At 48.4% G+C, this 142,241-nt stretch overlaps 6 protein-coding genes across 11 annotated transcripts; 3 read left to right on the forward strand and 3 right to left on the reverse strand.

Moving 5' to 3' along the window:
* Positions 1-421: 421 nt before the first annotated feature.
* On the reverse strand, positions 422-2,884 carry LOC117741224 (small integral membrane protein 11A-like). Of its 4 annotated transcripts, none has more exons than XM_034548118.1 (4): positions 2,784-2,856; positions 2,195-2,399; positions 1,863-2,062; positions 422-853 (listed from the first exon to the last, which is right to left on the reverse strand). In XM_034548118.1, exons 2-3 carry the CDS (start codon positions 2,195-2,197, stop codon positions 1,874-1,876), a joined length of 192 nt encoding a protein of 63 aa, XP_034404009.1. In that variant the 5' UTR covers positions 2,198-2,399; positions 2,784-2,856; the 3' UTR covers positions 422-853; positions 1,863-1,873. The 4 variants fall into 4 exon arrangements, 3 of the variants coding, with proteins under 3 accessions (XP_034404009.1, XP_034404018.1, XP_034403995.1); XM_034548127.1 differs by lacking the exon at positions 2,784-2,856 and adding an exon at positions 2,521-2,650; XR_004610700.1 differs by lacking the exon at positions 2,195-2,399 and having other exon boundaries at positions 1,798-2,062; positions 2,784-2,884.
* A 77-nt stretch (positions 2,885-2,961) lies between these two features.
* Positions 2,962-4,400, forward strand: mettl21a (methyltransferase like 21A). The gene is made up of 3 exons (XM_034548091.1): positions 2,962-3,624; positions 3,724-3,835; positions 3,930-4,400. Exons 1-3 carry the CDS (start codon positions 3,478-3,480, stop codon positions 4,325-4,327), a joined length of 657 nt encoding a protein of 218 aa, XP_034403982.1. The 5' UTR covers positions 2,962-3,477; the 3' UTR covers positions 4,328-4,400.
* An 890-nt stretch (positions 4,401-5,290) lies between these two features.
* Positions 5,291-10,594, reverse strand: LOC117741203 (cyclic AMP-responsive element-binding protein 1-like). Of its 3 annotated transcripts, none has more exons than XM_034548060.1 (8): positions 10,415-10,594; positions 9,374-9,467; positions 9,148-9,294; positions 8,582-8,682; positions 8,071-8,210; positions 7,641-7,817; positions 7,385-7,541; positions 5,291-6,827 (listed from the first exon to the last, which is right to left on the reverse strand). In XM_034548060.1, the coding sequence occupies exons 2-8, from the start codon at positions 9,458-9,460 to the stop codon at positions 6,683-6,685; spliced, it is 954 nt and encodes a 317-aa protein (XP_034403951.1). In that variant the 5' UTR covers positions 9,461-9,467; positions 10,415-10,594; the 3' UTR covers positions 5,291-6,682. The 3 variants fall into 3 exon arrangements, with proteins under 3 accessions (XP_034403951.1, XP_034403960.1, XP_034403971.1); XM_034548069.1 differs by lacking the exon at positions 10,415-10,594 and adding an exon at positions 10,239-10,408; XM_034548080.1 differs by lacking the exons at positions 8,582-8,682; positions 9,374-9,467; positions 10,415-10,594 and having other exon boundaries at positions 9,148-9,256.
* A 47,859-nt stretch (positions 10,595-58,453) lies between these two features.
* Positions 58,454-88,592, forward strand: LOC117744509 (Krueppel-like factor 7). The gene is made up of 4 exons (XM_034552863.1): positions 58,454-58,805; positions 75,842-76,469; positions 82,283-82,406; positions 86,139-88,592. The coding sequence occupies exons 1-4, from the start codon at positions 58,704-58,706 to the stop codon at positions 86,188-86,190; spliced, it is 906 nt and encodes a 301-aa protein (XP_034408754.1). The 5' UTR covers positions 58,454-58,703; the 3' UTR covers positions 86,191-88,592.
* An 8,440-nt stretch (positions 88,593-97,032) lies between these two features.
* Positions 97,033-100,078, forward strand: si:ch211-93g23.2 (uncharacterized protein LOC100005086 homolog). Its single transcript, XM_034554682.1, has 6 exons — positions 97,033-97,166; positions 97,536-97,696; positions 98,197-98,413; positions 99,154-99,257; positions 99,514-99,651; positions 99,977-100,078. The coding sequence occupies exons 1-6, from the start codon at positions 97,059-97,061 to the stop codon at positions 100,065-100,067; spliced, it is 819 nt and encodes a 272-aa protein (XP_034410573.1). The 5' UTR covers positions 97,033-97,058; the 3' UTR covers positions 100,068-100,078.
* An 824-nt stretch (positions 100,079-100,902) lies between these two features.
* Positions 100,903-104,709, reverse strand: LOC117746017 (receptor activity-modifying protein 1-like). The gene is made up of 3 exons (XM_034554766.1): positions 104,654-104,709; positions 103,103-103,241; positions 100,903-101,158 (listed from the first exon to the last, which is right to left on the reverse strand). Exons 1-3 carry the CDS (start codon positions 104,706-104,708, stop codon positions 100,903-100,905), a joined length of 450 nt encoding a protein of 149 aa, XP_034410657.1. The 5' UTR covers position 104,709.
* Between the last annotated feature and the right edge of the window lie 37,532 nt (positions 104,710-142,241).

Consider the following 142,241-nt stretch of genomic DNA (forward strand, 5'->3'; position numbering starts at 1 on the left):
CTCATCCGGGACATCGAGGTGAAGGGTGAGTCATAAATGACGCGACTCTGCTGCGGCAATGACGTAAAGACTACCGGCACGCCTCCCGTGCGTCATCCCGCCGTGCATGGCGCTCCTCTGCCCACCTCGACGAACGGACCCGACGACGCATGCGCGACGGCTTGACAACAGAAGTCAAATTAACATGATTAGAGAGGAGAGAGAGATTATCTGTCCTCTAATTGTCAACAGCACCTGTGGAGATATATTTATATTTACTTATGTCTGACCAAATCCCACATGCAACACATTTTGGAAAATATTTTGATGATTTTTTGTATTTTTACATTATTATGGCAATTCATACAAACACATATTAACTAAGAAGAGATCCCTATCAGCCCTCGGAGGAATTCTGGGAAATAAAGTCAGAACAACATTGTAACGTCAGGAACAAACTATTTTAATATAATTACAAAAGTATGACACAAAGTTGATTCACAATCCACAAGGAATATTACAGAATAAATACTGTGCTGTATTCTTAAGAAAGACCCGACTGCCGTCCACTATTCTTGTGTAAAAAAAGTGAAGCTTATGTAAAAGGTTGAGATAGACCGGAGTATAAACGAGGCCCAGAAAGGAGTGGGTGTTTGTGAAATGAAAAGTGGATGCTGAGCCTGCTGTGGAGTTCATCTCTGTACAAAATAGACCAATACGTCCCTCACCGAGACCGCATGGTTTCTGCTACCATTTTATTTCATACCAAAAAAACAACCCCTAAATGATACCAGAAGATCCTCCTGTAGCCAACCAGACATCGTGCTCACATGTGGAGCAGGTGGCCCCTCCATCAAGTCCACAGCATGTTCACCTGGAGAAGAGTAAGTGAGATGGATCAAAATCAACACAACGGATTTATTTCATATTATTTTGAACTCTTAGGAATTGACCACTATGACCGAAAAGACGGGTCTGTAGTGTAGCAGAAAGGGAGAATTAAAAGCACACCTTTCTCTCCCTGACATCAAAAGAGGGTGGAGCCAAAGAGGGTTTATATGAGCACACCTGCGAGGTCGGAAAACCCCAATCAAGTAACAAAAACCAGCATGGAGATCAGAGAGAGGTTTTCTGTAGACCTTAGAAAAAGCTTGAAATAGTTGAAGCAACTAAGGAACGGAACCGGCTGAGTTGGACCACGTCATGGATACGCTGAGGGAGGAGCACGGCTCCCGGTAGCAGGCTGTTCAAGACCGGACCCTGCTTGGATGCCACACAGGATCTCCTTCCCTGCATTGGATCCTCAAGATAAGTCCCTGCAAAGCCTACTACTCTCCAGGCCTAGCCTCTCTGTTCCCCTAACAAACAACCACACACACACACACACACACACACACACACACACACACACTGAACTGGACATTACTGCCTATCCAGTCAAACATTTTGGATTTAAAGGACTTACCAACCCCTCCTTTCCCAACACACTCACACCTCCCCTCTGACCCAAGACAATTGGCTTTTCTCTGGAGTCATTTAGATTAATTACTTTGATTAATGACATTTTATTACGATATACGGACTCTTTATTTTTGTTTCTGACGGTCATGGACATTTTGGGTACTAAGATTGTATCGAGTATTAACCCAAGCGCTTTGGATTCGACCATTCATCTGCAAGAGTAAAAAGTGGATGAATATTTATTGGTTTGGTGTATTTTGTGTATCTTTTGTAGCGGTTAGCGAGCTATCCGGGCTAATCCTCCAATTGTTTTAGGTAGAAGGGCTATTGTTCACCTGTCTGGCGCCCAACGCCTACCTTTTAACGGGTTGAAGAGAATCCTACGCTACAGTAGACAAACATTGCGCGTCTGGGTCATGCACCTCTGTCCTGCTCAGTCGTCCTTCTTGTTGTCTATGAGCTCCTGGGTCTGCTGGGCAAGCCTCTTCTTCTCCTCCTCCTGCTTCTTCAGCTGCTTGTCCACTTTATTACTCTGGTAGATCTTCACTCCGGCAAACGCCAAACACAACAGCAGCGTCTTCAGGGCAAGGATGTACAGGAGGAGGGGGACGTTGTCCAGAGCCTGAGAATAGGACGATTCATGTTAGAGGACGGCGTTTGCACACGAGGCACATTTCTGTTGAGAAAAGTTAACTTTTTAATGAGGCAACTCAATAAGAAATGACAAAAAAGGAGGCGAAAGAAATCTGTGGACCATTTAGGGATCCTGGAGATGTTTCTACCCCCTCGCTCCCCTCTAATACACCAAAGGCACTCAGCTGTCAAACTGGGAGGTCAAAGTTCATTTAGTTCCATCGAGGGGAGGTGTGAGAGAGCGAAGCAGCTGCACACCATGTGCACCCTGGGCTCGGAGTTGTGACAGGGCATGGACGCAAGCTTTCTCTACACATCATTTAGTCCTAAAAAAAAAAAAGTGACATTTTGGACACCGTGTGATGCGTTTAAGGACATGATCCTAATCATTACAGTGCACTTTTTAATATCATATATGCAAATTGTTCACTTATTAAAACTGCGTACTTTCGTTATTCTCCACTTATTACCACGCGGATTGTCGCTAAAGTGTCCGGATCATCCACAAACCGGAGCCTCCTCACTCAACGGACACTCACGCGCATCGAACAGTAACTTATATTTAGCTTTATATTTGTAGCTAGCTGACGTAAAACGTGAAGTTTGTCGCTGTAGCATTGCGCCACAGCGACTGCGCCACAGCTCATGCGCGAATAACAACACAGACGTGAGGTATCTTATGAAAAAAGGACACAGTTGAGTTTATTTACCTTGTAGTTGATCATTTTGGAGCCAGGGGGTGTTGTTTATCGGGACGGACGCAGAGGTATGAATGCGCCTGATAAAAAGGCGGGGCTTGCAGTGACGGGCCAATCGGAATGCAGTGTGCGGTGGACGGAAATTGTGCTGCGTTCATGGAACATGTGGATTTAAATGTTATGAATGTTTGATCGTTGTGGCGTTAATGTATATGCACTTTGTGGTGATAAAGATGAGCCCAAGTATAACAGGTGTTATAAACTGTAAGTGTAGTTATTGATTTTAATGTATCTTTCTCAATTGTTGAATGTATTCGGATTACTCCCATTTACCCTGACCGCAACACAACCCTTGACAGGCCGGTAAATATGATACAGACCTGCTTGAAGGTTCTAGCACTGGGATAAAACGATTAAATAACAACTTTGACATTGTTTTCCCCCAAATCCCCCACTCAATTGTTGTTCAGTTAAATAACGTCAGAAGTACATTTTGGAGAAACAAACAAATAAAAGATGGAAAGATTTGAAAGAAGCAATGGACGTTTCGGAACTCGCCGGAAGAGGGCAGTAGTGAGTCGATCAAATACAACAAAAATACCTTAAGTCCTCAAAGAAGAAGAACCGCACTGCGCATGAACACTCGGTCCAATAACAAGCGCACGGCGATGCCATATCGTGCAGTTTCTACTTATTATTACACAGCATGGCTCTCGTCCCGTACGTAGAGAATCCGTTACCGGCTCTTGCCAAACTCCACAATTCATCAGCTCACTTCCGGTTCGCCAACCACGACCTCCGACTCGCCCAGGACTGGAAGAAGCTCGGGGTGGCAGCAGTCGTGTGGGATGCGGTGAGTGAGCGGTGGAGGAAGGGGGGGGGGGACGTTACGTTACTTACCGTCGTTATTACTCATTTGAGTGAACGTTGCGTTTACGTCTTTTTCTCCCAGGCGGTTGTCATGTGCATGTACCTGGAGATGGGGAGGCTGGAGGTGAAGGGGAGAGGGGTCATTGAACTGGGAGCTGGCACCGGACTGGTGGGCATCGTTGCAGCCCTGATGGGTGAGCGTACCATCCAATTGGAAGACGCACACGCACAGTCAAATGACTGCTGGCCCTTTAAATGTACAAGTCCCATTCTTCACCTTTTTCCCAGGTGCCAAAGTGACCATCACTGACAGAGAGCCCGCCCTGGACTTCCTGTCTGCCAACGTGAAGGCCAACCTGCCCCCGGACTCCCTGGGGTCAGTGGTGGTGTCTGAGCTGACGTGGGGCGAGGGCCTCGAGCGTTACCCGGCCGGGGGCTTCGACCTGGTGCTGGGGGCCGACATCGTTTACCTGGAGGACACCTTCGTGCCCCTGCTGCAGACTCTGGAGCACCTGTGTTCGGACGCCACTGTGGTGCTGCTGGCCTGCAAGATCCGCTACAAGCGAGACACAAACTTCTTGAGCATGCTGAAGGAGCGGTTCAGGGTGGAGGAGGTCTACTACGAGAAGCAACGGGACATCCACGTGTACAAATCCTGGAAACTGCCCCCCAGGAAGGATTTGTGACGACCATCCGCATCCGCCATGTTTTACTGTCTTTTGCATACGAAGCAAATAAAAAAAACTGTTCCAACAAACATCAAAGATTACCAGAAACACATTTATTAACAGCTGCCAAAAAAAAATGTAATATTTGAATAGCTCTAACGTAATGCACTGTATTATACAAGTTGGTGCTGATATTTAGAAATTGTGAATACAAAATGAATGAAAAGCAACTTGCCCTCGATGGACTGGCGGCCTGTCCAGGGTGTCCCCTGCCTTCGCCCTATGTCAGCTGGGATAGGCTCCAGCGCCCCTGCGACCCTAATGAGGATAAGCGGTATTGAAAATGGATGGATGGATGGATGGATGAAAAGCAACTTTAAAAAAATAAATAAAATAAAGCATACCGTCATGACTATACAAATAATCCCTAAAAAAAATAATACAACATGGCATTCCACTATGATAAAAAGATGATTTCTGCTCACTGTGAATTTGGTCACACTTTTACGGTCCTCTCGCAGGGTGTTTTGATGGGAGAAGATAAATAAATGCACGACGTCGCCTTCAGAATGAATAAGCAACAAAACACTCGTGGACATATTCGGATTAAAGAGCAGTGTTTCACTCGTGTCCCAGGAAGCTTGTAACAGCTGTGTACCGGATTCTCCTGTTAGGTCGGGAGGAAAGTGCGCATGAAGACAAAAACTGAACGTGGAGACATCGCCACGGAGACGGGACCTGGTATCTCTCATTCGCAATAAAAAATCCCCAACTTTGGAGGAATTTATTTTCTCTCTCTCCAACTAAATTGAATGAATTCAGATAACAAAACAGCGTTGACGTTCAGTTCAAAGACACAAAATAATAAAGCAATCCATGATTCCAGCGATGGGCCATGCGCCTCCAACAGAGGGAGACTAAGCATTTGTCATTGCCAAACGAGTAAGGCTCATTATTTTTGTTATTCATTCAGAAACAATCAAGGCATTAATACAATTTATTTTTTTAAAAATGGATTGAAAAATCCACAATACAAAAATGTGAGTGGAAATCTTTTTTTTCTTTCCTTTTCTGTAGCGTAACCAATCTTTTTTTTTTTGGTTTACATTGTCTGTTGCATGAGCCGCATTTAATCACATTTTCCAAATAACTTGATTCAGAAGGCATATTATGCCACAGACGTTCTTTTCAAATTTGAAGCTTCCATTGAGGCTAAAGATAAAGCTTTGAATCCCCGCCTCCCTTTTTAAAAGGGAACAAATGCATGTTATGGTGCCGTTAGATTAGATTGCGGTCCCACACCGCCACCACTGGAACTTCAATTCTACCAATCCTAGAATACAGATATTAATAGTGGAGCAATCTTTATCTGCAACTGTGCAGATAGACCAGGTTTACAATGAATAGACATCAAAACAAATGGTGATTGAATGTCAACGTTATGAATGAAGTATCAAACTACCCGGTAGACAAAATCCCAGTTTAAACTGGTGGAAATGAATAAACAAAAACAACGAGCCTCAATCATATGACCAGGAACATGCATCAGAATACAAACACCATAAATGTTTCACGTGAGAGATTATGAATTCGGCCTCTCTTTAAAGCTGCGTTTAACAAACCGTTTTTACAACTTAACATACTGGCTAGCTTGAGTTTGTTGTTGTTGTATCAAGGCAGAGTAAATTAAAGTAAAAATAAAAAAGGTCAATGGCATTATGCAAGCAGATAATCCAATACATAAAACAAAAACACAGCTAAAAGATAAAAAATGTCCATGACACGGTCCATCTACAGTTCAAAGCATTAGTAAGTAACAGATGTTAATGCAACAGCGCAAGTACAATTACAAACAATGCACACAAAAGGAAACCTCTCCAAGAGATCCAAGTGTCTTGTGGAGATCACGCTGTAAAAAGTCCCGGCGTTATTGGTGGTGCGAGTTGAGCAGTTCCCAGTTGCTGGTGACGCCGCCCAGTTTGTCCAGGCACCAGTGACTGGACTGCTTCCCTTTGGTGATGGTGGCGGCAAACCCCCCCCCCCCCAGCCCCCACAGAAAGGCCTCGTGGTCTATTCCATTGCTTCACCACCAGGACCCTGTCCTCCACCTCCGCTCTGAGCATTGCGTCACCTTTCATAGGGAACAGAATTACCATTTCATAACCGCAGAAGTGGGGCGGGGGGGGGGGGGGGGGGGGGGGGTTATATTCCTGGTGAGTCACTTTACAGATTTGTCAGCAGTTTTTTTAAAAAGAAAGCCAAAGAGTAGAAAAAGGGGGAGTGGCATCCAGATGCACGGCTCTGTGCTGAGTCTCTGTACATGGGGACCGACGGGCCCCGGTGTAGCCAACTGGTAGGCGGTTGGCATCGTTTCTACTCAGATTTGTGGCAGTACAAGTCTTTGAGGGCTTTGAGTTCCTCGATGAGGGTTTTGTTCTGGTTCTCCAGCACAGCCACGCGGTTCTCCAGACACTTGACGTACTCCTTCTTCTTCCTGCGACACTCGCGGGCTGCCTCCCTGTGAGATATGAAGACCATGTGTGAGGGCACGTCTGGGGTTAAGGCCTAAACGTGCAAACATGGCTACCTTTCCCTGCAGGGCCTCGCAGCATCAACCAAGCTGCTCCTTTGATGCATGGGACATTTGTTTAAACCTGATGTAACGCCTTGTCTAGCGTGTCCCTCCCTACTTATATGTTGGATATATGATATGGTCATGTGGTCGACCACAGACCACTTCACTTGCTGAAAGTCACTCAAAGGCTACAATTATGTGGTTGAGAACTTTAGAATGTTGGGACAAGTGATTCAGCCTCACATCTCAGTGCTTCCTCAGCGCCCGGCGAGCAGCTGGGGGTTCAGTGTCTTGCTCAAGGACACTTCGACATGCAAGACACTGAACCCCCAGTTGCTTCACTGCAGCCCACTGCTCCTTAATAACTAAGGATGGGTCAAATGCAGAGAAGAATTTCCCCACTGGGGATCAATAAAGGATATATTATTATTATTGTCTTCCTGGTGCTGTAGTGTTAACATCTAAATACACACCACTAGTCAGCCACATGTAACCCATACCTGTTTTTCATAAGTCGGACCTCCCTTTTGCGCGTGACCTCCTCAGTGCCTCCTCCTCCGGAGCCCAGTGCAGGCGAAGTCGCCATGACCACCCCGGAAGTGATGGCGTTGGTGGGGGCTGTACGGATCTGATAGGCCTGGACGTCACCGGAGGCGGCTGACAGACGGAGAGACACACAGCGTTTGTAATCAAGAGATACAGAACTTCAAACCAAATGCACTTGACATACATCATCCACCTTCATCATGACCCCACCTTGTACAACCACCTGGTTGCTGGGCACTAGGATCTGCTGCCCGTCGGTGGTCTGCGCGTACTGCAGGATGGTGGCACCACCCTGGCCCGCATTGGCCATGGTCAGCGTCTGCAGGCCCTGCATGCCATCTGTGCCGTTATTGGCTAGCTGGATGGCCCCTCCCTGGGTGATGGCAACTGCAGAGGGACAATATGTTTGAGTCTCAAGTGATGTTCTCCAAATCCAATGCAGAGGTTCATGGAAATTGTCAATACAAGGCAGCAGCAGCGGGGAGTTACCAGATCAATAAATGGCTTATTACACAACGTCTGAATATCAAGACTTTGTTTTCAACTGCCTCAAAATGTAGCATTGCTTGACAGCAGGATATCCTGCATGTTTCAACACAAACCATCAGCTTCCCGTATCGCAGTATTTAAAAGTACTTACTGTACTGGCCGCTACTAGTCTGATAGATGGGAGTGGGCATGGTGACGGTGGTGATGGCAGGGGCCGAGTCGTCTTCTGATTTTTCTTCCTCAATTCGAGGCACTGCTTGAACATCCGACGACAAATCGTTCAGAATCTTTCTGTAGATGGAAAAACAATACAGAGAAATCTTAGAAAAGGTTTACACACGGCGTTTGCCAGCTACACTGCACCTTAAGGAGCCGCCAACAGTGAGAGAGAGCGATCAACAACCATTCAAACCCTAAATTGTTCCAGATTTGACTCATTTTAATTGGGTATAATAGAGACTTCAGCATGTGTCAGGTCTTGTGGAACTCAGTGAGAAAAACTTGTTTCTGTTACTTCATAATTATGCAAATGCTGCAAAATAACCGAACCTCTCTTTCATGGACGCTGAAGCAGGAATAGCTGATTTAAAAAAAAAAATCAAAGCAATAAAATGAAATCTCCATGGATTCATTCTGCATTTGTGTTAAGATGCGACACAGACCTATAAGAAGGTCGTCTGGACAGGATCTCTCGCCTCTTCTGACAATCTGTCACACTGTCTACGGACTCCTGAGAATCCTCACTCTCAGCAATAGTTGAAATCTGCAAGTGAATACAAATCATTATCCTCTAATTTTACCAGCTGTCTCAACAAAGAAAATCCTTTGTTGTTGTTGTTGTTGTTGTTGTTGTTCTTTACCCCACATGCTTTGTATATGCAAGACCGGGAGATGTATGAAATGAAGTGGCGTCTTCTCATCCCATGTGGGATCGGCCAAATGTTTGGCACGACAGAAGTAAGACACGTGAATATATAAAAACACTAACGTCGTTTCATTGCCAATATGTTGCAACGAAGGTGGATCCATTAAGTGATGGATATAAATTGACCGTAATTAGAACATAGAAAAAGTTTCCGCTCCCATCACAAATCACTTGAATGACTTCAGATGCAAAATTAGTTTCCTTTCATTCTGAATCAAGTGCCTCAGCAATCATTGGTTATCATTTAGGCAATAATGCCAAAAAATGGGTTATTGTGTGCTGTAAAAACAGGTGTCCCCTCACCTGTATTGTCTGGACTTGGGGGGACTGGATAACGGAGGGCTGAGCAGCTTGGATCACGCCGTGCACCTGGACCGTCTGACCATTAGGTAGCTGCACGAGGGTGACGGTGGAACCACTGGTCGTCAGCTGGCCAGCTGCTATGGACGCCTGTAAAGCGTCACAACGCACAAATCACGCACCGCCTGCACCAAGCTGTGGGCTCCCCGTTCTCAGCGGCGAGCTTTACCTGGGTCAAGGTGATTTGCTGTGCCTCGGACTCCGAGACGACTTGTTCACCACTTTGCTGCGTGTCTGAACCAGCCTCCATTGTCATTTAAAATCTGCAAAAAGTAAAGAGAGTCCTTATTTGGATATGCATCATCATGCTTGAAATAGAACTGAGCAGTGGTCTTTGATGATGAGCTACACACACACACACACACACACACATATGCTGTGGAGGTCTGGGCATGAGTTATCCACAGGAGGGTGTGGCTTAGCTCAACGTGCTAGCATACAATTCATTTATAAAGACATTGTAAACGAGAGAAAGAATAAGAAATAAAAAGTAACACCATTAAAAAAAAAAGCACGTGCCACGTGCTATACTCGAGAGTAAAACGCATAATAAAAAGAAATGTTCAGCATCATTTGAATAAAGCTAACTGGAGTTACAGCTAGCTAGCTAGCTAGCTAGCGCGAGCTTCATTGATTCTGCTCGCGAGCCGAATTTAACCGCCATTTATTTAACAGTGTGTTTCAACTCGTGTTTCTTTATTCCTGCTCCTCCAACAGCTCGTGCGAGGTCGCGTGGCTCTTCGCCCTAAAAAAAATAAATAATAAAACCCAAACTGTTGTCCACAGCTAATAACGCGCTGACTGGCTGATAGCTGAGCTAGTGTGGAGGGAAATGTCTGCACTTGTGTTTGCAAAATGTTTTTTTTTTTTTTTTTTCTTCACCCACTTTCACTCACGAGTTTGTTGGTTAAAATCCTGCAATACTTTTTAAACCACCGTGTTAACGTGAATTAAACTCCACACATTGCTCCTGCAACGTCTTCCTACACAGTTTATTAAAAGAGAACACTCAAAGCCCACTCCCATATTAATACCTATGTCTCGGTGGTGTGGAGAGCCAGCGAGCCTCGCAGAGACTGACTCACTTTGAGAGCCTCTGCAACGCCGCCGCCATGATCTCTTTGTTGGCTTTGTGCGGATACTAGGCTCGAATAACTTCTCTGGGCGGCCATCTATCTGTTTAGCAAACATCGGACGCGTATCCTCTTACCAACACAGACTCGCTTCGTCACTCCCGGGTCTACGGAGCTCCACTTTTATTCAGACCGACACGTAAGAGACCGCGTCAGGCTACACCTCCGTCGCGTCACCGAGAACAACAACACGGAGAGGAGGACGAGGGAGACGACGACAGCGGAGAATCAGCTCTGTCGACGGGACCCGAGTGACGGCGGAGAAGGCCGGAAAAGCACGAGAGCCGCCGAGGGGGATGATGGGAAAACACGGAGATGTCCGAAGAAAAGGTTTGATATCCCCGAACGTATCTGAGCATGCGCCAGATTGTAAAATAAATCTATAGAAATCCAAATAGGGGACGGCTGTATATATCTAAATAGTAACTTAATAGCACTAATTGTTCACTTTAAAAAAAAAAAATGAATTTAAAATTATTTAAAAAAAAATTGTTTGTACAAATTGACTATTATAAATATGAATGGAAATTCTAACACACATATGCTTTACGAAAAAACTGCAAATCTTCCTCTGTGAATCAAAAATAATAACAAACCTTGAATTGTAGTTCCCGTCATCACCGTGATGACATTTTACAACGTTCTTACAGCTGAACGTGTCATGGTTCCCTGATGGTTTAATTTATTGTAAATCAAATGTTAGTCTTTATTTATAAAACATTTACATTTTCAGCAAACATCAGGCGCATTGTTTTGAAAATCACAGACGGCATTGCTCTCATGTTCCACAGGGTGGCAGCAAAACCCTTCATTATGTTTCCCCACTATGAGCGTCAGCACTGCCCCATTACATGTTTCTTTTATCTTTTATCCCAGCCTGATACGATCAGTTATCTGTGAATTAAATTGATCTTAACTGTGATACTGGCTTCGTAACACCATAGTGTGAGTGTAATGAGGAAACCAGTGGGCTCCAGTCCTGTATCACTTATTATGTACTATTCACAGCCCTCGTGATTCACATTGCATTTACTTCTCCTTGGTCGTCCAATTTAGCCATAAAATGTGCTCATTAACTCTGTCACTCGGTGTGTGTCAGTACTGGTGCTGTCGGACTGAAATGGGTCCTAAGCTGTGGCAGCTGGTCAAAACCCTGCTGGGAAAATGAGACTTCAGACCAATTTACGACCATCATCTCTATGTGCGAGGTCATTTCGGTGGCCTCCTAAAACCACACACACACACACACACACACACACACACACATGTCCAACATACCCATCTTCACCTATGGAGTGATTGACTACACCAGTCGTGCAACATGTTCACTGCGGACCAATCTTGTGTCCTTTACTATAAAAATTGGCTCTATTTTGCAACCACGCTCTTAAATTCTGTTCGTTGCTATTCAAAGTGAAGACCTGATAATAACCTATACGTCATTAAAACTCATCTCAAATATCATGAATATGTGTCAGCCTTCTCATCCATCAGAGTCTAGGTCAATAACTTGATTGGACATGGATTTCCCTCAATAAAGCCATATGGCATATAGCAAACCATAATTAGCCTGCAGTGGAGCGGTTTTATTGTGGACTTGGCTATGCAGGCCGGGCACATGCAGATTGTTTGCAGTGTTTCTGTGAAAACGAGTCTACAATTTTTAGTTTTGCACATGATACAAAATGATATCCCCATTCACAAATTCATACCAAGCGTGCACGAAATAACAATAACAATTTTTGCCAGGATTCTAATTAATACAATAGCGTGATCAGCTTTTTACACCATTCTCTGAAGTGGCACTGGCTACGTTTTATTCATGTGAAAAACTGCATCTATTCACATTTGAGAAGCGAGAACCAGTTTAAAAAAAAAAAAAATGTTGTGCAATTTCTTTCTTTATTACCATACAATTATTTAACATGTTGCCAATTAATTTTCTGTGGATCGACTAATCTTCTCAGCTCTAAATCTTGTATAAATACATTTTAATTTGGCCTCTTCCTGTCAATGAAACCCAAAGCCTTTCACGTGCGAAAAACCACGTGAACGCACAAACACAATCAGACCGCGTTTGCATTATTCACGTCTTTATCACATGGCCATCACGTTTTCTGAGCGCGTATCAACATTGGTCGGTGTGCCCGGTGATTAAAGCACATTTTCTGATTCAGACTGCGAATGCTGGTGAGTCCTGGCACAGCATTTCTGATTGCAGGGTTTAACCACGAGCGCTCTGCAGCAACGACCCTGGCTGTAAATCACCCGCAAACAGCCGAGTGAAACGATGCCACAGACGTCCAAAATGGTGTAGGAGGAGGAGGAAAGGAGTTTAATCTTCGGCATATGAAGTAGAGACCTGACTCCAATCCATAGCTCGATCCTTTCCCCTTAAACCCAGCTGTCAAAGCCCCTGGCTTAACACAAGCCTCCGAAAACCCATCGACAGCAAACCCTATGACACTTTCTCCTTCCACCATTTTTGTTGTCTCTTTCCGTGTGTGTGTGTGTGTGTGTGTTTTGAAATCACAAAGTCAGTCAAAATCAGTGGATGTAACAAGCACACCTTTGCTTCAGGCATCCCCCCCCCCCACACACACACACACTCCCTCGCTGCACTGCAATATTGAGCGTATTAATAACATGCCTTGATATATTCTTTCAACTTTGCCGTTGAATTTTAAAATGCAGCCCTCAATCAAAGCGAGTGGAAATATCACACCTGCCACTCACAGGGCATTATGGGCGATATGAGCTCTTTGGTGGGGGGGGGGGGGGCGGCATGTGGCTCCGTCCAGAGAGAGGCTGAATATGAATACGGAGGGGGGAAACATGCAGTGCATTCAAATACCACTGACCTTATGTGCATGCTTTTCATTGTAGGTAGAATTACCTGAATCGCATATGAACCAGTGCACCTGGCTCAGGTTGCCATGGATACTGGGCCCCACAGTCTGTCTCTCTCTATCACACACACACACACACACACACACACACACACACACACACACACACACACACACACACACACACACACACAGGGTTCTCAAAAGTGAAGCTGTGAGTTTCAGAGATAACCAGTAGAAATATTGTGTCGCTGAGGTGCATATGAAGCTGTAGCTGCGAGGCAGGAGAGTTATCTAACACACTGAGATTGTGCTGACCCAGACCTCTTGCTAATCTCGGCTGTAGGCAACAGCGTGCGTTGGGCGATCTCAATCAATCCGTCAAGGTGTCAGCTCCTCCCTCCTCCCTCTCTACCCCCCCCCCCCCCTCCCTGCAAGGATTCCCCTCCCCCTATAGCTGCTTCTTTCCATCTGACCATCCTTTCTTTATTAAAGGTTAGCTTTACCATTATTTTTCGACGTACGTTTAAAGAAGAGTTGTCGGGAACTGCGGTCCATCCTCCATCAATCAAATCATAGTTTTTTTTATGACTTTCAGTGTTTCCTTGCTGAGCTGGGGGGTTCAGATATTCAAATGTATATTCTCAGCAGCTCCTAAAAAATGTCCACGTGCGATAAACACACAGCGTGCGTTTACTGGTCCACAGTAAACACATGCAGTCTATTCCACTCATCGAAAGCCCAACACTAGTTTATAGCTGCAGCGACACCTGGCAGTACATACAAATATTTCCTCTCAGTTCCATACAGTGAGGTGCAAAGATTTCCTCAAGAAGAAAGAAAAAAAGAGACCGACAAAGGGTTCCATGTGTTGGCAGATACTCTTGATTTGAGGTATTTCCAACACAAATCATATAAAACTCCCCAATACAAATAACACCCTAACCGACACTTTAAAGCGCGGCAGCCAGCGAGTGTTTCCAATTTCCGTTGTTCATTTTAAGCGCCGTCTTGTGACTCTCTGTTAAATCTTTTTTCCCAGCGTCTGCAGCACCTTTAATTTCCTTTTTTTTTTTTTCTTTCTCTCTTTCGATGGCTGGCGTGTCTTTATCTGTCTCTATCGTTGTCGGGCTTCACGCAGGTCGACGGGGCTCTTCAAACACTCCCATGTGTTTTGGTCAGAGACTTGTGAGGTTCCAACTGGAGGAACCAGGAAGTGCCGGCTGATGTACGAGAACCACCCCTTTAGTTCGGGGTTCTGCGGAGAGAGAAAATATCTCCTCCTTCAGGTCTTCATGCCGGAGGTAAAACTTGTTGTCCAAGCCCCCGAGAGAAGTATTAAATATTGTATGATCTCGCGGAGCTAAACGTATCTTTTTGGTCTCGTTCACATGCATCAACAACACAAGTTCAATGTATAAGAGAAAAAGAAAAACATCCTCACACTTTTACTACAGAAAGAGCATTTTTGATATTTTTGCTTTTGATCTATGACTTGCTCCAGGTTTTCTTTCTTCTTTTTTTTTCCTTAAACGAAAATCGACAATCGCTACCCCCACTGTTGCCTTTCTCTCTCTCTCTCTCTCTTGGTGAGGGAGTAGGAGGGAAAGACGAAAACACACACGTGATGGGCGAGGTGCTAGAGAGTGTGTGTGTGCGTGTGTGTGTGTGTGTGTGTCGGCTCGCCGCAGTGCTCCTGCCCGTCATAACATGTCATTCTGGACACTATTACTCCCAACAGAGGCTCACTGACGTGGAGCGTGAGGTCATCTGTCAAACAGAGAAGGCGAGCGTGCGTTTGTGTGCACATCTTCTCCATCTCGGCTCGACGCACACACACACACACGAACACACACACACACACACACGCACACGTGTGCGCGCTCGTGTTCGTCTGTGTTTGTACATGCAGCTGGAATATGTTTCTGCTTTGTGAGACGTGGCGGAATATAAAGACCCGGGGAAGCTGTCATTCACACGGCTTACCTCCCAAAAACCTGTCACCTCCTCTTGCTGCCGAGTTCAAAGGTTGCCATGGCTACCGGCGTCCCGGTGGGAACGCAATGTGCTCTGCCCCGGAGCCATCGGAGCAAGCGTGCTTGGCAGGAGGGCGGGTTGACGGGGGGGGGGGGGGGGGGTGTATGGTGACCTTTGACCTGGTCTTACTAATGGCAAAGTGAAGTGTGTGTGTGTGTGTGGGGGGGGTTAGAGAAACGGGGCTGTGCAGGGTTGTAAATTGGACTGATCCTCGCTGAGGATTGTGGCGTGGGCTTGTGGGCGGAGTGGCCTTATAGCTCCTGAGCCCGGCGACTCGTGCCGGCTGCCTCCTCGATCTCAGAGGGGCTCTGGGCGAGCGAGATAGCCGCCCTCTAATCCGCCGAGTCTCTCTCACCTTGCCTCCTCCGCGTTTTCCCAGATAGCGCATCTTTTGTGTCAGATCTGTGCAGCTGTCACCGCCGCTGCTTGTAAAGATCATGCTGGCTTTGTGTGAGTTTGAGCGTGTGTGTGTGTGTGTGTGTGTGTGTGTGACACACCGCCCCCACCCCCAAAAAGAGAGGGAGGCAGGGGATGTTGCAAAATATCATGTCAATTTGAAATATTTATTCGAGACAAGAAGAATCGGGGTATTATAAATTCTCTAGCAAAGATATAATGCCCGTTATTCTACAAATGGCTCATTCCACAGAAGGATCCATTTGATTGGCAGATGACCTTTAATAAAAATCTGAATTTCTTTTGTCAATTCAACAGCTTTTTTTCTGCAGCGTTCCACCGCATTGTTTATTTTCTCAAATCTGCACACTCATGACTAAAAACGCTACACATCATTTTATTTTATTTATTTTTCTTTCTCAGGGAACCTGGAGCATGTTGTTTATACCGTTCTGTTAATTCTTTATTAGGCCAATCTTATAATGTTGGAGCTGGCTTGACATAGACATATATCTGAACAAGTTACTCTCTGCAGCAGCACCTCATATCTGACAGAATTAAAGTATTTGTACGCTTTATATTTATATATATATATATAGATATATACATCTCTCAATGAATATAACAATCCATAACCTATAGAGCAGTAGGTTCTCTGCAGTGTGTAAAATATTTTACTTTTGCCCTCTTGACTGCAGAAAATGTGACTTTCTAATCATGCAGCGTGCATTTTTAATGCTGAAAAACTTGACACGGAGCTCACTTCGCTGTCTCTTTCAAAGTCAGAAGACGCAGAAATATTTGTGCAGAGAAAGAGAAGCCAGAATGTGTGTGTGTGTGTGTGTGTGTGTGAGTGTGTGTGAGAGTGTGTGTTTCCGCATATGCATAGGGGACTAGAAGGGGACAGTCAGGAGAAGGGTTATTTACTGCGCGGCCCAGGCGACCTGTCCGTCCTCACGTCCAGCCCCAGCAGATTAAGATGCAGCCGCTGGCGGCTGCCAGAGCGGGCTGAGATTGATGGGGAACACGGGGGCCACAGAGGCCCTGCAGAATTCTGAACAGAGCCTGTGGGTACCCACCAGCCATGCTGCTCGCAGACAGCAGCTCCTCTCTCTCTCTCTCTCTCTCTCTCTTGTCACCCTTTTTTCTATCTTTTTTTTCCCTTTATCGCTCTGTTGCTCTTTCTGGCATTTTTTTTCCGCTCTCTGTCACTCTGCCGCTTTCTGCATCCCTGTTTTTCTGTCTCTCTGTCACTCTATCGCGCTACTGTGCCCCCCCCCCCCCCCCCCCCCTGACTAGACTCGAAGCCCACCCCCGGAAGACGCTGTCTCAGCAGCTTTAGCAGATTTGGATGTCATGAAACTGCAGGTGTGTCAGCATCGTGTGTGTGTGTGTGTGGGAGAGGGACGAAAGTGAGGATGAACATGCTCTCAATAAATAATTCTCTGGTTAAGATGGGTAGCAGGAAAGTTAACTGTGAGATGGATGCCTGTGTGTGTGTGTGTGTGTGTGTGTGTGTGAGCGTGGATCAATTGCAGCTTCTATAAGCCGTCTGCCCAGCTGAAGAATTGAAGGGAATAAAAATAGCAATTATCTCCGTGTGTCAACATCTGCATGAGTGTTTATACATGCAGTTTATACTAGTTGTTTGAAAGTAATTCTAATGTTGCAGTGATGGAAGAGGGAAAGCATGAGAATGGAAAATGGATGCTGTGTGTGTGTGTGTGTGTGTGTGTGTGTGTGTATGCTGGACAAACTGCACTGGCAGGGTTTTTGTTGGAGTCCCCAGGGCAGAAGACGCATGAGTCAGCGGCCAGTAGGATTTATGGCCAATTGATTAAATTAGCATTTGTTCTGCTACTGGGGCAGCAGCCTGTCAGTATAGACACACACTGAAACACACACACACACACACACACACTCCCACGTGGGCAAACAAACATGCACCTGTACACCGACTGCAGTAAAGGAACGCGGGTGGGGGGAGGGGGACAAGAATGAGGAAAGAAAAAGAAAGCGAAGCAGTAGACAATTAGCAACGGTGTCAATAAGTCAACATGATTAACATCAGGATCACTGGGATGTAAATACTGGAGGAAACACACACTGCGCCTCCTTCCTTAGCAGCTCCTCCATGCGATACGCGGGTCACACACACATCGGGCTCGCTGACAAGCCTTTTTTATGACATTCATCAAAGCCATCTGCCATTTTCCGCTCAATTAATTTGCTATGGGAAGTGGGATCAATTAAGTGTGCACTGTAATGGCTTTATATCCTTGTTTCCCCTTTTATAGCCCAATATTTTCTGTGCTCCACTCTGGCATGAAAAGGCAAAATCGATATCCCCATGCTATTTGGACTAATTTGTTTTTGCCACTCTCTTCCTGGCATGATAAACTGGCCGTAATGAGGGGTTAGGGCGACGGGACCAGACTAAACAAAAACCCGCACTCGAGCCAACGGGCGCGCTGGGCACGCTCGTCCCAACGCGGCCACTCGATCCAACCAGCTGCAGAGCCTAATCTACCCAGAATCTCATCCGGATGTCAGGGGGAACTTGTTCAGAAACACGGTAGTACCAAGAGGGATTGACCTCCGCGTCCCGCTATCACCGGACGCGCCGGTCACCCGTAGCGATAGCAAAGTGGCTTAAAAGATGGCGGCGATAAGGACAACGGGTGGGACAGTTGGTTTGACAGTGACGGGTGGAGTGGCGTTGGCTCGTGGCACCATTAGTACGAGTGTCACGGGTTCGCCGCTGTACTCGCCTCCTCACCTCGACCCCTGCGACGTATTGATCGCCCTCCCATTAAACCTGCTGATGGGCTTGATGATATGACGAAGAAGCGCGCGAGCGGGGGGGGGGGGGGCGGGGGGGGTGATGTGGCCGTGTTTAAGTGCGTGCATGTGCATGACTTCCAAGCAGGTTGAGGGGGGGGCCATCATTACTCCTGGAGCGGGCCTCGGTGACATTGCCATATTGATTTTGACATCATCTGGTTGGGATGGTGCTTTAGAGGCCGGCTCTTAAACCAAGGCGACCAGAGTGTCACCTTGTTTGTGTCGGCAGGCTTACAGGACCACCAAGGTCCCAACTGGACGTCCATGAGCTGCACATTACTGTGAAAGCTGAGGCTGTCAAAGTGATTTCTGATTTAACCCCAACACAATCCCTGCTGCTCTTCATAAGGCATCGACACACCAGGAACACCTTTCGTAGGGACTATTTCTTTGGAAGAAGTGCGTCTCCAACAAATAAGATGCAGCAACGCCACCGTTTTTTTGTTACGATACAACAAGGTGCTAATGAGTGAGATGTTCAGGTGATGGAGGACATATACCTTCAGACATTGTTTTCAAAAGTGCATTAACGCAGTTGTTACTGCCCCGGCGAATGTAATTCATCACTTGACGGACGACGACTTTTTTTTCTTGTAGCTCCGAGTCAAAAAAATCATTTTGTATGTATTGAAAGGGAGCGGCATTCTACTGTAACTGGAAGTGAAGGAAATCAATGCACGTCTCCGCCTGCTTTTGCCTGCCACTCTGCCTCACATTCCTGTTTTGACACTTCATCGCAGCCAGAAAGAAGTATGTAACAAGTGCACCGTAATAGAACGCATGAAAAGGTGCCCATTAATGGATTTTTTTAAAACAATGGGGGAGCTGCGAGCTCAGGGAGGTAAGACACACATCAAAGGAACACACACTAGTTCCAGACAAGCACAACCATTGGTGGGCTATAGGCAGGGGAAAAAAATCGCACTGGTTTTTATCTTGTAAATATCTATAAATCAGTGCTGCAGGGTTTCATTGATACATTAATTTAATTCCTGTGGACAAATAAGACCAACTTTTGGCAACTGGAGTGCGCAACACATTTATTTGAGCAGCTTCAAAAGAATTGCAAGAACAAATACCCTCTCTGCAGCTGTAATGCGCACAAGGTCGTGATAACAGTGGGGCGGGCAGCGGAGATGAAGGGTCAGCCTGCTGGACACAGGCTTCATTCAGCCAACGCCGGCTGCAGACGGTGTGTGTGTGGGGGGGGGGGGGGGGTCGAGGGGGCGGGGCGAGACTTGAGCCGCCTATCAAGACCAGCCGCAGATTAAAACTCCATCGATCCGACTGTAATTTATTTATCAGTTCCACAAAAAAAAATTAAACATTGACCTCGTTCTTTGAAAAATCCCCTCTTTTTTTAATCTCGTCGTACGTATAGTGACTCGAATACCGAGCGAGCAGTCAGATGTGTGTGTGTGTGGGGGGGGGGCCCTTTTATTCCAAAAAGTTAAACAAGTCGTGGGGGAGAGAAAAAGTTCAAAAGAGAGACTATTAAAAGCTGCGTACTTCTCTCCTGCTTTGCTGCATCTCCCGAACCCCTAGGACTTCTACTTCTGACAATAAACAACTCGAACATTTCTCACCGCCGCCCCCCCCCCCCCCCCCCCAAAAAAAAAAAAGCCCCGCCGCGCCGCTCTCCACCGTTCGTATTCTCGTCACTCCTCACGCTCTTCTGATCTTTTCTCCCCTCGCTGGCTATCACTGGGTGCTGTCTTCCTGGGTGCTGTTACACACTGTAACTTTCTTATCACCACATCAAAGCCTCTTCTCTTCTCTACGCCAACCCTCTCCCCCCCCCCCCCCCCCCCCCCCCCCCCTCCACCCACACCGCCTCTGCCCTTCTCTGTCCCCCCCCCCCCCCACCACCACCACCCCCTCCCCTCCTACCGGTTACAGATGTGCAGAGTTTCTCCAAATACTGCAAAAAAAACACCAACACTCATCGCATCACTATGAAAGCTTCACCCCCTTCTCCCCCCCCCATGCTTGGACAAAATAATAAGGTTACCTTCGCTCATGTCAAACAGCCTCTCCTCCCTCGTCCCCCCTCACCTCACGCCCTGCTCTCTGTCGTCCTCCTCACCCCTTCCTGAACCCCCTCCCCATGACCGGCCCTGTAATCCAATTAAAAGCACATTAGGGCCAAATGAATAGCGGTAGATTTAATTAGCCGCTGACGAAAGGTTGGCTGGATGGCGGGATGCCTGGAAGTCGGGTGCGCGGAGGCTCGCGCGGGGGTTAGCGTTGTTCGCCTTCATCCCGCCGATGTCGGGTGGCGGCGTGGAGCGTTAGCCGATGAGCCGGCGCGTTTTTTGTGTGTTTTTTTTGCATGCGCCGCTTCTGCGTGTCAAATGGAATTTACAAGTTCAAGGCTGTAAGTGTGCAGGATTATAGTAAATAAGCTCCTAAAGGATGTAGATTCACCCCTTTTTCAAGTCCGTCCCGAAAAAACTCACGCGCCCACACGTGCACGGAAATGAAGCGACAACCCGTTTCACACCCCGAACCTATCGAGGGTGCGAGGGTGAAGAAGAAGGGTAACACTCTTATTCCTCCACAACACCGCTAAATACAACAAAGGCTCGCCTCTCCCTATTCTCTTGGGTTTAGCGAGCTAGCTAGCTGGCAACAGCATTTTGTGGAATGTTCCTTCAAGTTGAGACCATCATTGCTGCCGATGAAGACGAATCACTGGAAGTTTCCTCTCGTGTCCGCACGACCCGTCTCACTCGCACGACCCGTCTCACTCGCACGACCCGTCTCACTCTCACTTCCTCGTCTCTCCTCCCTCCCCTCACTCTAGTAACTGGATGCAACCTTTCCTGCTGCAACCTCCCAATGTGCACAGTCAGCAGAGTAGTCAGCGTAACCCACTGTGGCATTTGCCCCTCTCTCTCTCTCTATGTGTGTGTGTGTGTGTGTGTGTGTGTGTGTGTTCAGCGCCTAATGAAGAGAGACAGTCTCTGCTGGTGTCCCCTTTTTCCAGCCACCAGGGGTCTCAGGTGCAGTAGGTGGACAGTTGGTGTGTGTGTGTGTACACGCTTGAATGCCCGTGCGTGTGCATGTGGTCGTATTTGATCATGTGTTCATGCACGCGTGACAGTATTTATGTTTGCATGCATGCAGGTCTGCATTAAATTTGAGCGCGTGCGCTTCTGCGTGTGCATTTGTGCGTGTGTGTGTGTGTGTGTGTGTGTGTGTGAAATGAGATCCAGGTCCCGGCCTCTCCATTTCTCTCTGCAGGTAATAAAAATATAGAGTGCCCTCCAGATCCCTTTATAGAGAGAGAGTTGAGACCGCAGCGAAATCTAGGACAGGCTCCATTGATTTGGAGGCTACAGTATTACTCGCCATCACAGCCAAGGCAATATGAGAGGCCTTTTTTCTTCTTCTTCTTCTTCTTTTTTTTTTTTTTTTTAAATCACACAGGGACCGACGGTGGCGGGGGTACGTATCATTTGGAGAGAACAAAAAAACAAAACAACCCTAACCTTATTCTGTTTCCTCCCCGTGCCGCCTTCAGCTCGCCGCGTGGAGGAATATCGCGCTCCTCACTTCCCACTCAGGTTTCCTCGGCGCCTTCTCGCGAATCTCCAGGAAGACACGGAAGATGTAACATGAGCGCCGCCGCCGCTCTCGGCACCCCGCGGTCCCTCGGCGTTGAGATCGCTTCCTTCTCTTTTTGTTGTTTCGGATTGAAATTTACATTTTTATTCCGTGAGTCGAGTGAGCGTGCCGCGGTGTGTTATATCACTCTCGGGTATATTAAACCTGTTAAAAGCCCATTGTGTTATTTCCCAAATGTCAATCAAGGGGAAAGAAAAAGGCATTCTCCTCTCAATTTTGGTTTTCATCCAGCAGCAGTGATTGGTACCATTTCAAGACTTGGGCTTTCTATACTTCAAAAGGTGTGGACGAATGGGAAGAAAATAAAAATTAAAAAATGTTTTCATAGTGTCGACGTCTCGTGGATTGGGCTTTTCCAGATCTCAGGGGAGCGTTGGAGTGTTCTGGGTCGGGCCAGGAGCCGACCCCCTCTGTCTGGCTAAATAAGATAAGACCCTGTCATTGTATCCCTCCACTCCACAGCCCTGACCGCATCAAATATTCATGGGCCACAGCCGACTCTTAAGTAAACTGGCCAATTTGTTGCGGAAGACGTGCATTAAGATTGGCTGGGCCGATATGTGACGGGTCCCCCCCCCCCTCCCGGGGGACAGGCCAGACGGGGGGCGACGGACGGCTGCCATTTTGGCTCTCCCGTCTCTATTGTTGCCACCCGTCGGAGCGGCGAAGGGACGAGGGAGCGGGGCACGCGGCGGTCCTGTCTGACGGTAATGGGCTGAGTGTGAATGTGAGGGCGGGGCCCGGGGGCCAACAGGAGTGGATGGGAGATAACGGGAGGTCACGAGAAGCCCGCCTTTCATCCGGATGCATGTTGAGAGCGAGTTAAGGAGGAAGCGAAGAACAATAAAGGATAGAGGTGGAGTCATGTTTGAATGACAAAAGATAAGTGGTGCGCCGAAGGGGAGTGAAGGGGGTTGATTTAGAATGAGGAGAAGGCTGCTGAAAACATATGGATGAGCTGCAGTGCACACATGAATGGGGACAACTTAATAGATCCTTTTACGCAGACAAACAAACAAACAAAGAGACTACATGTGCCGCAGCGCAATCACACAAACAAGGCTTTAAAAAAAAAATATATATATAAATATGGCTCTTCCAAAACGATACATTTTCAAGGATATCCCATCTGCACATTATATCTCCCCGAGGACAGAAGTTTGACAAATCACTAAAGCAAATTTTTATTTTTGCTTCATGGGCGCCGAAGTTGAGCGGTGGCAAGGGAGAGACACAACTTTACGCTCGGCGATTCCCCCGCGGGGGCATCCGATGGAAATGAGCCGAGGAAGCCGTCTGCAGAGATGCCTGTGAGGAAAAAATAAATAAAAATAAACACGAGAGGAAGAAGAGGGGAAACAATAAGTGCATGAAGCTCATACATTTTTTTTTTTTAAATCGTAAAACTGTTGAGCGTATTCTAAGAAGTGAGGGATTCCTTGAGGCGAGAGGGTGGGAGGGGCCTGCGAGGCCAAGATCCGTGTCCGCTGAGTGGGCGGCGGCGTACGGAGATGCAGCGAGGGGCCTGGCACAGTTATTGGGTCACCTCCGCAGAGGACCGACGGGTGTTTAGAGAGCGACCGGGTTGCCGGGTGACCCCTGACAGCCTGCTCGTCATCTGGGTGAACTCTGGGGGTGGGGGGGGGGGATCGCCGAGAAAGCTTGTTGTGAATACCAAATGTGACATCCCAGAAGAGGAAGGCAAAAAGGGGAATAATAATCACAGGTGAAAAATGGCCACCGCTTCTTTCCAGGGGATATGAGGTCTCTCTTAATTTCTCCTCCTTGAATTGTTATTGACTTTTTGCAGCACAAAAAACTGCATTCAAATCAGCTGGAACCGGCGTTCACTGCATGGAAACAGCTTATTTGGTGCGCCCTCTTGAGAGGTTTGACACTTGCCTCAATAGGCTTGATGGTGAATGAGGCCATTTACATGCTAATAGCCGTTTCCTTATCACGTATGCAAATGAACACATTTGCGGCATCCATGTTGGCCAAATACAAACAGTAAACAATATGCTGACTTCATGTTAACGCTTCACTTTATTTATTCATGCGGTGATTAAACACTGCCGACGCACATGATTCTTCGCCGATAGGCTCGTTAGCATTAATTAGCTCTAATTTGGAGAAGAAGAAGAAAAAAAAAAAATGAACCGATCCATCCGGCACCTGTAGTTTTCCACAAAAAAAACCCGTCGGTGGGGTTCTGAAGTGCGTTCTGCGTCACATGATGCCACGGATATGAAAGGGTGCGCTCTCTGGAATAAAATGTGTGCAAAACACACGCATTCATATGCACGCGTGGGCGCATCGAGGCCTGTATGCGGACGCATGTTATTAAAGTAGGAGTAGAAAATGTATGAGAGAAGGATAAAAAAGAAAAAAAGAAGGTATGCATGTGTGGGTGTGGATGAGGATTATTCTGATGCTCTGCCATCTGCAAACAGGCGGACAGGTTGGCTTCCAGGACGACGAGACAGTAAAACCACATAAATAAACACTTCAAGTCGGCAGATCGCGCGCTTATAAATGTGAATAACCATTGTGTTGCTACGGTTTTTGGGGTTGTTGTGGGGGTTTTTTTGCGCGTGAGGAACGTCTTCATACATTATGCAGCTTTGGCCCGTGTGAACTTGGCACACACACACACACACACTTCGGCATAATGCAGCGACGCTAGTTCAGTGTGCTGTATGGTAATAAAACAAAAAAGGGTACAAACAAAGTGTTTTCCTCCCAGCTTGTGAGCACATGTTGCCTTTGATATGCGGCCCGAACAATAGCATTACACAGAAAGAGCTCTATACGGTCGTTCCTCTCATTTCATGCTGTCTTGAGTTTAATGTAGATTTTACATCTTCTTTTTTCAGCTCTTCATTGAAGCTTTTGTGGTTTTTACACTGACTGCTCCATTCAATTAAATGGAAATATTTAAATTGTTTTGTTTATACACATTGGAAACACTGTGAATTGAAATGGAGCTCTATCCGTTTGAACAAAACGTGGCTGCAAAGCACGGCTTTGTAATGACAGCACGCCAGAGAGGTGTTTGGGGGCGTATTAAGTAGCAATTTGGCCGCATAGCATTATGCCCAACTGCTGCTATTAAAGCCAAAGTAAGTCATTTCACTAACTTTCAGGACGGTCACCTGTCACGTTAGAATATTTAGTGTGGGAGCATCTCCTGCTCAGTACTTCCCGAGCTTTATTAGCATCAAACACATGATCAAAATCTGTCTTTTCTACATGCACATGCACTTCATATTTCAAAAAATGAATAATTTGTCTTCAAGTGACCTTGATTATGCATAATGACGTTTATAGCCCAGAAAGTGAGAAGGAAATGCATTATTTGTGACGACTAAGTAGGCAAAGTAATTGCACATATGCCAAATACGTGTACCTGAATTGGAGTGTGTGCCTGTGGGAAGGTGTGTGTGTGTGTGTGTGTGTGTGTGTGTGTGTCCGACTCAGAGGTCATTCCCATAAAAAGTGGAGGGGACATTTTGAGCGAGAGAGGAAATCCAATTAGGACCCCGGTACAGTCGCGGTGGCATTTAACAAATAACTCCCCTCTGTCTCTCTCGGCTGCACCGGCCGGGGCGAGCGAGCCCCGGCACACTAATAATAACACACTCGCTCTAAGTTATAGTCTTATCGCGTATTAAGTCTCCTGTACGTCTGAGAAGAGTTAGGTTTCCATTCGCGCCCATGATGAAGGCATTAGTCAACACCCACTGTAACGACCAATCATCGGCGGTTTTACCCATCAGGCGCCCGCGGCCGCGCACGCACATCCTTTCCTTGAAATACGTGCATTATCCCAAGGTGGATACAAAAATCAATGAAAAGCAATATTCCTATTGGATTTAGTTTATGCCATCGACCTATTTCTGTGAGCCGCTACGTAGATCATCTGCGCGGCGGTGAGTGGATGACCCGCTAACCTCCATCCGGGGTCGGCGCATTAACGCCCGCTGCTGCGCCTGAGATAGCAGCTTCGCCTGACGCCAGGAGAAAAATGCCACTTTCCGACATAAAAGGTGGAAGTTTGGAATACGATGAGCTGGTCCTCCGTGTGCCACATTTTGCTGATGTTTTTCTAAAAAAAAAACACCCCTCCCGCAAAATGAAAACTACAATATAAGATAAAAGCAACGCCACAAAAGGAGGAAACGGCAGTTGCTTTGTTGAAGGATCGCAGGGAATCGATTGGATCCACTACATTAGACCTGTTACAAGTCAAAACAGCCCCAAACAAATGAATCATCAAAACCTCCACAGACCGAGATGCCCCCAAAGACCGAAACCCCGGGTGTCAACCGTCGCCTTGTCCCTCGGTCTCCTCCGACCCCGAGTGTCTCTACAACCTGCATATGAAACCCGCGGTGGCAGGAGACCGACTCGGCAACGCGTGGCACCAAGATAATGAGCTCCCACAGGCCAGAGAAATGTGTGTGTGTGTGTGTGTGTGTTGACGGAAGGTGTGTGTGTGTGTGTGTGTGTGTCTCCGTGTCTTTCCTCGTTAAGGAAGTACAGAGAGATAGCGCCAGAAAGAGACGGGGAAATTCTTTAAACTTTAAACTTCAAAATCGCCCCAGTTTGGTCAACCCCCGGCAGGGTTTGGCTGTAATGAGGGCTGCTTCCTCTCTCTCTCTCTCTCTCTCTCTCTCTCTCCGTCTCTCCGTCTGCTGCCCTCTGTCAGCTTCTCTCTCTCTCTCGCTCTGTCTCCACAGTTGATGGTACAGACAACAGATCACTCCCAGGAGACCTAGCCTTAAAACATTATCCATCATGCTGACAGCAGTACAGCTCAAGAGTCTTAAAGTGAAGAAAATATCATGTACTACACAGATAAACTCCTCCTTCAAGCTCTTCTGCACTCGTTTTTTTTTTCTTTCCCCGTTGCGCCACATCTTTTTCACTTTCACTGACAGGGGGCAGGTGCGGGAGAAGCAGGTGACATTTTCTCCCTGAAAGGTTGCACACTCGGTGTTATTGAAACAAGCAAAAAACACACGCAGTTTTCACGATCAAACGGAGCCTTAAATCCATATTTATCGGACATATATTGGAGCACTCCCACTTTGGGCCAACGACTGTGATGCGAGTCAACGGGCGATGGCCGGGCAGTATGTCATCCTGGCTGTATACGTCCTTGTAAAAAAATGTTGTTAAAAAACATACACAGAAGTGTGGACGAGAGGGATGGATATATGAGGAGGAGAGAAAATAAAGAGGACACTTGGCGGGGGGAACCCAGTTGGAAATATTGTATAATTTCCAGGGCCAGAGGAGCTCATTCAAAACCCCCATTGATAGTTGTAACTCACATTATGTTGCATTGATTCCATTTTTTATTTTTATTTTTTGCTGCCTTCAACGAAGCAGAAGCCCTGTTCATCCCGGGATGAGCGCCACCAGCTCGACAAAAGAAGGGAGCGTCTTATGGTGCAGAACCCCGGATTATATTCAATATCTTTGCATGAAAAGCGAAGGAAAGGTCGTGGCTAATAAACTACGGTTACGGGTAAAGCGACTGAAACCTTCGCGGTTAACGTTAGGGGAAAAAGTCACGGTCATGGTGAATAAAAAAAAAAAAAAAGGCAGATGTTAATTGCAGGACCTGCATGCGACACATCTTTTGATTTAGAAAAAAAAAAAGGGGCGCTACTTCCTGCCTGAGCACTGCACTTTGGCATTGGATCTAAAATCATGACATCGGGACACAACCGTGGCCTTTTCACCCTAAATAAAAAAAACTTTCTTAGACCATATACGGACATCGAAGTTTGAGAAAGTGCCCTTTATCTGGCACGACACTCTGAATAGCATGCCCGAAAAGAGGACTTCAGTGCACCGCCCACCCGCCGACCCCCCCCCCCCTCTCAGGGTATTCTGACTGCATTCAATAACGACTTCTCCAAGGTCTGGGGTGGGCCGTATGAAGCTGAAGGTAGGGAGTGGGCGACAAGAGAGATGGAGGACGAATGTGTTGAGATGTGTGACGACTCTGTAAGGAATGATAAAGAGACAGAAAGAGAGACTGCTGCTTTTACTGCACCAAGGCCGACACACTGGGATTTATGGACGCCAGTGTGTGTGTGTGTGTGGTCCCCGTGTGTGTGTGTAAAGACTACAAGTGTCAAGACTCCACTGTCGGCCTTGTGAAACTCCTCAAAACAGTGTTTGAGTTAATTCAATGCGATGACACTGGCCATTTCCACTGGGTTTTATTAAGTGAGGAGCAATTTTTAAGAGGGTCTTAAAAGACAGATGTGCCCCTCAGACACTCTCACACAGCGATAAATCACGAATCTGAGATCTTTGAGGCACGCAGGAGTTATTTTGTGATTAAATGTCACAGCCTCAGCGAAGGATGTCTTGCTGTGTGAGCGTTGAACGTTTGGTGTAAAATGAGTCAAAGAGGCTCTTGCTCTTTAAAAGACAATGACCGAATCACGACATTTTGACTGATATTATATTTCAGACATTAAGGTGTATTTTTTTTTTTTTTTTACATTTATAACCCATCTCGGCATCGTGCCACAGACGGAAATGCACGTGACTGCCGTAAGCGCCGATGTCATATAGATATAGATACTTATTAGATTGTTTGTGAAAAAGACACACGATGGAACATCTAAATTGCAAATGGTATAAAAAAGGGAATAAATGCACTCGAGATTATGCCCGGACTGATATGTGAACATAGAGTTACAGGTGAGCAGAGAAAAGGCATTGCAGAATAATAATTAAGACACACTGTGACTGCTGCTTACAGTCCACTGTCTCTATACAGTAGAAGGAGGTGCTGTATATATATATATATATATATATATATATATATATATATATATATATATATATATATATATATATATATATAAACTTACTTCAAGACATTACCGAAGCGTGATCTGGCATAATGATACGCTCACAGTGAAGTCGGTGAGGGGGAGGTGATTACTGCATTCACAGCACGGGAGAGAGAGAGAGAGACAGAGAGAGACAGAGACAGAGACAGAGAGAGAGACAGAGACAGAGAGAGAGAGAGAGACAGAGACAGAGAGAGACAGAGAGAGACAGAGACAGAGAGAGACAGAGACAGAGAGAGAGACAGAGAGAGAGACAGAGACAGAGACAGAGAGAGAGACAGAGAGAGAGAGAGAGAGAGACAGAGAGAGAGACAGAGAGAGAGACAGAGAGAGACAGAGACAGAGAGAGACAGAGACAGAGAGAGAGACAGAGACAGAGAGAGAGACAGAGAGAGAGACAGAGACAGAGACAGAGACAGAGAGAGAGAGAGAGAGAGAGAGAGAGAAAGAGAGACAGAGAGAGAGACAGAGAGAGAGAGAGAGAGAGAGAGAGAGAGAGACAGAGACAGAGACAGAGAGAGAGACAGAGACAGAGAGAGAGAGAGAGACAGAGACAGAGAGAGACAGAGAGAGACAGAGACAGAGAGAGACAGAGACAGAGAGAGAGACAGAGAGAGAGACAGAGACAGAGACAGAGAGAGAGACAGAGAGAGAGAGAGAGAGAGAGAGAGAGACAGAGAGAGAGACAGAGAGAGAGACAGAGAGAGACAGAGACAGAGAGAGACAGAGACAGAGAGAGAGACAGAGACAGAGAGAGAGACAGAGAGAGAGACAGAGACAGAGACAGAGAGAGAGAGAGAGACAGAGAGAGAGAGAAAGAGAGACAGAGAGAGAGACAGAGAGAGAGACAGACAGAGAGAGAGAGAGAGGAACGAATTGTCAGGATGTGACAGCGGAGCGGCAACCTTGAAACCTTAGGTGGGCGAGCGAGGAGCCCGAGGGGGCTTTATGTTAGTGAGCGAGGGAGATCACAGGCCTATATTGCTGCACAATGACAAGAGCCTCCACGCGGGGGGGGGGGACAAGGACACATGTGACTTCAACTCTGTCCTGCTTTGTGTCAGCGAGGGGTCACGGCCTGCTGGTCTTCGACCCCTCACTGTGCAAAAAGAACATGGCGCATGGAGCATACGGGGGAGCGTGACACATGCGTCTGTGCCGTATCCAAACACATGTAGACGCCAGCCCGGTCTCACGAGATGTGACGTGAGCGGGGATGTCTCAAAGGACCACTCTGCAGGTTTTTAGCGGACTCTTTTTGCATCACTTTCCCAGATTTCTACGTATTCGAGCTCCGCGTCAGTGAAACTTGTGTTATTTCTTTTTGTCACGTGGCAACGCCGTTGAGAGTGAAAGAGAAGCGTTGCCACTGTTCAAAAGTCAAGCACATCGAGCAATGAAATGTTTCTTTTATTAAAGAGAGAATGAATACTGTAATCAAAAAAGGTTCACTTTGAAAAATAAGGTCAGCGGCAATATAAAAAGTGCTAATAATGTACGCTGGAGAGAGGGAAGTGTGAGTACTTACGCTTTTTACTCTATATCTTGGTTCAAGGATGGTCATTGCCGTCAGATGTGAATGGCCACCTTAAGGTCGCCGATGATGCCGGCGGCGGCTCCATTTGCTGCCTGAAAACCGTGACACGGAGGTAAAAGCTGCAAAATCCAAGGATCAAGCCTGCTTTATTGTGTGGATGCTTTGTCCTTTAGAGTATCTCACCTCCATTCTGCGCTGCTAGAAATCTCAAGACCCCTTCAGCATGAATAGATGCTATTCAAGTTTCCTTTGTGATTGAGATGAAACGACCTTTAAGATAATTGCACATACTTACCGTATCCTTCTGGATAGTTCGTTTCTTTTGTAGTTTGCGTTCATAAATTCCACCCTTTCATTGACGCAAAGTGTACATTTGTGTGATTTATTTTTTTATAACGTTGTCTCGAGGACGCACAAACAAAAATACAGGCTGGCTGATGCAGAGGCAACCCTTGAAACCAAGACATCCTCGTACACAGGACTTTCACCCAGGAGAAACCACCGGGCCAACAAACGCTTTTAACCCAAACCGTGATCTTTATCTCACAATAACCAAGTAATGCGGCACGAACCGCCACGACGCTGACCGAGCCTCGTTTGCTGGTTTTCATTTGACGAGTTGAGGAGTGAGAACGGGCTGCAACCGCAATCCCCTTCTTTTCCTTTTAGGACGGCATCCTCTGGATGAAAGGTGCAGTCCCCCCCCCCCCCCCCCTCTCTCTCTCTCTCAGTTGTCAAACATCAAAAAGGGTGCTGTCTCCAGAAGAAAAAAATAACTCACCCAGGACTCAGAGGGGAGGGGTTGGGTTTTTCGTGTGTTTTTGGGGATGGGTGTGATAGATAGAAAAGGAGAACATGGCTGACAGTCATGCCCCACACACTCCCCCTGTGTGTTGGACGAGGACAGGGTTCCACTTATTAGTGCGAGAATGCTCTAAAGAAAGAGAGAAGGTGGCAAGAAGCCGCTGCCTCTAGCAAAGTTACACAGAAGGAGTGTGTGTGTGTGTGTGTGTGTGTGTGTGTGTGTGTGTGTGTGTGTGTGTGTGTGTGTGTCAGTAACAGGGAGAGATGGTGTGGTGCTGCAATGATTAAGTCATTTCTAATACTCGCCTTTGAGTGTTTTGTCTTTGATGCTGTTTTAAAAAAAGAAAGAAAGAAAGCCCCTCCCACACAGACATCATTAAGGAACAGAGGAATTGTCTCTCAAGTTGGATGAGGAGGATGAAGGGGGGAGGCTGGAGGGGGGGGTTGGTGAGCATGATGAAGAAGGGGGGGGGGGGGGGGGCTGTGTGTCAAACAATTCATCCACAAAGACACAACACGACAGATTCTTATTGCGATCGTGGCATTTTGTTGTCTTTGTTCTGTTGCACTACACTTGTCTGCGGCGCGTTTGGTTAGCTAACAGCTGCTGACGGGTAATTAAACGACGTGGCGTTGTCTTCGGAATCACGGCTCAGAGTGTGTTTTTACATAATGCGTTACCTCCTGCTTTTTTATTCCCGTTTTACCCAAAAGTGATCATTATTAGAGCTGCGGAGGCAGCAGCAGCGGTGCTACTTAAATTAGTATCTAGCGGAGTTGTATTATGAGTCAGTGAAGGAAACAAGTATTCACATCCTCTACTAAAGTAAAAGAAGACAATACTCTATTACAATAGCTCTATACTTAAAGTCGTACTGTATAAATACATCAGTGTTAGAAGACAAATCTACTTAAAAGCCTTAAACTACAGCACTAATAAAGAATATCTACTGTTGAGTTGTTTTAATGTAGTATTAGTAATAGTATAGTACTAGCAGTACTATATCAGAATTAGCAGTAATATTAATGGTAGCAGTAGCACAAGCAGTATTAATGATAGCAGTCGTACTAGCAGTAGTAATGACAGCAGTAGTACTAGCAGTAGTAACGATAACAGTAGTACTAGCAGTAGTAATGACAGCAGTAGTAGGCTAAAGCAGTATTAATGATAGCAGTCGTACTAGCAGTAGTAACGATAGCAGTAGTACTAGCAGTAGTAACGATAGTAGTAATGACAGCAGTAGTACTAGCAGTAGTAATGATAGTAGTAATGACAGCAGTAGTACTAGCAGTAGTAACGATAACAGTAGTACTAGCAGTATTAATGACAGTAGTAGTAGGCTAAAGCAGTATTAATGATAGCAGTCGTACTAGCAGTAGTAACGATAGCAGTCGTACTAGCAGTATTAATGACAGTAGTAGTAGGCTAAAGCAGTATTAATGATAGCAGTCGTACTAGCAGTAGTAACGATAGCAGTCGTACTAGCAGTAGTAACGATAGCAGTAGTACTAGCAGTAGTACTAGCAGTAGTAACGATAACAGTAGTACTAGCAGTAGTAATGACAGTAGTAGTAGGCTAAAGCAGTATTAATGATAGCAGTCGTACTAGCAGTAGTAACGATAGCAGTAGTACTAGCAGTAGTACTAGCAGTAGTAACGATAACAGTAGTACTAGCAGTAGTAATGACAGTAGTAGTAGGCTAAAGCAGTATTAATGATAGCAGTCGTACTAGCAGTAGTAACGATAGCAGTAGTACTAGCAGTAGTAACGATAACAGTAGTACTAGCAGTAGTAATGACAGTAGTAGTAGTATTTGTCTCCTTGTGTCATGCAGCACACATGAGCTGCATGTCATCGTGGTAACAGATTGTGTTTACTTGTCCCCGTCCTCAGTGAAACTATTAAACTAAACAATCTACATCAAGCGTCCGGGGCTTTTGACACAAAGAGCCGCACACTTGATCATGTGGGATCACAGTAGATTGTGCTTTTGATTAATGTGTCAGTCAGGGAGGCCATGAATAACATTACCGGGAGCACGAAAGGGGCAAAGTTAGCTGCGCCGCTTACTGACACCGTGTCATAGAAAAATGTTTATGCAGCACGTGTTTTCATTATGCTCATGCTAAAAAAAAAAAATCCTCCACTTAGAGTAGCCTGCGTGATTGAAACGAGCAACAACTGCGATGGGACACTAGGTGATTTTGTGTAATGACCACTAAATGTCACTTTGGATGCTAAAACCAACCACATAATCCCACTTGATCCAAATAGCAGGTCTAATATTGCGGCTCCCGCGGAGAAAGAAAAAAGAAACGGACCATGTGACGGAGGAGAACACAACCGGTTTGTTTGTCTTCCTTCATCCCCGAAGAGATGAAAAGAACGCAGTGAAGTCTGATGTTGTTGGTTCTCTCTGCCGTCGAAAAATGAAAGACTCCTCGACTGACAGACACAAAAGGGCTTTTTTTATTCTTTTTTTTAGATTTGTTGCAACTGCAGGAAAGCATGCCTCTCCCTCCAAATTTGCCACCTGACAGTGATGGAGTGCCTGTCTAATACAATGATGTGTTAGTCCACGTGTGCATGCAGAGGCGCGCCTGCAAACACAACTGGGAGTGCGTTCAAAGACTAGAAGGCTGTCTTGACAACATCATTAGTGTGTCTCTGTCTGTGTGTATTACGTCTCCTTTCTTTCGCGCTCTTACCTCTTTTCACCCTCTCTCCCCCGCCTACTGTCTCTCTTGACGGGAATCGAGGGGGGGAAACAGGTGGAAGAGTATTCACGGGGAACAGACATCATACGTTTCCTCTGTTATGTCTCAGAGGCAGATCAATGCGCCCGGGTGGAGATATGCACTGCTGCTGGGTGACAATGGGAAAGCGGCGATAAGTCCCTCTGCAGACGTGAAGTGAATCTACAGTAAGTCTGGGTATTGTTGTACAGTATTTTCCCCCACTAGAGCTCACACTAAGTGTTCACATCGCAACGGAGTATGCCGCTTTCTTTCGGACCCGTTATCGCCACCGTATTCCCCAAATTACTGGCTGCACACGCCACGTATCGATACACGTAACCCCCGTTTTGGACGCGGCTGCTATCGTGTGCTATGTTTTTCTTTTCAAAACCCAAATATCTTGCGCTGTGTAAAAAAAGGTTTCAGTAAAGTAGCGTTTCACTCGCTGCCGATAAGCACCGTTGGCTGCAGACATCTCATCTTGGCTTCGTGACAAATACAATTAGGAAATGAATAAACGTCCCGTTAGTGTGTGTGTAAGTGTGTGTAAGTGTGTGTGTTTGGTTGTGTGCTCCTGTTTCGTGCGTTTTTTTGTGTCTTTTTTTCTTTCTCCAACAAAAATGAGTCTGACAAGAATTGAGAAACGCACGATTAGGAGCAACACAACAAAGGGTGCAGCAAAAAAAGAAGAAGAAAGGGGGGAGAAAGACAAGGAGGTAAAATTGTGCTGTTCACTGCTGGGCCTCGTGGCCCCGTCTCTCCACACGAGAGGGGGTCCTCTGATGAGGTGTTGATTGCCTGTGGGCACAAGTGGTTTCTACAAACACTCTAAAAGTGGCCTATCCTTTGATTAGATTCAAGTGTTATAACGGCAAATAGGCCCAGACACTCGACCATACATTACAGCGTTGAGATGGACCTTCGGGCGAGGGGCTTTCATTAAAACGCCGTCTCGTCAACACCCGGATGGACCCAGAGGTCATTTTGAGAGTTGCGGGCGGGGGAGGGGGGGGGGCATATCCAACGGACACACCAATGTGTTGATGGCACTACAGGCCCTGTAGGATGCTCTCAAAACAGAGATGGGTGGCAGCGGTGTGAGCCGCAACACCCGGTGTTTTCTGCAAATTGAGTGAATGTATGTCGGCACATACACACCAGTCAGGGGCCCTCTGAGGAGCGAAAGTGTACAATTTATTTTTCCTCTTTATCGTCGTCATCGTGTGGAATGTTATGTGCAAAAGGCCAACCTGGTTAAGGTAAATGTGTGTTATATGTTTGCCACGTTTTGAAAACACCACCATTTATTTGACAGGATTGCTATGAGGATCTTCAGCATGGTGGTCTTCAAAATGGCCGCCGTGGGAACATATGTAGGCGTCAGAGTTTCAGATTACATTTCTCTACAGTTGAGATGAGGAGAAAGCATATAGTGCAGCATTTGCATTCACAGCCGCACATTAAGTGTACAATCATGTGCCAATGTGCAGCACAGGCACGCACACACACCCACAAGCCCATACTGACATCTGTCTGCAAATGTATAGACACACACACACACACACTCACACACACACACACGTACGCACGCTGTCTGTGATGCACACCGCGATGTACAGGCACGAGACATGAATATTTAAGAGGCTTCAGTCTGCATGTGTTCCATATATGTCACCAACAGTGTCTCAAGAGCGGGTTAGAGGGCAGGGGGCTGATGAGCAGTGTGTGTGTGTGTGTGTGTGTGTGTGTGTGCTCAAAGTGGCCATCTTCATATATCATGTAGCTCCTCCTTGCCAAGAGCACTGCTTCTGTCAAGTGTGTGTGATGAGCACCAACAAGACCTCTCTCCGCTCTTCACCTTCTCATCTGTGTGTGTGTGTGTGTGTGTTGTGTGTGTATAAGTGGAAAGAGGGAACATTGTGTACATCTGCTGTGTTCAGAAAGCAGGTCAGTGGGGTGTGTTGAACTCTGTGTGTGTAGTTGTGTATATAAATCCTCTTAGAGCAGGCAAGTTAGTCAAGCTTTTACTTTTTTATTGCAGATAGCATATTTCATTCAGAAATCACCGCGGTGTGTTTCGAGAAGTGCACAAACCAGATGGATGTTCAGGGTTTTCAATTAAAGCTGCCAGTTCCATCTTATTTGTGAGGAGGCAATGATGCTTGGTGGCAATGATTTGGTGGATTGTGACAGTAATGTAGGCTGGAAACATCAATAGCAAAATCTATCTTGGGTGATTACCTCAAATACTTTTATATTGAAATATGAAGGGAAAAAAATTGCATTTTTGATTAAATCCTAACCGATGCTATATTTTCAATTTTTTGAGGCAGATACTAATATTGAAAGTTAAACAAATAAATAAAAATAATGACCCGAAATTCTTAAAAATGCAATCTATAAAACTTTGAGAACATCTGAACGATAATAATAATAAACATAAAATGACACTTTTTTCTTCTTCAAACTAACAATAAGAAAACACATTTTGGGTGAATCGGACATTAAAAGACCAGCTGCCAATGTCAAATTGGCCCAGAAGCTGGTCGAGCTCAAATCGTGACACTTTGAATGAATATAGTTTCATCCGTAAGCATAAAAAAAACGCAGTAATCCATCGCAATAAATTGGCACCGCTCCATCGGCGACTCCTACGGAGGCCAAAATGAGACGCGGCCACACGTAAAGGGTTAATGACACGACTGCCGACGCCTTGCTGCATGATGGGTAAACGAAGCCAACCCCCCCCCCCTCCCGCGGAGTTTGACAGTAGCTCGCAGCGCTTCGTCACCTTGTGTCCACTCTCAGTGGGACGCCCGGCACTTGTGATGTTATAGGATCTGCACACAGGAACCCCCACACACTGATCTGGCTGCTTCTCAAGTAAAGTTGATGAAATAAGAGGCACTCCATCTGGAAAATAGGGCGCCAACTAAATAGATGCTGACGTAAAGGTAATATTTCCTCCTAAGCTATACCTTGAGACCTGCTGTAATACAATAAGGGATATAATATCGTGCGAGGTGCGTCACTCCAACCGGTCATTAAATACGTGAGTGTGTTTTCCTAAAATGCATACGCAGCTTTTTGGAATAAAGCCCTCTAAATGAAGACCGCTGTAAATACTCACCAGAGACCCAAATGTGTATTAATCCCCATGCTGAAAATAGTCCTCCCCCCCCCCCCCCCCCAAAAAAAAAGCACACTTTTCTCCTGTTTGAGTAACATTTGCTGAAAAGTGCAGAGCCCAGCTGTTTTAGGAAATTACTGAGCGGGGCATGTTTTTGGGGTTGGTTAACTAGTTACATATTTGTGAACAGTATATTTTTTACATCTGTAGTGGAGAGCCGTGGACAGGAGAGGGAAGTCGGTGCATATGGAGATAAACGATAAGAAAACAACTGTCAGTAAATGTACAGCAAGAATAAATCAGTACCATCTCCTGTGCTTCTGTTCAGGTACAAGACCCCCAGTCTGAATGTTGACCTACTGAGTGTGTAATGTGCTTCCCTGTATGCGAACGAGCTTCACTATATGGCCGATACGAGTCAGAAACAATCACGCGATACATGGCCCTCGCCCGTTGGTCTCGGCTCCGTCGTCGCAAGCTTCTGTTCCAGAGCAATCTATAAGTACTTAGCTGCTAAGGAAATTAGCCGCTCCACCGGCTGGAGAATGGAGAAATCATTGCTGGGCCCGGTATGCTCCTGTGCGCCTGTGTAATTGTGTTTCTAACAAATGCGCTCGCCAAGCAAGGATGGGGGCGGCGGGGGTGGGGGGGGGGGGGGACCTCTTTCTCCCTGCGCTCCTTCCAACTCCTCCTCCTCCACCTCCCCCCCTTTCTTCAAGATGCGGGCGCGAGCTAGCCAGCGCACCGGCGGCCCACCTCATTACCGCGCGATTATGCGAAATCAGCAGAGAGGAGAGAGGGGAGAATCAAAGCCGCCACTGGAGATGAGTGAGTTGTACAGTAAGTGTCCCTGCCCCACCGGATTGGCGGGGGAAAGATTAGAGAACTCGCTCCCGGAGACTCACGGAGATCAAATTCTCTCTTAGCTCGCCCCCCTCTTGGGCGTCAAAGTGAGTTTCAGTGATGAAAAGCAGATGTCGACGTCTATCCCGCGGTTGCCGTGTGGATAGGAGAGGGGCAGGTTTGGGTAAGCTTAGAAAATGAGGACGATCCTCGCTATGATAGCCATGAAGAATTCTGGGGCAGAGAGGGGTGGGTTGAAACACCGTCATTTAAATTCAAGGACGGCTGCAGCCGAGGAGTGGGTATAAAATCGATGCAGGGGCTTTACCTCGTCTCATCCTTACTTTTTGTTCATGCTGAAAAGACGCCTCTGTGCTCACTGTTGCGGACCTCAATCTGGCTGAAATTATGTCCAGGGGGAATTGGACACGGGGCGCGACAAAATGGCAGCAGGGTCGTGCGCGCATTCGTACACAAATTCGGCGCACGAACGGAGGCCGAGACACACGCACAGTCGCACAGTCGCACAGACGCAGCACGGAGATAACAAGACCGCATTGAGGACGACCGGAGGGGCGTAGAGACGGGGAAAAAGGGAAGGACGGATGAGTGAAAGAGTGAAGAAAGTGGTCACGCTTGGCTTCCTTTTTGCCATGTAGCTGCCCCTATCTCTCCGCCGCACTGACCCTCCAGACGACTGGCTCGGCGCCTTATCAGTGCCTTTTCCTCCCCGGTCCCTCGGTCTCTCTCCCCCGGCGCCGCGACGGAAACGTGATGCCGGTAATGCAAACGCCAGATATATATATATATATATATATATATATATGTGTTGAGTCGTGGAGCGGCACTATCGTCCTCGGACACGGAGCCCGTCGGCTGGCAGTCATCAAGCAGTTCAAGGTGTGATTTGAAAGTGAGGATTGGTCTTACCCTCGGGCGCACACACACACACACACACACACACACACACACACACACACACACATGCACACATACACGCTTCAGTATCCCCGATGAAAAAAAACAAAAAACCACACACACAGTTTGAAGTGGTAGTTGCAGGTTAAGAGCTCATTTATATGCATTTCTTTAGCATATAGCCATTGGCTGACACACACAAACAGCTGCACACTGTCACACACTCACACGCTCACACACTCACACACAATGGCAACAATACTTATTGAAGCTGACAGGGGCCTTGTCGGCTTAATCCAAATTTACATACACCACTTCCGTTTGGTATTTCAACAAAAGCATTACCCCCCCCCCCCCCCCCCCCCCCCCCCCCACCACCCACCACCCACCACCCACCACCCTCTCCAATGCAAATAACCCCAACATTGGGCTTATTGTCCGGGGCTGCCTCTGCCGGGGCTTTCCGCGCCAGGCAGCGTGGACTAAAGGTCCGAGATCTGCAACTGCAAATGTAGACGCAGGAAATAAGACTGTAGTTGCAGCTGCAAGAGTGGTTCACTGGTGCTCAACATGGGGGTGGGGACCCCTCCAAACGGCCGCGCGATGATCACAGAAAATCTTTAAAAAACAGGCCATCTGGACATTATTCTTTCTGATCTTGCTACGACTATGTATATTCTTTTCAAACTGTTCTTTTTTTGTAATGAATACGCAAATATGACGTTCCCTTGGCTAATCGAGGCATCAACCAATGGAGAAGGTTGAGTGGCTGCGATATTTGTGGCAACAGTTCTACCATTTCTGGCCAATCCAACTTTTCACAATCAGGGTCACAATGTTGCTTCATTTTTAAAAAAAAAGTGGGGGGGGGCCATTACTGGGAACCACTGGAACGCCAGTGTTTAACGCTACCGCAAGATCAATATTCTGTGTGGTCGCGGGCTCTTATTGGTTATTTTACCGTCAGCGCGATCTTACCAATGGCGTGTTTCCACTGTTCGAGATGTTGTATCAATTATGCGGTTTCTGCTTTGTCGAACAGAGCAGGACACACACACACACACACACACACACTGTCCCAATCAGTCATTAACAAATGCACGGATCTTGGCATGAATAATTTGGAGTCCCTAGTAGCCCTCCTCGGGACGTGCAGGAGGGGGTGTTGCAGAATCAATAGCCATAAGGAGTCTGGCTCCCGTTTGCTTTCCAGATCTACAGCCAAAGGACCCAGTCATCAAAAGTTAATGAGCTATTTAGATCATGCTGTTTCCTCGGCTCTGTGCTGAGAAAACACCACTGGACTAGCGAGAAAAAGAGCGTCTTGTGATTCATGTGTCTGCTGTAGATCCACGGACGGAGATTGGCAGCTTGAGAACGGACAAGGCGAAGGTGAAAAGTGGGCGATGTTGTTTACGCGTTGTTCGCCGCGGACGCCTGACACGGGTCGCAACCCCCTTGTTTCTGGCCAGCGATGTGAAAAACAAAAGCCTGTTTGTGACTCGCTGCAGCGGCCACATCACTCGGCTCTCCAAACGTTTCTTTAAATAATCACACGTGTTCTGGCGTGATTGAAAAAAATCCAAATGCCAAACATTAAAGAGTGTATGACCGTTGGAGACAAGATAATATATTTGCTCTACCTGACATGTGGAAAAAGGTAGAGAAGAAACATTCGGAGATACTTGGTTCTCATTGGATAAGCAATGTGAAAAAATGAATTACGTAACTGCAAATTATATAAGTGTGTGAACGCGGCAAAAATCTTCTCATCGAGTTATTTTTTTGTCCGTGATTTTTCTCATTTTATTAATAAGCTAAAGTTAAATAATCTGTGCCGGGCAAATGAAATATCTCAAATCCCAATTTGTTCTTTCTTTCTACTTATTCTTTCTTGTTAAGGTGGACATTTATTACAATGAGCTATGATTTGAATCCAAGTATTAATGACGCGATGTTCATTAGGCTGATTAATGCTCGTCTCTGGTTTGTTACTACCTTTGAAATGATCATTTCCAGAGACTTCTTCCCTTGTTTCCCGACATTCTCCCCCACAGCTCCTTTATGTCTTATTGCCTCCCTTCCGTCTCCCTCCTCTTCTTCCTCGACTGGACTCTGGTAACGATGCCTGAAAACCGTCCAGCCGACATGTCGCCCAGGACCCCTGCCAGGTTCCCTCGCTGGCTGGTTCCCTGGCCGCTGGCCTTGTTAAAGGGATGGCCCATAAATGTTGCAGAGGAGGAAGTTATGGCTGTAAATTCCCAACGGGGCCGTGGAAGAATGGAAAAGAAACCTTGGAGCAAAGACCATGAAATCAGTGTATGTGCAGAAAGAAAGAAATACATGATCATTAAGAATTAACGTTATTCCCAATGCGGCCATTTTGAAGACTTGGGGAAATGAAATACGACCCACTAGACTTTTAGAATATATATATATATATATAACTCAAAGCGGGGCAGCAATTCCCATCCCAAATGTAATGCACGTTCAATATCACCGCTGTGGGAGTAAGGTGTAATGAATAGCAAACTTTTTCTGGCGGCTTTACTAAAAAGAGAAAAAAGTCGACCACCTTGCCAAGCCGAGCGGGATTCGAAAAAAAAGAATCAAACCGAGGTGAGCCAAGCAGAGCATTGATTTTCAGCGTATACCCAGTGGAGGAGGTGTTATCTGTTGTGTTCTCCACACATGCACATTAACCTCCAACTCTCTTTGAAATACTCCAAAAGCCCGGAGGACCCCAAACCTCACCGGTGACGATTAATTGGTCAACCTCCATGTCGCGCTGCCTCGGCCCGTCTGCCCGGCCTCGCTTCTCCATTCGTCTCCTTCCATCTGTCCGTCAGCTTTGATGCCTTCCCATCTCCAGAGCCCCCCCCACCCCAACGCCCCCCCCCCCCCCCCCAAAAAAAACCCAAATCCTGCAGCTTTGAGAATCAGGCGCCAGGGGTTCGGAGAGAAGAAGAGACGGTCGGGGTTTGGGCTCGGCAACTATTCAACCAAAAGACCTCTGAGGGCAGGCATGCTGATCAATGGTCTCTGGCTGAGAGACATCACCTCTTTGTTGCCAGACCAAAACTGGACATTTGCAAAACAAATAAAAGTCTTTTCAGTGCCACCAATATGAAACCGGACTCATAATTAAGGCAGACATTTTGACTACAAAAGTATGAAAAGCACAGGTGTTATAACGGAGGCTGATAGAATGTCACAGGGGGAAAAAAGGCTTGAATCCTCTTAAAGTGACAGGCTCGCTAAGCAATAAGAAAGCTGAGGTGCTCCGCATTTTAATTGTATGGCACCTTCCCTACAGGTTAGTGCAGTTCAACGGGCTTCACAGACAAAAATGTAAGATAAAGGTATACAACAAAGCAGCAGAAACCTGCCCAGTAAATATTGGAAGTATGAAGTGTTACATGTGTAAGGTGAAACCAGGTGAAACCTAAATAATGAGACAGAATGAGAAAGCACAGTCTTGAAAAAGAGGTCCAATCTGATTACACCTGTGTGAGTGGAACCGAGGCTTAAAGGTGATAAAGGAGACTGGACTAAATCAAATGGTTAAAATGATGGTGATTAGCAGTTGAATTTTACAATCCACTGCGGCCTTCAGGAAAATAAAAAATAACCCTTTTTTTCCCGGGGATGGAGCTCCGGCCCACTTGGGATGTTCATCGGTCACTGATCAGCGCTCTCCACAGGACCGGAGCAACAGCCACTGAATTATTGAACACGGCTGGCGTTCCCTAAGGTGAAGCGCCGCATGGAAGTCTTCTGTCTCCGGCCCCCGACAAAGAGAGAAGAAGGCCTGATGAAACATGGTGGGATGCTTACAAGCCATCCGTCACGGTGCCTCCGCGGGATTGGTATTTCCAGCCGGGTGAGGGAGGGGAGGGGGGTTGTCGTGCCGACCAGGGACGTAAGGGGGGGGGGGTTGAGCAATTCTTCAGCAAGATGTGATAAGAGTAGCCATGATTGTTTCCCCCCCCAAAAAATCGTCATGAATTAAATATGTTTTTCAGGAGAATCAAAAGCACGTGTCAATTTCCCACTCCTATCTGTGGCACCTGTGTGTGTGTGTGTGTGTGTGTGTGTGTGTGTGTGTGTGGCGGCATTGATTTGCAGCGTGAGTATATTAACATGGGTCGGTGTGCTTCACTGTCTATATCATTACATGCATACATGCGAGTAAGTTATGCATCTGAGCCCGTGAGTCTTATGCCTGACCCAGAGCACCAGCAGTAATACCATCAGAGCACCTGTTTTATTACATTACATACCGCTGATCCTCAAGCTGCATATGAAACCCGATAACAAGCCCCAGCCTTTGATTTACCTGCCAGGGAGAGCAGCTCTGGGCTCATGTTGTCGGTAAGAGCTGGCTCCGCCGAAATCAATTGCTAAATCTGCACTCTAATGGTGCTGGTGAGGTAGCAATATCACATCAGATATCAGGCTGGTTGTGGAGGGTGAAATCTTATCGCGTTGATATGAGCAAGTGGGGGGATTCGAATAATACAGCATACGTTAAAGCTGTATATATATATATAGTACAAGTTAAAGCTATAGCACAAGTTAAAGCTGTATAAAGCACAAGTTAAAGCTATAGCACAAGTTAAAGCTATAGCACAAGTTAAAGCTGTATATAGCACAAGTTAAAGCTGTATATAGCACAAGTTAAAGCTGTATATATAGCACAAGTTAAAGCTGTATATATAGCACAAGTTAAAGCTGTATATAGCACAAGTTAAAGCTGTATATAGCACAAGTTAAAGCTGTATATAGCACAAGTTAAAGCTGTATATACAACAAAATTTCACACCGATTTTTCCTCTCCAACATTAATTATTATATTTGAACCTACGCACGCATACACCTCCTCCAGTGCACACACACACACACACACACACACACACACACACGCTTTCCCCTCCGTGTCCCATGTGGGCAGTTGCATCAGCAACGGGGCCCTGTGACTGTTGTCAAGGTGTGAAACATCCCTGTACCCCCAGCGGGTTGCCCCCCCAACCCCCACCCACCCCTTTACTCCACCAGCTGCCTTCCACAGGTGTTGTGAACAGATAGAGGGAAAAAGAGGAGGAGGCAGAGAAAACACACGCGGGCCGACCTCCTCTTACCTGATGGATTGTATTCTCGGCGAGGCTCCCCAACACCTACCTGCTCGTTTTTCTTTCTTTTCTTTTTTTTTTTTTTTTTGCAGTCGGCTTGCGTCACAAATTGCCTAGCAACCACACCTGGGCGTCATCATCATCGCGGCCCACAGGGACAATTGGCTGCGTGCACAAACACTCTGCTGGTCTAAATATCTGTGTAGCCGGCAGAATGATGAAGATCGCCCGTGTTTGCATATCAAATGTGAGCGATCGACACAAACTGCGGCGACGAAAAATGGCGCAGGACCAGGAGAAAAGAGAGGATCAAACTCCCCCCCCCCCCCTCCATCAACTCTGAAGACTGCAGCGTGTGCAAGAGGATGAAAAGAGCAAAGTGGGGGGGCGGGAAATAGACGGACTCACATGTGATGGAGCAGCTAATGGGCAAAATGGGGCCGGCTGCTTCCTGAATTGTTAATAAACCCTGATGAGTGGGATTGATTGGTGCTGGGCCTCTAACAATGTGAGCCTCTTTCTGTGCACTCCAACTCATTTACCTTTCCCCCGGCTCTGCCTTTGTCCGACCGTCGGCTTTATCTGTGCCGATCCTTAATAAGCCTTTATGCATTGTCTTTGAATATTAGAGTGTAGCCATTGGAGTCCATGCGCAACATTCATCACCCTATCTCATGAAGAAGAGACACTCAGCTCCTGTTAGAATGGTCCATCGTGGTATGAGCGTGTCTCTCTCTCTCTGTGTGTACCTGAGATTGCTATCAGCCTCTGTTTGTGCTGCAGTTTGGAAGATACCCATCAGTGTGTGTGTGTGTGTGTGTGTGTGTGTGTGTGTTCACATATGTGCTAAATGGATATGCATGTCCACTGTTTGTACTTTATTGCATGAGATTGTGCGCGATAGCTATCGGTTTGTGTCAGACGCTCCCGTTCGGTATAGATAGCCATCGCCTAATGTGTGTGTGTGTGTGTGTGTGTGTGTGTGTGTGTGTGTGTGGTTTTTGTGCATCCCGCACCGGGCAGGCAGGTAAACACCTCGGCCGCGGCCTTCTTTATCCTCCGCTCAGATCCTGTCTTTTCATCTTGTTGACTTCACCTGAGCCTCCAGATTGCATTTGGACAAGCGAGCCGATCATCTCGCTGCGCTCCCCGGCATCCGACACCAGACATGGCGCCGCCTCCGCCGAGATCTCACTAAACGGACGGGGGGGGGGGGAAAGAGGGAGGAAGATGGGAAGCCGAACAAACGTCCACATCAGCAAGGCGAAGGGAGAGAAGTGGCGGGTGGCCGAGTGGATTTTTAATCCACAAGGCGGGTGCCTTGTTGGCGAGCGGGGTCAGTTCCTGAGGGTCACTCGCGGCAGGGGGGGGGGCGGACAGGGGTTTACGGTCGTGTGCCACGGCAAAGTGCAGGCTAATGTGTTGTCGAGGCCCGAAGCGGCTCGCCTCAGACGGGAGGAGATGAGACAGGAAGCCGTGGCAGCGGTTGTGAATGCGGTTGCCGGGGGCGCTACGCGGAGTAATCTATGCACGCCGGAGATGGGAGCGGAAGAGCCAAACATATTATTCAAACACAGGTGAGGAAATGAAAACGGCCAGTAAGAAAGGGAGGAGTGTATCCTTTTGTAATATATTCTTGATGTATTCCACACGAGCTGGAAAGGGCCTCAGAAAAGGCCCATTTGACAGCCTCTTATCAAAAGTGAGGACTTTTCACTTCTGCTTAATGCATGCACTCGACTAGCGGAGCGCCCCCCCCCCCCCCCCCCCCCCCCCCAACCCGTGTGCCACTATCCTCTCTCATTCCTTTTCTCCTGCCTCTCAGGTGCACTACAGCCGTGGCCAATCTGTCTCCTCACCATCCATCCACTTCATCCCCCCTCTCCTCGGCTCCTATCACTCCTCCATCTCATCTTCTTTCCTCCCTCCTTACCTCGCCATCTCATTTCCTTTTTTTCCCCCCCCTTCTCTCTTTTTTTTGCCGAAAACGCCTGTTGCTGATGCGTCAGGCCACGAGCGGAGTGCACTCCCACTCGTTTCTCACGGTGAGGAAAAGTCCGTCTCGGAGGAGGCGGCGCTCGGAGGAAGCATCTCCTCCAGAAGGGTACCAGCCAGTTATTAATTACTCCCCGATTCCTCATCCATTCTCCGTTTGCCGAGAGAAGTAATTACGTCTCTCCCCTCGTCGGCATCAGAAATGACGCGATAACCAGAAACCCAAATTACTCCCGCTGATGAGACAATCATTGAGCGAGAGAGAGCACGCCGGAGATTTGTCAGCCTCACTGTGCTTCGCCCATCGGGGTAATGACACCTCGATTCGGTTTGGGATGCTTCCCCGACGCATTTGTGGGGCGTTTCCAATTTCCACTTCGCAAAACACTAGAAGATGGGGAGGAAGAGATAAGCAGAATTAAATGAGGATTTCTTTTTTTCTTTCTTTCGGTCTGTGCTTCTTTTTTTTTTTGTTGCTCCCAATAAGAGAGTGCAATCATGAGGCGGTTCCAGCTGCAATCAGTGTTTTGCAGCTGGAGAGGAGCGTGATGGAAGAGGGACATTAGCACCGGATCCTCATCTGCCACAGAAGACAGAGGGAAAAAAGGGCGCAAAAACAATTAAGGAAGCTTTCTTTCTTTCTTTCTTTCTTTAAAAAAAGCATCTTCTCTCCCAAATGTCTTTTTGTTCAATGAAGAATCTTCCAATGCCGTAAACAATAGTCCAAACCCATTTCCACTACACCAAGAATTCCCCATTTTCATCAAAACAAATTCAAAATGTGATTAGTTGACATGCAGTTAGCGGCCTGATACGTGGCGTCATAGCTTTGTCTGCAACTGTACCCGATGAGGTGAGCTGCAGCGCTTGAGGGAAGCTCACCCGTGCAGTCAAAATGTCTGCCGTGAAACAGGTGTGACGTTGACGTTGTTCCCGTCACTCTCGGGGCTGTCCCTCTCGCTCGGATACGCGACAAGCTAACGAACCGGCGCGGCCGGTTAGCGGACACGCGCGCGCTCACCCCTTCGGGTTTGATTCCTGCTCGTTAGCGAAGAGAGAGCGAGCTCACGGGTTGGGGCCAACGGGGCGTGAAATAGGCCGTTTTCATGGGTGTCATTTTGACAGGTCCCAAGAGGGGCAACACAGGTGTAAATAATGCAATTAATTATAAGCTAAATTCCATCAGAGTCCTGGTCCCGCGCTCGCTATCACACTCTTACTGGGACACTTAGAATAGAGTGGAGTGATTAATGACTTTAATAACTCGTTATTATGAATACCACCTGTGCTTTTTCTGACTCTATGACGCGGCCGAGCGCCTTTAGGTCAGCCGGCACAGCCTGTTGCGCTCATCGTCGAACTCACTTGTAACTTCAGAACTTTAAATATACATCGACAACTCCACGTTTGAATCAACTGAAAGGGGGGGGGGGAAAAAAAGAAAGTCCTTGCTGTCTACAACTTTCAGGAATCAATAATATTATTAAAAAATAACAGAGATTTTTGAGGTGGCAAATCCTCTGCTCTCCTATAGAAAGCGCTGTATCAGGGCCGATCCAGACATCTCCAAAAGCACCCACCCCCCACCCACCCACCCCCGCTTCCCTCCTCAGCTGTCAAACGGCAGTTTAAATGGAGCAGAAGAAGCAGCAGGCTAGTGCTGTTCTCTATATTGTATTTCAGTACCTGTCAAGTGCTTATTGATTGGCTGCGGTGGATTAGGAGAGCGTGCAGTGTATATTTATATACACTGCATATATGTGGGGCTTCATGTGTGCACGTGGAGCGGCGCTGGAGGTCCCTGAACTGACAACGGGCCCTCTAAAAATCACACCTCCTAATCCCTCGCTCTCTTACTTTATCTCCGTCTGTGTCTTCTCTCCATCCCCCCCCTCCACCCCCTCCCTCGCACTAACTTCGCCGGGCCCAGAATGATTTGGATCCTAATAGTCTTTTTACAGCCGCCGGCTAATGTTGCCATGGGGGGATGTAACGGGGCCATAACGAGACAATCCCATCCCATATGCAGAGGATATGAGGGGGAATTTGTCTGCTTCAACGGTGACAGGGGCAATCTGTACTGCGGGGCAGTTCCAATGAAGAACACCTCAGTGTGTATTCAGGATTATGGTGTAGGAGCCCATTGGAAATATAATGGACTAGTCACATCAAATAGACTTGGTAGGAGCATGCTCAGATGAATTCACGCATGCCACCACGCACACACACTCACACGCAGTAAGAGAAGCCATTACCACCAGGGGTTGGGCCATTACTCTCTGTCCAGTATGCCAGTGTGTGTGTGTGTGTGTGTGTGAGGCCGAGCCATAATGTTTGCAGTCCCAGAGGGGTCTCCGTACAGTACGGCCCGCCCTAAATAATTACCACCGGTCTCTTTATATAAGAACAGGGGATGGCAATAAAGAGACCTGCGATATTGCATTGTGCATACACTGATAGGAAGAGCGCCTGGAAATGTGTCAGGTGGTAATTTCACAGACCCTGCAATGAAAACATTATTTTTTTTTGCTCAGTCTATCTTTTTGGGGCGAATATGCGATGCCGTTTCCCCCGACAACGGGGACCAAGACGATTCCTTGTTCACCTCAAGGTGTTTGGAGCGACAGCGGCTGATATGCTCTCCGGGTGCGTCAAAGTTGCCTCAAAGTGTTTTTCGCTCACTGTGCGTAAAATCAATTTTCAGAATTGTCACCCGTTCATTTTTTTTCTGTCCACTGACTGATTAATCTGAAGGCTCGAGCACATTGGCTTCGGTGACCTTACATAATAGGAACCTTTTTCACGGCAGACATTTTGACTTAGAGGGGAAATCCCAGGTGGTTGCCGAGGGCATTAACGACGGCTCTGTTCTCCCCGGTGTGACAGCACGCACAATGCTTCAGCTACTTTTAAAAACACTTTAGTTGCAATGACACAGACATCCACGACTGATCCGTCACGCCCCGATCATGTGACTCTTTTCTTTCCTTGCGGTTGACATGGAGGACCGTCCTTTTTGCTTGTTTTGTTCCGGCACAACTATTGTGCACAAAGAAGCTGGAAATGAACACACATTTTTTCAGGGGCGACTTAATATGCGCAGAGATCGCTGTTTGTGTGGATCAGCAGCTAAATGGAAATACATTTAATTAGTTTTAGTATTTACACCTGTGCTTATTTTGTCAAAAGGTCTTTCATCTTTAGCTCTGCCCAAATTCAGCCCTCTGCGGAGTATTAATAAGCCAGAACTAAAAGCATGTGTGGGTGTGCACATGCAACAATGCACACTGCACAGTGCTAATTGAGGCTACTGAGCAATCAGCTCTTACATAAAAAGTTTCTAACTTCAATTTCAAGGTGTCATTCAGGAAGGGAGAGATAAGATGTTGCAGATGCAAATTACATATTTTCAAGGTAGTAAAATGACCTTTTTTATGAAAGTAAAGCATCACGCATAACAGAAGTACACGATTTTATGGCGAAGGTTTAAAACACATTTATCTACGACAAGTCCCCGGGCCGCGTTGGGAGGATACGTGCCGGCTGCCAGGGCACAGAGGCTGACTGTTGTCTCCGATCCCTCCCCCCACCAGTCATGATCTGCGTAAGTCATCCTTGATTAACCCCTCCTGAACGACTCTAATTAGAGCCAATTAGCCTCGGCAGAAAGAGACGCTCTCCATGCAGATGAACGCGGCGGAGAGGTGGAAGGATTGATGGAGGGATTGGAGGGAGGTCGAAGTGGAGGTTGTGGAGAGCCGGGGACGATTGAGGGATGGAGGGTGCTCGGGGGCGGGGAGAGAGCCGGGGGGGGGGGGGGGGGGGGGGGGGGTTGAAAGAGAAATAATGAGGGGATGAAGGAGGAGAAGGGTGGTGGAATCTAAAGAAGGTTGTTGGATGACCATGAGGCCAGACGGCCATCCAGTGAAGCAGTCGTGGAGGAGAAGGAGAAAAAAGAAAAACACAGAGGCTTCTTTAAACGTTAAAGATGTAAAGATGCTTATTGAGCCGCATTGTGGGACGTAGTGTTTTTGAAACATACTAAAAGACGAATAAAAAAAAACAGCACTCCAATTTGAATGAAAGTGAAATGCCTCGATCACACCCGGTGCTTGGATTACTGTTTGCACCTGCTGGGTAAAGCTGGGTACACGAGCATGGAAAAGACGGCTTCTGTTTAGCTTCATTCATTCTGAAGAGAGTGTGTCTTCAAACGTTGTTTCCAGCACCCCCACCTATCCTAGAGTATACTGTGGGAACATATAAAGTCCCCCCCCCCCCCCCCCCCCCCCCCCCCCCCAAAACAAACTATGCTCTTTAAATGATAAACATATCCTGCTCCAGCTCTGCCCCAGCCGTGAATATTGTTTTGTTTTTAATTATTATTGTTGTTTTTTCTTTGCGTACCCTTTAACCTCCGTGTGTACTCCCCCACCACCACGTCTGCCTGCCAGCCCCGGTGCTTCCAGACACCCGTGCCAGCCTCCCCGGGCCATCCCTCGCTATCAACCAGCAGCAGGGGCGGAGAGGCCAGCCTGAAGAGCCCACTCAGCCTGCCCAATGATTGCCTCAGTCTATCATGAGCCAGAAGATTTCTATTATTGCAGATGGATGATTGGTCTGGCTAGCTGCCGGCCTGGCAAAGCAAGCTCATTTTAGAGCAGTTTGAAGTGCGAGCCCCAGCGTACTGAGGCAAACGAGAGGGGGGGGGGGGGGACGGCGAGTCGAGAAGGGGGTGGATTTGACGGTTTTGGTGTTGAAATAATGGAGCAGTTATGGTCGTAATGACGAGGCGCGCTGACGCCGGGAGCATTATGCACAGAGGACGAGGTCGTTAACGTGGACTGCCTCTATTTCCGACAGCGATTGAAGCGCTAATGGGGGAGCGCTTTTTTTTCTCTTCCTGCTAAGCAAATAGACGCGTGTGTACTCCCCCCACCCCCCCCCCCTCCACACCGCTCTTTGAACAAGGAGTTTGTTTACTGTTCGTACGACCGGATCAACCCCCCCCCCCCCCCCCCCGACAAACCATCGCTATCGGCGTCACGCTTTTTCCTCATCGCCCCCCCCCCTGGCGGCACATCGGATACAGTTCTCTCGGGCGCATTCGATGAATCGGGTTCGGAGGAACGGGCCTCCAGAAGGGAAAAAGACACACAATTCCTCTTTTTTTTCGTCACTCCGCTGCTGCAGAGAGTCGCTTCGCAGTAAACAGCCGCGTGTGCCGTCCGCCCCGCTCTCTTTGCTCCATCACACAAAAGACCCCAGTGTTCGCCGCGGAGAACCGCCTCAAAGGGTTATAATTTGAAGGCACTCTCGCTATCATATGACGGTCATACCCCCGTCTTTTCATGTTGTTGTTCTGCAGCGAATCAAATCACCACAACACATTTTCATCGATGAATGAGGCTATTTAAAGCGCTGGCGTGGTCCAACTTGGCAGCGCCCGGCTTCACTTTTCTCCCTGACCCGAGGTCAGCTCGCTCTGTTGTTTTTTTCCGAGGCTCCGGACCTCTGCGACTTGCAACCTGAATCGATAGCCTTAAGGGAATTTACAGTATCTGACAACATTGGCCTCTGCACTTGGGGGGATTGGAGAGGTACAGAGGAAATGCAAATCCTACATGGTTTTTATACAGTATAGATCGGAAAGCATCCAGAGCTTTAAACTCGTGTACACAAAACGGGTGAATGCATGATGCTGTTGTGTACGTTCTGATGTGAAAGGCGTAAAAGTGAACACGCACTTCTATCGCCGGAGTTTATATTGCCACATTTATCGGTTAATATTTAATTTTGGAGCGAAAATCGGGACTGTTGAGCCCGACGACTGCTTCACTCTCGCTTCCCGTCTCCCCCGCCAATTTCTTTCCCCGTCTCATCTGTTTACGTAGCAAAGGGCGCTTTGAACCTCGGCTCGGCGGCGGCGGCGGCTCTGTGGCTGCGGCTGTCACCTGCTAATGTCACGGGTAATGATGTGAGGCTGTTTTTTCTTTCTCCCCCCCCCCCCCCCCCCCCTTGAAACGGCGTTCTCAGAGCCAGGACTCAATCATGTCATTTAAGCAAAACAAAGTGCGACAGCGACACCTGTGAACCAGCCGAGAGAGAGAGAGAGAGAGAGAGAGAGAGAGAGAGAGAGAGAGAGAGAGAGAGAGAGAGAGAGAGAGAGAGAGAGAGAGAGAGAGAGAGAGAGAGAGAGAGAGAGAGAGAGAGAGAGAGAGAGAGAGAGAGAGGGCGACGCTCTTGTCTGCGAATCATTTTGCTAACACCTTTGAAGTGGCGACGTGCCCTCTGGAAAATGCAGCGAGACGCTCCTGTTATTTTTCCCCGCGGGATGAAAGGGGGAGTCAGAGCTCCTTGTCAACTTTTGACCCCTGCGCCGGGGGGGGGGGGGGAGATCAGTTGGGGTTTTAGCCCAGCTGTGCTGCTCCAGTTTTGATAAACGACACCGAGACACTTTTCCTCCCACCTCGATCTCGATGAGTCGAGCTGCGGAGTGAAAAGGAAAAGTAAAGTGAGCTAAAATGAACTCGAAATGAACCGAACGCAAACTCGAGCGGAGTTCAAATCACATCAGGACAGGAAGAAAAAAATCCATTTACTGGGGAATCGTGTCCACGGGGGTCGTGAGGGTTAGCGACTGAGCCGAAGCCAGGAAGACGTTTGTCTAGGGCCCTTCAGTAAAGTGGATTATTAGCACCGGGGGACCGAGGCTCTCGCATGTTAGCGATCGCTATCATCCGTTTGGAAACGAAGATCATCAACAAGAAAGACATATTTTAAATGTATTCCAACACTTGACCCGGCACGACCTGCGGTTGACCCCTAACAGCTGCCAGTGCCGGTCAGTACGGACCGCAGCTTATCTGAAGTGGGCTTTATTGTAGTGCAAGGGGGGGTTAAGACGCGGTGAAGCGCTATATGCTGCAGAGCATGTTATCAACCAATCAGAGCTACCACGTTCAGAAACCCCTCCTCCTCTCCCATTGTCTTACTTGAATACTGCTAAAAGAAGAGAATTCATATACATAGCAACATCTGCTATGTGCGTAGAGAGTGTGAATACATCTGCGGTGTGGGCGGTCTTAGTGGGAAGCGATCCCCTAACCATGTGCTGTTTAAGGCTTTTAAATTGAATTCAAAATGACGAAATCCTTCAATCTAACCGCAGCGCTCGGGATGCTTTTTCGGGTTTGGTTGATAACCATCGCAGCACTTGGGTCAATATGCATTACGAATGTTGGCTTTTGGCTTTTCCTCTAAATACAATGCAACGCAGCGGGGCACACCACATGCAGCGCGGACTGGTAAATCATCAGAGCAACATTTAGCATTTGCATAGATCCCCTGTGAGCATTGTTTTCTAACACAGTGGACTCGGCTTCAAACCTGTGAATCTAGTGCTCGCTAAGCCCTTACACTGATCGCTGATGCGGTGGGCGTGCTGTCAATATTGGCCCATTCGCTGTGAGTGAGCAAATCTCCCCTTGACATGGCCGGCCATGCGAGTAATAGCTAGGATTAAGATAGGAAGGTACACACATGAATATACAAAACGCAGTGTGGCGCGCCGGGCGGATCCGAGGGCGGCGGCTAGAGGGTGGGGGCGTGTGCCGGCGTGCATGGAAACGAGATTGACTGGGTGAGCTCGGACATGAAAAGACTCATTCACTGTCGGGCGACCCTGATGACGAATGACGCATTAACAGTTGAGGCCATTATGGATCTATGGAGGTAATGTAGGGGGGTGGGGGACAGAAAATCAGCTTGTTTTACTGTCTGTGCAACCTGTACGCGTAGATGTCGCCTGTTGCCGCAAACAAGGTCATCCGCTTGGCGATACCCGCCGTTGCCATGGCTCCCGCTTGACCTCACGGCTCCTGTTTTATGCCGAGTCAACCCCCCCCCCCCCCTGAAACACGCAGGCCCTCCCATAGGCGCAAGGTTTACACATGCAAAGATATGCGGACGGATGAAGCTCAAACATGAGCAAAGAACACACACACACACACACACACACTGCCAAAAGACTGAAGAACGTATCTAACTGAAGTTCTCCCCCCCCCCCCCCCCCGCAGTGGCTCCATTTGACTCATCCCACCTTATCACTTTCTGTGTCGTGCACTAAATACGAGAGTGAATTCACTCACTAATTGGACGCCTGACGCGGGGCGTCGTCCTTTCGGGCATAATGTGACAAGCTCTTACAAAAAAAAAACGTTCTTTTCAGTGGCCCTCAGAAGAGGCCGAGGCCAGACGGAGGCAGAGGAGGGGCGCGACGGCAACTGATGTGACGCTAACAGACAGCGGGTGGAGTGGGTGGGGGGGGGGGGGGAGAGATAGTGTGGGCGAGGAGTGGGGGGGAGCGACTCCGGGAAAGCTGACAGGGATTAGGCCCTATTTGTTTCACTTTCTGACTACTCCTCCCCGCCTTGGCGTGCGCAAAACGGGCATTTCCGCCTCCCACTCACCGTGGCCTAATTGGCACCTAACAGCTGCCCCTCATGGCCTCCTCACTGGCGGTGTTTCCGCTCGTTCTTCCCCGGCGTAGGAAGCAGCAGCGCCGCATCAAACATCACCCAGCCGAGGGGGCACTTTCTCCTGCACCCTTTACGCCCCCTTTACCCCCCCCCCCCCCCTTAAGCAGTTTACACCCCAGACAGCCCCGAGCGCTCATTATCCCTTCCCTCAGTCGGCCTGTCGCTCTGAAATCCACCCCTACCAGTCGCCCACCTCCACTCCCCCCCGCCCCCGATCCCCCGGCTCTTCCCCCGCTGGAGGAGCAGCATGAAGAAGACATCAGGAAATATTGAAGATGTTCTGCATCCGGGCTGCGAGCCAAAGGAGACGGTGTGCGCACGGCAGACATATGGCCACGTTTTCAAAATCTTATCTTTACTCAACCAGGCCCATCAATCACCAGCAACAAAAAAAAAAAATTACCTTTTTCCCTTTTTCCGCGCCAAGGGCCTCGCTCCGGGCCAGATATCGAGGGGGGGGGGGGGGGGGGACATTTGTACATCCTTATTTCCTCTTAACATTAAATGTCCTCACAATATTTTTGCCCGAGCAAATTCGACCGGAGAGGAGAACGCGAACATTTGTGTGTTTTTTTTTTTTGTCCAAACACATCGAAGCGTGCGGATGCCATATTACGACCAAATGAGGCGAAAATGAAGCATAGCACAGCACCGACCACTCAAGGGGTGCCTCTGTCGCCAGGAGCCTAATGGGGAGAGAGGCGAGCCGCCGTGTGCGCCGCCATCGAACATCAGGTGCTGCGCTCGATGCAGATCGACTTGTTTTTTTTCGAGGAGCTCAATTATATTATGTTCGAGAACGCTGATCCGGCGTTCCTCTCAAAACAAGTGAAACGGCTCTGGAAAACGTGTTCGCATCCGTTTTTATGAAGACGCCACGCTTTCTACAACTGGATTGTCACGCAGCGAATCTCCCATCATGCCCTGCAGAAGTGAGTAAAAGGTTCGGTGGGGAAGAATATAGGGAAAGTTGAGCAATGAAGTGAACGATACAGTAAAACGCCGTTATGAAGTTTTAACCCTGCCAATGTCAGCTAACCGTATTAGCATTCCCACATGGGGGAAGGCTGCGAGTTGGAATAGAAATGGGCCGGTTCAGTAAGCAGCGGGAGTAGAGGTCCCATTCGTCTTGTCCTGTTTAAATACACTGGTTAACTCCTGCCAACAGGGAAGCCATTCAGCAAAAGGCCAAGGGCATCTGTCATGTGTTCAGCACATTGGTATTGTCCCCTTCCATCTCTCTCTCCCCCCCCCCTCTCTTCCCCCTCTTCTTCCTCATCATTTCCCCTCTTTTTGTTTATCTCTGCTTCTCACCGTCACTCTGCCGCTCGCCCTCCTCCCCCCCACCCCCCGCCGCCGCTACCTCTCCTCCTCTTCTGATGAAAGGAGTGAATATGCAGGCGAACTGACATGATTAGCAGCGTCATATTCCCGGTGATGGATGCCGCCTGCTCCATTATTAATATAGTAAAAGCACCAACTGCCAGGTAAGAGCAATGTCAGCATCCACAATATAACGCAGTGTGCCCACGGATAATGGCGAGCACTTATTTTTTATCTATGATATGCATGGGCTTCGGGCCGAGGAAGAGGATGTGGAGGAGGAGGAGGAGGAGGAGGAGGAGGCTTTGAGTTTAGCTAATTCCTGGTGATGGTGGTACACTGCAAACTAAACTGTAACTCAAAACGAGTGCTTTTTCCCCCAAAGACTCTTCGTGACAGGCTGATAAAATAGATTATTATGGCACAACGTGGCCCCGTAATATGGCTACATGGTAACATATAAAATAAAGTGTCTTAAACTCAGCAATAAAGTTCATAGAGACCGTAACAATATAAAGCGTCGAATGGACATACATACTTTATAGTTGTCATTTTATCTCCTGCAGTATTATTCAGAGAGATGCAGCATCATTTATAGTTTTGCTGTGACATTTGTAAGCTGCTGAAAGAGAAATATAGTCGGTAACAAGCGCAGGTCATTCGGTTATATTATGTTCTATAGTGTATAAACTTTATATGTTGAGAATCTTAGGACTGGAACTGTAAATAGCCTTTTACGGTGGCCAGATTAACATTTCATTAGGGACGCGGGGTTGCAGCAGTGCACACGACCCTAATGCACTTTAATGTGCACTCGAGGTGGGGGGGGGGAGGGGGGGGGGGGCGGTGTGCAAAACGTGTCCGACTCCCGCCAGTCCGTGTTACGGTTCTCGGTATTCTGTTTGCGACGTTAACGCGGTTCTTTGAAAAGCTCCCCGCCACCGTTTAGGGGAAAACGACTCCGACGCATGAATTACCGTCGCAGCTTTAAACGCGTGGTTATCGATGTGAATTGGAACGAAAAATGAAAAGAATAACTAGTTCGTGGCCTAAAATAAACACGAATAAGCAATGAAAAGAGTCCATCCTCCCCTTTTTTTGGGACTTTTTTCGGGACTTTGATTAGAAACCTATATTTGCGATACGTCAAAAACAAACATAATTTGTTTCCCCCGGGAAGCGTTAATTAATAATGCAGTCGTGTTATACTGGAACGTAACTAAGGCTGCTAAACAATGCATAAAAATAACAGGATTTGTCTGTTAAATATTTTACACTCCAGTCATGTGGAGATCGGGTAAACAGGACGCGGCCGCCGCTAGACTGCTGACGTCAGCACACGCGTGTGTCATCCGTCAGCCCGCCCCCGCTCATGAGAAATAAAAAGGGGGCAGGAAAATAAAAAAGTAAAAAGGAAGAGAGGCAGGAACAAGAAGCAGGAGAAGGGAGAGACGGACAGAGTGAGTTGTGTCAAATGGATAAATGTCAGCGGGAGCTCCGCCGGCTGCCTGATGTGAGCTCCCCCCCCCCAAATATGCCATGTGTAAATCGCATAGCCGGGGCCCTCGGCCAGCCTTCCCCTACACTGTAATGAGATTACAGACCTCTACAGCGCTCTGTGTGTGTGTGTGTGTGTGTGTGTGTGTGTGTGTGTGTGTGCGAGAGAGACAGAGAGAATGCCAGTAAGCCAGCGTGGAAGTGTACAATTCCGATGGCTTACACGGGGCGAGCGAATAAGCGGCATTACTCACACCACCAAACACGACGTATGGAGGAAGATTTGGCTACTTTTCTATCATTCTACACACACACACACACACACACACACACACACACACACACACACACACGGTGGACTTGGGTTCACCCCTCTTCTACTGACAGCACACGAGCTGCATGAAATAAGTGGTTTTGATCAATGTGGGTCAGTGTGAGACGCCTCCAGCCCGGTTGAACGGTCCATATGACTTTTAACTTTAAGTGTTGCGTTACCATGGCATTCAAAATATAGAATAAACACACTGGATCTTTATTATTCCATTATTACAGTCTGCGGGAACACTGCAACAGCATTATGGGGATACATATAATGAGGTATGATAAGTTTAAAGTCATTATTAAAGCATAAAGTCTCTGTGTTTCCCCTCCAGTCTAGTGCCCCATGCTGCATCTCATTATGATTTCATATTTACACAGTGGAACAATGTAACTATTAATACTGTTTGTGAGCGCATGATGTTTACACCACGGCTTCTCCTCTCAGACTAGCCTTTCAGACCTTCTTCCAAATCTAATATACCCATCCATAAATAGCTCACCTATCGAGCCCATATTTGGCTTGAGTGACGTGGCTGCGCAGCCAATCCCGCTCGGTGAATCTGCCTAACCCCGCCCCTCCCCGCTCCGACGACTCCTCAACCGCCCCTTCGCCTTAAATGGACAAGCAGAGGAGTTGATTGACGAACCAAACAACTCCCCTTCGTTTACAAGCCCCTCCCCATCCTCTGGCTCCCTATCAGTGTCTAGTTTGGCAACACGGATACGCATGGAGCCTCCATCAACCCCTGTCTCTTTTACGCACCGAGTCCGATAATGCGCGCAGGTACGGGGGCCCATATCGCCACATTTCGAGCCGCCACACTGAGCAATCCATCTCCTCTCATGGACTAATATGAACGAAGTGGATGCAGAGGTCTGACACAGGCAAGACAGGAGGCATATTTCTTGTGCATCGTTCTTGTTTCCCCCACCACCGAGCGCCAGCATGGATGTCTTAGCGAACCACAGCATCTTTCAGGAACTTCAGCTCGTCCACGACACCGGCTACTTCTCCGCCATGCCTTCGCTGGAGGAAAACTGGCAGCAGGTATGTCTTCAACTTCCATCCTCATCGCGGAGCTTGAGCCGCGCGGTGCGCTCGCCGGTGGGGTTTCACACGCGCTCGAGACACCGGGCGTCAACTTTTACCACCAACCTCCACCCCCCCACCCCCACCCACCCACAGAATAAAAGCGTGGAATGTGTGTAGTTGAGATGGAAATGCTTCTCCATCACTCACACACAGCTGACAATTTTTGCCAGAAGATGGCAAAGTGGAGACGATGCGAACGCACGCGGACGCGTAATAAAGCTGTCAAATGCGATTTGGGAAAACTGAAGATCTGAATCCCATAACGGGGAGCGAATTGGTCGTGAATAATACATCTGCATCCCTCAGATTGCTGAGTTGTGAACCCCCCCCCCCCCCCCCCCCCCCCCCCCTCCTGCATGGAGAGAAGTCCCGTCACGTATTCATAATAGATACCCTAACATGTCTGGCTTTGTTCCCCTCTTTAAATGCAGTGGTGGGAGGAAAGAAAAAAAAAGAAGCATGAAGGCATGGCATGAAAAGAATAACTGTCATCTGCATGTTGCACATTTTTGAGCCGCTCACATGCTTCCTCCGTCCAAGTTGAGTGGATGGACGTGGAGGGATGAGCACGGGGCTGCACGCGGCCACATGGTGATGGATGCGCCGGCACTTCACACGACCATTACTGGTCCTCACACATTATATCACACTATGTCTGTGTGTGTGTGTGTGTGTACGTACGTGTGTGTCATGTTACTGATTTCCTGGTGTAAAATCTACTTACAAATATCTACTTTTTATGTCTTTCTCAGCCCGTCCCCCATTCACGCCAACTCAGTTTAGTGGCACTTTTCCATGCATATGTCCACCGTCTTTTCCCCCAAAACAACCCTTAATTTTCAAAATAAGGGCCATGCGTCGGTCGGCCCACCTGCATTGCTGGTGCTGCTGCTGGTGGTGATGATGCTCTCCATGCTGCACTTGACTGACCGAGCAAAGCAAGAAAAAAAAAGATCACTGCATGGACATTTGATGCCGGTATTGTTCATGCAATAAGAGCTTCACTTCTCGGGGGTGGGGGTGGGTGGGGGGGGGGGGGGGGGGGGGGGTGCGTGACCGCGGATCCTTTCGCTGTGGCCAAGCGGTCTAATTGGCATCCCACTGTTACCCACCGACGCATCTTCCTCATAACAAGTCTCCAACTCCCAGCTCCGCTGTCAAGAGGATTTTAAATTGCACGGGGCTCCGCGTGCACCATATGCAGCGCGTGTCTCTCCCCGTTCTCTCACCCCCACAGACGTGCATATCAAAATCGATACCTAATGCAAATGGAAGAGAGAGAGAGAGAGAGAGAGACAGCTGCGTGTATAGGCAAAAAGGCTGTGAGAGCTCTTATCTGTGCCTCTCACTGGGGACGTCTGCAGCCTACCCCCCCCCACCCCCCCCTTTAGACAACGTCCATTTTGGAATTAAAGATCATCAAGTCTCTTAAATGTTGAGAATGTACTTTTTTTTTTTTTTTTAATGCCAAGCGAATATCTGCTCTCTTGTGTGGGAAGATGCCATTTTAAAAAGTGAGGTGAACTCTATTGAACCTGGCTCCGGTCAACACGGGACACACCTGATCTGCTTCACCTGAGATGGAAGCCGACACCTTTAGCCACTAATTGGCTGCTTCAGATTCCGTTTCATTTTTAGAGCATAAATATGTTGATTTTTTTTGGAAAGTTTTTTGTTGTCATTTTTTGTAACCCACGCTGTTGATTTGAAAACAGCAGCACAGTGAAAAGAAAGAAGACACCAAGAAGGAGGACATGTATCATTCATAGAGTTTAAAACTCAAAGCTGTGTCCCATAACGAACCAGTGGAGTGAATATCAAAGTTCTTGGAAAACAACCCTTGTTTGGAATAAGAAGACTGCATTGTGTCCTTGTGAGATCATTATGGATTATTATGACCCCCTCCCACACACACACACTCCTCACACAGCACAGAGATGTCCTGAAGATGCCACCGAGCCCTCCTGAATACACAAATTATGAGCTGTGGCTCGCCTTAAAAAGCTCTTGGAGCAATCCCCCCCCCCCCCTCTGTGTTCCAGGCACAATTTAGAATGTGATGCTTTTATGGGGCGTGATGGTGAGATAGGAGGCCGTTGTCGTCGGACCCTAAATGGCTCCCTGAGATGCCGTGGCAAGAATGATGACTGTGTCCCCTGTTTGTGTCTGTGAGGCACGATTCAGCCGCTTATGGGGGGATGGGGACCAGGAAAGGAGGACAGTGTTTTGGAGGTCTGCAGATGGTACATTTGAGGCTGCTATTTGTTCCATTATTGAACTAAATAGTGCCAAACTGAACTGCGTCCCCGTCTCGCTTCCAAATCCCAGTGCAGCCGGTTGTTCAACAAACAGGGCTAAGCTGGATTTGGAACAAGCGCGGCTGGTCATAATTTACTCCCTTTTTTTTTTAATACGTGGAACCCAGTTCCCCCTCAAAGCGGAGCGTGTACACTCGTGTCATTTTCGGCATCGTTCAACTGACGTGAATTGCTGTTTGTCTGCCGCTCGCTGTGACGAGGCCTCGTTTAGCATGCAGACGCTAACATACACCTGGATTAGATTTCGGCGGCTGATATAACGATGGATTTTTAATTTTTTTTTCAACTGCCTTTTCAGGCTCCGCTGATGTCGTCATCCACAGCACTTGACCCTGATGGATAGGATGTAACAAGACACCACAAATGGCTGTCTGTCATTGACCTCAGTACACACTCCATACCCTCCGACACATACTGTATATTATCCCTCAGAGGCTCAACACACACACACACACACACACACACTCTTGTGCACATACACACTGAGTGCCTGATGCCTACCCGAGCGAAATGTCTATATGTAGCCGCGCGGTGCATTATGGTGCTTTCTATACGTGGATGTGGACAGATTGCGCATGGCTTCGGCGCTTCTAAATGTGGAGGGGGGGGGGGGGGGGGCTCCATATGCAAGCCAGAGTGCTCAGGGTGCATCCACTTACATCCACCTCATGCCCCGCGACTCCATAGCAGGCACTGCAACAGCACTGTCTGTGTGTGTGTGTGTGTGTGTGTGTGTGTGTCTGTGGGGGAACATAGAGGTGGAGGAAGTTGCCGAGCATGCACATTCTCCCCGCTGCAGGGTTTTGCATTTCACAGTCCGGTGGGCTCGAAACCCCCTCTCCCCCCCCCCCCCCAGGAGCGACAAACACACTGGGAGAAGAAGAGGATCCAGGCGCAACGGGGTCCGAGAGAAGTAGGGATGCACATAGATGGAGTTATTTTCGTATTTTGGCGGCGGCCCCGCCGAGGTCAGAGAGGTCGCGCGGTGACCCGCCGGTCGGCCTCCAGAGAGACGAGGGTGGGAAAGTAAGAACGAGGAGACTGTGAACATCCACACGCCGCCATGTGCTCCCGTGTGTGTCTCAGTATGTTATGTAATCCTCAGTAGGCCACATCTGCTTTCTCACACACGGCGGCAGCCAACCGGCCCCCTCCTTCCTGTCTTCAGTCCTCCTCCATGCCTTGTTCCTGCATCCCCCCCCCCTCTTATAGAATTAGCACAGTATGGATTTTTGATCTCTGCAGGGCTGTTTGTGTAAGCTCAGAACTTGTGCGCCCCCCCCCCCCCCCCCCGACGCCAACGCAGCGCCCGCCAGGTACCGGGGTCCCCCGAGTCACTCCTCTCCGCTCCGCAGAGCACCGGCAACGTGAAGGAACGGGTTTTTTTTCCGATTCGTCTGAATCGTGTATCAAGTGAAAATAAACCGACCGGTTCAAGCACCCCCCCCCCACCACCACCACCACCACCACCACCACCCCGCCGGCCCGCCCCATCTCTTCCCCGTGACCTTTCACTCGCTGCTGTTTGGTGTAATTTTATGCAAATTGAAATTAAATCAATCCTGTAACGGGCACGGCTCAGGAGGAGGAAGGACAAACTGGGACTTAATCTTATTTGTCTCAAAAAGGAGCTCCTGGTGGTGTCTTCGCTTTCCGCGCCCGTGGCTTTATTAAAATGTCACATCAACTCTTAAGTGCGAGATGGTGGGATCCCTGAAATCAAGTTTGGACGCTTTCCAAAGAAACATTTTTTTTTGGGGTGTTAATTCCCTTGCGGTCTCTCATCGCACCGTCACTCCTAATCGCTGCTTGGTATTCAGGACATCCTCCAAAGTATTCAGACGGGCCCGCCGCCGCCCCACGCCGCCGCCGCCGCCGCCGCCTCGTGACGCTCACGTGTCAAGAGTGTGAAATTGATTTCCCCCCCCCAGCCGTTTTGTTTCGCCCCGCCTCTCAACCCGGTAGCAGTCAGAAGATTCACGAAGACGGACGCCACGGGACCCGGGCCCCCGCCACGCACCGAGGCGTGAAAGGGAGCCTTTGTGCGCCGCGCCGCATCTCCGCTGGATGCTTCCAAGTGTTTGCAGCCACAAGGTTATTACTCAACGCATCGATTTGAGGAGAGGATGCACGTCTGTGGGGGGGAAGGAAGGAGAGAGACTGTAATAAAAGAGCTATGAGTTCATCTAATTAGTATGAGCAGATAAATGAGCTGTAGCAGCAGCAGCAGTTATGTTAACAAGACAGCGCTCGCTGTTCTCTCATTTCTACAGATGCACATTTATTTTGCTTTCTATAGTCTCTCTAGAGATCGGATCATCCCCCCCCCCCCCCCTCCCTCCCCCCCACCCACCCTCTCTCTCAGGTGCACAGGTGCGCGTGTGTGCTGTGTGTGCTGTGTAACGAGATATGCGAGCGACCCCCTGACCCAGTAACATCCATTCTGCCATAAGAGCGCCGACTGAACTCCGCCACCTCTGTCTCATCACTCAGGCGGCCGAGAGGCGATTGCCGGTGATGGGTGCCTTCTACGGCTTTATGGGCGTTGATGAAAAGGTTGGAGGCGCTGATGAAAGAGAGGACGCGGAGGAAGCATTCATTCGTCTGATGCTCTGGCAACTGGTCCGTCAGAGGGGGTGACAGGCAGAGGAGGTGGGTGAGGAAAAGGGGAGAGAGAAGAAGAAAAAAAGGAGAGGAGAGAGGAGGGAGGTGAACAAGCGCATCTTTATGTATGGCTTCCGTCTGCAAAACACTCTGCCACCCCAGGTTTGATTAACAGTGAGGAGAGGAGCCAGTCATTTTTTTTTTTTTTTTCCGCCTCACACCAGCACACATGGCTTGGCAATAGCTTTCACATCATTTGAGGCGAAATCGGGAAGCCGTTACAGCACCTTACAGTGATCCGACATGCTTCGCTGCTGCCATCCGGCTTGGCAACCGCAGGCTGCAAACAGAAAGGGAGAGAGGAGAGTCTCAGGCACTCGTTTTAAGCCCTGAAATCACCACCGACTCTCTCTCTCTCACGACTCTCTCTTCTCTCTCTCTCTCTTTCTCCAAATCTGAGAAGACAAAGTCTCCGCTGCCTTGTTTTTAGTCGTGCACCTCCTTGAACCCTTATTTTAGAGTCAGCCTCACTGCAAAAAAAAGAAAAAGAAAAAGTTGAACTCTAGGGGAGTTACGCAATAAAAAATGTGCCGCAGTAGTCAGTTTTCATCAAAAGGTATTTGCATCCATCGCAGCAGACCTTGGTTGTGAGAGGAAGGCGTGCAGTATTACCAGTGGACAGAGACTCGTTGTCAGAAGGCTGTGTCTGTCATCGATGTTAAACGTGACGCTAAACTTAGCTTAGCATAAAGAGTGGAAGCTGGGGAAACGAGTGTGTCTGTTATACGCCCGGCTGAAAGAGAAGCTGTTAGCGTGCGGCTTGTAAATACTTTTTTTATTTGCCTAAATGAAGAACTATTTAAACGTGCCGCCATCGGCTGAGCACATTTCTTTTGGGATGTGTAAGTATCTGATGATGAGAACTAGCCGCCAGTCGGGTCTGTTTTTCACGGGCTTTATCAAAGAGGCGTCAGGGAAAACAATAAGATGACTTGTTGCCAACGCGTCGCCATTGCTCGTCGTAATGGCTGAATGTCATCGGAGTGACACTTCAGTGATGTATTTTAAATGAATGAATTGCCTTTGAATCGCCTCCTTAAGTGTGCGGAGGCTTCAAGTGATAGTCGGTTGCCGTGGTTACCCCCTCCCTGTCTTCCCACTTGGACCACGGCGATGTTTAATCTTCCAGCCTGCTCACATATTTGAACATCCAATGGCTTCGATAATAGCCACAAATTCACACCGAGCCCAGGCATTTTATAGCCCTCACTGGCTGTAACATACCGAGCGTTACATCCCATCATACTGCCTACCTGTTGCTAGGCAGCCTTGGCAAGCAGGAAGACCGGCTTTGGTCTATTTGTTTGTTTAGCTGTCATTCTGGGAGGCTAATCCCTCCCCGAGGGACTTGTAGCCATCCAGAAACCGGAGATCCAGCCATGTGGACCACCTCTCTCCAAAGAGTGAGTCGGGGAAGGAGGGGGGGGGGGGGAAGGTGGAGAGAGAGAGAGAGACAAGGGCAATTTACCCCGAGTAAACACCGCCGCTTGTTGTTGTCGTCCGAAGCCGTGTCATCAATCACGGCCCTGAGCTCTTGGTGGTGACAGCCGCAAGGACGCGGCGCGCTCCCGGAACCGGCGGGATGCTTTATAATGCGAGACAGTCATCGGCGAAGATCACAGCCGGGTCGCCAACCAAGGCCTCGTTGACCTTTCTAGGCTCCGTTCGGCTCCGATTCGGAGTCCAAAGACGCAACAATGCCCGTTGTCGCCTTCGCGGTGACATTTGACTCTTGGCTGCATTATGTAAGCAAAGCTCGGGTGTCTCTCTCTGTGTCTGTGCAGTCCCATGTGTGTGTGTGTGTGTGTGTGTGTGTGTGTGTGGCGCTTTGCACGCCGGACCCATTCCCAACATGCAAAGCCAAGTGGTGTTTTTACACCTGCTTGTGGCTCGCTCCCCCCCTCCTGGTTTACCTCCGTCCGGCTATCTTCTCTCCAAAGACCCTTCCTCCATCGCTCTCTCTCTTGTCTTCTTTTCTTTCATCTTATAAAAACAAGCTTTCATCTGGGTCTTACACATGTATGTGAAACCAGAGGTCCGGACTCGGATAAAGGATGCTTTCTTGTTTTTTTTTATTGTCAGCAGCTGATGCTCAATTCACTGGAAGATTAAACTGGGTCCCGAATTACCCTAAAGACACTGGTATCTCCAGCCAACTGGGTACATCATGTAGTTTCAGTCATTCCAAAGCCCTGCGGGGCTGAGTTGTCTGGATAAGATACGACTTGCATCCTCACAAACCAGGCAGATTCAGCTTGAATCGGGATTAGCCTATATGTCAAAGCCTGAAAGCGCAATTTTTCACGTGGAAAATAAATATTAGTCTGACATGCAGCCTTGAGAAAAAAGAAGGACTGTATAAGTGTCAAAGTAGAGAGACTGAGAGGGCGAGAGGCGATTTTGCACCCTGCTTAACTCCTCGAGCGGCCCGGGAAGTGCCCTGTGATTTAATGAGGCCGCCGGGAAGAGCCATTCATCAGCGTGACAGCGTACCTCTGTTGCCCATTGTTCTGTTCTGGTATGTGAGGAGAGCACTGTGTGTTTTTAGCCTTAATGATGGGCTGGCAGCCCTTCGATTAGATGAAATCTCCCGGTGCTAATTAAGATTCGGGGGCTGCCATAAGACATGTGTGTTTAAGCCTTCTTCCCTATCTCTCCCCGTATGTACAGTGGGACGTGGGCAGGATGCGTTTTACTGTATTTCTCTGTGTAATCTTGGGGGCAAAGACACCTTGGACAAAGAATTACGGATGCAAAACATTGACTTGGAGGTTAAAAAAAACGCAGTTAAATGATTATGATACGTATGACTTGACAAGCGGCTTCTTTTGCGTCATTCTTCAGGCCCTCGTGGCTCAAAGCGGAGCAATAACTTCTATTATTCGATGCTAAATCAACAAAACAAAACTATCCACACGGGGATCTCCGATACAAATACCAGTTTATGACTGAAAAACATTGAAGAGGCCCCCTGCTGTAAATGTCGCCCCCGCCCCCTTTTAAAAAAAAAAAAAAACTAAACTGATGTCACATTAATCTTTCACCACGCGGTCCCCCCTCGCGTATTTTCAGGGAAAAATAATTTGATAACTTATGCTAACAAGAACGAAAGCATCCCCCCCCCCCCCACCCCCCCACCCCCTTGTGTGGCTAGACAGCACGGTCCTCCTCCTCTCCGGTGTTCTTCAGCCTTTTGCCCCAGATATTATTTCATCGTAAAATGATGCCAATTAGTAAAGCCGCTCGCCGGTGGCTGTGGTCTGGCTCCGTCTTCGGGGGGGGGGGGGGGGGGGGGGGGGGGGGGGAGTTATTTGGGTCGGCAGCTATTTTCAGCCCCGTGATGTTGCCAGGAATACTTCAGGGAGCAGCCACTGTTTTATAAGAGAGCACATCAATAATTTTCATTGGTGTATGTGTGTGTGTGTGTGTGTGTGTGTGTGTATAAGCGAGACAGGGTTGAAAGAGAGCGCTTCACAGGCAGAGTTTATTGGGTTTGTGTGTGTGTGTGTGTGTGTGTGTGTGCATCAGAAAGTAAAGTGTTTCCTCTTGAATATTCAGCAGAGCAGCTGCTGTGTCTACTGTAATGTGTGTGTGTGTGTGTGTGCGTGTTTGTCACGCGCACGTTTCACCGTCGCTGTCGGCGACCTCCCGTTAAAGTGTAACACATTCATTCGCCGGCCTTTTTGACCTTTAACCCCCGAGTCTTTAACGGCGGCTCTCGTTCTGGGTTTCGGCCTTCGCCCTGTAATCACCCGCTGAACGCTCGACTTGTGGGACTACCGTCAAAGCACACACACACACACACACACACACACACACACAGACACACACACACACACACACACACACCGAAGCTAAAGGCCAAAGTCAATGAGTTCCTAACACCTTTCTTAGTGCGTCTAACCGCTCTCCGCCCCTCTCCGCTGAGCCGCCGTGTACATTGTCGGGATGAAATTGGGGTGAAAAGTCCTTCGCACTCCGCTCAGCACTCTCCCCCCCCCCCCCCCCCCCCTCCCCATATCTCCTGGAGGAGAGCCCCGCAGCTTTAGCGCCGGCGAGGCCCCCGACGTCTTTCATTATTTTAAGCGGCTTGGGCTAATCTTTGTCGCTCAGGTTTGTTTTGAAAGCATCGCGGGCTGGTGGAATAAAGACGGAGCGACAGCGCCCCGCCTCCTGTTTGCACGGCCTCGGATGCACAGGAAGGAAAAGTCACCGGGATGCACGCGCTCTTGCGTAACTGCACCAGCCCTCACGCAAAAAAAAAAAAAACTGCACGCGTGCAGCAGCCGCATGTCTGCGACCCTGAGCTAATCCACCTTGGCCTTGCGAGACTTGTGCCACTGACCTGCTTTCGCTTTCCCTTTGTTTGCTTCTGAGCTAACCCTGAGGTTTGATGCTGTAATGAGGGACCGAGCCTGAAACTGTGGCGAAGTGTTACAGAACACCTGCATGGCAAAAGCAGGGTGGGGGGGGGGGGGTGGGTGGGTGAACACAGACGAGACGACTTCCTATTTCGCCGTATCGAGAGGCGTGTGAGAATGAACCGTGGCGGCTCTTATCAGAGCGGGGCACGGCGCCACAGTTGCACTTAGCGGTCTGCGGACGTGATCGGGGTACCGAGCGCCCCCCCCCCCCCCCCCCCCCCTCTCTCTCTCTCTCCGACGGAAGAAGAGTTTTTCCGCTTCACTGTTCCCTTTATCTCCCCCCCCCCCCCCCCCCTGTTATTCTCGGCCTCCCCTCTCTCTCTTTCGCCGCTCGCCTCTCTTTTGTTTCCCCGTGCCTGTTTGCAGCCAAAAAGGCCCCATTCTCTCGCCCCGTCATTGTGTGGGGTAATGAAGATTAGCCAGCCCGCCGCACACAATGGGGTCCCCACATCCGGAGCGCAGACTCCCCAAATCCTGCCTGCAAGCTGCTAACCCCGGTGTAAAACCACTGTTGTCGCCGACCCCCCTACGTCCAGACACACACACACACACACACACACACACACACACACACACGGTTCGCAAACATGTCCACTCTGCCGCGTTGAAAGCAAATGGCTGAAATGTCTCCTGATTAGATTAGGAGTTTTTTTTTTTTGACAGCTGAGAGGGAGCGCTTGGCGACTCATGCGCCCGATAAACAGCGGCTCACCCAAATCCAGTTAAAGTGAGACAGAGTCCCCCCCCCCCTTACCCCCCACCCCCTCCCCAGCGAGCGCAACACGGCTCCGCTCGTCGGGATTATACCCCCACCCTGCCATTCTCCTCTCTCCACTCCAATCTCGGGCTCTGCTCTCCATCATCGTCTCCAGATGCTTCTTCAACCAGCTCCTCTGTTCTCTCCTCCTCGAATCCTATTTCACCCTCACCTCTCCGGTCCTCGACTTAATACCAGAACAAAGACGCTTTTCCACACTTTGTCACAAGCCATTTAGACGGAGCGGCAGAGGTCTTTATACTTGTTGATACTTGTTGTATCCAGAGCCCAAGTCCTCTTAATAGTGTCGCCGTCCCGGATCTTCAGCGAAATCTGTTTTGCAGGATGCGCGCGTGGCTTTGTCTGTACGGACAGATGAATTATTCACACGTGACTCCGCTCCATTAAGTAGAGGTCACAGGTTGGGTTTTTTTTTTGGGGGGGGGGGGGGCGCTCTTGAGTGCTAGATGAAAGGGGGCTTTGAAGATTCCCCCCCATCGCGCACCGACCGCGCGTGCAGGCGCCCGAAACACGCAGCTGAAAACCGATCCTCGTGACGCTCGGCGGAAAAAAAAAGAAGCAACAACCGCAGGTTCGATTCCCGTGTCCAGGAGCACTGCGACGCCAGAGACTGAACCTGTGAAGCGCGTCGAATGTAAACCCAACGTGACAAAATGGAAAATGTCTGAAGCGTCTTATTAGCGCATCCATCCAAACAAAAATTGACTGTGTGCAAAAAAGGGGGAGGGGGGGGGGTGTCAGGTTTACAACCATACGTGCATTATTCACTCAAACTCCGTCAGCAAATTGTGATTTAACAACTGTCTGTCTGTTATCGGCCAGGGAGCCGGCGCTGTGTACAAACCGCCTCGAGGTGCCGCGTTGCCATGCAGGCCTCCTCGACGGAGAGGCTGACGGCCGCCCTGATTATTGCTGTGAGGCTAATGTCGCCTGATAAGGCCGCGTGTGTAATTAAGCTGTTTCCGCGACGCGTTATCTGGAGCCGGGTGAGGCTCGGCTGCCTGGAGAGATGGAGCTGTTAGTCGGTGAGGAGGAGGAGGACGCCTGCCTCATATCTCTCCTCTCTCTTTCTCCCCCCCCCCCACCCCTCCTTAATCCACAAAGCTTTTTTGTTGGTGCTTTTGCACCTGTAGAAGATGCCTTCAGCTCCGCACACTCCCGTCACGGTCCCCTTCCGAGGCCCCCTTTAACCTGCCCTGTCTCGCAGATAAATTGGCTCTGTCTCTCCCCTCCAGCTCTGTCTCTCTTTGTGTCTCTGTTCCCTCCGTCTCTCCTTTGGCTCCCGTCTGGGGAGTGTGGGGGGGGGGGGCATCGGGAGATCCCTCCGGCCAAACACTGCACCATCACCCCGCCCTGCCGCGCTCTCCGCTGAGAATAACAGGGTGAAGGCGAGGGCGCTCCGCTACTCAGATCAGTGTCGAGGAAAAATGAAGCGTTACCCCCTGCCCCACCCCCCCCTCCCCCTCCCCCCGGCCCCGTAGGCAGGTTTCCCACTCGGCTGGGATCCACCGATGACGCCGTGCTGCTCTCAGAGGAGTCTGAAATCTGGGGGCTCCCAGCGAGTGCACAGGGAAGGAGCAAAAACCCTGAAGGGCAGCTTAGCTGGGGCGGGGGGGCTTTTCTAAGATTTTGTTAGGGTGAGGGGGGGGGGGGGTGTTTGTGTAAGTATTGCTCAGTGAAGCTATAGATTACCGTCTCTGTCAGCTGCGACGGCCACCACTGATGAGCTCCTGTGCGGTATCATCCCGTATCGATCGGGCGCCCGCGACGCAAACACACCGAGGCTGTTGGCGAGATGGCCGAGCGCCTCGGGCCGCTGGTCATTTAGCTGTCACCTCAAAAGTGATGGCTCGGCCCGGCTCGACAGATCGATGGGAGACGTGGGGGCCCCCTATAACACGCACACACACACACACACACACACACACACACACACACACACACGGCGAATTACGTGCCGGCGCAAACTTTTTACTCTCTCGATAAAAGTGCCGGGCGCCGTGCTGAATTACAAACCGCAATAACAAAGACTGCCGTAAACACAGTCAGTTAAACAGTGAGTCGTAAAAAAAATAAAATCAAAATCAAATCAAAACCGTAAGGAGAAGGAAGAAATAAATAAAAGGATAAGACAATTTGGTTACCCCGGTTCATTGCAGGCCAGATTCTCCCCCTGATGTGATTGTGGTGCTGAAGGGGTTTTACTCAGAGCACGTGGTGCACCCTGGGAATCAAACCGAGGCCCGCGTCTTTTCATGACCGACCCCATGTGTTGATTTGAATAAACCAGTGTTAATTCATCCGTGACCTGAATTGTGCATTTTAAAGAGGAGACGCTTTCACGCAGGAAGCGTGCAGCATAGAGCCAGCAGCCGGTTAGCTTAGCTTAGCGTAATGAGTGGAAACAGGGGGAAACACCTAGCATCCACGATGAAAGGTTTGTCAGGTCTATATTCTAAGCAGGAAAGAACATCTACATATTCCAGAAGGAGGAAGATGCTTCGGGGAATCATGGATCATCTTTGAAAAGATGTGACAACCCCCCACCCCCCAAACTTAATGCATTTAACAATAGTGCTCCTGCATCATCCCCTCCAGCTCAGGGCCCCCTCTTAGTCCTGCCCTTTTCAACCCTGCTAGCGTCAGCGCTGGATATTATTATTCATAGCACCTTGTCTCTATCATGGCATCTGTAAAAACTGAACATGATTATCCTAAAATTAATGAGCCGTATCCACCCCATTACATTTATCTGTTTAGTGGTGTTTTGGGGCATCCTTTGGGGCATTATGCACGCTCTTCCGTTCATATTTATAACCCAGGCTTTTTATTAGCGACATAGCGGGGCGCTAACAGTTGGGAGGCAGCCCGCGCTTTGATGGTGATGGCAGGCGGCGCGGCGGAGGCCAAATGTGAAGGGAGGAGAGAGGATCAGCTGCCATGCCAAGGGCCCCGTGGACGAGGGGAGGACAGGGGGAGGACAGGGGGAGACAGTGAGGAGGAGGAGGAGGAGGAGGAGAGAGAGACTTTTTATTTTATAACCCTAGAGAAGGAGAATGAGGAGTGGAAGTTGGTGAAACAGGACCGGTTCACAGCTCTCCTCGCCTGCTTGAAGCGTGTCTTGTGATCAGCGAGTATGTGTCACACCTGCTGTATTTTAAGCCTCACGAACGTCAGGTGTGTTCTGCATGTGTGACTCAGTGTGTGTGTGTGTGTGTGTGTGTGTGTGTGTGTGTGCAGAAAACAAACACAAAGTGCATCTGAAGACGGGTCGCTTTTTTTTGGTGCTTTTTCCGCATTTTCAGTTCAAATATGCGTTTTTAACCGAGCAAAGTCGACGTGAAACGGGGCAGTGAGTTGCAGTACAGTTATATAAAAATACATCTTCAAAAAGCTTGTATTTCTTTGACGTCATTGAAAATCATCATTAAGTGCTCAACTCGTCAACCTTTCTTGGAAATTAGTTAATTAGAAAATTACAAGAAACGGCAAAGTGAGTCAGCTAGTTGAACAACCGTGTGATCATTTCAATTTGTTGGGAACATTTAAATAATGGGAAAAAAAATAATTTAAAAATCAATTTGAGTCTCATTAATTAGCGCCCTGTGGTGACAATACCTGTTGACGCAGCAGGGTCACTCCAATCTTAATCTCACCATCAAAGCAACACCGGCTCAAACTTCAGTCGGTGGTTCTTGGCTCAACCTGAAAGTGACTCGCGGGGAACAGAATGAGGTTTCATTCAACTCTTTTTTTTGATGGATCTTGATCGGGCTGTGCACGAGTGTGAATGACACTATTAATACTGGCTGTGTTCCACGTCGCTGCTCTGGTTTTCAGGGTCCTGGTATATTGTGCACGGTTCAGGCATCTTTAAAGGGGCCTTAGTGGTCATGCAGGGCTGGGTATCAGGTATCGACCCAAACATCCCAGTACAGAGTATCTGTATCAAAGGATACCTGCAATCGATGGATTTTGTACCCAGATCTTAAAAAGAAAAAGACTATTTGTATGTTTTTTTGCGTCCCATCACCACTTCCGCTGCACCACATATATCCGGGGTTGCCTGCACTCGGCATCACGTTAAGGGTACTGGTTTGGTCTTGTTCCAAGGAGACGCTTTGACAATATGGAATCTGGTTCCAAGTCCCCCCCTCCCACCGAAGCGGCTTGGAAGTGGAGGTGGGCCATGCCGGAGCATCCGTTGGATTGTCTCAGCTTATCCTGGCTCACACGAAGGCATCATCCCGAAAGCCTTTGAGGAAATGGACGCTGGCTTCATGCGGAGCCAATTGATGTTGGCTCTCCAGATCGGAAGCTGGAACGAGCCACGAGCCTTTATCTTGTGTGCGATGCTTTTGGCTCACACACACACACACACACACACACACACACACGCGCGCTTTGCACATTACACATTACACATTAGTTTTAGTCCGCGAGATCAGCCAAGAGAGTTTATGCCTGCGCGTAGGTGTTCGCACAAACACACACACAAGAGCCCCGTAATTACGCATAATTATGCTACTCACACATACGCGTGCGCTTTCAAAAATGATGCGCACGCACACACACACACACGCAGAAACTAGCATAATCACATGCAGCCACATTTAGTGTGCGTACACCCACACTGCTCCACGCTGCACACACAGGAGCCGCTGATCAACTGCGTGACCTTCTCTCTTACGATGTTAATGTCACCAACTGGGGGGGGGGGGAGAAAGCCCCTCCCCTCTTTCTCCCCTCTTACCATGTCAAACATTCCCTTCTGCATGCACACCCGTGTACACACACACTTTTTAAGTGCAGTACAGTGTGCAGCCGAGGCCGCAACCTAACATTCGGAGTGCGTGAACCCCCTTTTTCCTGCACGCGAGGCCTGTGGCTCGCCCCCGCCGGCAGGATCCTGTTATGGCAAATGTCACACTTTCAAAAAGGATTCACCCCCCCGCGGAGAAGTCAACACCTTCCTTCGACTCTTTCTACCAAGCCTCCGCCTCTCCTCTCCTGCCTCCCTTCACCTTGTCCCTCCATCCCTCTCCTCCTCCTTCTCCTCCCATTTACTCTTCTTCTTCACCTTCCAGTCAGCGACCCCCCCCCCCACCCCCGCCCAACCTCTCACTTATCCGTTTCTATCCTCTTTTCCGCTCCCTTGAACTATCTCTACCTCACTGACACACACACACACACACACACACACACACACACACACATGCGCTCACACACATCGCTCACCTTGGTTTGCAGTCCTCAGCGTTTTGCTGAATAAAGTCCTTTTTAACTGGCTGGTTTTAGCAGATAATTAGCCCTCACCTTGGGAGAGGAGGAGACGACAATGAGAAGAAAAGGGGACAGAGAATAGGGTGATTTGGGGGAATTGATAGGGGGGGAGTAAGAAGGATGAGTGAGACGGGTGAAGGGCTTGGAAAGATAGAAGTGGACATGTTGTGTTCCTCTTCACTTGCTACTCCCTCATCATGTCTCAACGCCTTCGCCATTTAATTGCGCTCCAAAAGAGAAAGAAGAAAAAAAAGAAGTAAATACTGGCCTCACACAGCGCACTAAAATAAGTTGTTTGTTTTTTTCCATATTTTTTTTAAAGCCATCACAGTCAAAAACCACAGAAAGCATGTAGGCGTGCAATAGAAGGAGGATTATTATCTCCACTTCCACACTGTAGATGTGGTCTGGAGCAGCTTTTTTTAAAATTTGATGTCAGTATGCAAATACTATAAACAGTACAAAAAAAAAATAAACTCCAAATCCCTTTTTGTTCCTGGAAGGAGACGATCTAGAGGAGAAATTACACTCCCTTAGCAACAGACACCCCTCCCCCACCCCCCCCCCCTCCAAAAAAGAAGAGTGGCGCGTTTATTTTTAGAAGGTGCAAACAAGCAACTTGTGCGCGCGCGCGCGCGTGTGTGTGTGTGTGTGTGAGAGAGATTGTAAACGTCTCTGATGTGTCCCGTCTGCACAACCCTATCCCTGATACTTGGAACTAGCCGCTCTTGTCTGTCAGCGCCTATTTACACACAAATGAAGTGGCGGGTAGCGCGCGCCCAGTGGAGCCGCTCGCCTCCATCTCCAGCTGTCAAAATGTGTTAGTGGCTACAAGCGAAACACAACGATCCCTGGGATCAAACTGGCGGCGGCCATTCAAACGTAATAGCTCCATCCTTGGACACGGAGCGTCTCCTTTTCTCTCCTCCTCTTCGTAAAAAAAAAGAAGTTAAGTAATAGACTTCTCGGGCGTTTGCCAGTTCACACAAATCGGTGGATGTAGCCTTTTATTTGCCCTCTGAGGGGGAGAGAGGTGTAATAGGGATGAAGCAGACCATAACTACAGCTGAATAAATCTTCCTATCTTGGCTCGGTGGAAGCCGGGTTGCACACATGGCTTGTCAAAGCTCTATAAAATGTTGTTTGATAGGAGTTCTGTTCAGTTTAGGACTTCTCCTCCCGCGATCCGGGTGCCGGGCTCGCTTTCGTTCCGCGCTGCAGCGGTCGCAATCAATCAGTGTGTAATCAGCCGTCGAGCTGGAAGCTGCCACGTAATCCCGGCTGTCTCGGCGGCTATCTGTGCGTGTGTGTGTGCGCATGTGACAGCTGGCAGAGCTGCTAAGTTGCCTGTCTGGAGTGGAGTGGACGGCACCATGCAGATTCTCCCTCTCGCATATCGGGGCCGCTCTGATGGCCGTTGAAATTGTCAAGTGGGATTTGTGAGTAAAAAAAAAAAAAACAAAATGTGTGAACTCTTGAGTCTAAAGTGAGTCTTTTCTTTCCTCCCCCTCTTCTCTCCCGCAGACCTGCCTCGAATTGGAGCGCTACCTGCAGACGGAGCCCAAGCGTCTGTCAGAGCTCTTCGACCAGGACCTGGATGGCCTCCTGACGCCGGCCTACCTGAAGGAGGACGGCGAGGAGGAGCTGACGGACGCCCTGCTCCCCAGCCCGCCCATCCTCCCGGAGCCCTTGAGCCCGCCTCCGGTCATCCTCTGCCCAACGCGGAAGAATTTCCCCTCCACCGGTGCAATGAAAAGAGACCTCAAACTTAAGGCCCAGGGGCTGGAGACCGTAGAAGGGATGGAAGGGGTCCACCAGGCCCAGCTGAGCGCCGTCACCTCCCTGACGCCGCCGTCGTCGCCAGAGCTGGGCCGCCACCTCGTCAAATCCAACCAGACACTGACGGCGTCGGCGGACGGGACGCTTACCCTGAAGCTGGTGGCCAGGAAGGTGGGGCTCGGCGCGGCGCGGCTGGTGGCGGCGCACGCGCTCCCCGCGCGGATGAAGGACGAAGAGGAGGGGGCGCCGTGCGTTATCGGCGTTGGGGAGCTACCGGAGAACAAGAAGAGGATCCACCGTTGTCAGTTCAACGGCTGCAGGAAGGTGTACACCAAGAGCTCCCATCTGAAGGCCCATCAGAGGACGCATACAGGTGAGAAAGATAGTTGTTGTACGATGAAGAGAAGGATGGAATATTGCGCAGTTATTTTTGGTCTGCGAGCGCAATGAGAGTTGTTCATAAAAATCAATCAATAGTCCTATTTTTTTTTTTTTACTTTGCACAAGGGAGTGGAAAAGCACATTTCATAGCGTAAAACTCATTAACTTCCAGATTGGTTCAATAAAATTGCCCACGCGGCTCTCACACGCGCATTAAGTGTAAATGTGTACATTTTATCTGGGTAGGAGTTGTCTAGAGACGCATATATAGTCTATGAATATGAGCATATTAGTTGTCAGTAAGCGCCCCCTATGAGACTTTCAACCAGGCGGCTCTGAGGACGCCTCTCTCACCAGAGCTCGCCACTTGATACACCTGCAGGTAATAAAAGTGATTGACGCTCACCGTCGGTGACAAGCTGAAAAGACTCAATCCTGCAGCTAAATGGTCGGAGACGCCACAACAGAATTCAGCTTCCTCCGGGTGGTCCCTTGAAGCCTCGCACGTGGAATTAAACCTGCTGGCACTTTCCTGCAAAAGACATGCGGTATAAAATGTGGGCGGCTTTCAACGGCGGCCATTTGCATCCACCTCCATCCATCTACTTTCGTTCACGTGTTCATCCTTTCAGCGAGCCAGCCGGGCCAAATCCCCCCCCCCCCCCTCCTAGATAACCTGGACTTGAGATAATTGAGGGAAGCCTCCCTGCTTCTCATTTTTGGGCTTAAATATCTCCATGTAAGATAAGGAATGCGGTGATTTATGAAAAACCTTCTCTGTGCCAAACCAGGACGGGTCCTCCTAGTCAAGGTTCTCCTCAAGATGGAAGTGTGTGTGTGGGGGGGTGGAGGGTTCAGGAGTTATAACTCTCCTGCTCTTCCATCTCAATCCCAAACCACTCAGACCCCTGTCGGGGAGCTGTCCTCCGTCTGAGTAACTGCACAGTGATGGATGGATTGACCTGGATAGGGTGCCATTTCCCCGGGTTTATTTCAGGCCCTGCCCGTCCTCTGTGCGTTCTGTACTGTAAGTCTAGGCCAGTGGTCCTCGGGCCCAGGGGGGTGGGGGTGGTGGTGGGGGGGGTGTCTTGATTTCACAGCGACGTGATCAGTTTAACGGCACGGAAATATGTGTCAGATGTGATGGCGTGCTATTACCTGCGTGGGCAGGTGATGAGGGATTCCCGTCTGCCTGCTTATTAGGACAATGAAAGGAAAAGGGAAAACAATAATAGTCCGGGGTTAGAGTTCAGCAACGAACATGGGGGGGGGGGGGGGGTTTCACCGGGAAGGTGAGGACAATGGAGTGTGGTGGAAATAATTGGGACAACGATAGGTCTGTACCTGTTCTCTGAGAACAGGACATCTTATGGATCGCATACGCTTTGAATAACACATTAAATGTATGGAGGACAGCCATCTGGATGCTTGTATGTGTGTATATATATATATATATATATATATATATTTAACCCGTGGAGCGTCCAAATGAGGTTACGGGGACTCTTGTTAAATGTTCTTGCTCCCCACCATCTAAACTTAAAGGCTGACGGAAGCTGTCTAATTCAGAGGCCCCTCGTGGCTTCTTTACAAGCTCTGGCTTGTATTTTCGGGGTGGGAGGGGGGGTGGTGAATATAAATAAATCCAACTTGTCAGGGAGTGTATGTGGTGAATGAAGGAAACACGGCGTATGTGTGATCACACCCTCGCAGGGCGCATCAACGCCACAGGTTTTTCGCCGTCACCCCCGACTGGAACAAAGGGCGCAGACACGCGATCATTGATTTCCCCAGTGTGGCATGTCTGTGCCAACTAGGCCACCGGGGGGGGGGGGGGGGGCACTGATGCTGTCCGGTCACAATATCCACACCAAGGGGACGGAGAAGACGGCTAAAGCAAGCGAATCAGACATTTGGAGATCATCTAAAGTGGTCCATATTTGGATAAGTCCCCATATGGCACAAACTCTTTTTACAATGATCTCCCTTCTATATTGCTCTGTATATCCGGCCTATAGTTGCTATCAAGAAGGTGTGTTGTTTATGGTCTGTACTGGCTGAATATAAGAGAAAGTATAACTACGCGATATGAAAACAGGACTTTCACCCAGGAGACCCAAATGAATGTCCTGTGTACAACTTATTTTATAGTAAATAAGTAAATAATGTTTGTGACATGGTTTACGTAGTTTGCCTTTCCTCGAGATCACGTGACAGTGTCGCATCTTTCTCTCTCTTTCCAGCATGTTGTTTGGATATCGATGTGATTTAATGACACCATATTACATATAGCGCCCCACCCCCCCCCACCCACCTTGATCTTATCCTTGTCAATTAAGGTGCTTTGGTTAAAAGCATCCACCCAAAGAACATCTGTCTTGTTATTCCAACACGAGGCGGGGGGGGGGGGGGGGTCGACATGAGATGACACAAAGAAAACACAAAAGCTACAGAAAAGGCAGGAGGAGAGGAGATAGTGACATGGGGTGAAACAAAGAGTAGATGAAGACGGGAGCCGGGGGGGGGGGGGGGGTACAGTCGAGCGGACCCTCTTCAGAAAGAGACAGCGGTGCCACGGGCTCCCCCATTCACCGAGCCATTATCCTGACAAGTTTAAAGATGTCATTACTCAAATCCTCTTTTTTTTCTCTTAGTTGTTATTTCCATAAATTACCGACGGAGAAAAAGGGCTACGATTTAATCTGGAATTAGACGGGCTGAGTTGAAATGACAGTGCCCTGTAGAGCTTTTTTTTATGAATAGGCTTATGGCAGATAAGGAATGGTACAATTAGAATTTGGGGAGGGTGAGGGAACGGGTAAAAGACGAGGCCTGTTGGGTTCTTCTCTCGCTCTCTCTCTCTGTATATGCTTCTCTCTCACACTCTTATTATATTGCCTCTCTCTCTCTATTTTCAATGATTGTCAGACTGCACTATCAGATTCAGGTATCCTATGTACTTTAGGCCAACGTCTTTCATGTTTTTTATATTTAAATAATGTCAGATGTCAAGTCAAAGCAACTTTTAAGTACACTTTCTGTAGAAATTAACCAATGTTCGCCCCCGTTTTTGTAAAAGACGCTGTATTCTCTATACTAGACTTCACTCGGTCTTATTTAAACTGAATGATGACATCCGCGAGTGCAATTATGTTTATTGATACATACGTAGATGTTAATAATGATAAGTGTGCGTCTTCCAGCTCCGGTTCTCCATCATCCTCGTGCTTTATCCCTCCATCACTTCTCTCGTTCCTCTCCCCATTCGCTCCTCCCAGGTTCTATAAATGTGGGCGGGAGGCGCCTCGTGAAGCGTTCTCCGAGAGCCCCTCTAATGACCTCTGAGACCCCGGATGCCCTGCCTCAGCTCCAGCTAATGGAGGGAATGCAATTATCTTCAACACTGGCACCTGAGAGGCTGGAGTGAGTGACTGAGTGTGTGTGTGTGTGTGTGTGTGTGTGTGTGTGTGTGTGTGTGAGAGAGAGCATTCGGAAGTAACAGATTACACATAATGGGATTACAGTGACTCAGGAAACACCCAGTTATCAGATCACGAGTGAGAAATATGCGAACGCTTATTTGATTACTAAAAAAGAAATATATATATTTTTTTTTCAACGGGGCCAAAAAGCATTTTGATTGCGCAACATTTTCTCCTACAATGTGTGAATGGCGCCAGCTAATGGGGATTTGATCCAATAAGGCAGCATAAATAATGGGTCTCGGCGACAGCGCTGACCACAATCCAGATTTCTTTAAATCGGAAGAAATAATCCACTTATAAGCTTCATAATCTACATTATATGTTTTACAGGCAAAGTAATCCCAGAGTAACAGAGCGTAATCAGATTATGTTGCTGAGTTGAGGCTAATCCGCTGGATTAGGTTTCTGATTGCCATTTAAATCTGCCAATCAGTCGGACTCTATGAACCATTGTGTTTAAAAGTAACCTTCCCCGTCCACTTTGTGTGTGTGTGTGTGTGTGTGTGTGTGCACCTGCTCTACTTGCCTGTTTGTAGGAGGGCATCTTGAGGGAGAGGGGGAGGAGAGAGGATGGGGGGGCTCTGTTGCTAGGCAATGGGGGGCAGCGTATCGTTGGAGGAGTCGGTAGCTGAGTGGTTATGTACCGCTGCAGGCTCTGGTCTCTTAGTGCCCACCCCCTCCCTCTTCTCTCTCCTCCTCCTCCTGCACCACTACCACCACTACTACTACCACCACCACTAGCAGCACCACCACCACCCGCTCCTCCCTCCCCCCACCTTGCCCTGTACAGCTCTATGGTTATCGTCGCTAGGCAACTGCCTCCGTCCTCTGCCAGCGTGCTCGGTAATTGGCCGGTGGCACGGCGCCGTGCCGTTGCCAGATCCAGCCAGCTGCACTGACGACTGCCTCCTCATGTTTTCAGTATACACCCCCCCTCCCCTCCTCCCTCCACCACCTCCTGACACACACACACACATACACACACCCCGCCCCCTCGCTCCCGTTGCTAAGCAACACATTCAGGCATTCCTGCCTCTCGGGAATTTCATTGGCCAGAGCCGGATGGCCCAGACCTGCTGCTCTGGGTGTTTTTTGGGAAGCGAGGCAGTATGAAGGGATGGAAACGCATCGATGGATCAAAAAACAAAAGGGGGGTGGGGCTAGTTTCATGAGGCACTTAAATTCTACACCAGAAACTAGTTTACCTATATATATATATTAATATTTTACCTGAGACAAAGTAGTTGAGTTTGTGTCAAATTGATGTAAATTTAAAAGGTGTAAAAAAGGAAAAGTCCAAATGAATTTGTACATCATCAGCGGTGCTTTTTCTTTGCCTCCTGGAGGTCATTCATCCCTCACTTGTTCATTTAGCAGCTCATCGCGGCTGCAACCTCCCGCCCCTCTTTGTTTCTCACCATCACGCCGGACAGGATTCCTGAGTACGTCTGATGGAAAAGGGCTCGGGCAGGTCACGCGTTCAGCTTTTTGCATTTTTAGGACAAATTTGCCATGAAATTGCAGTTCATTCAGACAGTACACCTTATTGATTTTCCTTTTTTTTGTACCCTTCTGCCCCGCGAACAAATCTTTACACAAAGAGTGAATTTCTCCTCTCGCTCGCCTCAATCTGGACCACAAAGCGGTCACTCCCCCTTTAAAAAAAACAACAACAAATTAAAGCCTTGTTTTGTGCGTCCGAGCCTCGCGGTCCAGACGTGATGTGACTGATGACAGGTGACATCTCCGGAGCCGGACGCAGCTGGCGGATTGTGGCGCCGCTCGCCATTATGCCGGTGCGACTGGCCTAATTATCACCACCCCTGCTGCCCCTGCCAGGCATATCTGCAGCCTCTCCTGCCTTAATCCACTCCTGCAGCACTTCTCTCCTACTCCACTCTTCCCCCGCCGGTCTCATCTCACCTCCTCTTCTCACTCTCTCATCCACCCTCGCTCGCCCTGCTAATCCCTCATCCTCTCTCCCCTCTCCACTTTTCTTCTCTCGCTCCACTTCCCTCTCTACCCTCTGCTCCTCTTCTTGCGCGTTCAGCAAGACTGGAGACCAGCGGGAGCTCCTCCAGACTCTGGGTATTTATGGGCGAAATAGAACGCGAAAAACACCAAAATAGACGGGGAAATATTGTCTTGTGTTGAATCCCTGAACGTATACCGAGCAACATGCACCAAGCATCCCCTTGAAGACGACTTTACTTTGTCAGTACCACAGAGAGGTGTGTTTCGTGATTGGTGGATGAGCGATGCAATAGGTGTGCTTTTATGCATGTTTTTTTAAAAATATATATTTTCTCATCCCCCCCAGGTGAGAAGCCGTACAAGTGCTCGTGGGAGGGCTGCGAGTGGCGATTCGCCCGGAGCGACGAGCTGACGAGGCACTACCGCAAACACACCGGCGCCAAGCCTTTCAAGTGCAACCACTGTGACAGGTCTGTCAAAAACACAACCCTCCCTCCTTTCCTCTCTCTCTCTCTCTCTCTCTCGTTCTTTCTTTTCTTCTCCCATTCTCAAAAGTGTCATTTGAAGTACTTCCAGGAGCACAACGGGCTGTTTTTTTTTCTTCTCTCCCCGTGCTGTTTTGTACACGACGAGATGCCGGTAACACCCCCCCCCCCCCCACCCCCCCCCCCCCCACCCCCCCAAATGTGGCTCTTTTTTTTTTTGGTACTGACCCAATTTCAAAGTGCGCTGGCAGGTATTACTAATGCGTGCTCCTCTGCGAACACACGCGAGGCTCAACCCCGCTCGGTCTTACACTGGGAATCCGAAGGTTGCTTATTCTGCTCTACACCCACATTAGGGCCCCCCCCCCCCACCCCACCCCACCCCCCCGTGCGCGGCATATTAATAGTGCTTCTCCTCGCGTCGTGCCACATGGCCTCGATTTGGAGGTTGCTTTCACACCAGGACAGAGGTGTAAAATGGCTGTAGAACCCATTATCAGGCATCACTGGTATAGAATATTAATTTGAGCGAGTCCATATCGTTATAAGCTCTGTGTGTCTGGAGTGCCCACTTATTTAAAGGGCTAGATTCAGATTCATTCAGATGTTGAGGGTGTTTTAAAGAGATGGGTGTTTCAGACACAAGGTGAATAAAGGTATAATCATTTTAACATTGAAGCATATATAACATGTTTTATTAGAAACTCTAAATACAAGTATAAACCCCAAAATACGCATATGTCCCTTAATAGACCATACTAACATCAGCTTTATGGGGTGATCAATGATGATTCACAATCCACTAATACAGTGAATATTTACAACTTATAGATAATTTATTAAGCACAAGCTTTTAGTGCGTTGGAAAATGTGTTTGGGGTAATTTCCGAGGCCACCGAGAGCCAAAATACAGGCGTGTGTGTTACGGTAAATACGGCCTCGGATGGCCTGCCGGTGATTGGAGAGACGATCCTGTAAAGCGGGTGATTCCCGGTCTGATCCGAGTGTCCTTGAGCAGAGGCCACTCTGAAGCTTCCAGGAACGCAGCTCTCGCTCGCTAACGTTACAAAAAGGAGGAGGCGGGGCCCCACCGGTCCTTTGGACGGAGGCGCTGTCTCTTTGATGAGTTGATCCTGGCCCCCCTAATTAGTCGCCCTGGCTCCTGTTTAATTATGAAACGAGGCAAAATGTTAATTCGCAGGGCTCCGGTGGCAAAATCATCAAACATTCAGCGGCCATTATGGAAAAAGATCAGCTTGACAAAAATCTTTACTCCTATTTTAATTACGCCCTTCTGCCTGTGATCCGGCCCTCGCCGACACCTCCGAGCGGGGTTGAGTCTCGCTATTAATATATATGCTACATCCGTGTTCACTCCAATACGTTACTTTACTAAATAAAACACTGTGGTGTTTCCAATTAGTGTGTGAAACACTTTCTCAAGTGCCTCATAATTTAGGCTTTTATGGGAGCTTTTCGCCACTTTATGTCCTCTCCGTGAAAATAATGATTTCATTTAATGTTTTTTATTTGTATTATGCCACGTGCATGCAGTTTTGTCAATATATATATATATATATATTTTTTTTTTTTTAAAGTCAAATGTGCATTACATGCAACAGTATTTAGGTATTCATGAAGCTGAAAATGAACAAAGACGACATCCAATGTCAAAAAAGAGGTTTTAAGCAGTGTGTGTGTGTGTGTGTGTGTGTGTGTGTGTGTGTCTGTGTGTGTGTGTGTGTGCATGGCTGTGACCTCTTGAATCATGTATAGGTTCATTATGAGAGGACAAAAAGAAAGCACTCTACACCTGCGGTACTTTGCCCGACTGCGTATGTGAGAGTGTGAGTCTTGGTCATCCATGCGTGTGTGTGTGTGTGTGTGTGTGTGTGTGTGTGTGCGTGTGTGTGTGTGGTAGCAGAAGGCCAGGCAGTGTCAACTTAATCAGGTGTCAGCTGGACAGACTGTAAATACAGTATCTCTCCCTTCTCGCCCCTGATTTCCACCTCCCCTCCCGCCGCAGAACCCACCACCACCAGCCTGCAGGCACATCCCTAATTCGGGCCCACCTCTGTCATGTGTCACATGGCGCCCAACCCCTCCAGCCCAACACACACACACACACACACGCACACACACACACACACACACACCCTGCTGAGATGAAGAAAGAGGGGAAACAGGGGAGACAGAGAAGACGGGGTGGAAGATTGAGGATGAGGGGGGAGGAGGGGGACAGACCCACGGTGTGCCAGCTGGTGTCGTGCCCCCGAGTCGTGACTCATACTTTACCATCTGTCTCTCACACACACACACACACACACACACACACACACACACACACACACACACACACACACACACACACACACACACAGCCCCGCACGTCTCCTGAGCCGTCCATTGATCTCACATGTGCTCGTGCACGCCAGCGAACGGGGACACACATGCAGGTGTGACAGTAAGACAGATGACGGGCGGCTCATCACAGTGTAACTCCCCCCCCCCCCCCCCCCCCCCCCCTCGCCCCCTCTTGGCCAAACACTGATTCATCTCGACATCTCCGACAGTCGCCTCGGTCTCAGGGGGGCGAGACGATCTGAAACAGGTGTCAAAAAGAACATAAGAAATCAACAGTTGCAGAGCTGCGAGAGGGAGTCTGACTTTCATGGGTTAAGTCACGTCTTTACTCATTTTAAACGTTATTTTCATTTAAGGAATGATGACTAAATTACGTGTGAGGAGTATTCACAACAACCCATTGAAATAAGTGTCAATCTAACCGTAATTCTGCAGTTTTATTTCCTCCATTTTGGCACAAACAACCCGTCTTTATGGACACAATATATTCTACACTTACCTTCATTTCAAACACATTTCCTGCAGCAATTTGGGAGGGCATGGGGGGGGGTGAGGGGGGGCAATTTTCCAAGAGTCTTGTTTCTGTTTGCTTCCAAAACGGTATTAAACCCAAAAACCACTTTGGCAAACTCTGAAAAGCATGTCTCAAATACGTCTTATACGCACACTAATCACCAGAACTCGCGGCTCCCAATTACCTAAAAGAAAAGCAACGCTCCGCTGTGTGAGGAGCGACGCGTCTGGGGAGCCCAGCCGTAGTATTTGTTCAGCAGGCGTGCAGCCGGAGATGCTTGTTGATCTGGGGTTCTTTCCCGCGATGGCGCCGTCTTTACGAATAAACGGAAACAACCGGCTGAAAGGCGCGCGCTTTGACAATGTGTGGCAATCGGGGTTGAAACCAATCAAAGAAACGTTAACGCCCTCGTGGAAGGAATGTAGGCCGGCGTGCACTTCCAGAGAGGCTTCGATTCGGCTAATACAGACGAGGGTTGTTTTTTTTACGGCACATGTTTCGCATGCTACTTCTTATTTCCTCTCTCTCTCTTTCTTTGTTTCTCTCTCTCTCTCTCTCCCCCCTTCCTCGCCGTTTCACCACATCCATATTCGGGCTCTCTAGTTATTCATGCCGCAGCTGAAGTCGTTAGGGGTGCTGCTGAAAATGCTGATTATTAATTAGTTACACATATACTAATTGCGTGTGCATTAGTGGCTCGGCGCTCGCTAGCTAACAGCAACATTTAGCTCATTCGACAAAACAAACTCTCCCCCCCCCCCCCTCCCCTTCCCCCCCCCCCCACCTGCATTGGTAACAACCTAACAGGCTGTTCTCTGTTTGCCTCTCTTTGGTTGCAGGTGTTTCTCGCGGTCGGATCACTTGGCGCTACACATGAAGAGGCACATCTGAGAGAGGTCAGCGGGGGAGAAGGGGATGGAGGCGGAGTGGAGGAACGAGAGGGAGAGAAACAACCGTCTGCAGAGAAACAACGCCATGGATGTGAGAGAGAGAGAGAAAGAGAGAGAGAGAGAGAGAGACGGCGGGATGGACTCAAAGGAACACCAGGTTTGGTCATTCTGGCCCGGAGGAGGAGGAGGGCGGGGGGGGGAGGCGCCACACAGGGACGCTGACTACAGACGGAGACGCTGTCAATCTGTGCTCGACCAGTTGGTCCGTGACTCCACAGCGACTCGGGGTCACCCGCGTGCCCCGTAGTTGGCGGCTCCCTGTCGTGGTCGCCCCCCCCCCCCCCGGATCGAAAAAAAACCCGCTTCCAAATACGCCGGCCGTGTTCAAAGACCGGTCGTACAGTCCTTTCCCAACGGGAAGCTAAGCGGCGTCATCTCACAGGGTTAAAGCAGACTTTCTCTCCCTCGAACCTGCCACGGCCTTTTTTCTTTTTTTACAAATCGTCAAAGGGGTTTTATCATTTTATCCACGGGACGGATAATAATTTGTCAACTTTTCCTCCGACATTTGTCGCGTCTGCCAACCGGATCCATTTGTAAATCCTCCTGGTCCGATGGCATCGGGGGCACTCGTTAGATTGGAATTTCTCAAAGACTCGAGGACGGGGGGGGGGGAGTGTGTTGCACTGATGTGCTGTGAAGACAGATTGGGGTCATCCTGAGGACTAGCTTGCTTTATGAACATCATCCATTGAGGGTTTCCACAGGAAGAGGCTAACTAATCTACTCTGGGAATGGCCGTTCATCCCCGAGAATGTCATCTGACACCGAGCGTCTCAAGAGATGCCGGATGGCTCCTCCTCTCCGGCATCTCGCCTCCTACGAGTTGTTGCTAGGAAATGTTGCGCAATTGACTCTTTGCAAAGTTTTTTTGTAAAAAAAAAAAATAAAAAAAAATAAATAAAAGCGCCCCCCACCTGTCTCGGGACCGGGAGACCATTCGGGTGGCGTCCACGTGCCGCCGGAGGTCGCGGACAGCCACATGCACAAGTCGAAAAAAGCAGCTCGGGCGGACGGCGACGGCACACCGAACGAAGGTCACGATGTACGATAAAGGCGATATTGTTTCTAAGAAAAGATTCTCCTTTTTTTTGTTGTGACAGTTTGAAAAAAAAAGACCATTTCGAAGAACACATTGGAAATGTGGATGCAGCCCCAAAAAAAACAAGTGTCTCCAGTTGATGCCTGAAATGATCTCTTTGGCCTTTGAGAGTGATTGGCACCCAACTAGCCACCGGGGCTGAGAAGGTTGTTTTTTTTTATTTGTCCTGCTCGCACCACCCACTCAGAACTCTTCCACCTTAGCAGCTCTCAGACTTCATTTCAGAAGAAGAAGGAAAAAGCAGCGTCCGGCTCTCCTAATCGGACCCTATGCATGTCCAAGAGCATCCTGCTGACTTCCTGACCACACGTGTGTGTGTGTGTGTCTGAATGCAGATTGATGGACACGGAAGGACACTAATTCAATCAATTGTGTCAAATCAATGTGAATGTATCTGTTTTGTTAGTCTGTACATGAAAAGACCATTCGTGTCCATGCGGTAGATTCCTCTCTTTATTTATTTTTTATTCACAGCAGATATGAATGGCTCGACTTGGAAATAACTCGCTAGTCACTGGTCGCGGCGGAGGTCATCGAGTGCAGTTTTTTCTTTTGGCTGAAACGGGTACTCCGGAGGAACGGCGTGCTCCGTCAGCAAATGATAACTGCCCCCGTCAGCTCGTGAAACTGCAGCGCAGTGAAACGCCCCCACGCGGGGACGCATCACACGCGCTCCCTAGAAAACAGGAATTAACATTTGTCCTTGGGCGGGTCCGAGCGTCTCGTTTTTTTGTTCTTTGGGGGACGATCGTCGACTCGAGAGCACGTAAAAAACAAAAAAAAAGGAAAAAAAAGGAGATCGTCGGGAGAGTCTCGCGGACGTGTTTATTCTTTTATTTCTCGTGATGCTCGCAGCGAAGGCACACAGCAGTCTGCCCCTTTTTTCTTTCTTTCTTTTTAGGCGAGCGAGGCAGCAAATTGATTTCACTCTGTATACCAGAGGCGCATTTCAATTTTGGGTGTGAATGCATTCCAGCTCAATCATATCCAGACATGATCTGTCTGTGGCTCTGGAAGTAGCGGCTCCCGCTTCGCATACATATTGAACTCTTTTCTGTCTAAACGTGCACATAAGCCCTTCCCCCGGCTCGCTTTTGTTGTTGTTGTTGTTGTTATTGAACATCGAGGTGACAGACAGGAGGGGGAGGCGGGGCCACAATGGAAAGCAACTGGTTTGACCTGCTGGTTTATTATTACTCAAACATTCTCACCGGCCATCCGGGTTGCAGCTACGACACACATCAGTGCTACCGTTCTTTTTTTTTTTTTTTTGCGTTTGTGTGCGTTGATAAAAAATAAAAATAAAAAATAAAAAAATGGAAGTGACAGTTGAGGCGGGGGTGTCCGAGCAGGTTTGTGGTTCTCCTGCTTAGCCCCCCCCCCCCCCCCCCCCCCCCCCCCTCCACGTGGAAGATACAATGAAGAATAAGCAGTTCAACCCACGGGTTACTTATAACTGCGTCATCAATGGCAGCTCTACTTGTGTGTCTCAGTATTCCAACAGGGGGCGCTCTCTCCCTGTTTGGACTGAATGGTTGCGAATGTGTGGGAATGTGCAGAACCGGAGTGTGTCGATTTATTTATTTATTTATTGTTTTGTTCATGTTCTGTACCAATCAGAGACTGAAAACGCTGAACGGTCATTGAGACTTTAAGGTAGCCGAGACCGCGGGACATGTTCAAAGTGGCGGGACAATTGCAAACGAAAAAAAAACTAAAAAAAAAAATTTTTTGTGGGGGGGGGACTTTCTCAAGCTCAAAGACTGGGATTTCAAAAAAATGTGTGAAATGTGATTTATTTCTGGAGAAATAAAAAAAAGAAGAAGAAGAAAAGGTGGTTCCATGTGCGGTTCAGTTCGCTGTCATCTCAATGAATGATTGTCAATTCTGCCGTGCCTGTGTGTTCTTTGTCTGTTTGTATTTGCACTATTTGCAATTTTTTTGTTGGAAAGATCACTTGCATATCTGATGTTTTCTGTCCGCCTGTACACACACACACACACACACACACACACACACACACACTGCACACGACGGCCCCCGGGCGGTGAGAAAACCACCGGTCACTAAGTCTGTATAGTAGCTGTTTGCTTCTTTTTAGCACAAAATGTACACACAGCAAACTACATGCATGCAGACACTCCCTGAACACACAGATTCATACACACACACACACACGCACACACACACATGCACATCCTGAACGTACTCTCACACACACACACACACACACACACATACACGCACACACACACACACACACACACACACACACACACACACACACACACACACACTGTCCGTCCTTCTAATGTGTATTTCACCGTTTCTCATGCCACCTTGTGAGAGTCAGAGATCCAGACTGCAGCTTTTGCTGGGGGGGAGGGTGGGGGGGGGGGGGGGGGGGGGGGCATTGCTATGTGTGACACCACCTCTGTTTCCACCGGGTCTGAATTTCTAATCAAACAAACTCCCTTTTTCTACCAGCATTCCCTCACCCCCCCCCCCCCCCCCTTCCCCCCCTCCTTCCATTTTCTCAGATATGATCCCCTTCAACTTCTGTCCCCTGTCCGACTCTCCCCCCCCCCCCCCCCACCCACCTCCCCCTCCCACCTCTTTTCCTCCGTTGTCTTTCTCCTTTTCTTTCGCTGTACAAAGTGTTTTCAAATTTTATCATTTGTATATTATGATGTATGGGGTACGACGACGTTCTTTATTATGGAAAAATGAGAAAGATTTATTTTTGTTACCGGTTTGTTTCATAATTCCTTTTTTTAAATTGGTATTGTAATATCTCTATGCAAGGAACTGTTCGGTGAATCGTTTTTATTTAAGAATGTAATTACGTGTAATAAATGGTAGAAGCAGCTTGTTCTTCGCGGTTCTTGGCTGGTCCGGGCTTCACCTTCTTATCCCGTCTCCATCGCAGAGCCATTCAGTTTGCAAACAATGAGCGCCCCGGAGAACATCCACACACCCCCCCCCCCCCCATGTTGCTTTCATTCCCACTGACCAGACGAGCCTGAAGCACCGGCTGGTGGAGAGGTGTGCTCCATTTTTACACTTTAAACCTTCTTGGTTAAAGTGGGCAGGATAATTAATTAGCTCCCTCCTGTTTTTCGGCTATTTGCAGCAACCCCACCCCCCTGGATGAATTTAACAACAAACAAAAAAAGCCTCTGATTTATGGCTCCCTCTGATCAAACGGAGGAAATAGGCCAGAATGCCTTCACTTTGCTTGAATGCACTCCCCCGTTGTCTCCCTGGCATGTTAATTACATCTGTTACCAACCAAGGTGATGACTTATCCGCCGCTCCTGCCTTTTTGACCATGACTAGCTGATAAAAGGGTAATCGAATAACTAATGGCTAATTAGGGAGTAATTACTCCCTGGTAAATGGCCCTATGCAGTGTATTAATTCTCTTTGGGTCTGGCGGGGAGAAACTCCCATAAGGTTTTTTTTTGTTTCATTTAATGCTCCCTAATTGAAATGGGCACCCTCATCAAGAAGCTTACATGTATCCGTCCAACTTAATGTTCTTTTATCTGTAATTACAGGCAGCCCCACATTATCTACCCAACTGCACCTACTACGTCAATCCCAGAGACACGTTATGAAATTAGAAACGATGGGAAGTCATTTTTCAGTAAAGGTCGCGGCGTCCCGTGAGCGCACTGCGATCGGCGTGCGAGCTCACAAGCCGAATAAGATGGCGCTAATGTGTTTCGGCAGAGAGGGGGAACGTGCACACGGAGGTTAGCGCACGTATTCCAAAATGCAGCATCATGCATGCTTCTATTTTCCGCCTGCTGGGGGTCACTTTAAGTCATCTAACCTGCGGGGTTGACGGGTCGTTTCCACGGCGACGTCCCGTGTCCTCGTCCTACAACGTGGACCCTTTTCAGTTCTTGAAAGTGAGGTTTTAACCCTCGCGTGACAGTTTCTGGTTGCAAAAAAAGATGGCGACGGCCCAAAATGACGAATTTAGGGGGCTTCAGGGCCGCAGACGACCGACCCGATGGGGTGACACCGCGGTGACTCCGTCCACCTCTGAGATGATAACGTAACATGTCCCTGAACCAAGTCTGGCCACACCAAAAAGGAGTGGAGAACACACACTTTCTTCCTTCCTAATAGCACTTGGCAGCTGGTGAATGTGACAGAATCAAAGCAGACGCGCTGTGGAAAAGCGGTGGATTTGTTATCCGGCTAATTACACCCGGGGATCCCGAGCAGAATAATCTGAATAATAGAAAAGCTGAGTTGATAAACACGGCTGTTGAATGCTTGGTTACACGTGCTCAGTCACCATGCCCACCCCCCCTCCTCTGTTGTTTCCATTAATCTGCATCAAATGATAGCGTCGATGTAAATCTGCGAGGACAATAGGATTAAAACATCACGTGATATCCATCCGTATTCCACACATGCACACACACACATATATATACCATTCAGAAGTACTTGACCTCATTGTGTATTGACACCTTGCATGTGTGTGTCTGTCTCACGTACGGTGGCTCCGCCAACGCCGCACAACCGGTGTGACGGCGAGGAAAGAGAGGCCGATTCTTCAGGGCGAGGCGGCGATTCGCTTAACCGGCAGAACATAAGACCCCCCCCCCCCCCTTTAAAAATGTGTCTTCATGCGGTTGTGCGAAACAGAAGATTTCACCAGGGGAGCTGCCAAAGCTGGTGGGTGTCTTGTAGGCGTTTGGCAAGCCGCGTAGAAGGGGGGGGGGGGGGGGGGGGGTGTCATTGTCACATCTGGCAACGTGGCGGTGCCAGCATTCTGGGAAGCGAAGCCACAAGTCGTAAGCCTCCGTCACAATATCCCGAGCGAACTCCATCACTCGACTCCTTTCGCGAAGATTACACAGAACAATTTAGCGAATAATCCGCACGAAGACGAGCCCCCCCCCCCCCCCCAACCCCCCCCCCCCCCCCAGTCGAGAATGAGAATGAGGATTGTCCTGTGCGGAGGGGTTGTGAGCCGTGGATTTCTTTGGTTTCACGCCATGAGCGGCCAAGTGCTTAGGTATTTCCAATTATAGGGAATATGTCGAGGTGGCCCTCTGTAATTAAAGCCTAATCATGCTACTGGATTCAGAGACGCATCCTCATCAAGCTTTCATTAGTCTCTCTCCTTGCGATGCCCGGCAGCAACCCGACCCCCTCCGGGAATGCTCCGATCGCCTGTTCCCAAACCAAATCCAATCACTCGGCTGGGCGTCCTATTAAAAGATGTTTTCCAAAATCAACGGGCGAGAAAAAAGAAAAAAGGTTAAAGAAAAGAGAGAAGAAAAAAAATGTAAATAAGAGAGAACATTGCACACAAAGAGTACATTTTTGAGAGTGAGGCGTGGATTGGGATATTGTGACAGAAAAAGTGGTTTCCTGGCTCCAAGTGGGGCGATGTGTCTGTACCCCCCCCCCCTCCCCTAGCGCTTCAGAGATGAATTTAACTTGAGGCGAGATCTTGTGTTCAGGGGGAGAGAGCGAGCAGCTGGAGAGGCTGGTGGTCCTGCGCTCTGAGAGAAGATCAACCAGGTGAGAGCACCTGGCTCTCCTCTACGAGGCCTGCTTGACAGACAGCACCGACACCTGGAAGCCCAGAGAGAGAGAGAGCGGTGTAAAAAAAGACCACTGCCGCTCTACAGGGCCATTAATTATGCAGGAATCTCTCTCTCTCTCCCCCCCCCCCCCCCCCCCCCCCCCCTGCCCCCTGCTCTGCAGTAAAAATAGATCAACAGACCCGAGCGTTCAGCTCTTTTTTATTTTTTTTGTTGATGCTTCTTACTTTCACTTGGATCTCACCAGCTGCAGCGGCTGTTGGCTCCTAATTTGCACACACACACACACACACACGCACGCACACGCACACACACTTCCGAGAGCAGGTGCATATGCTCGCGTGCTGAATGCACGTCAACCAATGTTATGTCTGTTTTATCAGTTTTTTAAAAGTGGGATATTCGTGTTTCCTGGGTAAAGGGCCCAAAGTGGCCATCCTTTTTATAATTGCATGCATGTATGCGTGTATGCGTGTATGCGTGGGGCACACTGCACGCGCACGCACGCTCGCAAAGGCCCCTTGTTGCCGAGTGCCGAGGCTCCCTGAAGCCCATTGATCCGTGTCCGCGAGGCCTCCGACTCCTCCCTGATTGTCATCCCGGCGCTAATTAAACAGTCCGCCTTAACGAGTTCCCGTTGATAACAAGGTCGGAGGGAAAGGTCACGCCGTCACGCTCACTTCAACTGGACACCGGCAAATAACGACCCTGCCTGGGAGGACAGGTACACACACACACACACACACACACACACACACACACAAAGAAAAGACTCAACGCTTTCCCATTGAGAAACAAAGATGGTTGGTAATTGACTTGTTTTGTGCTTTCAGAAGATGTGTTTGACAACAGGAAACCGTTCAGTTGACTAGTTTTACGTTTTTTTCTTTTTTTCTTTTAGCGTTCTCCTTGAACGAGATGCCTTTGAATGTTAATCCTTTAAGACGGCATTCCTTGAAAGCACTAATATTCCTCACTTAAACTAATGGCATTCATTTGTGTGCATTAGCAGCACTTGGAGGGCGCTGCATGGTTTTGACACGTTTCAGGCCATTAACTATAAATAACATTACCCATAACCAAGCACGCATTTAAATCCACTCGAATCGTGAACACCCGACTGGCAGAGGCTTGATTGAGACCCTGTGGTTACGCAACCTTTACTCCTTGTGCCAACAATACATTGTGCAGACCTTGACATCTATTTGCACTGAAGCTCTGACGTGGAGGATTTGACAGGGGGGAGGGGGGGCATATCTTACCTTGAATACGAGGGCAGGGCAAATAAGGGAGTGTTAAATGACAGCTATTTTAATAACGAGTGATAATACGGGCCAAATACAGACATAGTGAAATTATATTTGACTTCCTGGCAGACAGGATATGAAATAGCAGCAGAATCTCTTTGTTTTCCTCACTTCACACATTCTTTGATATGGACCTTTGTCTATAAGAAGCATTGGCGCCTGCACATGTCTACAGACCCAACGCACGAACACTCGACCTATATATATATACTATCTGGCCCTCTCATCATTTATCTTACAGCGGCAGAATCAGGATAGATTGGTTCAATTAGACTGGCCTTTAATGTAATCTGTTTAATCCATTTCTATCATCAAAGCCAATACCTACCTCTCTCCTCGGAGAGTGGGATTAGCCCTGCGAGTGTATCTCAGAGCGAGCATCTCGGCTATAGAGTCACTCAGATCTCCTCCATATTTGTTCTTTTCAAACTGGAGAGAGAGAAAGAAAAACCCAGAGTGTCTCAAGTGAAGTTTTAATGGGTAAAGATTTAAGATCTTCATATCCGAAACCCGGAGATTGCAAACGCTTGTTTGGCACAATGCACAGTGGCACGATAAAAAAAAAGAAGAAAAAGACGGGGAGGATTTACCTTTCCTCCTCAAAAAGATTGCCGAGTTGATTTCATAACGGAAAGAAGAAGATAAAAAATGTGTGTGTGTGTGTGTGTGTGTGTGTGTGTGTGTGTGTGTGTGTGTGTGTGTGTGTGTGTGTGTGTGTGTGTGGGGAGGGGGGGGGGGGGGGGGATTGGGTTACACCAGCTATTTGTGATTCCTTCAGTAAGTTTGAGTGCACGGTTTTTGTTTCTTTTTTTTCTTCCATTTAAAGGTTTTTCTACCTTGATAAAAAGAAAGGTGTGTTTTAAAAAAAACTATTCCCCCGCCCCCCACCAAAAAAACTACGTATGTCTCTCAATGCGGCAACAAGACTATTTTCTAAAATCACATTTTTTTTGTTATCCAACAGCTGCAATCTGCTTTTGCCTGCTGAGATTTCCGCGGGGTAGCGGGGTTTTATTCTATCCATCCCCCTTCCCAGCATGTGTCTGCACTCACACTGACAGAGGAGAGAAGAAATCCAACGCTCAGGTATTTACCGGCGTGTGGCTGAAATGCATCTTCAAGATATAAACTGCATAAAATAGCCCCTTCTTACATTTTTTTTTTTTTTTTTTCAATCCCAGACTCAGAAATCTTCTTCAACCAGTTTCGGGATAAAAAAAAAAAAAAAAAAATACCCCGAATCAAGAACTTCACATGAAACCAACCCGGTTTAAAACGCAATATATTGCTCATATTTCCCTTTCCTCGTGTGGATTACCTGTGTGATTGCCTTTCAGGAGAATTCCCCACGCGGCGTTAGCAACGCCGCTCGTCACAGTCGGCGGAAGCGCTCCCACAGCTCTCTCTTTTCGCACGGTGTCGGGAGCGCCTGCGGATATTAAAGCAATACACGAGGCCGCTTGTCTGAGTCCATTGACTTTGTGCTTTTAATGGCTTCCTGTGGGGACACTGGGATACGACTGGCCGGTGACGACTGGCCGGTAAAGTCTGGGTAGTCGCGCCGCGTGCGCGGAGGACGTCGTGTCGGCCGAGCACGCGGCCGCAGAGGTCGGCGGCGTGAAGGTTTTGATCCAAGACGATTGATTGGAGGACACACGGCAGGGCCCCCCTCCCCCCCTTCCCTTCCCTTCCCCCCTTTGTTCACACAAGCCCAATTGCAAATCATATCTGACAATGAATATTGATCAGTTGAACGGGAAGGATCAATGTTGTTGATTGGGAAGAAAGATTACAGGGACAAGACCAGCAGCCCCGAGCGGATTGAGGACGTTTTTTTTTGGGGGGGGGGATAATACCATCTTAAATTATTTCTTAATATACCTGAGGACAAAAGGGTGAGGTCAGAGTGCTGATAGAAACAGACAAGTTTTCGATACAGAGTATATTTTTTTCCCCCAGATGAAACATCGGTACGCCAAAGAAACAATGATATTGCAGATTAAATAAGGTGATCAGGACGATGAGGAATTACAGCATTCCCCCACTGTCCTTCCCAACACATTTATGATGATGTATGTGCACGTACTGCCATCTGCTGCTGCTCGGAACCAAGTGCATGAGCAGAAATCTGGAGCCGGAGAATCACAGGATTTCTTTTGGTGATATTAAAAAACTCTGCTGCAGCACGTCACGTGGTTTAAAAAACATACTTTAGTTTTTTTTGTTGCTTCTTCTTTATGTTGAAGTCACAGCTCCAGATGTGGTCTCTTGAAAGCAGCACACATGGCTCCAGTTTTAGATATTGGTACAGATATCTAAAGCCATTAATCAACTCGTATCCTCACAGTTAGATAAGCAAAAGGATACAGATCATATATATATAAACAAAGACGTAGATCATAAATATAAACAACTCCAAAAGTGTGGCCAAGGAAACAATAATGTTGCTGAGAAGTACTTAAAGCATTCAAATGAATTAATACACTTAGTGTGTAGGATTGTGAGGTTGCAGCATGCACACAGATCATGCTAATTATTCCTATTTTCATGTAATTCTACACAAATGAAATCATTGTTATGTATATTATGTATATATGATATATAACACCGTACCTTTTTAATATCAAACTGGACATACTATACTTTTATCATTAATCCAACGCAATGCAGTGTGAATTATGCCTTCCGGCATGCTTTCCGGGCTGCAGCTCGTGAGGGCGGGTCACCTTCATCCAGGGAGTTAATGGTTAACTTGTTGTAAAGAGAAGGAGAAGCGCAGTTCCAGTCCGCCGCTTCGACAACCAGGAGCTCTTTACACAGAAACATGAGCGTACGCCTCTTTGAGGGTAGAGACCATGCAGCCGCATACCTGCAGTACAGAGTGACCCCTGATGAATTGATCAGCACGGTTATGAGCTACATGAAGAACAAGGTGAAGTGTGTTTCTTTATGTTCACATGCTGTTTCATGATGCCCATGCAATACCTCTGAATATGAGATACTTTGAAACAAATCTATCTACAGCCTTAAGTGCCAGATACATGCTGGAGAAGCGTCCTGTGGCCTCGTGTCAACCGAGAAGAAAGCCAACTCATTACAGAGATGTACACCACATAATGGAGGGTTCAGGGTCATTTGAAATGTGTGTTGAATTCGAAACTATTCATGCTCGTAAAAGAGGGTCCTGTTGCATGTTTTAAATAACTGACATGAATGGCATCGTGCTAGAAGAGCTGCAGAATCATTTCAAAGAGTCAGAAGCAAACAAACCGGTTTATAGGTGTGACTGCATTGCTTTTAGGAACCAAACCAGTGCAATCTGGCTGTGGATGTGGGCTGTGGGTCGGGGCAAGGGACGGTCCTTTTGGCTCCGTACTTCACCAAGATTGTTGGAACAGACGTCAGCCCCGCTCAGCTGGAGATGGCTCTGACCAATGAAAACCCTCCAAATGTTTCATACAGGTGAGTTAGGGACAAAGGCGATTCAAGTCGTTCAAAATGCCCTTCGGGGTGCATTAACAACAGGTCATTTAAACAGTTTGTTGTTTGTATTGGTGCACTTTTCCAACTGTATCAATAATGTGAGTAAACGGAGAGTTTCTGTTACAAAACTCAAACCTTTTGAAGATATAGTGATAAACATTTCCCACATCTTCTGGCCAAAAAGCTTCAGGTTTCGTAAAGTGTATACACATTGTCGTCGGAGCTTTGAAATGTATATTTAATTGATGGTGTTATAGATGTCCTTTTATAATGATCATTAACCACCAGGCTGCCTTATCATTGTGCTCACTTCAGTGCAAGGACGAGGACCATTTTCAGTAGCTGCTTCAAAGGCCCTAACTGAGTTTTCAGGAGTCTGCAACATGGCCAACTCCACTAATTGACCTCCACTAATTGACCTCCACTAATTGACCTCCACTATTTGACCCCCACTATTTCTTTCCTTCTTCTGACCCAAGGGAGTGTCCAGCGGAGAAGCTACCGTTTGCTTCTGGTGAGGTGGACCTTGTGATGGCCGTAACGGCGGCTCACTGGTTCGACCGGGAGAAGTTCCTCCTGGAAGCTGACAGGGTGCTGAGGCCTGGAGGCTGCCTGGCTCTGCTGAGCTACTCTATGAACATAGAGCTGGAGTACGGGGACGTCTCCAACACGACACTCAACGACATCTGCAAAGAGGTTCATCCCACATCTAAAAGCTTTATTCTTGTATAAATATATGGTAAACGTGTCAGAATCCAACCATTCAATCCATTCTCTCTCTGTGGGGCAGAAGGCTACGCAGGGTATTCTCACCGGGGGACCCTGAGGTACTCCTAGGGCAGAGAGATATCATTTCTCCAGCATGTTCTGGGTTTACCCCGGGGGCCTTTCGCTAGTTGGACTTTCCTGATCAGATGCCCGAACTACCATACCCGATCACCCGGGTATGTCTGTGCTCCTCAGCCTAATGCTACGGAAACTCATTTCGGCCACTCGTGTCCGCAATGGAATTATTTCGACTACTACCCAAAGCTCGTTGACAAGACCCCCCAAGATGCTTGAATTCCCGTCGCTTGGATGGCAGTGACTCTAGTCAACCCGTAGGACGCAATCAACTGGGTTTTTTTCCGGTAGAGAAACGGGCCCTCAGACTCAGAGGTACCGCCTTCACCCTCGGCTGTGAACAGACCCAGCGCGAGCTGAAGGTCACAGTCAGATAGAGCCGACAGAACCACATCTCCCGAAAGAGAGCTGAAACGCTATTCTTAAGTCCCCAAACTGGACACTCTCCTCCCCGCCGGGCTCTGACAGGAGATCCTGTCCATTAAAATGAAAAGACAATTGTTGGCAAGGCACAACTCTGCCCACTATTTTTTGAAATTCCATTGGCCGATGCAAGGATAGCTGGTAATGATGCTTTTTATTTTTCTGAATAGTTTCACGATGCCCTGCGTCCCTTCCGAAATCCCTGTCTGGGAACGAGCAGTGTGGACCTCTACTCAGCATTGTTTGACTCCTGCTCGTACCCTGACAAAGAGTGGTGAGTGTTGCAGTGTACTTATCTTACATGTCTTAAAGTAGTGGAGCGTAAATGCTATGAACAAACTCATATTAAGTCAGAGATGCACACACTCTGACGTCGGGGAGTTCACTGGCACAGAGCAGCTTAAACTTGAGCCGTCGGGGGTCAAGCGTCTTGCTCGGGGGCATCTCGGTATATAGTCGAGGGAGAGGAGAGTGTTTCTGGAACACTATTCAGCCTCGATCTCCCAAATCGTTCCTTCTTTTGTGTCCAGGAATGAGTGTCTGAAGATAAAGAGGATCTTGCCACTGAGCGGATACATCGGCATGGTGGAGACCTACTCCAGCTTCCAGGAACTGCTGCAAAGGGATCCTGTTGAGGCTGAACGTCTGTCCACTGACACAAGGAACAAGTAAGATATTAATCTCCACCTCATCCACAAGGCTAATCTTTAACTTCGGGCTCTGACCTCACCTCCACCTGGCTGCCACTGACCGTTGATCTCTTAATCTCCACCTAAATGAATATATCACGCTCAGAAACGTCAATACGTTGCTCAACTAAGCTTAACTGCTTTGATAGTATAGCCACCATTAATCATTAATTCCCCACCTGCAGGACAGGAAAGCCGAGCAAGCAAAATATATGGAAGGGCTGAGACGTTGTATTTAATTTCTACACACAGTTTTTCTTCTGTTTTGTCTTGTCTTTCCTATTAAAGCGCTCTGTCTCAACAGGTTGACGTCTGCCATGAAGGCGTCGTCTCCTGACCCAGAGGTCACGATGGTTGTCAAGTATTTCTACTGGCTGGCCCGCAAGCCACTCTGACTGAATCCTGCAAAAACAATTACACCCTAGTGTGCCGGGTGTCTGTTTCTCCTCCTCCTCTTGACTTGTAAATCACTTGAAATAAAAAAAATAAAAAAAAGTTGGACAATTTTTATTTTTGATACAAAGATATTTGGACACAACTGTGTAATGTAAATCAACCCCAGGCCTACGGATATTGGCACATGTGAACACTAGATGGAGCCCTGTCGCTCAGTGGAAGATGAAAGTCCACTTTGAGCCTCGTGTACAGTCCTAAACGTGCACTCTTCTTTATGGGAACGTACTATTTCAGGACCAGGGTGAGATAAATCAAAAGGAGACTGAATGCTTGCAGTGCAGATGCGTTGAATATGAACAAGTCATCATCGTGTTTGACTTCTTTGTCCCAAACCTCCTCTTCTTTAATCAAAATCAGTTTTCTGCTCCTTTCTTCTCTAATCAAATGTATAAACAATCGTTTATCCAGGTCGTTGGTCGCTCCCCGAGTGTCCTCCTTACCTTCAGTTATGAATTTGCATGCTTGCAGATTGTTTCGGGCCATGACAACAGATGGTAATTAACACTCGTGGCCTCCAATTCCCTTGAATCCCAAACACCTTCACTACTTCTCCCAAACTTGAACACTCTCTATTTCTGACCAAATAGAGCATTTATAACATATTGTGGTATTAAAGTCGGCTGTTTTTCCATCATCTATTCATACCAACGTGGTATTTACACAAATGCAAGACAACAATCAAATAGCAGATCACCTCCCCATCTTTTACCCCGTGCTCCATGGTTGAGTCCACACGAGTCCCACGTGTACAAGATGTGAGCCCCCAACAAGTCCCTACAACACCCCCTCTGTGCGTTTACTCCTCCACACCACCAGGGCAGTCACGAGCAGCGTGACCAGCACCGGCACGGCGATGAACGGGGCGAGGATGCCGATCGGCGGGTCGTGGAGGAGCCGGCCGGTCAGAGCGCAGTCGTGGAAGTAGATCCGGTGGATCTGCACGAAGAAGCGGTCCACTATCTGATTGGGCCAGAAGCAGTCCACCTTCAGGGCCAACTGGTAGGTGCAGTTCGTTAGCTCCTCGTAGATCCTGCAGAGGCCGACAACACACAGTCAGTACCGACGCATGTGCAAAATGCGACCCGATGCAGCAGGACATCCTGGTATTTTTGGTATTTTTGGCACACCGCATATAACGTAGACTAAATATTGTCCTACTACAGCGTACGCTAGTAAGAGCATTGGAATGTGCAGCTTGTGCTAGAAGACGTATTTCAACGATGATCTTAAAGTGGCTCCTCCAGATGGCTCCCTAGTGACAGAACTTTAGTAAACACACTCTTCAGGTATAATTAGTCTCTGGGTTTGCCTTTGAAACGTCCTTTCAGAGTGAAACCCGAGGAGGGACTCCTGTCGGTCGGAGAGAAAAAAGGCTAAAGGAGTGTCTAGAATTAGCAGTCGGCCTCAACGCCGCTAAATATAACCGGTGGAGGGCGGGTGGAGGAAATGGAGACGCATACCGGCGGGGTAGCACCCCCCCGCCCCCCCCCCCCCCAGGAGAGCATCGCACGGATGCCGAGTGGGCAAGGAGTCCCTTTCAGGAAAAAGTCCACTCAACTTTACCGTGTTTTTTTTCTGATGGGTGCAATTTATTGTTCAGTTTGTCGTTTCGCTTTATTGTTTTTTTTTATTTTTTATTATCAGGGCAAACCAACACGGGGATCACTTTAAAAAAAAAAGAAAATACATCCGCCGTCCGAAATGACAGTTGCATCCATCATCAGCCAGAACGCAGCGGAGCCACAGCTCAGCTTTGCAGAACCCGGCGGAGCACTAATTCTTTAGAACCGGCCTCGGAAAGATGTGTGTTGAGCTGCCACTCGGGGAAATTGTTTTGGACTAAAAAATAAGACGCATGTCAGGAGAGGGTTTGTTTTTTATAGCTCTGGGATGTACGCTGTGTTAATGGCGCCATCTTGCTCGTAAAACAGAATCATTTTGGGGAAAAAGCTTTTTGACCCCGATGAAGGCCACAAGCCAAAAGGTTGTAGTCTTACAATAAGGTCTTTTTTTTTTTTAAAGTTTTTTAAAAGTTTTAAAACTAACACGTTATGGAGTGAATATAAACAAACATTGCCAACATCCCAACAACAGTTTAGGTGACTTCTAAATTCTTTGATTGAAGATTGTATTAATCTTGGAGATGATTATAAAATCCTTAATGTGGATCTCTGAGAAACCTCCTGAAACAATGCAATGGATCTAAATCCTTCGGAAATTACAAATTGACCCTGCACCCACACACAAGACTTGTTTGTCTATTACTAATTTCCTTTTTGTCGTATGCTTTTTTTCAAAAGGACATCAGCGATGATGTCAAACAACACACACACACACACACACACACACACTAATTATGTGCTGGACCAAGAGAGGACAGTGAGCCAGGAGGGAAATCACAGTTTTGACAGCAGCTTCTCCTGTGGGCCTCCCATCCCCTTTTCGGCCTCATATATATATATATATGTATATATATATATATATATATATATATATATATATATACACATATATAGGAGGTCGAGGTTGTCGTTCATCCGGATCAGAGGATGAACTAAAGTCACGGCAACATATTGAGGGCGGCTTAAGGCAAACAAGTCCTCTCAGGAGAAAAGCTTACATTTGATGTGATGATATGAGCTGCATCCATATCATTGAGCTCCGAAGATGCCCGTGTTACCATAATGAAAGACAGCTACCCTGGACTTACATGCTTGCGTATTATTAGTATATCATATTACATTTGAACACTGTGGGTGTGTGTTTCCTGATAGAAGAATCCTCATTCTTTGAGAGCAATATACCTTAAAAAAAATAAAAAATACAACCCTTTCCACCAAATCCAACTGTTCCCGGAAGCCATAAATCAAATCCATGAAGCCATTATCTCCGACTAAACCGCGTGAAAACGAAACCAGCGCTCTCTTTTCTTTGCCTTCTCTCTCTCTCTCTCTCTCCGGCAGGGGGAACTCACTCCGTGGTGTCCGGCCAGCTGCACCACAGGCCTCGGTCCAGCCCGCCCATGTCGAACTTGAACTTGGCCGCGCACAGATCGTTGATCGTCCGCTCGTAGAAGCCCCCGTTGCAGCCGCACGCCGACGGAAGGACTTGAGCTGACGCACAGGGGGGGGGGGGGGGGGAGAAAGAAATCAAACGGGACGCCGTTAGGAATATGTTCGTGCGACGCTACGAGGTCCTAGCATCGGGGTATCCCTGTCGGACCCCCCCCCTCCCCCTCCCTCTGTATTAAGACCCAATCCCCTTTTTGTGTTTACTTCGGAGACATACTTCGCTACGCTGGGAGCTTAAGCTGGCGGGGAAAAGAACCGGCGTGGAACAAACAGGTTTTTGGTTTGTCACGACGGAGAGAAAAACATGGCGGCTCTCAGTCTGCGGCGGCCTGATAAGAGCCATGCGGCGCGCCTCCATTGTGTTGGACTCGGTTCTCCGACGGCTCTCCGCGACAAAAAAAGGCTCTGGAAACACTCACGGGGAGACTGAATGTGTTGACACGGGGGGGTTTTCTCTCGGAAAGGGACGCTAAACACACCTTCTTCAGAGAAGAGGCGTCAAACGCATGCACACACAAAAAAACCCATTTAGCAAAGCGGTCGAATGCCTATTAGCGATAAGGATGTTACGCCTCACCTGTCGGCCTCACTCGGCCGCTAACCGGGGGGGGAGGGGGGGGGGGGGGGGGGGGGGGGGGGGGGGGGGGACTCAAGGCCAAACCACGACCGCCGCCCGCGCTGGAGGATTTCACTGCCCTCAAGTGTGGGTTTTCTATATTCTGGGTATCGCCCGTCAGTCTAAACGGAAATCATGAATTCTGCCCGCCATTCCACGATCTCAATATTTATGGGTTTAAAAAAAAAAAGAAAGAAGACGAAGAAGATGAAGATGCTCATGAATATGATGAGTGTCCATCCGTCTCTCGTGTTTGGCCAGCTGCTGAGTCCTCATGTCGCCCTCAATCAGACACATCATCTCGAGTTATACTCCTCGGGAGGTGTTATGGATATGTTTCTCCACGGCACATCTGCTCAAGAACTTTAATTAAGTACAATTATGATGTACTTGTACTTCACTGTACGGCGGTATAACTTTACATACAACATGCACACTAGATATACAGCATGCGTACTAGTAACCGCATAATATCATGAAAAGTATGACAGTCATATAGACATTTTTCTACGTTTTGAAGATGTAGAAACTTTTGAAAACAAAAATGTTATACAGTGTGATATTTCTACGTTCTTTGTCACCCCCGTCTCACATACAATGTAAAGGTAGGGATTAAACTTGTATAGACAATCTATCATCAGGGCTCCATCATCTCTAAAATACGAGCTACTTATGTTTAATACTTAGTACAGCATGCAGACATCAGTCAAAACGATATATGCTGGTATTATTTAAAAGAAAGCTACCAAAAACAATGTCCCGTGGAAAATGGAAAACAATGTCCCGTGGAAAATGAATACATTTGCGCGTGAGCCACTTCGAAGTTCTTCCCACTAACCTGCCACCAACAACACGAGCCCCGCGCGCAGGAGCGACGCGCTCTCCGGAGCCATGCCGAACTCCTCCGGGAGGTTGTGCGCACTCTGCTCCCTGCTTAGGAGGGGGGAGGGGGGGGGGGGGGGGGGTCAACTGCAGCTGTTTCCTTCTTCCTCCATGTGTCACAGACACTGTGAGACACACGCACACACACACACACACACACACACAACAACGTTACAGTAAAATGAAACGCCAACTGCGCGTAAAAGCCCCCTCGACCTACCGCGCGGTGGCAGGCAGCCTCCCCCCCCCCCCCCCCCCCCCCCCCCCCCCCCTCCGCGCGTGTCATCTGATCCCGCGTGGAGCCGCGCGCAACAAGTCAGACACCCAAAAATAAATATGCCAGTCATGATGAACCCAGGGGTCACGCAGCCTCTGGTTTATAGTGTTACACACATAGCAAAGCTATACGACACATCATTTGTGTCAGTATTACTATTTACTATAAAACTATTTTCAGGCTTCTTCTCTCATTTATTTTGTCAAACAAATATACATAATGTATAAACGTGGCAGGATAAATGACACAAGTAATAACAATAAAAAAAGAAAGAGTCCCTGAAGGAATGCTACATTATTTTTTTAATTTTTGTATCGCTTCATTTAGAACTGAAGATGACAGAATAGGCCTTTGAATACAGAATTATCACAATTAATACCACACGAATTGAATGCCACTCGCTCTAATTCGCTCCGTCATCCCTGCGGAGGCCTGCTGTGAGATAACACATCGTTACACTCATCAAGTTCCCCCCCATCACTTATTTATCATTCGTAATGGCTTGCAGGCCTCCAATCAAAAGCCTCTGTGCACCATTACAGAGACACAACCGCCATTTCCATGTCACCCTCGTAGCTGCTCACATCTCCTGCAGCTCACAAATGTCAGTAATTGAATGTTTTATCTGCAAATTTCCTTTTTCCTTTTCTTTTCTTGCACAGGAGTCACAGAGTGACTGACGTTCATTAGTATTCTCCAGGCTGCTCGGCGTTGTGCTGCCACCCAGTGTGGCTGCTGTCTGTGCTGGTGTGAGACTGGTCCCACAGCTCCCATTAAGGCATGTGATTTGTGGCTATAAGAAACTTCTCAGTTTAACAACTAATAGATGTGTCTCTGGTCACTGCGTGTTGCTACTAAAGAGGATTTTACACATTGCAGCATTAGTTTACAAGCTTATATGAGATGAGACTGGGAGGGAACTTGTGCTCCTCTAAAGTAGTGATTGCATGTTTCCTTGAACCTTCTCAATTAGTGAGAGAAAGTGGCACAGCAAGCATTTGCCAAAGAGATGACAGGGTGGTTGTTCATTATTTGACACATGTTGATGATAACTAGTTGTGGCATTAGTGTCACGAGCACAGTGTTTTGGAAAAATACCTTATGAAATGTCACAATCGAGTAATTCTCTCTAAGTTCCACTAGAGAGCAGCAGAGGACACTGGATGGAGCCTCTCTTTGGCGGATTGATTTCTGGAGGAGTCCTTGCTGCCTAAAGTTGTGGAGTCACTTGGTAATAGAGCCCGTTTATGCCCGAGATTAAGCTTTACATGCTAAACGTCTACGTTCAATATACCAGCACGAATTATGTATTTATATAGTTGTAACCTAATCTAGAAAAACTGTGCCCTGAAGGTAACTGGAACTTGTGATCCTTATCTTTAAAGACATGATATATACAGTATATTATCTGCAATGGTAACCAATAAGCTCGAAAAGCAACTAATGAAATATGACTTTCAATTATGATCATTATGTGATCAAACTAATAATTGGGGCAAAAGACACAGCAGGTAGTCATTTGTGTTTATGAGCTCCTGGCCGGTGTGTTGACAGCAGCGATGACGCCGGACAGCCAATCAGAAGAGGCGATAAGTGAGGTGGGCGGACTTCTCCTAAAAAGAAGAAGAAGAAAAAACGCTTCTAATCTTTTCGGATAGCAGATTTAATAGGCTGGAAGAGGTGTCGATCACTGCGAGGGGCGTGTGCAGATACCCCCTCCCTCTCACCCCCTAACACACACACACGCACACTCGATCCCAGCACGCTCACTCCCCCCCCCCCCCACCCCCCCACCCACCCAGCCACCGGCGCTATGGCAGCGTGAGGAGTGAATGGCTCTGAGTATCCGCGGTGGAAACCGACCTAAACACTGGCCTGGGAACTGATAAACAAACACAACAAATAACGCGGTGCGTAAAAGCTCTCCACGGCGCCGGTCGAGGGTGCGCACGGACACCGTGTCAGCGGTCCAAGAAGCCAAAGAAGACTCCGACGTGTTAGTTTGTTTTTTTGTTTGTTTTTGCCTTGCTTCTTTTTTTTTTTCTTTTTTTTTCTTTTTTTTTTTTTTGGTGGTTATTTATTTCTGTGCGTAAGACAAACATGAGGATATCTCGATTGGACATGTGAGTCACGGGAGTTAACAAGACAAGCAGCACCGTTTTCGAAGATGAAGTTCCTCGCGTGCCTCCTCGTCACTTTGCTGGTGATCCGATCGAGTGCAGCACAGTCAGGTGAGTCGCGTCTCTCTGCACCCGGTTCTCCCTGTCGGGGATCCAAGTGAGGGTCCGAACACCTCCACATTGCTGCCGGAGAATTCGCTGTACATGTGTGCGTAATGGTAACGAACGGACCATTTTTTTTAAAAACACCCCGTGTCGGTAGCTCTCCGGCACTGTCACAAACTTAACACAACTTCATATCCGCGCCGACGCCGTTTGGAATCGTCGCACCGAGAGTCACACCTGCAGTAGCCCGAGCCGTGGGCTTCGGCAGCCCGCAGGAGCGGGTCGGGCTACTGCGTAAAAAGCTCTCCAAAACTCCCCCTGCGCGTGTTTAACCTCCTTTTAAAATTTTTTTATTATCAGATAAAAAAAAAAAACACGAGCCACTTTTTCTTCTGAATCTGTGATGCTCATGATGATCCTGCCGTTTCTTATTGAACCTTGAATATGAACCGATGCGCCATCATTGTAACGTAGTCCCCCCATAAGCAGAGGACTGATTTATGAACTGGGCTCGCTTGGTGCAGTTTCTAGTCCTCCTAACTGTCTCTGCATCATTTAGACGTCGCGCAACGCATCTCGCTTTCTTCACCCGGACCCCCCCCCCCCGGTGTCAGTCCCCGGGATGAACATCACTTCAATACTCCCATAAAGGCTTGCAATGCCACAGTTAATGCATAGTGAATGAAGTTCTCCGTGCATGTGCTTCCTCTGCCTCCCCCGTAGGAGGCTTGCTGCTGCAACATGCCACGTTTTCACTGTGTGACATTTTTCTGGTTCATGATTTCGCAAATCATTGATGCTGATCAATTGTGCTGTTGAACTTTGTTCACAGGATCAATAAGGACTGACATGTGCTCCGGTGCTCTGTTTGGTTTGGAGTTCGGTGGCATGTCTGCTTTGGACCTGTGTCAGACTGTGAGACGTCATATATCTGTGTTTGTGTGTTGGGCTGATCAGCACTTCACGGTGCCATCAATCTCCCGTCTTAATTCATATAACCAAGGTTTGGCAAGGGGGGTGGGGGGGGGAGAAAAGAAAAAGAAAAGTGAAGCAGGAGCAATGGAGAGTTTGTGGATTGATGCTCAAAGGTGAACTCCCAGAGGGCCCCCCCCATCCCCCTCTCACCGCCTCCAAGGACGGGTCGGGTTTTGGGTCGATCTTTGTGGTTCTGAGGCAGAGCTGGAGAAACAAACACACACACACACACAGACACACCGTCGGCTGCTGCTGCCTATTAAACCAGAGTGGATGGATGGGTGTCAGGCATGGATGAATGGGGGAAGGAAAGTGTTTTATTTATTCACTATATGCACACACTCCCCATCCAAGACATTTGTGATGCAAATTCAGCCCCAAGAATCCGAGCGATGCCTCCCGGGACGGCTCATGGCGCGTGTGGGTGTATGCTGAGCAGATATTTGTGGCGCTGTCCGGCCACTCTTTTGTCTTTTTACTTATTGTGGTCCCCCCCCCCCACACACACACACACACACCCTGAGCGTCATCTATCAAGTCATATCAGGTCGGAGCAAGTCGAGATGTTCAGCGGTCGTTTAACATGGTGATCGAATCTGTCTGTGCGCTGCGGCTGCGAGACAAATGTCTGCTGCATTCCTGCCAGTCAGCTGGTCGGTGGAGCTGTATGCACTAATGTGTGTGTGTGTGTGTGTGTGTGTGTGTGTACACAGTGTGACCACTTGCCAAAAATGGAGATGTTCTCAACACAGGGAACTTGATTGATGACTCGTCTGACTGACTGCTGGCTAAGTGAGAGGATCGGAGTCCGTCTGTGTCCCGTCTGCAGACTCGTGTAATCATCTTAATTTCATATAAACGTGACAGAAAAGAGGTGATTCAGAGCTCAGGGTCGACCCGACCGATGCGTTCGCGGGTTCGAGGCTGAGCAACTTCCAGGCAGGTTTTTTTATTTATTCTCAATGCAAAATCTCACAGAACTGAACAAATGAAGTGGCTCAAGTCTGAAGGAAGGACACTTGACATCCGTGACACATTGGTTGTATTGTTTTCATTATGATAAACAGTTATTTTTCAAGGCCTTGGAGAGAATGGTTCCAAGGAAGGACTCCGTTATGAGAATAGCTGCCACTAATCGTCTGTCGGTCCTCCTGATTGTTCCATGAAGCTCTGGTTCCTCGGCCGTGGGTCCTTCAATCCACACGAGGAAGACCATGCGACGTGGTTGAGAGGTCCACGTTTCCTTCCAGCTTTTCCTCGGGCAGCGTTTCCACTTGTCAGCTGATTTTTTTGGGGAGGGGGGGGGGGGGGGGGGTTCAAGGTCAAAGGTGACAGAGTTCTCGCGGGGGACAGCTGGTGGAGAATCCTCAGCTGGAGTTCTGGTTTATGAGATTCGGGCCGATATATAAAAGAACCCCCCCCCCCCCCCAAAAAAATGAAGCTTGCACCGGTAGTTTCACCGTCCGCGTGTCCGCTTGCTGAAAACAAACGTCTCCAACATGTCAATCGTCAAATAAAGACGCGCTCTACTGTGAAATAGCCTGGCAAGAAAGTGTGTGTGTGTGTGTGTGTGGGGGGGTGGAAAAGGGGGAACCCGCCGAATGCCAGTATCAAATTACTGGGCGTCCGTCAGCTGGCGCACACGGGGGCCACGGAGCTGGCCGAGGCTTTTTGTCGCAGACTGGCGGAAATGAGAATTTATTACAAGCTAATTAAGCTTCTTCTTCTTCTTCTGGTTGGATAGCATCGGTCTAGACCGCGAGCCCTTTCCTCGCGTGACAGCATGACAGATGAGTCGAGGTGAAGGAATTCAATCTTTGCTCTAAATGAGTCAACAGCGCTATCATAACCGTTGGCGCGCAACACCTCCAACATCTGTCGGCGAGCGGTGGTGGTGGGGGGGGGGGGGGGGGATAAAACATGGCCGCTTGCGCCAAAGAGCATTAATTGCAGTTTCGGTTTTGCCTCGACTGCGAGGCCGTGAGACCACCTTATCGTCCGCAAACAAAGATGGAAGGAAGGAAGAAAAGGAGGACAATGCTTCTTTTCTTTCCTTCCTTCCTCTTCCTCTTCCTCTTCCGTCTCCGGCCTTCCTCTTTTCCCAGGCATTCCGGAGCGATTCCCGTTTGCTGCACAGAGGAGCTTCTGTTCTTCTAGTTTTGTGAGAGAAAAAAAAACACCCAAATATTTACAATGCTGAATCACAACTAGCGGCTTTTTCGTTGGCCCACCGCGCCATCTTCTTCATCTTCATCATCTTCTTCTTCTTCTTCTTCTTCTTCTTCTTCGTCCTCCCCCCTTCCGTCTCTGTGTGCTTGGCACGACAGACTTTTCCGACCCCGCGTGCCTCCGTCCGCCTAACGATGAGCGCTCTTTGGCTTCGGCTGTGCGGAATGAGTCCGCTTGCCAACTCCGAGAGTGCGTGTTAGATTGGCTGGTCGGGGGGGGGGGCGCTCGGAGCAACCTGGCACAGATGCCCCCCCATTTTGAGGGAGGACTGAGGTCTCACTCCCACACAGAAAACACGGTTCACCCCATTCACTCACATTTACTGTAAACACCCCCACCCCCGATATCTAGAGGCTCCCTTTTAATGTCTCATGGCGTGCTGATTCTGCTTTGTCTCTTCTACATTTGTCTTCATCTTTCTCCCACATACACACACACACACACACACACACACACACACACACACACACACACACACACACACACATTCATGCACGTGCATGCCTTATGTCTTTTAAGTGTGAGGCGGCTTTCTCGTTTGCTTTAAGCACAAGTCCGGAATCTACTTTTAATGGTTGTTCTCAACCCTCTCTCTCTCACACACACACACACACACACACACACACACACACACACACACCCACACACACACACACGGCCCAAGAGAAGAAAGGACAGGAAAGACAGAGAAATCTTTTTTTCTTCTTCTTCCCCTCCCTCTTCTGTTTCTTCTAGACCACTGGAGGGTTTGTTCGGCCCGCCACTTGTGATTCCACTCAGAGACAAATGCCTCCATCCTGCAACTGAGGGGCGTCCCACACACACACACACACACACACACACACGATCTTGCCTTGCAGTGCCGGTCAGCTCGCACCACTTCTCTTCTTTTATTTGACTCCTATTTAATTAGCTCTCTTTCACTTTCTTTTCTCGAACATTCTTCTCCTCTTTTCCTCTTTTCCCCCCATCTCTTTCCTTATCTCGGCCTCTCGCTCCCTCCTGCTCTCTCGCCCATCTCCATTGTGCCTGTTCTCACTTCCTTGCCGCTCCGTTTCATCTTTCCCTCCCTCCACCTCTGCTTTTCGCCCCCCCTCTCTTTTTTTTTTTTTTTACCCGTCTTTATATCTCCTCGCCGTCCTCTCACGCGTTCACATGTCTCGGCGCTCACACTCCCCCCTCTGTCTTTCATTAGGCGTGTGTGTGTGTGTGTGTGTGTGTGTGTGTGTGTGTGAGAGGCTGTCACCGAGCACACGGGCAGACTGGGAAACAGCTCATTTCTCCCCCTTTGATTGCGACACCCAATTTGTTTTCGTGGACAACGCTGCTGTCGGAGCCTCCTTCACACACACACACACACACACACACACACACACACCACTCTAAACTGTCACACACATGCTCCACACACGTGTGTGTGTGTGTGTGTACTGCTAAGCTTGTGAGTGTTGAAGGACACATCTTCAGTGTCTCGAGTGTCGAACAACCCACAAATTATGAAATAAGACAACCCAGTTAGTTCATTTCTTTTTAGGGTCGCTTGGATCATAAAACCTTTGATGAAACAAGACGTTGAGATTTGGAGAGCTTTGCAAAAGTTCGCCATGTTTTTTTTTATCGGGCTGCACGGTGGTGTAGTGGCTAGCACTGTCGCCTCACAGCAAGAGGGCCGCGGGTTCAATTCCCGGTCGGAGCGGTCCTTCTGTGTGGAGTTTGCATGTTCTCCCCGTGGCAGCGTGGGTTCTCTCCGGGCTCTCCGGCTTCCTCCCACAGTCCAAAGACATGCTGCAGGTTAATTGATCTCTAAATGTCCCATAGGTGTGAATGTGAGAGTGAATGGTTGTATGTCCCTACATGTGCCCTCGATGGACTGGCGGCCTGTCCAGGGTGTCCCCTGCCTTCGCCCTATGTCAGCTGGGATAGGCTCCAGCGCCCCGCGACCCTAATGAGGATTAAGCGGTATTGAAAATGGATGGATGGATGGATGAAGGGATGAGGCCTTAAAGCGACGGAGGTTGAATACAGGTATATTCATACTGACACAAATGATGCGTTTTTTAATACATTAAAGCATGTTCTAGTTGAAATGCTCAAATACAATTATGAACCTGAAAATGAGCGCGGCACGTCCCCTTTGAACCCTTCTGCACGTGGGTCAAGTGAACTCATTGGTGTGTCTCGTAGGAACACGAGCGTTGGCTTTGGAGCGCCGTGCTCGGGCGCGAGGCCAACGCAGGAAGCGGGACAGTGTTTCCTGCTTCTTTTGATTGGCATGCACTTCCTCGGCGAAGCGGCGGTCAAGTGCGATGGACTCCGTCTCTCACAACCGGTCTGGTTCTTTTTTTTTTAACTCTTTTAAAAAAAAAAATCTTTCACTCGCTTCCCTTGCTTTCTGTTTCTGGCTCTCGGACAATAAAGGAGCATTAGAATAACAAAGGGTCTTTTTTTTCTTCCTCTTTTCCTGTAACCTTGACAAAGTCTGGCGTTTTTTTTTTTTTTTTAATGAAAGTCTGTGAACAGAATGCTCTCTAATCCCCCCCATCTGTGGGCATGTTGATCCGGCAACTCAACCCCCGACCTGTAGATTTGTGTCATTACCTTCACTGCATTATCTTTTTCATATGTGGTACACACACACACACACACACACACACACACACACACACACACACACACACACACACACACACACACACCAACTCGTCTCACTTACAGTTGCATCTTACGGTCATTATAAACCTCGCTATTTTGGATGCTTTTCATTCGTTTGCTCCCTCTGTGTTTGTGTGTGTGTGTGTGTGTGTGTGTGTGTGTGTGTGTGTGTGCACACGCGCTTTCCATGTGTGTGTACTGGAGCCCGCCTGGTGTATTGTGTGTCGGCTAATCCCTGTTAAAATGTTCACGGCAGCTAATCTGTTTAATTACACTAGAAATTAAGGATATTTACTGTTCGTAGACTTTTATGCGACACCCGCTTTAATCAGGACCTTAATCTGTCTGGCACTGTTTGAGTGTGTGTGTGTGTGTGTGTGTGTGTGTGTGTGCATGATTGATACTCTGTATGCTTAGGCATGTGCGCCTCTGTGTCTATGGGGCCATTTCTGCCACAGTCTGTTTTGTGTCTCTCCGCTTCTTTAATTCTTTTCTGACTATTTGCCCACGATAATAAAGAATAAGAAGAATAAAAAAAATAGAGATTATTGTATCTTTTCCCGGTCGCCGTGGTGGCAGAGAAAGACAACAACAAGCGTTTAAAGGACCAGCGAGCATCCCTCTCCTCCACTCAGACTCATGTTCAGCTAATTCTACAAGATTAAAAGCTGTGTTCCAACCATGGAAACGCAAAATAATGACAGCAGTCTGCAGCCAAGCTAGTACACATATAAGGTGCAGTGTGTGTGTGTGTGTTTTTAAATTGCGTGCAATGCCTTTAGCGTCTCTACATTAGTTTTTTGTGTGTGTTTTGTAGTGCCCTATTAAAGAAAATGCAATTTTTTTCTTTTCTTACGATATATTGTGGTTGATGGGCTGCACTTCTTTTTTTCTTTCTTTTCCCGAATGACGTCTGTAACCGCAGCGCTTCCTTCCCGAGGTGTCGAGCAGAAAGCAAGCTCCATAAATTACAGAACCGACGAGTCTGAAGAGCTTGTGTTTATGTACAGTCGTTGCACATCCATGTGTGTACGTGTTGGAGGCTGTGTGTGTGTGTGTGTGTGTGTTTGTATTCAGATGGGACGCGTTGTCCTTTTTAAACGGCCCCTTCCTGCGATGGTGACCTGTAATAAATGAGTGGGCGCGAGAAAGTGGCAGCCATGACAGCTGACTAGGGAGGGAGGGAATAGTGAGGGAGAGGGGGAGAAAAGGTGTGTGTGTGTGTGTGTGTGTGTGTGTGTGTGTGCGTGTCAGGGAGCGAGGAAAGACAAAGCGAGACAAAGCCAAGGTAAAAGAGATGGCAAGTCTCTGAGGGCAGATAAGGAGCGAGCGTGAGAGGATGAGGGGAAGACAATGGCGAGCGAGAGGAGATAGTGGAACAATACCTCCACCAGAGGTGGGGACTGCCTCTCTGACGCCACTTGTTCTCCTTATCCCGATTAACCCTCTCCTCCCCTGAGCTCTCTACGGACGGTTTTAAAGCTGCGAAAGGAGGAAAACCTTTGCCCGGCTTTGATGGAAGTGTGTGTGTGTGTGTGTGTGTGTGTGTGTGTGTGTGTGTGTGTGTGTGTGTGTGTGTGTGAAGGTGAGCCACCTTGAGCGCCGAGAAAAATGAGAGAGTGCACCCGAACAAGAATCAGTTTGTGATCTGGTCTAGAGGCCTAAATGCACACTCTCAGGTACTCTCTCTCTCACACACTCACTCACACACACACACACACACACACACACACACCTTAACCAGTCGCTCTCGGCAAGGTGAACGCGAGCTGCCGGTGGGTCGTTTGCAAGATGGGAGACAGAGCAATGGGAGGGAGGCGGTCTAATTCCAGCTGGGAAAGGTGTGTGCGTGTGTACGTGTGTACGTGTGTACGTGTACGCACGCACGCACGCACGAGTCCAGCAGAGGTTAAGGTGGAGTGAGAGAGACAATGTGTTGTCTCGGAGGAACACAGCTATCACTGCCCATGAACGCTCCAATTAATCAGCCCGGGCCATGCAGGCGCTCACAGAGTGTGTGTGTGTGTGTGTGTGTGTGTGTGTGTCCTCCTGCGAGAGTATCTATAGTGCAATTTCCCGAAGTGTGTCAAGATCTATATTTGCATCAATGGGATGCATCATCATCATTGACACCATCATCATCATCGCACACACACACACACACACAGTCTTGTTTTGTCTTGTCTCCATGGATAATGCTAATGGGGTCACGTGTGCCGGTGGTACCTGAAGGGGAGAGAACCCCGGAGAACAAATGCTGCATGTTTGCTTATTCACAACCACGCGTCCTCCTAAATGAAATCATATACAACTCATTTGCATCTGCAAATATCATTTTTTTTCCCCTGTTTTTCTAGGGTATCGCCAACTGGATTCTGCAGAAAATCTGCAAACCATTCACCAAACAAAACGCTCATTCACTGTCAACGTAATGGTGGTCAATAAAGCCATGGAAAAAATTTAAAAAAAACGGTGTTTTCATGAGGTTTTGGGAACCAAAAAAACGATTTTGTTTTGGGGTTGAAATCGGGAAGCAAACAGGGGTCAGAGGGCGCGTCGAAAAGGCCTGAAACGGCTCGTCCGAAAGAAAGAAACATTCATGAAGCTGGAATGTGAATGTTTGGCATTTTGTTTGCGAAGACCATCACGATAACATGCATCCGAAGAAGAAACCCCCCCCCCCCCCCCCCCCCCCCCCAAAAAAAAACTGACACTTTCATAAATGTCTCGATGTGGTTCATTCTGAGTCCATTGAATTCCAGAGCAGCCGCGTGTATTCATGGGTTCTTTTTTAAAATGTATTTCTCCCTCCGCAGATAAGCACTGTGAGAAAATCCTGAGAGGAGAGACGGGGGGGGGGGGGGGGGGGGGAGAGAGAGAGATGGGGCTGGATGGAGAGACATTTTAGAAAAGCCTTAGATAAACACGGGGACGGATGGAGTCGTCACAAATTAAATTCTCAAAAGGCGCTCCTTTTGAAAATCGTGTTTCATCCGCCGGGGGGGGGGGCATCCAAACAGGTTCACGCACAACAACCTCCCCCATTGTGGAGGTCTGTCCGAGCTGTGTGTGTGTGTGTGTGTGTGTGTGTGTGTGTGTAGGAGATCCTGCTCATCACTCAGTGTGTGAAGCAGAGAGACGTGTGCTTCTCTTTCTGGGCACTTCTGTGGGTTTCTCGGAGACACTGAAGAAATCCTGCGTCCCGTCTCTTTGATTACAGCTTCATCATATATTCATCATATATATGGCCTTCAGATGTCACTACACTCGAAAGTAGAAGCTGTATAGAGATGAGGCGGCGGGAGAGCGTTGTCGTGGCACCAGACAGAGACACACACACACACACACACACACTCACACACACAGCGCCGGGTTGAGACATGCCGCTGACATGAAATAGGGGTAATAATAATAAGATATGCAGTTTGTCCTACATATGGGAACATATTAGATCCACGGACACCGGCGCATGCACGTCATATTTCATTTCCCTGCCTATACGGGGAGTTTTCATTTCCTTCCCCCGGGACGCCGTATCTACCTTCGGGGGGGACGTGACTCGGAAAGGTACAGTACGAGCACGCACGTGCACGGCGACGGCAGATGGAGAGATCTCGACCACAAGAAAGCAAGCGTGTTCTTCCAGAGTGAATCACCGGAGAGACGGAAGAAGAAGAAGAAGAAGAAGAAGGTGAGAGGAAGGGAAGGCGTTGCAGCCCAGACAGGAAGAGGAGGAAGTGTGGCTATTTACTCCTTCTTCTCCTTCTCCTTCCTATTCTCCTTCTACTTCTCCTTCCTCTTCTCCTTCTCCTTCTTCTCCTCCTTCTCCTTCTCCTTCTCCTTCCTCTTCTCCTTCTTATCCTTCCTCTTCTCCTTCTCCTTCTTCTCCTTCTCCTCCTTCTCCTTCCTCTTCTCCTTCTTCTCCTCCTTCCTCTTCTTCTTCTCCTTCTTCTCCTCCTTCTCCTTCTCCTTCCTCTTCTCCTTCTTCTCCTCCTCCTTCCTCTTCTCCTTCCTCTTCTCCTTCTCCTCCTTCTCCTTCCTCTTCTCCTTCTCCTTCCTCTTCTCCTTCTTCTCCTCCTTCTCCTTCCTCTTCTCCTTCTCCTCCTTGTCCTTCCATCTGCCCCTCCGATTCCCTCATTTACTTAATTAGAGCGCCGCGTGTCTCAAGGCCGCCGCTCCCAGAACAGTGTCATCTGTGCATGTGTGTGTGTGTGTGTGTGTGTGTGCGTGTGTTTGTGTGTGACTGGTGGTTTTTAGAGCGCATGTGTGCGCACATGCCTCAGGCGTACATGTGCATGTCGACTGCAGGTGTGCACGTGTGTGTGTGTGTGTGTGTGTGTTTGTGTGTGACTGGTGGTTATTAGAGCGCATGTGTGCGCACACGCCTCAGGCGTACATGTGCATGTCGACTGCAGGTGTGCACGTGTGTATGTGCGTGTGTGTGTGTGTGTGTGCGTGTGTTTGTGTGTGACTGGTGGTTATTAGAACACGTCTGCGTGCACGCCTCAGGCGTACATGTGCGTGCTTCTGCAGGTGTGTACGTGCCCTGAGTGTGTGTGTGTGTGTGTGTGTGTGTGTGTGTGTGTGTGTGTGTGTGTGTGTGTGTGTGTGTGTGTGTGTGTGTGTGTGTGTGTGTGTGTGTGTGTGTGTGTGTGTGTGTGTGTGTGTGTGTGTGTGTGTGTGTGTGTGTGTGTGTGTGTGTGTGTGTGTGTGTGTGCTGACCGTAGGCAGGGCTTGTTCAGAGCAGAAGGTCGGGTGATTGCAGCGGCCTCGTCCATAAACAAAGACGAGCGGCTAACGGTATTGTGGCTCCAATGCACGGCATCGCACAACGTGAACACGCATCGCACAACGTGAACACGCATCGCACAACGTGAACACGCATCGCACAACGTGAACACGCACAGAGAGCCCCCGTTCACTCGCTCTCCTGTTTGATGGCTCCGCAGAACCATCAGCCAAGGTGACCGGGCCACGCCGCCCGCCTACCCTTTTTTAAATGAGCGCGACTCCTGACGGCTCAGCTGATACAGAAGGACGATGAGAAGACACCCGCAGTGCCGGCTTTACAGCCTCTTCTCATGCAGCTGTGGTTAAAGTCTGATGTTTAATAAAAGGCAAACCAATATGTCTGAACTTACATAGTAGGGCTTCGATGGGAGTCGAGACGTAATGGAGCGTAAATGTTACAGTCCTTCGGCACGATGAGATTCAACACACTAATCAATATCAATAGGCCTAATTACGTAAATGAGCTGCCCGTGAGTCGGACCCAACGCATTAAAAATAGCTGATTGTGTGCTGATTGTCGTTCGTGAAACCAACAATGAGGCGTTCGAGTGATTTCTCAAGTGCCGCAGGGGGGAAAATCGATTGGTTGAGTGCCGGCCGCCACTTTCAGGGCCCGTCGTGAATCCCACCGTCTCGTTTTCCCCTTCCGACTGGAAGGTTTGACACAAGAGAGGGAGGGGAAGGGGGAGGAGAAGGAGGGGGGGGGGGGGGAGGGGGAGAGCTGACATGGCATCCTACGTTTATAACTGTGCTGTGTTGCCGGTTTCTTTTTTCCCCCCACGCGCTTGAACGCATCTTTGTTGTGTGACATCAAACAACGTGAGGAGCTCAGCTGCTCCTTTAACCGGGGGGGGGGGGAAAGTCAACTCTTCCAGAGGGGGAAACATCGCGATGGTGTCGGATTTCCCGGCACACATCCGAAGTGTTTAACCTTTGAACCTAATGAAGGCCTTTTCCTCTTCTTCTTCATCACCTCTGAGAGCCGCTCTCGTTTTGTTCCCCACGCTGATTTATGTTCCCAGTCTCGTCAAGAGTTTCTCCTATCTGGAGGAAGTAAATGGTGGAAAAGGAGAGGATGGAAGGGGGAGCTCTAATGAAGCTCCGCACGGGGCGATGGTGATGCAAGCACCCAGTTTGATCAGTGGGAGGGCTGCGGTAATCGGCTATGGAGGCTATGGAGGCTATGGAGGCGGCAGGGGGTCCCTAGTTATCGAGACAGCTTTGGAGGCTCCCAAACTGCAACAATGGAGAAGAAAGCAGGAGGATTGTGTGTGTGTGTGTGTGTGTGTGTGTATGTGTGTAGACACACACACATTTAAAGTGAGATAACACTTTTACTACTTTTCTTTTCAAAAGGTAAAAGTAATTATTTCTTTTGACACGCAGGGTTTGCCTCACGGTGAGTCAGATTACCGGGAGATGAAATGGGGGAAAAAATAGTCAGCAGTAAAAAAATAAATAAATAAAAAGTTTTTTTAAAAGAGTTTTTTTTACGAGCTTTAACCGGAGTGTAAAGGAGACGTTGTGTGCAGAAGAGGAACTTGGATCATTTGTGTTGCATGAGATATTCAGAGTATTCCTTTAAAAAAAGAGAGCACCCAATGAGATCGAAGGAAAACACAATATGGGATTATGTTATGCTTCTGCAGTATTCTAGCCTTCAGCTTGTGTTCCTACGTGAGGCATTTGTGGACTGTTTGTACGCGTGTATATCACAGAACCATATTCTACTGGAGGCACACTCCGTTCCACTCTGAGAGGCGAGGAGAGTGCGACGCCGATATATAAACCTATACAGGCGCATAAAACACGCGCTGTATAATGAGCATCTGTGCTTTTTTATTTACACTTTATTTTTTATATTTTAATCAAACGTTATTACCTTTTAACAGCGCACCTGTCTGTTCTGCACCTCAGATAAAGAACGTAGATCTGCTTCTTTTTTTTTTTTTTTCTTTTTTTTTTTTGGAAGCCCCTTTTTAAATGCCAGCCGGCAACTGGCTCGGCGGATAGTGAGCAAAAGTAGAGCTTACACACACACACACACACACACACACACACACACACACACACGGAGCAGAAAACATTCTGTGGGGAAATATAGTGCCGCTAATTAGTGGAATTAGCCACAGATCAAAAGGTTCAATTAAAGTGTTTTTGCGTCCTCATTTGCATCACAACACGTGTTCGGTGTGGACGTTGTGCGCCGACGTCCACACACGCCGTGCAGCCGGCGTACCGCAGGAGATATGGTTAAAGGGGCGCTTTACCCAAACTCACTGAAGCTAGATTTGTTTTGTTTATTTGCGCAAGTAAGGCTGCCAATCAAATCCATTTGTGTTTACATCCAGGAAAGACCTTGAAGTGAACCGCTTTCAGAAGAACGACAACGACTAGCCAAAGAAAATCAAAGGCATCGCTGCAGCTCGAGTGGGAAATGTGTCATACGAGCAAACTGGCCCTTTGAATTTACTCTCAGCCTGCAAAGGAACACATGCAGGCTCGCAACACACACTTGAGTACACACACACACACACACACGCATAGCAGGAGATGGTAAATTAAATTAATTTACCAGGAGATGAGACATTACATTCATTTCCTCAAAGACTCCCAAATGGAGACACACACAAACGCAAATGAAACATGTGCTTTCATTTGCTCTGTAACACACACACACGCACACACACTAGCTAATCAGAAGCATTTCATTCATTTGCACACACACACACACATTCTTGACTTGCCGTGCGGTTGTCCGTATACAGTGCCTGTTGTTGGCCTTCTGAGTTTGAGCCTTAATTAAGAGTATAATTAAGTGTGTGCTGTTATGGTTTTGCTCAGGTGTGTGTGTGTGTGTGTGTGTGTGTGTGTGTGTGTGTGTGTGTGTGTGTGTGTGTGTGTGTGTGTGTGTGTGTGTGTGTGTGTGTGTGTGTGTGTGTGTGTGTGTGTGTGTGTGTGTGTGTGTGTGTGTGTGTGTGTGTGTGTGTGTGTGTGTGTGTGTGTGTGTGTGTGTGTGTGTGTGTGTGGACTTCCCCGGAGCTGCTGAACATGCTCCCCCCGCCACAGCTTGGACCAACACGGCCAATTCACAGCATTGCTAATTCACCATTTAAATAGCACATGTTTGAGTCCTAATTAAACACAGCGCCGACACCAGCAGCCCGCGCTGCTTTTCTTTTTTCTTTTCCCCTCTCGATGTTGTTTGTTCCAGCGAGAGGAATTGCACATGTCTAAATGTCATGCCGTGTAAAATGTGATTTCTTGCTCCCTTGTATGGCTGTTCCATTTATGAGTATCGTGCCTTTTTTTTTTTTACCCTGCGGCTAAATGTACCTCTCTCTTTCTGTTTCTCTTTCAAAGTCACCTTTGTTGCTTTCTGTGACACCTTTTTATCAGTGACATGTGAGTGTGTGTCTCTGGGTGGCTCCCCTATCTGCTCTGTGTGGTATGCCGGTGTGTTTTGCAGTGAAAAAGTCAATGACACACAAATAAATAAATAAAATAAAAATATATATAAATATATATACATATTATTATTATTAAATATATATATATATATATATAAATAAATATATATACATATATTTTGTGAATTCAAAGGCAACCAAAACACGCTTAAAATAAGGGAAAACGGTCAAAATAAAAGAATCTTCTAAGACAAAAACTACAACTAAGCTGAAGTAGCCAATCAAAAGATAGCCCGCCCTAAAGAAGAACTTGCTCTCTATTTATCAGCTTCTTGGGTGACCCAGAAAATAGGACCTATATTATTCAAACTTGACATAATTATCCTAAATGGGGCCCTTTTTTTTTAAATTTCTTATTGCAATGTTCATTAATGCACTGGGGGACAGGCAATAAAAAAATGTGTATTTAATAGGCTACATGGTTATGTAGTTGCAGACTTTTTTTTGTAGTAGTATTTTCAAAAATAACGTTTTCAGCGAAATGTAGCAAAAAGTTCTTCATTTTTGAATTGTTTGTTCTTCCCCCGTTTGGATGGATGGCCCCGAACACGCCTCGGGCCGAGCTCCGTGCATTATGAACCAGTGCTGTCGGTTTCCTGTCCAGAACAGTCTGCTTTTGTCAGTGGGAGGCAAAAGCAGCCTGTTGTGTGTGTGTGTGTGTGTGTGTGTGTGTGTGTGTGTGTATCCTCACTGTCTGCTCCATTGGCAGTGTGTATCTCCATGCTGTGTTAAATAGGAGTGTCCAGGCTGCTACCAGGCCTCATTCATCAGCCTCATGCAACCTGGCTGCCCGGGGGGGGGGGGGGGGGGGGGGGCAACCGCCTGGGACGCACACACAAATCAGTGCAGAGTTAACAAGCTAAACATTGTAAGACGCACGTACATTAAGTGCGCTTAGATGTCTCGCCCTCCGATCTGGAAGAGGTCATGGGGGGGGTCATTCGTGGCGTCCCCACGGGCATCTTTTCCACCTCTCTCAACGCCTCTTCGCTGTGTCTTTAACGCCCCGGCTCCATCTGCCGCTTGGCTGCCGTCGTTGTACACCCGACCTCGCACGGCAGCCCGCCGCTCGGGCCAAAGCGCGCACGTGAGCGCGCACGTGCGCGCCGGCCAACATTGGTCCGCGTCCAAAGCAAATTTCCTCCCAGGAGCATTCGCCCAGAAAAATAAAAGGATGAAAAACAAACATCCGGTCGCGTCGCTTCCCGAGAGGCGACGCACTTCCATCTGGGTGGCACTTTTTTTCTTTCTTCTGTTTTAATGTTAAAAGGCTACAAAAAGTGTAATATGTGTCTATTTTGGGCATTTTCAAGGACCTGTCTATTTAAAAGGTTTGGATGACGGCGGCGGCTTGTGAAGCATCGGTTGTTTGCGTGCCGTTCGGCGAAGCCTTCCTATTCTCCCCACCAGCGCTGTGAGTGCATTACTTGTTCACTAAGTATGGCTGAATACCCCCTTTTTTTCTTTTTTTTGTTCCTTGCATTATTTAAATGGAGCACCTTGAGAGAACCGTGCATTTGACAGGTTTCTCTTCTCTCTCCCGTCCTCAGAACTTCAGAGTTTACCGTTGAACCGCTTTGAAAGCGCCGCGGGGAATACGGCGTTTACACAATGCCTCATTCAAAATACCTTTTGCCATTATTTGCAAGTCAGAAATGATTAGGAAGACAGAATCCAGCCTTTCCCCACTGTCTCCATCAGGCACTGTGGTCATTTGAAGGGTTCTCCACCATTCCTTCGTTAGTGTACACTTGGGTTTGGTCTTTTTTTTTTCCCCTTCTTATTATCTTTGCGATGAGTAAAAGAATCATGGCTCACGTCAAGTCCTGGAAAGTCTTGAGAAAGACTTTCAGAGCTGCTCTCATCTCGTCTCTTCGCTCCCATGAACTGAAGGAGGGGGGAGATTTATACGGCTCCTCTTGACCTTGAATTTCCTGTTTTATCCCCCTTTCTTTTTTCTTTTATTTTACACCGCCAGTGTTCTGTTCCTCTGAAGACTTACGCCTTTGTAGTCTGAAACCGCTATTCCCTGCTCTGTAAAAGAAAAAGCAGTTCAGAAAGATGGAAGGAAGTAGAGGTGTGTTTTTGAGCGCCGCCGCGTGCGGACAATCGTGATCACCGCCGCTGGAGAAGCGAGGGGCGATGAATCGGCTTCGCAGCTCGCCGCCGGCCTGTTATTCCTCTCTCCTGAGGTCTTTTCATGAGAGGGAAACGGTGGTCTAAGCGGTCGCGGCCCCCCCCGATCCTGATCTTTCCGTTAACCCTCGCTGGAGGCGGCGGTGACATTCGTGTCCTTCGGCGTCTCCTTTCTTTGGAACGAGGTTAACCCCAATCTTGTGGGCTGCCGCCTCCGCATTGTGCGAGACATCAAAAGGCCGCGTTGCCGGTGTACTCATTTCTCTCCTCTGCCATGCGGCGTCTTCCATTGTCAGAATGGTGGACCCGCCGTGTGAACAACCGCTTCCTTCCTCTTCCTTCCACTTCCTTTCCGCTTCCTTGCGCTTCCTTCCTCTTACTTCCCCTTCCTTCCTCTTCCTTCCTCTTCCTTCCGCTTCCTTCTGCTTCCTTCTGCTTTCTTCTGCTTCCTTCCTCTTCCTGCTTCCTTCCACTTCCTTCCTCTTCCTTCCGCGTCCTTCCTCTTCCTTCCACTTCCTTCCTCTTCCTTCCGCGTCCTTCCTCTTCCTTCTGCTTCCTTCCTCTTCCTTCCGCGTCCTTCCTCTTCCTTCTGCTTCCTTCCTCTTCCTTCCGCGTCCTTCCTCTTCCTTCTGCTTCCTTCCTCTTCCTTCCGCGTACTTCCTCTTCCTTCTGCTTCCTTACTCTTCCTTCCTTCCTCTTCCTTCCACTTCCTTTCCGCTTCCTTGCGCTTCCTTCCTCTTACTTCCCCTTCCTTCCTCTTCCTTCCGCTTCCTTCTGCTTCCTTCTGCTTTCTTCTGCTTCCTTCCTCTTCCTGCTTCCTTCCACTTCCTTCCTCTTCCTTCCGCGTCCTTCCTCTTCCTTCCACTTCCTTCCTCTTCCTTCCTCTTCCTCCTGCTTCCTTCCTCTTCCTTCCGCGTCCTTCCTCTTCCTTCTGCTTCCTTCCTCTTCCTTCCGCGTCCTTCCTCTTCCTTCTGCTTCCTTCCTCTTCCTTCCGCGTACTTCCTCTTCCTTCTGCTTCCTTACTCTTCCTTCTGCTTCCTTCCTTTCTCTTCCTGCTTCCTTCCGCTTCCTTCCTCTACCTCCCTCTTTGCTGTCCCCCCCCCCCCCCCCCCTCACCTCGCTAATTGGTTGCCATGCCTCCCCTGGGGGGGGGGGGCGGAGCATGTGATTGACCGCAGTGATAATCTGTGTAATGGCAGCTTGCGGCCAGCTGCCTGCCGAGTTGCTGTGAGAGCCGGCAGGAAGCGGAGCGAGAGGGTGGAGGCTGCTTCCCTTCAAATCCGCCACTGGTGGCCTTCTGTGTGCCTCGATGGCCGCACACATGACACTTTTCTCCGTAATGTCTCTCACTTCGGCCCCCCACCCCCCACCCTTACTTTCCGCTCCTTGCTCACCCATGCAGCCATGGAGGTGTCATTAGCACCGCGTCCTAATTAGTCCTAGCGCCAGCTAATTGTGCTTCTGACTCTGAGTCTCCAGGGAGGCGGGCCGTGCTAATTTCAATAAGAGTAAACAAGCAAACCGCTCCCCACTGACGGATATGGATTAATTAGAGGCCCACCAGGCGCGTGCCAACTGAAGGGAAATGGGGGGGGGGGGAGGAGCTTGTGGAAGAGCGCCGAGAGGAAGCCAAAGAAGATGCAGGCGAAGGAACGTGAGGTGAAAGAGAGTTCTCCATTTCAGTGTGTGTGTGTGTGTGTGTGTGTGGGGGGGGGGGGGGGGAGGGAGGGGTTGACGTGCTGTTTGTCGCGAGTTTCATTTAAAAGGTTGAAAATGAGGCAAACGCGTCTGTTTTCTGATGCGTGTGCACTCGGGGGGGGGTCCACGTCGCTGCCGTGTTCCTATTTCTAATTCAGCCGCACAGAGCCACCGTGCTCATGCAGTCACAGGAACACTCTGAGCTGCTCCAGTGGTTCTAGTCCCGGTGCCTTGCTCAAGGGAGGCCCCCCCCCCCCCCCCCCACAGTCAGTCGCCTTTCATGGCAGCTTGGAAAATGTGATGAAATAGACACAGCGATGTTTGATGTAGACACATTTTCTGGTTCCTGTGCTTGGATATATATTTATATATATAAATATAAATATAAATATATATATATATATATAAGTAAATGAAATCATTCATTTGTAGATTTACATGAAGTTTTATGGAGCAGCGCGTTAGCTTTGTAGGCTTGTTCAAACACTTCTGTGTACGTCGTGCTGAAGAACGATAATGTTATCGTTCGGAGACAGGAAGCTCCATTAGCTGATGAAAGCGCATCATCTGAACATTTTCCAAGGCTCGGGAGAAAAATACACGACCGCTTCAGTTCCCAGAAATCTTGAGAATTAAATAACAAGCTAGTCTCACACCTGCAAAGTTTAGTAAATCTGCGAGGCTCTCACATCAAATTATTTGACTCGATATAAAGTTGACTTTATAGATTTGAGGCAGTAACCGTCACTGGATTTTTGTTGTTGTTTTTAACTCACTTTTGTAATTTTTATTTTCCGACGAGCAGGTGTCGCGCTCGCTTCCGCCCCCGTACGAGTGTGTGTCGTCGCAGCAGTGAATGGGTGGCCTGCGATGTGCCGGGCCGAGCCGTCTCCGCCGGATTCCCTTTTTTTCCTGTGAAATGCGAGTACTTCGCATCTCACTCTGCTGCAGCCGGTATCGCACTCTCCCTTCTCACCCAATTAATCACGCTATTGAACACAACGCCACTCCACAACAAGAAAAAAGTGAGAACGAGGTGCCTTCCTCTCTCCTGCTCCTCCCACCTTTCATTCCACAGTGATTGCGACATGCAGGCAGGTTTTTAAAAAAAAAATTTTTTCCAGATAATTCTCCCATTGTTTAATCGGGTTCACAGAGGTTCCTTCTTTATCACCGCGAGTGTGTGTGTGTGTGTGTGTGTGTGTGTGTGTGTGTGTGTGTGTGTGTGTGTGTGTGTGTGTGTGTGTGTGTGTGTGTGTGTGTGTGTGTGTGTGTGTGTGTGTGTGTGTGTGTGTGTGTGTGTGCGAGAGGCACGAGGTTAGACAGTAACAGTGGAGCCCCACATGCGCTGGGTGATGGAGCGGGCTTGTAAATCTAAAGGCCGCTGAAGGGTGCACCTCCTCCCTCCCAGAGATGAATGGAGTGATGGACTTTCATTACGGGAGTCATTGTCGACACTTAAGACACTATTAAGGCCCCAGTTTGAAGAGAGAGAAAAAAGAAAAGAGGAAGCAAATCCAGATAAACTGTGAAAATGGCAAAAACAGACTCAAATCCAGGTACATGCCCCCCCCCCCACACACATACACACACACACAACTCATATCCTTTCACACTCTTTAATGACAGCACTTAGAGATGCCTCGCGGGAGCCGAGGTGTTGCCGCCGACGTCGTGATGGACGTTTATTCTTCAAGAGGACGTTAAATGTAACACTCTCAGCCGTGTGTTTGTTGCAAGTTGTGTCATTTAAACATGTGCATGAGATGGAAAGAGAGCAAGAAAAATGGGGGTTGTGTGGGGGGGGGGCGGTAGGGAAAGAATTTATGGGTGTAATAACGGGATCTCCGTGGCTGGGCCGGTGACACTGAGGCATTTGCTCTCATCCCCCTCCCGTTATCAGACGGATGGAACAGGAGGGAGTGAGCGCGGCGGCATACGGGCGGGAGGGAATGGCCATGCTGTCGCCTTGGAGCGGTTATCGCTCTGCCTTCGTAGCATCCAGCCAACCGTACGCAGCGAGCTAACGCATCATTCAGATGGAGGAGGCGCCCATTTGGCTGCGGAGATAATTGTCTAATATTGAACATTTGCATTTAAAAGACGTCTAGTGGCCGTCTATACGTGGACCCGACGACTGGGCCTGTAGCAACGATTTATTTAGACATTTAACCGTAGCTGGTTGACTTGATGATGGCGCTAGAGAAAAAAAAAAAAAGGTCACATGATCCCTGGAATGATTAGGACTCATCCTCTGGGCACCATGAATATCTGGATCAAATTCCGTGGCACTGAATTCAGTTGTCGAGATATTTCAAGGGTCTCGGGTACCTTTTAAATTTATGTCTAAATCGGTGGCTGCAGCTGTCACAAAGGGACACAAACTTTCTGTTTTTATCTCCAAGGCCATTATGTCGCCACTTCCTGATTATCTGTGTTGTAAACATTGGACACAGTGGCTGTTTGCAGTGACGTGATTTGTTCTTACTACTTGTCCTCGAGGTCACCAATGCATTAAGCCAAATTGCTCATGCACCGAGCCTGCAAATGAGTAAAAGCTGTAAAGTCCAGCCTGTCATGATTCAGCCCAAACTCTCAACGAAGGGTGTCGAGGTCCACTCAATTAGACGTGCGTTTGCTGCTTTGAGTTTAGAAACTTTAGTTCCCGTGGCCTTTTTGGTCGGAGTTGGAATAAGCTGGTTTGATCCATCCCATTCCGATAAGCCCCGCATCGTCATTGTGTTCCAGAAACCTCCTTCCAACGTGGCAAATTGCCACCGACGCGAGCGACAAAACACCTGCCATCTTGTAATTAACACCTGCCGTGTGACAACAGACACCTGCTTTTTTTTTTTTTTTTTTTGTGCCTGCATTGATTATTTCACGGTGTCAGAATTTAATGTAATGAGTGGCTAATCGCTTTCCTTTATTTCCATCACTTCCGTCAAAGTGGGCCCCCCCCTACACACACACACACTCCCCCATCACGTTCCACATTATTAGCTCTGTCGCGTTGAACGGTGAAAGTCAGCCGCGAAACCATCGCTGTTGTTAAAAATACGGTATTCTTTGTTTTTAACTAAATACATGCTGCCTGGAGGTCTTTTGAATATCCACGATTCGGTGGGTGTAGAATGTCTTTTTAAAGTATTTTCCTTCATGTCGGCTTACACGCTGAGACTTAAAGTAGATGATTCACCGAGTGCCTCGTATATGTGTGTCATTTAGGGCCCTTTGCTGAATCCGTGAGGTTTTCGACTTAAAAGCCCGGCATGTATATGATCTGCCAAGCTGCAACGGCAATAACATGAAACGTCAGCATTTATTATATACTTCTTTTTACACTGTTCCAGTGGTTTCCCCCGAGTCGCCCGCTGACATGCGTAGGAGGACCTATTCAAAGGTCAGCCGGGTCAACTCGAATAAAGGGACGAGGCGCTGGAAGTCAATCGATCCCTCGTCTTCGCCCTCCGTCGCTGGAGGAAGAGAGGACAAAAGAAGCCGGCCGGTGGCGAGCGACTGCGTGGAGATGAAGTCCAGAATCGGAAACGAGAGGAAATAACACGCTAATAACGCTGGAGAAAGCCAGAAAATCAAAAAAGCTAAGAATAAGCTGGAAGTGTGCTGACGCCAACGGAGCCACACTTTGTTTTTTATTTTCTTTGGGTGGGGGGGGGGAGGGGGGTGGACCCACTCCAGATCATCGCTCCCTCTCTCGACCTCTCAAAGAAGCGTGCGGCGTTGCCCTCATCTTCACCCGCCGTTGTATTTCAGACACAAGAGCAATTGAAATATATGCTAATCCCACAGCGCCGAGCAGCACAATATTGCCATAGCGACTCAGACATTTTTGAGGGATTATGGAGGGGGGGGGGGGGGGGTGAGAGGAGGTGGTCGGGTAACCCCAGGCAACTTTACACACACAGACACACACGCACACACAACATCAGCTGACAGTGAGCACTGCAAAGGGCATGTGGTTAACTGTGATTAATGCTCTGTCAGTAATGTAGAAGACAGTGGGAATCTAGATTAGAGAAAGGAGGAGAGCTGGGGGGGGGGGGGGGGGGGGGGTGTCTCTGTGAACGTCTGATAATCCGCGTTTCACTTTGAAGCCCCGTCCGATCGCAGAGAAACACGAGATAATCACCAGCTTCTCCCCGCCGTTTCCTTTTCTTCTTCTTTTAATCTGTGCGTCTTGTTTTTGTAAAGAAGGCTTCGCCCAAAAGTCCCATTTTCAAAGTCCACCCTGTGACTTTAGAGGTTTTCACGCTGGGCTTGAAATTAAAGTGGCATGGCAGGAAGTTATCTTAAGTTGAGCACCCGAGCATTCTGTGTGTTTGCTCCACTTTGACTTTGGCCACATTATCTTGTAAATATAACTAATGACGTAAAAAATGCAAAATGTTTTTCATTCAGCAAATCAAACCCCCCCCCCCCCCCCCCCCCCCCCCCCCGTTGTGAGAAATCTCAGTTTTCACAGGAAAAGAGTGATATATTCATTTGTCGTGCATCATAAAGGCCCATACAGGACAAAAGCAGTAACCCCCCCCCCCCCCACACACACACACACACACACACACACCAGGAAGGACGGACACAGTGGGCGGTTATGGTTTCGCCGAAAAATAGAAATCTCCATAATGTGGCGAGCCGTGGACGGCTCTGTGTTGGGGGGGGGGTAGGGACCCCCGTGTCAGGGGAATGTAGCTGAAAGTTGTCTTGAGGGCTTCTGGGGGGGGGGGGCCCCCGACTTCGTGAACCACGGGGTCTAATATAACAGGAAAACGCTTTGAGTGGGAAACGTCTTTGTGCATAAAAAAAGACAGACGGGGTCAAAGGTCGACGCATACTAGAATTGCACTTGCGTAGGTGTGAGCTTGTGTGGTTCTCTGCGCGGTAGAAAGAAAAAGAACCGTGCAGCCCATCCATTGTGTCCGTAAGCATGGCCCCCGACGGAGGGTAATGGCCCTTATTCTAATCCTCTAAAAGATGAGGGGGGGGGGGGTACAAGAGGGTTCAAACGCTCGGAGACGAGAGGGAGGACAAGGCCAACAAGAAGCGGCAGGGCGCGCCTCATTGAGCCCTCGTTCTGGAACTTCATTAAAAAAAACGGAGGCGAAAAAAAGGCCAAGGTGCAGCTTGTTGTTCGTACTCCATCACGACGCAGAGGAAGAAGAGAGTACCGGTAATTTGCTTTATCACGACCGCAGAGCACCGGAGCGTGTCCCAACGCATTTGTAATGTATGGGAATGTTTCTCTCCCCCGAAAGTGTTTTTTTGTTGTTGTTTCCAGGCCCCGAGAAAAACCGCTTGAACGCGTGGTAGACGCATGAAAAGCCCCCGCTGGCTCCAAATAACCCCACAGGGCAACTTGCGTTAGCTCAATTTATTTATGTTCTTACTTGGACCTGTATTCATAAAGTGCATTTACATTTGCATCACATTCAAAAGCGCTGGGAATGAATTCAATTATTTTTTCAGGGTTTTATTTTGAATTATTTCTTTTTGTTGTTGTACCTTTCGAGTATCGGTGCACCCGTTGAATTCGGGAAAATCAAAATGACCTCAAAAAAGATATTTTAGCACAAAAATTAAAATGTTTCAGTTTGGGCCACCGTCACAATATAGCTTATGATTAATCAAAATGAGCGATAGCAGCTAACTTATAGATACGTGCATGTGGACGCCGTCTCTCCAGAGACTCGATGTCCTCGTCCACCCACCGGCAGCCTGAATAAACGTGTTTCTTTCAGGTGTTTTCTTGCCACTGGCCGCTCCGTGTCTGGGGTCAAGGTACGTTTAGTTTTTCTCTCCAAAGCCGCTTTTGTCGGAAAGGTAAAGAAAAAAAAACGGAGCAGAGCGGGGAGTTTTTTTTTAAAATCTTCTTATCCGAGTTTCTATCTCTGTGTCTCTATTGATCGCTCGCTGACCTTTCACCCCCCCACCCCCCCCTCCCCCCCCCTCCGACTGTGAGTAATGGAATTGCCTGCCGTGTGGACACGGCGGGGCCCTGGGGTCAAGGTCTCGTGAATGTGCGGCACACATGTTTGCGCGAACTCTGCCGATCGATGCCTCGCTTGCTCCTGTGTCGAGGGTGGTGGTGGTGGTGGTGGGGGGGGGGTGGGGGGGTTACAGAGCCCTCCGCTGTGTTATTTCTGTCGGGGCCTTATCTCGATTCCGTAAATGCCCCTTGAAATTCAGCTGAAACCCAACGTTACTTCTACACCTCCAAACGCTTCCTTTTCAATCGAAGTACTAAAGAAAAGATCTTTTTTTGGGTTTTCAAAGTCGGTCTTGAATCGGCCAACCTTGTTGAAACGGGTGTTAACGTCTCGTAGAAAAATCTTGTTTTTAATGAGTTTATTTTTTTTCCCCCCGGCGCTCTCGAGAAAAACTGATCGGCGGCGTGAAAAGGAAAGCGGGCGATCTCGCCCTTCATCTCAGTTCCTCCGCTCGCAAAACATTGCTTTTAAAAAGAGTGACTCGCGTGTGCTTTTTGAGGGTGTCATTTGAGATTTGGTTTCACCTTTTTTTTATTTATTTTTTTTATTAATATCTCCCCGCAAAAAAAAAATAATACCGACTCTCACAATGGCGGACGACCGCGAGGAGAAAGACTCTCGGCTGGACCGAGAGACGAGGTGACATACCCCCCTGAAGAGCCTATCAGGTTTCACTCTGACAGATGGGACCGGCGTGGAGGGGGGGGGGGGGGGGGGGGGGGGCACCACCGCCTGTTGACGTGGAAGATTGCGCTAGAAAATAGGGGCAGCGCGTTGGACGGAAAGCGTGAGCTGGGGAGCGCCGCAGGAATGTCTGTGGCGGTCACAACAGTGATGGTTATGTTTGTGTGTGACAGCTACAGGTTGGCAGATCTCCTTTTGGGGGATGGGTGATGCCCCGGATAGATTAACCCCAACCGTATGCAGTGAGTTATACCTTTAGGGTATTATACGCCATTTATGATAGATGGCTTCTCCGTTTAATGACATGGCTTAAAATAAGTTATAGTTAGTTTTTAGAAAAAGAAGACGTGCCAAGATTGTATGCTTGTCGGTAACCCTTTTGCAGCAATCTGATTTCACCAATAAATAAACTATAATTTGATCAATATAATAAGACTAAGAGTCGCCAGCCATGCTGGCTGCTCTGTGAGTTTTGGACTCGAGCTAAATGTCGCAAATTGCAGTGTGGCTTCTGTTTTAGGTTTGACTGTAAGTGACGTTAACCGTCACCCAACACACACACACACACACACACACACACACAAATAGACAGAAACACTATTGCCAGGAATCTGGACTCCCCTTGAAATAGCTGAACCTATGCTATGACACACACACACACACACACACACACACACACACACACACACACACACACACACACACACACACACACACACACAGACACCCAGAATAGCTGCATTGCCACATCCATTGCATTCCACTACCCAGCTGGCTGCCCTGTGGACTCACACATAGGGCTGCTGTCTTACTCACACACACACACACACACACACACGCGCACACACACACACAGTAACAAGTGGATATGTGACATTTTTAGATCAGCTCTTGCCACTTTCTCACTAATTCCTTTACAGATACAATTGGCAGTTTGATAACAAAGTAACTTTTTTTTTTTATATAATAATGATGTGGGTGTATTGTGCTTCCAAGATGGCTCTCTGCGTGCGGGTTTCATGGTGCGTTTCGGGGGTCCCACGGGTGCAGTTCCACACAAATTCAGAAGATCCTACGGCAAAAATAAAAGAAAGAAAAAAGCACTTCACTGCTATTGTTCTTATTTTCCAGTATTTACTCTCACCTCCTTCTCTGAGCACATTGATCTTGAGCTTTTGAGTGGGACGGCAGCTTTAGTGCATGCAGGTGGAAATTTGAAGTGTTTACCAGCTCGACTCTTGGCCCGAGTTTGAGAATTTACCGGAGTCCACTTTTCTTTTTTTTGTTTGGAAGGAGGAATCGTGGACCCATTTGGGCCCCCCCTTTTCTTTTTTTTTAAAACCTGCATCGTCAAAAATAGATGCAATTAGCCTCCGTGCAAGCCGAGACGTGAACGCTTGAGCAGAATAAGACACACGGGTTGTAAACGGTTTGACAAGTGAAGCCTGTTGGTTTGGGCCCATGTGAACGGCCCCTGTTCCTGGACGCCGGGCCACGCCCCCCCCCCCCCCCCCCCCCCGCTCTCCGAGGGCCCGTCGGAATCATGCAGGCCTCCGTTTTTTTCTTCTTCCCCCTTGCGTGGCACATAGCTGAATTAAAATCTATTATGAATTGTGACAGGGGCCATTAAGAAGACGGATGGTCAGAGCCCTCCGTGGGTTTGGCTCGCTCTTTGTCCACCTCGGGGGGGGGGGGGCCTCCTTCCCCGACATAAGCTCGCCCCCTGGCAGCCCCCGCCGGGCATGCGGCTCTGACCTGAGGCTGTTTGTGCATTTATACGTGTCGGCACGCGGAGGGGGGGGGGGGGAGACAACGTATGCACGTGATGGATGACGAGCGTCCGAGGAATTCATAGCTTGAACAGAGCAGGAAGTACTTGTCTGTGTGTGTGTGTGTGCGTGTGTGTGTGTGTGTGTGTGTGTGTGTGCGTGCCGGCGTTATGGCCGCGGTAGCTGCGCCGCTTGTTATTCCTCTCGGCTCCAGGTGTGTTCGAGGGAAGGCGCGGATGTCCGATTACTTCCTGTTTTGCCACATTTGTATTTATTATTTTTCAATGAAATTCAGACCCAAGGAGACCACGACACTTCCATTCCTCTCATATTTACTGACACACTGGTGGCATCATGAAAACATAAACCAATATAGAAAATATAGAAACTCCCCAACGCGATCTGGCATAATAAATGAGGGAGGAAGAAGTTCTCATCCTCTCACACACACGAGGGTTCCAGGAGCTCACGCGCTCATCTATCACCCCCCCCCCTCCCCCGTTGACCAATTACTGGGCCCGAGCCGGGCCGGCTTCTAATGAGCAAGAACAAAAACACAATGGGAATAAGAGTCGATATCGGGGCAAATAAATGATTAATTTGCTCTATCGCAGTTACACTTGGCAGGGGTTGAACAGAGTGGAGCTCAGGAAGGAGCTGAAGCTGTGGCTTTTCAATTATCAGATTTTTTTTTTATGAACTCTATGTGGTCGACCCTGAACTGGATGGATTATCCTCTGCGCCTATAATATATATCGGAGGGGAGCTTTCTTTTCTGCTTCTCTTTGTATTGTTTTATTTTATTTTTTTTGGGGGGGGGGGGGCTCGTGTTTGTCTCATTCTGCAAAAAAAAAAGTCCCCTTTGAGTGATTTAAAATATTGGATTACTTAACTTCTTATGTACTGCTTCATGAAATGATCGTAAGACGTGGAATCTTAATCCGAAATGTAATAACTTGACCTGATAGGGTTTCGAGCAACTATTGTTTTCCCATCAGGGATTAATCTGCGGATTATTTCTAATTCAAACGCGGCCCCCGAGGTGCACGTCTTTAAACGTTATACGGATGAACCCCCCCCAAAAACATCAAAGACTCCCCCCATGCCCATTAGCACCATTTGACTCTCTATCTCGACCGCGTTTCTCTTTGCATTTCATCGCACCTGCGTCAGAACAAGGGGTGACTAAGCAGAACGCATGCAGCGCCTCAGCCCAGATTAACCTCACCGCATCGCTAATGCACACCGCGGCAACTTTCAAACCCCCCCACCCCCCCCACCCCACCCCCCGGGGTTCAATTTGTACAACTCGTTTGTACGAGCTCCTTAAACTCCCTTCATGAAAGATGACTGCCGAAACACTTTGAAGAAGCACCTTTTTTACACCTTCCTGTGGTTTTAATACCCACCGGCTTATGAAAGCGTACATAGTGAGCTCTACTGTAACAACATCAGCAGAAATGGGTGTTTTCTTCTTTACGATCAGCCCCCAGCAGGGAGGTTGAGCTCTCAGATGTCACTAATCGGGTCAAAACAAGGATTTTAGCTTCTCTGTATTCATTCCGCAGACGGTCCGGTATATAAATAACTTGCACGAGAGTCGTCTCCATTTAAGGTGGTTGGTTGAAAACTGGGGGAGGGGGGGGTGAAGGAAAGGAGACAGATTATCATCCAAAGCGCTGTGACCTCTGGCGGTGTGCCTCCCTCGCTATCTAACGGCCTTTAACTTTATTTGGCTGTCGACTTGAAAGAGTCTCGCTGTGCTGGCTGCAACTGCACACACACACTCACACACACACACACACACACACACACACACACAGATATCCTCCCATATGGCATCATTTAAAACTCCTGGCAACTCGTGTTTGTGTTTATCGGGACAACAAAGCCCACTCCCAGAACACAATGGAAAGGACCAAAAAAGGTTCCCGTTTCATTCGTTCCGCGGCTATTATTGCAGTGATGGGGGTCACTAGAGGTCATGGCCGGACTGGGCGCTGGCTTATATTTAGCCCCACATTGTGAACACTTGTCTCTGTCCAAAGCCTTGATAGTGAACCAACCGTTGCTCATTTGATAGGCGCATCGTGCTAGGTGCTTCCAGTTAATCCTCTGATGAGGAGTAATTAATAAAGTGGATTAGTCTCGCAAAAAGGACGTAAATAGTCGAGCTGCCGTCCGGAGCAGCAGGAGCAGAGTATTATCTTTGATCCCTGCTCTTGAGCACGTGAACACGGACGCTACATATTCATATTGGAACTGGGGGCGGGGGGGGGGGAAGAAAAATCACCTGAAGTTCAATTATTCAACTCACCGAATTCATTATTCAGTAGCGTTAAAGCATAGAATTAAGAGTTAATATATTGTCATGCGAGGATTCGAAGAAACTTTTTCTTTTTTTTCTTTCTTCTTTTCTTTAAAGTGATTTAATTTGTATTCATTTTGTGTTGGAAGTCATTTGAAAAGACGACGTTGTCAATTTAACGTCTACTTTTGGAGCAAGATTATTCATGTGTAATAATAACGGGGTTTTTCACGAGCGTCTCCTCGTCAGCGCCGCCATGTTCTATCTATAGCGTGAGGGGGGGCGTCACAGCGGCCCCTCTTTGGACTTAGTATTCCCTGCAATTCCTGTTATTCACTCTGCCTGCCAATGAGTCCACACTTCTGGAACTCGGCTCCAACCTACAGAACAACTAGCCGTGTGTGTGTGTGTGTGTGTGTGTGAGAGTGAGATTCTTGGGTGGTGTGGGGGGGGGGGGGGGGTAATGGTGACGGTGATGGTAATGACCGCGAGCACAAATAGCCGCGCTGCTCTGTTCAGCGTTTGCGGACAAACATCGAGGCACGTGTGCAGCGGCGGTCGGTGCTCCCAAACTACAAGATACACACAAACACACACACACACACACATGCAGTGGTCACAGAGGTCAGCGGTGTTTGCACTCGGCTCTAAGGGCCCCCCGCTCATAATAGCGATGAAAAATGGCCCTCGTGGCGCGTGGCCTCTGGCTCCGCCGCGTGTCGGAGGGGCGCTCTGTGTTTGTACGCCAACGTTCACGCGCACGTGTTCCATTTACCCTGTCCTCCGTTTCCCCTCCTCGCTCTCTCGCCTGCGTCCGTGCTCGGGGTGGAAAATGGATAAAACGATCAGAGGCAAATTGCCACGCCGCCGCCGCCCCAGAGGTGGAAGGGGAAGTGCTGTCGAACATCCCGGCCCCTTCGCTGATGGATCGCGGGGGCACGGAAACGAGACGCGATGGCACCCGTGTCAGATGGATTGAGAGCGAGAGAGCGACGACGACGTAATGTATTCACGGAAGTACTTCTGGAAATAGACACGCAGTCGCCGACTCTCGAAAACGCACACTGTTGTTTTCTATTGGCGACGTAATGGAGTGAGAAAATAACTGGCTCCCCCGACCTCCCCCCCACCCCGGGGTTAAGAGTGGTCCGGCATGAAATCTGTTTGCAGCGATGATGAGTATCAACATTGCTCTCGGCGCCGGGGAGTTGCCACGTCAGCACCCGGCCTTAATGGAGAGCCGCCGCACAAATTGACAGACAGGGGGGAGGGGGGGCGGGGCGGGGCACAGAGGTCGCAGGTGTTGCGCGAGGCCAGAAGCAGACGGCACCGTTTCCTGCTGATTGGCAATTTAGTGGTGCGGTTTCGTCGAGCTCCGCTGTTCCACACTTCGGCTAACGAAGGTTTTCACCCCTTATCGCTTCCAGATAACAGAGAGAAACTCTGGCCTGGTTGACGCTGCACATCTGTACCGGATCACGGGGTTTCTACGCTTGTGTTTGGTGCACTCGTCCAGAGGGCCACGGGCGTCAAGAGGGAACGCGTTCACATGTGGGAGAGAGAGGCCGATAAACGTGACAGACTACATACCTTTTAATTATTTTGGGAATCTCTCCTTTCAATTGTACATCAATGAACTCCGGCTCTGAACAATAGCTGCTATGAGCGCACCCCCCTCCCCCCCTCTCTCTGTGTGTGTCTCTCACTGCTGACAGGTAGCACCTGCCCTGCCCACTGTGGACCAGATGGACAATGCTCTGGTGCACCTGCCTCTCTCGGTGGCACTACCTGCTCTGAGCCAACCCTCAGCGCTGGCACCTGAACATGCACGCACACACACACACACACACACACAGTTGGAACCCCCCCCCCCCACCTCCCCTCACCCAACTTGGCATGACTTAGTCCGGCATGCCTTAGTCCGGCATGCGTTATACAGCAGCGTTTACAAGCATGTACAGTAAATCAGTAAATCCGAGGCGCCGGTTTGCTTTAAGAAGTGCTTTTCCGGCTATTTCCGACCCACAATCCTCAGCGCAAGAGGTTGGAGGTGCGATACGTGCAGCTTCAGGACGTGTGAAAAGTAAAAAAAAGTATGCTCCTTCGGGAGCGCAGATTTAGTTTGGCAAAGACCACGTGGTTGTTGGAAGGATGAGAAAGTGTTGCACAAGTCGTTGTGAGACGAAATCTGTAGACTTTTTGAAGCCCGGAATGTGGTTTCGGCGTAAATATCTTTTTTTCCCTACCTGGAAATAAATATTTAAATATGTCGGATATTCTGACTCGGGGAAACATGCGTATCGGTTTTCTTGCCGAGAGTTAGACGTGAAGATCAATACCACTCGCATGTGTTTACTGTGCGTATCCTTTGAGGAACAAATACAAAAACAGACCGATAAAATAAAAACAATTCTTCCACTGAAACTTTTATTTTGATTTTCCACTCCAACGAGACGCGGAGCTTCATGCAACTTGTCAGAAAAACGTGATGGAAGGCACCGACGACCTTGGAGTCACACAGTTGTACACTATGGAGCCGCTAACGCTAAGCTAAGCCAATCAGCCGCTGGCTGTAGCTCTTCATACTCATCACGTAGTGGTGCGGGTGTGTCGTCTAACTCTCGAACTGTCCCTTTAAATAGTGTCAGCTGACGTCCTTTGAGCTCCACCAATCAGATGGTTAGGACAGCCTGTATGTAGCCAAAGAGGGACAAAAAAAAGCCCTCAAAGCACCCGCCACTAATCTTTGTATGTAAACAGCTGAAGGCGACCGCATGCCCCCCCCCCCCCCCCCCCCCGCCCCCCCCCCCCTCGACTGTGACAGCTGGACGGTCATTTTAGTCAGTCACTCAAACTGTAAAGCTTTTTAAAGTGTGTGTGTGGGGGGTTGTGGGGGGGGCAGCAGCGGTACAACAAAACAAAGATATGTTTTGCAGGAGTCGTTCCAAATATCCTGCCGAGAGCGGGATGGGGGGGGGGGGGGCTCTAGAGTAAAAGGCAGAAACACCTGTGTTTACTGTGGCTTCAAATAGAGAGAGAACAAACTTGGCACCGAGCAGGCAGAAAGCTGGTCACACAACCCCCCCCCCCCCCCTCCCCCTCCCCCCCCCCCCCCCCCCCCCCCCCCAAGCGTTTGATTTCGGCTCTTCCATCGGCCCTCTCTCGGTCGAGCCTTTGATACCCCTTCCCATCACCCCCCCACCCACCTGGTGCTCCTGGGGGATCTGGCAGGATGCAGCAGGGTCTCCATGTGATGTGACGTGATGTGAGCTGCCTATCTTTATCCACGGCCAAGATGCACCATCGGGCCCTGTCACACACATCTAAAAAGAGTCTCGGGGGGCCGTTCATCTGGGGAGCTCCATGGCTTTTGAACAAAACGGCCATTTATTGGAATTGGAAATGTTTTTTTTCCGATTTTGCTAAATGACTTAATTAACGTCTCCATCCGTTTTTTGCACCGACACTCACACTCAAAAACGAAATATTTTAAAATAAAAATCGTGTTTGTCGTCTGAGTGACTCACCGCCAGCAGCAGCCCCCCCCCCCCCCCCCCACACACATCTCTCTCAGACAGAGGTCACGAAGACAGAGGTCTTGTTTTCCCGGAGCAGAAGAGGTGGGCAGCCTGCGCACCTGCTCTCACATTTCCTCAGCAGATTCCTCCATTTCCTTTCTTTATTCGCTTAATTTATCTTTTTATCGCGAGTTATTCGAATGCTCCGCTCGTCCACTCAAGGAAGGCCAAAGTTATGACACACTACATTACATGTGTATATTTCTGTATCCCAATTAAAGGGCGGAGGTCAACTTGATACCCACGTCGTCCGAGACGTGCGCTTCAATGTGTCGAATTCGCCGATATCACAGCTTCTACTGACGTGGGGAATGCAGACGGGGACATTACTCACCGCTAAGCTCTCCGGTCTCTTTCTCCTCACGACTCTGCCGAGGAAAAAAGAAACCGGCAGCGAAGGAGCCCCCCAAAAAAAGAAAGAGCAAAGAGAGCACTTGTTATGTCGTGCGGGAGGAAGGGAGACAGCTTCCCTGATCACGACCCTCCTCGTCCTGCTGACAACCAAAGAGCCTCCATATTGGGGCGGACGGCTGCACCGATTGCCTTTTTCTTTCTTCTTCTTCCGTGACAGATACACTCCGCAGGATGGGGGTGTGTGGGGGGGACATGGAAGAGGACGGCAACAAGGCCGCCCCGACAACGCTGTCAGCTTGTTTATCGCCACGCATTCGAGACAGACATCGGGGGCCGGGCCTTCTCGCCGTCTCCCCCCCCCCCTCGCAGACCCCCCCGTTTGTTCCTGCAGGAGGTAGACGTCTAAGACCACTTCACTGTCACCGGGGCGGCGAGAGCCAGGTGATTTATGTGGCTTTAGCGGGGGGGGGGGGGGCTCCGTATCATAGAATGATGTATTATTATATTTACAACACAAACCTGAAGCGGTCGAGCTTCACTTGCCTCACGACCTGAAAGCTGCAAGTTTGAACCGAGAGTTGAGAAGAATTCTACCATTATGTCTCTGCACAGTAAGGCTACGTAGCTTAGCATAGAGACTGGAAACGAGTCGGGCTCCGTCCAAAAGTCCGAGAAACCCCTCGCCCCCTTTTTTTTTTTTAAATGGCAGCTTAACATTTTAGTTTTTTTTTTAGTTTGTCCGTCTGTTCCATTCTCGTGAACGTGATATATCAGGAAGGATAAACGATGAAATGATAAGGTGATGACATTTTGGACAGACATGGATGTAATCTGCAAGCTGAGTGGTTGGCGGAGGCATTAAAAGGCGAGGTCGTATATATTTATATATAATAGGGGATCATAATCTTGCTTCAACAAATGTTTTGGGAGCATACCTCCGTCTTAAAAATGTTTTTGAAAGAAGGACGAGCTGCCAAACCAAGTGGAGGTTAGTTTGTGTTGTGCGTAGATTATTTCCCCGTAGCTCTCCTCGCTCGTCTTTACCCAATCCGACATTTGAAAAGCTCAACCGCCCTCTCTGACCCGCTCAGACTTAACATGCCGCGGTCGCCGCCGCTCACCCTGTCGGCCCCTGATTTGGGGATTTTCTTCTGGGATGTTCAGAACTTGTGTGGAATGTTAAAACGGGGCCCAAAGTAGACACCAGCTCTCTGTGCTTTGTGTTGTTACACTAAGATCTAAGCGGCGCTGCCTTTCAGTTGACTTCTGTCTAGACGCATGAAATCCTCCTCAATCGTTTTAATCAAAGTCTTTATTTCCAACTCTTTTGTTCTGTGATACCGCATCCAGTCTTCAAAAAGGTGCTTTCTTTTTTTTTTTGGTGGGGGGGTTGCACGGCTCCTTTGTGTTGCACAATTCGTTTTAACATGTGCGGTATCATTTTCGTTCCAGGCCGCTCTTTATAATAAATAAAAGGGCTTTGTTCCAAAAAAAAAAAAAAAACATTTGCATGATTGCGCCTCGTGAAACGTTCGAGAAATAAGAAAAAAAAATGGTTCAATCGGGTTTCGGAGTCGGCGTCAATCTTTTCTTTTTTCGACCTCCGTCCGGAAAACAAGCCGTTCGAAATGTGGCTTGTCTTTTTCACATTTGAAGCGCGCCTTTATTAATAATAATGCACGGGGATCATGTAACCAAGAATCGTATCAAAGCTTTTCCTCTTTTTTCACCTTTTATGCAGGAAGAGGAATAAGTTTTAAACCTACGAGGGGAGGGGGGGGGGGGCCAAAGGATGTCAAGCAAGAAAAAAAAAAATGGTCTCCCTTCCATTTGAATGGATTGGACTGCAGGTTAATTGAACCGTTAGCTGCAGGAAAAAAAAGGGGGGGTGGGGGGTGGGCTTCGCATCCAACATCTAGAATGACCTCAAACAATTCGAGCGTGCATGAATGTTGTGTATGAAGGCAGGCATTCGCTGGAATGGAGAGAGGGGGGGGGGGCAGTCGGGGCTCCCGGTGGACTATCTCTGCTATGCGAGGAGCATTCGGGCTGGTGTCAGGGGTCAAGGTATTTATAAACCACGCATGCATGCATTCAACCACCTGCTGGACCCCGTCAGCTGTTGAATAACTGAAGGGGTGAGGGGGGGGGGGGGACTGCGAGTCGGGTTTCTTTTATAACATTGTGTCTCTGAATCTCTCCGGTATTGACAACCGTCCTCGACATGAAATATATATATATATATATATATAAAATGTAACCACCGCTGTATTTTACTCACATAATACACGTGTGGACAAAGAAGGAGCCGAGGTTGCTCGTTTATTCCACCCGAGAGAGCCAGAGGTGGTGGTAGATCAATACTTGACAGATATTAATGGTGCTGTAGTGGT

The sequence above is a fragment of the Cyclopterus lumpus genome, chromosome 2 (assembly GCF_009769545.1).
Source record: "Cyclopterus lumpus isolate fCycLum1 chromosome 2, fCycLum1.pri, whole genome shotgun sequence".
Lineage (NCBI taxonomy): Eukaryota > Metazoa > Chordata > Actinopteri > Perciformes > Cyclopteridae > Cyclopterus > Cyclopterus lumpus.

What these genes read in the sequence shown, in the direction of transcription:
- LOC117744509 (XM_034552863.1), top strand. Translation starts at nt 58,704, where the DNA reads ATGGATGTCTTAGCGAACCACAGCATCTTTCAGGAACTTCAGCTCGTC. An exon ending in CCATCAGAGGACGCATACAG is followed by an intron (nt 76,470 to 82,282) that starts GTGAGAAAGATA and finishes CATCCCCCCCAG; the next exon opens with GTGAGAAGCCGTACAAGTGC. An exon ending in AAGTGCAACCACTGTGACAG is followed by an intron (nt 82,407 to 86,138) that starts GTCTGTCAAAAA and finishes CTTTGGTTGCAG; the next exon opens with GTGTTTCTCGCGGTCGGATC.
- LOC117746017 (XM_034554766.1), bottom strand. Translation starts at nt 104,708, where the DNA reads ATGGCTCCGGAGAGCGCGTCGCTCCTGCGCGCGGGGCTCGTGTTGTTG. An exon ending in GCTCGTGTTGTTGGTGGCAG is followed by an intron (nt 103,242 to 104,653) that starts GTTAGTGGGAAG and finishes CCTGTGCGTCAG; the next exon opens with CTCAAGTCCTTCCGTCGGCG. An exon ending in AGCTGGCCGGACACCACGGA is followed by an intron (nt 101,159 to 103,102) that starts GTGAGTTCCCCC and finishes CGGCCTCTGCAG; the next exon opens with GATCTACGAGGAGCTAACGA.
- LOC117741203 (XM_034548060.1), bottom strand. Translation starts at nt 9,460, where the DNA reads ATGACAATGGAGGCTGGTTCAGACACGCAGCAAAGTGGTGAACAAGTC. An exon ending in CCCAAGTCCAGACAATACAG is followed by an intron (nt 8,683 to 9,147) that starts GTGAGGGGACAC and finishes ATTCACTTGCAG; the next exon opens with ATTTCAACTATTGCTGAGAG. An exon ending in CAACCAGGTGGTTGTACAAG is followed by an intron (nt 7,542 to 7,640) that starts GTGGGGTCATGA and finishes TCCGTCTGTCAG; the next exon opens with CCGCCTCCGGTGACGTCCAG.
- si:ch211-93g23.2 (XM_034554682.1), top strand. Translation starts at nt 97,059, where the DNA reads ATGAGCGTACGCCTCTTTGAGGGTAGAGACCATGCAGCCGCATACCTG. An exon ending in CCTCCAAATGTTTCATACAG is followed by an intron (nt 97,697 to 98,196) that starts GTGAGTTAGGGA and finishes TTCTGACCCAAG; the next exon opens with GGAGTGTCCAGCGGAGAAGC. An exon ending in TCAACGACATCTGCAAAGAG is followed by an intron (nt 98,414 to 99,153) that starts GTTCATCCCACA and finishes TTTTCTGAATAG; the next exon opens with TTTCACGATGCCCTGCGTCC.
- mettl21a (XM_034548091.1), top strand. Translation starts at nt 3,478, where the DNA reads ATGGCTCTCGTCCCGTACGTAGAGAATCCGTTACCGGCTCTTGCCAAA. An exon ending in CAGCAGTCGTGTGGGATGCG is followed by an intron (nt 3,625 to 3,723) that starts GTGAGTGAGCGG and finishes TTTTTCTCCCAG; the next exon opens with GCGGTTGTCATGTGCATGTA. An exon ending in CATCGTTGCAGCCCTGATGG is followed by an intron (nt 3,836 to 3,929) that starts GTGAGCGTACCA and finishes CCTTTTTCCCAG; the next exon opens with GTGCCAAAGTGACCATCACT.